The sequence below is a fragment of the Furipterus horrens genome, unplaced genomic scaffold (assembly GCF_987537825.1).
Source record: "Furipterus horrens unplaced genomic scaffold, mFurHor1.1.pri manual_scaffold_22, whole genome shotgun sequence".
NCBI classification, from domain to species: domain Eukaryota; kingdom Metazoa; phylum Chordata; class Mammalia; order Chiroptera; family Furipteridae; genus Furipterus; species Furipterus horrens.
Window position 1 is genome coordinate 584,957 of NW_028327192.1, and position 121,896 is coordinate 706,852.

The 121,896-nt window shown below is 41.4% G+C and overlaps 2 protein-coding genes across 2 annotated transcripts; one reads left to right on the forward strand and one right to left on the reverse strand.

The window, feature by feature from the left end:
• Positions 1 to 44,077: 44,077 nt before the first annotated feature.
• On the reverse strand, positions 44,078 to 86,258 carry LOC149990147 (A-kinase anchor protein 4-like). The gene is made up of 6 exons (XM_090265653.1): positions 86,163 to 86,258; positions 52,166 to 52,261; positions 50,815 to 50,865; positions 50,187 to 50,288; positions 44,868 to 47,003; positions 44,078 to 44,233 (listed from the first exon to the last, which is right to left on the reverse strand). The coding sequence occupies exons 1-6, from the start codon at positions 86,256 to 86,258 to the stop codon at positions 44,078 to 44,080; spliced, it is 2,637 nt and encodes an 878-aa protein (XP_090121779.1).
• A 292-nt stretch (positions 86,259 to 86,550) lies between these two features.
• LOC149990148 (A-kinase anchor protein 4-like) lies at positions 86,551 to 113,244 on the forward strand. Its single transcript, XM_090265654.1, has 6 exons — positions 86,551 to 86,568; positions 105,073 to 105,168; positions 106,463 to 106,513; positions 107,040 to 107,141; positions 110,320 to 112,455; positions 113,089 to 113,244. Exons 1-6 carry the CDS (start codon positions 86,551 to 86,553, stop codon positions 113,242 to 113,244), a joined length of 2,559 nt encoding a protein of 852 aa, XP_090121780.1.
• The last annotated feature ends 8,652 nt before the right edge of the window (positions 113,245 to 121,896 follow it).

Sequence of the window (121,896 nt, forward strand, 5' to 3'; positions counted from 1 at the left end):
GGGGAGCCATCCTTCCATCTCTGCCACACAGTTCCATAGTCACTGTGCCCAAGGCTCCGAAAAGAAAGGCATCACGTAGCACCTGCCCCAAGACCCCAACTGTCTCCTCTGACTGTTCCCTGAACATCAAGGACCCTGCACAGGGTGCCTGGAAGCCAGGCTCTGAAGGTGCGGCAGCACCCTCCAGTGCCCCTAACCCAGAGCTGCGGTGTTCATGCCGTTTGGCATGCAAACCAAGGAAGCGGTGGGCACCAGAGTTTCAGAGAACACGGCAGGAACCTCAACCTTTTGTTGACTCAAAGGCTCTGAACCCCACCACCGCTATGAGGAAGCATGGCGCCAAGGATGTGCCACAACTGATAAGCAAGGCTGTCCCACAGGAGCTGGGCCCCATTGAAAGAGGAATGGTGGTCTGGTTTAAATTTCAAAAACACCCGTTTTGGCCAGCAGTGGTGAAGACTGTCAGCCACCCAGAGAAGACTGCAAGGGTGCTTCTGATTGATGCAAACATGTGCGCAGCATGGAGCGGCATTCGAGTGCCTCTTCGCAGGTTAAAGCATCTGCATTGTAAGGAGAAGGAGAAACTAATGGAGAGAGCCAAGAAAGTGTACGAGCATGGTGTGAACTGGTGCTTCTCCCTGATTTCCCACTACGGAGAACACCTCAGTCACGGGTCTTTTGTGGGTTCTTTCCTGGACTACTATGCCGCCGACATCAGCTACCCAATTAGGAAAGCCATCCAAGAGGCGCATCTTGAGGTTGATTTCCCGAAGGTGAATTACGCCGACCTGGAAGATTCCGAGGAGGAGAGCTCCCCAGGCGGGAAGGGGCCCTGCAAGAAAACGCTCCCTGACCAGATGAGGGCTGCTTGGGACCGAGAAAACCAGAAGCTCGTGGACTTCATCGTGAGGAGAAAGGGAGCCGACTCCCATCTTCTGGACATCCTCAAAGGCAGGAAACATTCCAGGTGGCTGGTGTCATTTATGAAATCAGCCAGATATGTGATCTGCGTTGAGACATACCTGGAGGATGAAGACCAGTTGGATGACGTGGTAGGGCATTTACAAGAGCTCTACAAGCAAATAGACAAGAAGGCGCTGTCTCTGACAAGGGATGACAAAGTAAGTTTTGTTCTGGAAGTCCTTCTGCCAGAAGCCATAATTTGTTCAATTGCTGCCCTTGATGGGCTAGATTACAAGGAGGCAGAAGTAAAGTACCTGCAAGGGCCACCTGTGCATTACCGGGAAAAAGAACTATTTGATAAAAATATCTTAAGGGAAATAAAAAAGAGATCGGCAATCGTGAGCAAGGCGAAATAACTCTCCCCCTGCACCCACACCTTAGCCAAGAGACCTCTCACTCGTAGCATTAGTAAGAAACCCCGACTGCACGAAACGTGTGATCCCTCCATCCTTTACCACACATAAAGACATTCTGGAAATTCGAGAATGTGATAAGTTTGTTTTAGATCTTTCTCTGGCAGTTGTGGGTGGCACGGTCCTCATCATTTTTTGTTCACAAATTAATTTGTTAAAATATCACTGACACCTGTACTTGCCTCTGCTTGCTCAGATGTGTGACTCTCCAGGTCATTTAATAAAGTTGCTTTTGACCGTATATAGTTTGTATTTTCTTATAAGACACACACTCTGTCACTACCTGAAAGAGCCCTGGTAACAGGTACTAAGCAACAATTGCTTTCAAACTCTGAGACGTATTTTACAGAAACGTCACATGAGCTGCTCGTTATTTTCGTGATACATTCATATAAACGATTGAATTCCTTCCCAATATAATTCCTGAGTTTCCCCTGCTATGTGTATTCCTTTGGGGGAAGGGGGCAGGAACATCCCTGAGATGTGAGACCAATGACAGAGATCTTTTTCTATATATTATCACTACCACCAGATGGTTCTTGGAAAGGCAATCTGAAATCCAGACCAAGTGAAGGGATCATCTGCATATAGCCCACCTGTGAGTAAATGAGATCTCAGCATGCAGTAAACACTTGATCAGCCCGTGCTGGTAGAGCTGCTCCTACTGGGCCTCAGGGTTCTCAGCCCTCCTAGGGGGTCTGACGAGTCTTCCAGGGCCAGGACAGTGAAAGACCAGGTCCTCAGCGGGCGCCCCGTGTACATCCTCCAGGGTCTGCTCCACCGTGGGGGCCGCTGGGCGAGTGGGCAGCACCACGTGCTTTTTGGCCTTCGGGCCCGTCATCCCTCACCCCTTCAGTGTCCGGGGCCGGTGGAGGTCCACCTCTGCCTCTGTTTCCCCGCTGAAGTCACCTCACCTCACCTGGGCACGCGCCCAGGGCTGCTGGCACCAGAGGGAAGTCTAGTTTGACTCTTATGAACACATTTCACAACCTGTAGAAACATAGTTTCTTCTATTGGCAAATACACTCGCTTTCAAGAATCACACCTCTAACAAAGACATTTATCAGCAAGGCACTCATTAACAGCTCCAAATCCATTCTACAGCCTCTGCAACAAAAGCCAAAGCAGGCAAACCCAAGACTTGTCTAGCAATCAACGTTTTAGCATTTCAAAATATCTAGATATCCAATAACTTTCACCAAAATTCACTAATTTAGAGAGGAATAGGTGAAGTAAATTAAATCAAGGTGATCAGGTGTGGCTCAGAGTTTTTTTTTTTTCAACACTTTTCATAAGATTTACCTTCCAGAAATTTGCACATTAAGATAGTCCAGATAAGAGTTATTGGACACCAGGCATTTGCATTTCAAAGGCAAACTTTGGTTTTGGAGTTGTGGGCGCGAGGTGAGGGGATGGCATTTATTAGCTTCAGAAGTCTTCTTTAGCTCAGAGATAGTCTCTAAATTTTCTTGTTAACCTTTGAAAAGGTTATCTGTGCTCCTCCTAGAGGCTTTTAATTTCTAAATCAATAAGCTTCTCATTCATTCAGTTTAGTTTTAGAGCCAGTATTTTCTAATTTTGCATGCAAAAAAAAATTAGGCTCCAAAAGAAAACTGTAGTTTGGCCATTTTAAGTTGGTAACACTTCTGGTTAAACCCTCCCCTTTCTTTAATGCACGTACAAGTCAAGGCTTTCTACCAGGAGTATTAATGAGGGCTGGGGGGTGGGAGTTTCTCTGGCTTTGGAGGCACAGTTTACCATGTTAATTTTAGTTTGATTTTGAGATCTGTACAGTCTGTACTTCACATTCACAGAAAGCAATACGAATTGAAAAGCAAAATTAAAAAACCACCCACTCATTTTTTCCCCTCCAGCCCTGCCTTAACCTGGGTTCTGTCAACCTTTAATCTTAGTTCCACTTTGAAGATTTAAAAAGACAACTCAGATAAAGTCAGGGTCTCATACCTTAAAACAGGGAGGTCTGGAATTCCAGTTGAAACTCACCCGAGTTCACCCTTTGGAAAACGAAGAGCCAGTGAGGCACAATGGGCCTCTGCTGATACATAGCATGAGTCTGGGTCTGCAACGTGGTCCGGGGTAAGATTCTTCGGAATCCTGCTGACTCTGTCAAGTTGTTATCGATGTAAGAAACATTTGAAAATACAGAGAATTTTTGGAGAGTTTATTTGAGCCAAATTGATGGCCAGGAAGCAATATCTCAATGGATTCAGAAATGCTCCCACATTTGAATTCACGTGAATCAGAAACCTCTTAGCACTGAAAAGAAAGATATTAAGGTTTCTAAATTTATAACCCTCGGTTTAAGTCTGTTTACTTAACAGATTTATTGTAGTTTATTTGTAAAAACAGAGAACAATGATTGTAGTTTTAATAGTATTATTCTGAAGGTGATATGTAATAATGATAATGAAATGTTTAGGCATATAATGTTGAATGTATGTTAAGTTATTAGCTTTTATTCTCCTCATTATTATTATTATTTTTTTTTTTTTACACCATGAACTTGTAATTTTGAGTCATTTAGTCAGGATTGTGGTTTGGGACGTGATGATATAATAGTTCGTTTCTTCATAAGATTTCTTCCTATGTAACGATTGGACTTATGATAGTGGCCTCCTATGAACCAGCTTTTATCAATATATTGAGTTCACCAATAACAAAGAAAATAAAATAACTCTTAATGTGGGGCTCTTCACTTCACAGTGGTTTATAAAAATGCAAATTAGTAACACTTTCTAATATGATGGACAATTTTGAATTATGAAATGCTCTATTGAATTTATTTATTTTAATACTTAATGTATGAGATAAATTTTGGCTTGTAATCGGTAGTATAACTAGTATATTTCATTGTGGGCTCAGAATGCTTGGTTTAGATTTAAAAGTTGAGCTATGAGCATTGTTTTCTCTACTGAATTACACAAAGTCCTTGCTATATGGAAATGGATATAGTATAAAAAAGGCATGTCTTCTCTTCCATAACAATCATTAGTACAGGGGCAATCGATACTGTAGCCCTATAAATCTAACTGAGCCAGGGGCGATACTAAATATGTGTGATTGATTAGCTAAAAACAATCTTTAAGTAATAGCTCAAGTGATGGTTAAAAGTAGTTATAAATAGGGACTTCTGGCCAAGGTGGAGACCTAGACCAACACGCTGCATCTCCCTCCACCACTAAGAAGGAATACAGCTACCTCAAAACTAAACACAATGAGAAGTTTCAGAAAATCAAGCTGCATAGAAGTCCAACAAAGATATAAAGAAGAAATACTCATCCAGACAGGAGGGGCAGAGCCAGGGTGGAGAGGATGCGGTGTCGTGGCAGCGGCGGCGGCGGCGGTGGTGGCAGCAGCAGGCCAGCAGAAAGCACAGTCACACATTTTTTAAAGTCGGGAGGGGCACCTGGGGAGCGTTCCCAGCACCAGACCAGACCACACAGCTCACAGTCCCAGCACTGGGGAAAATAAAGCCTCACTGCTTCTGACTCTGCAAACCAGTGAGGATTGAGGCAGAGGAAGAAACTGCCAGTGTCTCAGCAGAGTACACTTGTTGAAAGGGTCCCCACAATCCTAGAACGTCCACAGACCCACCTACTCTGGGAACAATGGCCAGGGCAACAGCTAGAGAGGCGCCGGTCCCATACAAAGTGGGAGAAGTGCCTGGAAAAGGGGCGAGTGCTGAGCAAGTGGCATTGTTCCCTCTCAGACCCCTCCCCCACAAACAGCACCACAACGTGGTGAAACGGGTAGCCCTGTACTGACAAATACCTAAGGCTCCGCCCCTTATAACATAACAGCAGTGACAGCACTACCTAAGACACAGAGGCAAACAAACTCAGGAGCCTGCCAAGATGAGGAGACAGAGAAGTATGGCCCAGAAGAGGGAATGGATCAAGGTTCTAGTGGGAGAACTAAGTGACGAGGAGATAGCCAACCTAATGGAATCAGAGTTCAGAACAGTGGTGATAAAGATACTCACTGGTTTGACAGATATACTTAAGTATGGCAAGCAAGTGCAAAAGGGAAGAAGTGAAGGCTATGCTAAATGAAGTGAAGGAAAATCCACACAAAACTAATGGTGAAGGGAAGGAAACCAAAGTTCAAATCAGTGACTTGGAACATAAGGGAAAAACGGTCAACCAGTACAGAATGAGGAAACAATTAAGAAAAAAAAATGAGGAGAGGCTTAGGAACCTCTGGGACAACTTTAAACATGTGAACATCCAGACCGTAGGGGTACTGGAGGGAGAAGAGGAAGAGCAAAAACTTTAAAACTTATGTGAGAAAATAATGAAGGAAAACTCTCCAAATTTGGCAAAGGAAACAGACATACAAGTCCAGGAAGCATACAGAGTCCCAAACAAACTAGTCCCAAAGAGGACCACACTAAGACACATCATAATTTAAATGCCAAAGGTTAAAGATAAAGAGAGAATCTTGAAAGCAGCAAGAGAAAAGCAAAGAGTTTCCTACAAGGGGGTGCCTATAGGACTATAGGCTGATTTCTCAAAAGGAACTTTGCAGGCAAGAAGGGACTGGCAAAAAGTATTCAAGGTGATGAAAAGCAAGGACTTACAACCAAGATTACTCTATCCAGCAAAGCTATCATTTAGAATGAAAGGGCAGATAAAGTGCTTCCCAGACAAGTTAAAACTAAAGGAGCTCATCACCACCATGCTCTTATTATATGAAATATCAAAGGGACTTACTTAAGAAAAGGGTCAAAATTATGAACGTTAAAATGACACAAACTCACAACTGTTAACAGCTGAATCTAAAAAGTAAAAACAAAATCCAACTAAGCAAACCAGAATAGGAACAGAATCAAAGATATGGGGATTATTTGGAGGGTTATTAGCTGGGAGTGGGGAGGGGGATAAATGGGGAAATGGTGGAAGGATTAAGAAGAATACTTGTTTGGTACAAAATAGACAGGGGGAAGTTAAGAACAATATGGAAAAGGGTGAAGACAATGAACTTATATGTATGACACATGGACATGAACTAAGGGGGTGGGATTGCTGGAGGGAAAGGGGTACTGGGCAGAGGGGAGCAAAGGGAAAAAATTGGGACCACTGGAACAACATAATCAATAAAATATACTTAAAAATAATTTTAAAAGAAAAAAAGAGTAGTTATAAATAAATGTTTCGGGACTTCCAGCCAAGATGGAGGTGTAGGTAGACAGACACGCTGCGTCTCCCTCCACAACTGAGAAGCAATACAACTACCTCAAAACTGTAGACAACCAGAAGTTCCAGAAATCCGAGCTGCATGGAAGTCCAACAAACAAAGATATAAAGAAGAAATACTCATTCAGACAGGCAGGAGGGGCAGAGCTGGGGTGGAGAGAATGTGGTGTGTTGGCAGCAGTGACAGCAGCTGTGACTGGCCGACAGAAAGCACAGTCACACATTAAGAAAAAAGTAGGGAGGGACATCTGGGGAACGGTCCGAGCCCCAGACAAGGCTGCACAGCTCACAGTTCTGGTTCCAGGGAAAACAAAGCCTCATTGCTTCTGACTGTGCAAAGCAGTGGGGGGTGGGGTGGCAGAAGAAACTGCTGGTCTCTCAGCAGACTCCATTTCTTTAGAAGGCCTCCATGGTCCTAGAATATCCACAAACCTACCCACTCTGGGAACCACAACCAGAGCAACAGCTAGAAGGGTGCCAGTCCCATACAGGAAGTAGGGCAAGTGCCTGGAAAAGGGGCAAGTGCTGAGCAAGTGGCATTGTTACCACGCAGACACCTCCCCCACGTACACCACAATGCGGTGAAACAAGTCGCCTGTCACTGACAAATACCTAAAGCTCCACTTCTTACAATGTGACAGGTGCAACAGCTCCACCTAAAACACAGAAGCAAACACAGGAAGATGTGAATTGAGAACACAGAGGTATCGCCCAAAAGAGGGAGCAGATCAAGGTTCTAGCGGGAGAACTAAGTGATGAGGAGATCGCCAACCTAACAGACGCAGAGATGAAAACACTGGTGATAAAGGTGCTCACATTGAGCATTGGCCTGCGGACCAAGTGTCGCTGGTTTGATTCCCATTCAGGGCACATGACTAGGTTGCATGCCAGATCCCCAGCTGGGGCTGCGTGAGAGGCAACCGCACATTGATGTTTCTCTCCCTCTCTTTCTCCTTTCCCCTCTCTCTCAAACAGATAAATAAAATAAATAAAGTCACCCTTGTGAAAAATTAATTCATTAATTAATATTATAAAAAATAAATAAAGTTCTAAAAAAGAAAAGGTGCTCACAGACTTGACAAATACGCTTGACTATTGCAAATGCAGAAGGAAAGAAGTGAGGACTAGGCTAAGTGAAATGAATTAAAATATGCATGAAATCAATGGTGAAGGGAAGGAAACCAGGGTTCAAAGCAACAATCTGGAACATAAGGAAGAAATAAATAGTCAACCAGTACAGAATGAAGAAACAATTTTTGAAAATGAGGAGGGGCTTAGGAACCTCTGGGACAACTTCAAACGTGCCAACATCCAAATCATAGGAGGGCCAGCAGCAGAAGAGGAAGAGCAAGAAATTGGAAACTTATGTGAAAAAAAATAATGAAGGAAAACTTTCCTCATTTGGTGAAGGAAATGGACATACAAGTCCAGGAAGCATACAGAGTCCCAAGAAAGCTAGACCCAAAGAGGACCACACCAAGACGCATCATAATTAAAATGTCAAAGGTTAAAGATAAAGAGAGAATCTTAAAAGCAGCAAGAGAAAAGGACATAGTTACCTACAAAGGGGTCCCTATACACTATCAGGTGTTTTCTCCAAAGAAACTTTGTGAGCAATAATGGACTGGCAAGAAGTATCCAAAGTGATGAAAAGCAAGGACCTACAACCAAGATTATCCAGCAAAGCTGTCATTTAGAATGGAAGGGCAGATACAGTACTTTCCAGACAAGGTAAAGCTAAAGGAGTTCATCATCATCAAGCCATTATTATAGTAAATGTTAAAGAGACTTATTTAAGAAAAAGAAGAAGATCAAAACTATGAACATTAAAATGGCAACAAACTCACAACTATCAACAACAGGATCTGAGAAATAAGAACAAAAACAAGCTAAGCAAACAACCAGAATAGGAACATAATCGAAGATATGGGAATCAGTTGGAGGGTTATCAGCTGGGAAGGGGGAGGGGGAGAAATGGGGAAATGGTGCCGGGATTAAGAAGCATAATTGGTTGGTACAAAATAGGCCAGGGGATGTTAAGAGTCGTATAGGAAAGGCAATAGACAAAGAACATACAAGCATGACCCATGGACATGAACTAAGAGCGTTGGGACTGCTGGAGGGAAGGGGGGTACTGGGCAGAGGGGAGCAAAGGGAAAAGAAATGGGGACAACTGTAACAGCCTCATTAACGAGATGTAATTTTTTTTTTTAATTGTGAATCATGATTTTGGTATCATGTTTAAGAAAACTGTTAAACCCAAGTTTTGAAGATTTTATTTTATTCTAAAAGTTATATATTGAGTTAATTTTTGTTTAAAGTATAAGATATTAAGGTCAAGATTCATTAATTTATGTATGGAGTTCCAATTTCTGAACATCATTCGTAGAAATGAGTATCCTTTCTTCATTAAACTACTTTTCCACCTTTGTCAAAAGTTGTTGGCTATACTTGTTTGAGACATATTCTAAACTTTCCACTATGGTTCATTGAGCTAGGTTTTTGTTCCTATGCCAATATACACGATCTTGACAGTGAGTCTCATATCTATAACTATTAACTGTAAGTGTTAATGTAACTATATAATAAGTCCTAAAACCAGGTGGTACAAAAGAAGAGCTGTTGTGCACGGGCTGATCTATAGTGCAAGACTATTTTTAGTGATCCTCTGGTGCCATTGATGCCACCCTTCAGGCGTGTTGGTTTCAGAACTGGTTGATTAAAGCTCTGCTGCAGTCTGAAAGTGGTCATCTGTGTGTTGGGCCTGGAGACTCTTTGGAGCATCTCCAGTGCGGGTCAAACTTAGCTGGCACTTTGGCAGGCTTCGACCACTTTGTACAAGTTAAAAGGTGATCTGTGTTTGCTTGCTACTCGTGTTGGACTTGGAGGTACTTGGAAGAGGCTATACACTAAAAGCTGAGGCCAGCTGCCACTTTCCCTAGTCTTGTGGTTGCTTAGTTCAAGCTGTTAAAGGACAAGACCGGTTGCCACTTATGCCAAGCTTGGGGCCACTTGGTGGGATTCACAATGCAAATCAAGCTTGGTCGCTGCTTGTGCTGGGCTTGAGGTCACTTGGCTGGAGCTACAATGTACATCGAGGCTGACTACTATTTGTGTGGAAGTTTTGTGGAACTTTGCTATTTGTGTGGGGGGTTTGTGGAACTTTGAGAGATTCTTTAGCATGAGTTGAGGGCAGCCACTCTTTGTCTGTGGCTTTTGGACTTCTCAGAGAGTCTGAAATGTGAGCCAAATGCAGCTGCCACTTGTGTGAGGTTTGCCGACCTTCAAGAGAGTCTGAGGCACTAGCTGATGGCAGCCACCAGTTATGCCAAACTTCAGAGCCACTTGGGAGATGCTACAAAGTAATCTTCAGTTGGTTGCCACTTAGGCTAGGTTTGGAAGTTCTTGGGAGAAGCTGCAGCGTGAACCGAGACGGGCTGGCATTTGTGCCAGGCTTGAGAGTCTTCAGTGGACACTACCAGGCGAGAAGACTCCAGCTGCCAGTCGTGATGTGCTCAGATATGCTTGGTTAGAACTATACTCCAGGCCATGACTGGCTGCCTCTTACAACAAGCTGTGAGCTACTTGATGGGATTTACAATACAGGTTAAAACTGGTAGTTGGCTGTTCTGGGCTTTGGGACACTTGGCAGGAGCTAAAATACCTGCAATGGCTACTGCTTGTGTGGCATTTGTGGATCTTTGAGAGACTGTAGCATGAGCCCAGGGTAGCTATCATCTGTGCGAGGTTTGCAAACTTCTGAGAAAGTCTGCAGTGCAAACTGTAGGCAGCCACCACTTGTGTGAGGTTTGTAAATTTGGGAGAAAGTCCGCCTCATGGGCTAGGCAGGTTGCTTGTTTGGAGAAGTTGCCATGAAATGTTTGGCCAGGGGAGCAAGGAGGGTGGTGCAGAATCACAGGGAGTCGCCAGGGCAGGGAGAAGTGTTAACCAGGTTAGTGGAGAGAACACGTTTGGTACCCACCTGTGCAGGGCCAGCTGAGTGGCAAGAGAATTCAACCAAGTAACAATGACACATGCCAGAACTTCCTTCCTCGGAGATTTGCCCCAACCCCTGCCTTTTAAGTCCTCCCCTTGACATTCAATTAAGGTCTACCTCCTATGTTCCTGGCACTTTTTGAGCTGCACTGGAACTTAGAAGGAGTGAGTTTGTGCTTGGATCCTTTAAGAGCAGCATATCTATCTCCCATAGCTTTTGTCTCTCAAATGCAATCTCTGCTGGTTTTCACAGACAGATATTATGAGGATTCCTCTTCATGTCACTGGTTACCTGGACTGGCGAGCTGGGTGTGGGCCTGGGATCCCCCACTTCTCAGTGTGGGTGGGGGATTCACTATTGAGCTTCCTCTCCTGTTTTATAATCACCACCCTGTGGGTGTGGACCTGCAGGGTCCACATATTTGCCTCTACTACCAGTTTCAACATGGCTTCTTCTTAATATTCTTAGTTACAGGAGTTCTGTTCAGCTCCTCTTCAAGTAGCTCTCAATGTCTGTTTTTCCATAATTTAGTTGCAATTTCAATGTGCTTATTGGAAGAGGTGAGCTCATAGTATACCTACTCTGCCGTCTTGTCCAAAATCAGGCTAATTCTTCTTAGTTTGCATGGAATTCTTTTTTCTACTATTTTATTTTTTTACATATCTACATCATTATTTATGAAGTAAATTTCTCATAGAATATAGATGGGATGATTTTGGTTGGTATTAATTTGACAGTCTCTGTTAGATGGGCCATTTATATTAAATACAACTATTTATAACTTAAGATTTAATTATGCCACTTTACTATTACTTTTCTTTTAGTTGGCTCCTTTTTTGTTCTGTTAAATCTCCTCTGCTTACCTGTGTGTTAGTTGAATTTTTAAAATATTTTCGTTTGAGATTGGCTCAAGAGAAATTAGCCATCTGAATACTACACCAAAAATATTCTAGAAATCGAACAGATTTTTAGGGACCTGGAAGACTGTAATAAAAGATCTAATGTTTTTGCACTTGGCTTATTTCTTCAAAGGGAGAGTAATGGAGAGTATCTGGGAAAGCATTCAAAAAATATTTTTTGAAAATTCTCCAAATTTGTTAAAAGACTGAAGTCTACGGACTAAAGAAGTTTAGGGAAATCCAAACAAGATAAACTTAATAAATCTCTGATAAGTTACATCATAGGCAAAATTTTAAAAATTGAGGAGTGATGTCACCAAGATGGCAGAATAGCAGATCACCAGCCCGCATCCCCCAAAGAAACAAATATTTCTCAGCCATCCATAGACCAAAATGACTTTGTGGTAGCTTTAAAATCTATGCAGAAGGTTGTGAAATCCCAGCGGAACCCAAGACTAAGGATGACTGCTTTCTGAAGGGAAAAACACACAGCAATGGTAGGCCGAACCATGGACTCTGCTATGGACAGAAAGAAGTCCTACCCTTCTCTTAACTCAGGTGTAGTTTTTCCCTTATGCGATCCCTTTGCCAACCAGGAGGAGCCATGACCATCTGTACCATCGGTAATAGGCTTGAGAATCGTGGACCCAACTATGTTCATTAAAGCAGTTCATAACTTGAGTGTAATAGCACTCTCTCAGAATCACAAGTCAATACTGTATGCACAGTGGACCACCCAAGAGACCCAGTAGAAATCACAACTATAGGTGTTCCCATAACAGGGATGTAGACCTCAGACAGGGTTGTACATGAAGCAATCCTGTGAACAGGCTTCAGTCCTCTGGGACAGCAATTATGGAGGCAATCACTTCAGTTTTGAGCAAGAGAGGTGTTCGCCAGCTACAATCATTCTGCGCAGACTGGATGATGTTTCAGTTCTTTCAAAGTTACATCAGCATAAGGCTCCCTGGATCTCAAACATCAGGCAACCATAATGGCCCAAGAATATTAATAAAGCTCCTGTAATCAATACTAAAATAAAATGGAGACCCATGAACTGCTTCAATAATAAAACAATACTTATAAAGGAGCTCAGTGAGCAGCAAAAGAACACAGGTAGATAACTAAAACTCAGGAAAACAAGATACACAAAATGAGAAATTTTCAAAAGAAACAGAAAATGTAAGATAGAATCAAAAATAAATCCTGGAGGGGAGCTGAACTAAAAATATACAATAGAGACCCACCTTGAGCATCTGTCTCACCGAGGAGGGGTGTCAATAGAGGGGCCTGAAGCTAGAGCCCCAACTCCCCACCTCACAGCTCATCCCACACCCCTCCACCCTAGGAGTGCAGGACCCTGAGGAGCTTCATGTCCATGAACAAAATTTTAACAGGTTTGCAGGTCGTGCCAGTTTATCTCTTAAAAAAGATGTGGGAGAGACAAGAGAAAGATGGTGGCAGAGTAAATAGCAGTGTGGTCTGCCTGCTCCCATCGCGGAAGGACTTGGAGTATACACATGGAGCAGAGAGTGAGTGAGAGCAGCTTTCAGAGAGGGCGAACAGGGATGGGAGTGTGGGAACAGCGTGGGAGAGGCCAGTAACCATGGCCTGCACTCTGCAAGCAGAGTCACTGGGCTTCGTAGCCCAGCACCTCTGATGTACCAAAAGGGGCAGCTGCTGACCGGCTCATTAGCCGGGAGCTGCTTGGAAACTGCACTACCACCGTAGGCGTCCTGACCAGCGACATCCGGGAATGGAGTCAGCCAGAAGGTTTGGTGAAACAGTCGGAGGCACAGGAACACAGAGGCCAGCCCTGACTGCAAGGAACTGTGTGGATTAAGACTTGGTAGGGACCCCCGGGGCGGGCAGCCCTGCGCCCATGGGCGCATGCGCACAGAGGCTCTGCCAGACACAAATGCAGAACTGAGCTACAGAGAGGGATGCACATGGGGGAAACCTGAGGGACAACCTGGGATTTGGTAGGGACCATGGTCTGGCAGCCCTGTACCCACGAGCATGCACACACAAAGGTTCTGCCAGACAAAAACACAGACAGACCAGTGCTGCACTTTGGAAGCCACACAGAGACTTTTTTGGAAAAGGAGAGGAAAAAAGGCCCAAGACTGGGCAAGGACTATGGGCATGCACACCAGCTTATCGGCAGAGTAGAGTTGCTAAACAAAAATGAAGAGCACTACAGGGTACCACAGAACCAGTGGAGGGGGAGACCCCAACTCAGTGCAGGTCATAGCAGAGAGCTGTGGCAGACTCACGAGCGAGAGAATAGCAGCCCTAGAATTTAGCTATATCTCCTCACAGACAGAGAGCCGGAAAGGAAGATATGAAACCCATGGAACTCTGACCAGGGCCAGATCCAGAAAGAGATGAAAGCAGTAAAAACCAGATATTACTGGGGAAAATTCCACCATGGTATTTTTCGTGAGTTATTGTTTGTCCTCTCAGTTTATGCATTTTAAGTCACTATATCAGTTGTTATATTATAGTTTATTCCAAACATCATATGTTGCTCCCCCCTTGTATTACCCCACCTTAACCTCCGATCTCCTCTTCTTACTTTGGTCTTAAATTCTATCTTCTCTCCTATTTCTCTCATTCTGTAAGCTTAAATATGAAAAAAAAAATTTTCCTCTCTTAGCATGGTTTTCACTCCTCATTCTTAGTATATCATCTCAGATTCACTTCCCTCACCTTTGGGCATCTCTTAAACTTTTCTTTCTTTCTTTTTACCCTCTTAGTCCCATCCCACTTATATCAACCATAGCCCAAAGGTTGTACTGGGGGAAAGCTCTTTCTTTGGTCTGTTTCCTACCTTCTCTCCCTCTTATTCTTATTCTTCTTTATGGTTTTTGTTTGCCTTGTTCATGCTCCCTCTTGCACTAAATATATAACATATAACTTCTGTATAAACGTAATACTATACACTTCCACTCTCTCACTTCATTCTACCCTCTCTGTCCCTTTTTCAACATACAATGTAAATATTACTTACTGTCTCACATTGCCGTGTCCCTACTCACTACTATTATTACTCCTCCACTTTCCCTCTCAAAAGTCATCTTCCTTTCAGTTAGCCAACTCTTATCTGCTTTTCCTTTAGTATAATAGTCTTAATCTCTTTACATCTATGTTAATGCTACCTCATTTGCTGCTGCTACAGTGATTATGGGTGGGGGAATCTTTTGAGGGCATGGGTTTCTTGCCAGGGTTGTTTGTTTGTGTTTTAACATCATCTCCACAAAAGAATTGAACATGTGGTGGGAAGAGTGACTCTCAACTAGTGAGAGGAAAGGTTCCCCAAAAGAGCAATAGAACAACCACAAACACTGAAATACCACCAGACAGCCTAAACACACAGCATAAAGGGAATTCCAAGAGCATCAAGCTCAGGAGATCAAAGAGACTGCAACACTGAATCCCCCAGGTCTCCTATTAACGAAGGTCATACCATGAAGGCAGGAAGTCAAAGCAGACAAATCTAAGAAATAAAAACAAACAAGAAGATGCACCTAAAATGGGGAGACAAAGAAACGAACCCCCAATGGGAACAAATAAAGGAGGAATAGCCAGAAAAAGAGCTAGATGAAACAGAGGCGAGCAAACTATCAGACATGGAATTCAAAAGAATGGTTATAAGGAAGCTCAATAAACTTGACAAACTCAGAGAAAACTACAACGAACTCCAAGGGAATTGCAGAAAAACTCCAGGGAAACTATAAAGAACTCCAGGGAAGCTATAAGGAACTTACTGAGAACTACGCCAGCATTAAAAAGGACATAGAAACTAGTTATAAGAGCCAGGAGGAAATGAAGAATACAAGTTATGAACTGAAGAACACAGTAGAAGGAATCAAAAGCAGGCTAGAGGAAGTAGAGGATTGGATCAGCGAGCTGGAGGACAAGGTAGAAAAAAATTCCCAGACAGTGCAACGGCAACAACAACAACAACAACAACAAAACACTGAAAAAGAATGAAGAAGGTATAAGAGAGCTTCAGGACAACATGAAACATAACACTATCCATATCATAGGGATACCAGAGGGAGAAGAAGGGGAGCAAGGGATAGAAAGCGTGTTTAAAAAGGGAATGACAGAAAACTTCCCTGACTTGAGGAGAGGAAGACATCATGCAAGTCCAAGAAGCACAGATGGTCCGAATGAAGATTAACCCAAAGAGGCTCACGCCAAGACTCATCGTAATTAAAATGGCAACATTCAAAGGCAAAGAGAGAATCCTAAAGGCAGCAAGAGAGAAACAGTCAATAACACACAAAGGAGCTCCAATAAGACTATCAGTGGAATTCTCAACAGAAACACTACAAGCCAGAAAGGGATGGCAAAACATATTTCAAGCAATGAAAAAAAAGGCCTACAACCAAGACTGCTCTACCCAGCGAGGCTCTCAGTCAAGATGGAAGGTCAAATAAGGAGTTTCCCAGGCAAAAGAAAACTAAAAGAATAAACTTCCACCAAACTGGCATTGCAAGAGATGCTAAAGAGACTGCTTTAAGAAGGTGAAGAAAAAGAGAAAGAGAGAAGAAGAAAGGTACAAAGGGGGGGGGAGCACAATGAATAAGTAACTATCTATAATAACCTTAAAAGTAAATAGATTAAATGTTCCAATAAAAAGGCATAGGGTAGCTGAGTGGATAAGAAAACATGACCCACATATATACTGTCTACAAGAGACCCACCTCAGAACAAAAGATCTACACAGACTAAAAATGAAGGGATGGAAAAAAGTATTTCAAGAAAACAGACATAAAAAAAAAGCGGGGATAGCAATACTTATATCAGACAAAATAGATTTCACAACAAAGGCCATAAAGAGAGACAGAGAAGGACATTTCATAATACTTAAAGGAACAACACATCAAGGAGATATAACCCTGCTAAACATATATGCACCAACATAGGACCACCCAAATATATAAAGAAAATCTTGCAAGACTATGAGGAGAGTATCAACAGCAACACAGTCATAGTAGAGAATTTTAACACCTTGTTATCACCAGTGGACAGATCTTCAAGCAAAGAAGCACCAAGGATATTGAGGCATTGAACAACACTCTAGGTCAAATGAACTTAGTTGATATATATAGAGCCTTTCACACCAGAGAAGCAAAATATACATTCTTGTCAAGTGCACATGGAACATTTTCAAAGAGAGACCACATGGTAGGACACAAAACAAGCCTCAACAAATTCAAGAAAATTGAAATTATATCAAGCATCTTCTCAGATCACAATGGCTTAAAATTGGAAATCAACCTCAAGGGAAAAACTCAAAAACACTTAAACACGTGGCGAATGAATAACATGATATTAAGTAATGAATGGGTTAACAATGACATCAAGGAAGAAATCAAGAAGTTTCTGGAAACAAATGATGATGAATACACAACAGCCCCAAACCTATGGGACACAGCAAAATCAGTCCTGAGAGGGAAGTTCATAGCAATACAGGCTTACCGAAAAAGGACAGAGGAATCCCCAATAAAAAATCTAACCCTACACCTACAAGAACTAGAGGAACAACAACAAACAAAGCCCAGAGTGAGAAGAAGGAAGGAAAACATCAAGACCAGAGCAGAATTAAATGACATAAAGACTCAACAAACAATTCAAAACATCAATAAAACCAGGAGCTGGTTCTTTGAAAAGACAAACAAAATTGACAAACCTTTAACCAGGCTCATCAAGAAAAAAAGAGAGAGAACCCAAATGAACAAAATCAAAACTGAAAGAGGAAAAATCACAACTGATACCACAGAAATACAAAAGATTATAAGAAATTACTACAAACAACTATGTGAAAAGAGATAGGAATGATATGAAACCTGGATGAAATGGACAAATGTCCGGAAACATATCATCTTCCAAAACTGAATCAAGAAGAAACAGGAAGCCTAAGTAGACCAATAACCAAGTGTGAAATTGAAGCAGTAATCCAAAAACTCCCGGCACACAAAAGCCTTGGACTGGATGGCTTTACAGGTAAGTTTTACAACACATTCAGGGGAGAACTAACTCCTATCCTTCTCAAACTACTCCCAAAAATCCAAGAAGAGGGAAGACTCCCAAAATCTTTCTATGAAGCCAGTACTACCCCAATTCCAAAACCAGGTCAAGACACAACAAAGGAAGAAAACTACAGGCCAATATCGCTGATGTACATCGATGCTAAAATCCTCAACAAAATATTGACAAACCGGATCCAGCAGCACATTAAAAAGGTCGTCCACCACGAGCAAGTGGGATTCATCCCAGGCATGCAAGGATAGTTTAATATTCACAAATCAATAAACATAATGCACCACATAAACAAAACGAAAGACAAAAAAAAAAAAAAATCACATGATCATATCCATAGATGCTGACAAAGCATTTGATAAAGTAAAACACCCATTTTGATGAAGACACTCAGAAAAATGGGAATTGAGGGAGCATACCTCGACATAAATAAAGGCCGTATACGAGAAACCTGAAGCCAACATCGTATTCAATGGGCAAAAACTGAAACATTCCCCCTAAGATCAGGAACAAGACAAGGATGTCCACTTTCTCCTCTCTTATTCAACATAGTTTTGGAAGTCCAAGTTACAGCAATCAGAGAAGAAAAATAAATAAAAGGCATCCAAACTGGAAAAGAGGAAGTAAAGCTATCATTATTTGCAGATGACATGATAGTGTACATAGAAAGCCTTATAGATTCCACCAAAAAACTACTCTGCCTAATAAGTGAATTTGGCAAAATAGCAGGGTACAAAGTCAATATTCAGAAATCAAAGGCATTTCTGTACACCAACAATAAAATGTTAGAAATAGAAACTAGAAAAAAACCCATTTGCTATAGCAACAAGGAAAATAAAGTACTTAGGAATAAACTTAACCAAGAAGGTAAAAGACCTGTACTCGGGAAACTACAGAACACTGAAGAAAGAAATTAAGGAAGATACTGATAAATGGAAGCATATACCATGTTCACGGATGGGAAGAATCAACATCATTAAAATGTCCATACTACCCAAAGCAATTTATAGATTTAACACAATCCCTATTAAAATATCAACGACATATTTCACACACCTAGAATAACTACTTCTAAAATTTATAGGGAACCAAAAAAGACCACGAATAGTTGCAGCAATCTTGAGGAAGAAGAACACAGTAGGAGGACTCACAATGCCTGATATCAAACTGTACTACAAAGCCACGGTGATCACGACAGTCTGGTACTGGCATAAGAACAGAAATATAAATCAGTGGCACATAGAGAGCCCAGAAATAAACCCACGTCTCTATGGTCAACTAATATTTGACATATGGGGAAGAAACATAAAATGGAGTGAAAAGAGCCTCTCCAACAAATGGTGCTGGGAGAACTGGACAGGGACATACAAAAAAATGAAACTAGACCACCAACTTACACCACACACGAGAATAAACTCAGGATGGATCAAAGACTTAAATGTAAGCCGTGACACCATAAAAGTCCTAGAGGAAAACATAGGCAGGGAAATCTCAGATACTCAATGTAGCAACATTTTCACCAACATATTTCCTAGAGCAAAGAGGAAACAAATGGGAGCACATCAAACTAAAGAGTTTCTGCTCGGCAAAAGAAAACATCAGCAAGATGAAAAGTGAACCAACCATATGGGAAAACATACTTGCCAATGTTACCTCAGACAAGGGTTTGATCTCCAAAATATATAAAGAACTTATAAGGGTTGGTGAAATATGGGGTGGTCTTCGGGCTTCACTTTAAAACTGGATTCTCTTTTCTATCCTAATGGCTTGGACATAAAGCGCCCAGAGGTGTGTGTGTGTAGGGGGGACTAAAATACTCCCCTCAGCCCAAAATTAGTATAGTGGACAAAAGGGCTTCGGACAGGTGTGATGTGTCTTGCACACCCTCTGTGAAAAAAGCCTTTTTCTTTTTCCTAAAGTGGCACATGGAAAAATTGTCTTCGGTAAAGATTTATTTCATTTACTTACAGCACATGGGCATGAGGACTAAGGGAGTAGGAGGTGAGCAGATTGGAAAGGTGCCTGGCAAGCACACAGTAGGTCTGCAATAAATATTAGCCAAGCAGGATTTCTTGGGCTGTATCCTGAGCCCCATTCTCTCTCCTCCCTACACCCTTCCTCTCACTTCTATTCTCTCCCAGAACTTTGACTTCTTCTGTAATGATTCCCAAATGTATTTGCAGCATGGAACTCTTTCCTGAGTTTCACATTCCTGTAGCCATATGTCCCTTGTTAATAATAAATATAAAGTTTATGAATAAACCATGTTGATTGCTAATAAGCCCTCTTCCCTTAGAAGCAGCACTTACAAGAATGTTCTTGACTTTTTATTTGAGCCAGTCCAAGTTTATTTATTTGAACAGTCCACTTCAACACAGGTGTCCAGCTCTAGTTGTAAACTGGGAGAGGAACATGAAAGGTTGGGGAAGGAAATTAACAGTGTGTGTAGGACTGCCTCTGAATTTCTGCTTGTTATCCAAAGCAGGTGTATATTCAAAGATAGCTCTACCCTTCAACCCTTATCACCTTCCTACCACAAAGTCATGAACACTGGGATTGTTGAGAGTGTGGTCAAACATGTGATCTCAAGGACCCTGACAACAGGCTATAAATGCTCCAGAACAGGAGACATATTCTGGTGATAAATAGCTACCTGGCACTTTGTTAAGGCTCCACATGCCTTAACCCACTTAAACATCATTATCAACTCCAAGGTGAGTGCTGACAATAGTCACATTTTCAGGTGGGTTCACGCTGGAATAGTAAAAGTTGCTCAAGATTACACAGCTAGAAAGTAGAGGAACAAGAATATGAACACGTACTGTCATACTCCAGAGCCTCACTCTGTTCATCAAGGTTCCTTAACCCCAGCACGAGTGACATTTGGAGCCAGAAACCTGTGCTGTGGAGGACCTCTTGTACACTGTAGGATGTTTAGCAACACCACTGGCCTCTACCCACTAAATGTCAAAAGCAAACCCCAAGTGGTGACAATCAAAAATGTCTCCAACATTGCCCAATGCCTCCTAGGGAGTAAAATTACCTCCCATTGAGAATCCCTGCTATAGATGGGAGTGGGCTAGTTTAGAGATTAAATAAGTTGCCGATCAATGATAACTAGTAAAGAGTCCAACCTGTATTCAAACCTAGCATGACTTGATGCCATATATTATGGCATATTAATCAATATGGCAGAAAAAACAAGAGCCTCCTCCACCACCACCCCCCAAAAAAAGAAAGAAAGGAGGAATAAAAGAAAATAAATAAGATGATTCTTTTCAAATGATTTGCTTTTGTTTAAAGCAAAAGAAAGAGAACAGAAGTAGTCCCTAAAGACTGTTAAAGAAACAGACTGTCAAAGATTGTTTTAAGAAAAAGAGTCTCTAATGTACTTAAACTTAACTAAGAGTACGCAGGAACATTCTATGAAGCAGTGTTTCCCAGACTCAGCTGTGTATTATAACGTCCCAGGGAGCTTTAAAAATACTGATATGAGTCCCAGCCCCAGGAGATTCTCATTTAATTGGTCTAGGATGTGGCCAGTGTTTAGGGATTTTTAAAGCTCTCCATGTGTTGCCCGCATGAATCCAAAGCTAAGAACCACTGCTATAAACAATTAAACTAACCTTATCAATTATGCATATTAAATTGATTATATTTCTTTAGCTTAATAGAAAACCAAATGGTTACTTAATAAACTGACTATGTACACTATTCTCAACATCCATTGAGCTACTGATCATCAAATTTGTAGACATCCATAGCATTCTATAGCCAGAAGGGAAGTATTCTCTAGTTCCTAACCTTTGGGCCATCTAGCCTCCCATCATTATTTGCAATAGAAAATGAGCAAAAAAACTTGGAAAGGATATTTGTTATTTCATAATTTTTACAACATCGTAAAAACAAATTTTAGTTATTGGATAAAATCTGGTTTAGAATGGTTTTGAGGCTCTAAACATTCTTTTTATTATTCCAATATGTTTGACTGAGTGGTTTTTTCTAAAAGTTAACCTTGTCTCTACTATCATGAATAATCTAGAACTCAGTAGATGCATCAGTTTCTAATATGTGATTTATTCAGATGACAATAGGGCCTTATAGGTTTTCGTTAAGATAGTCTTCAAACTATGGAAATGATAACCATTTTTCTCAATGAGCTTTCTGTCACAAAGACCAGGGAATCTTGTCTAATATGAACATAACCCTGCTGTTCACTCCAAGTATACTTCTTTTCCTTCCCTGGGCAATCTACACCTGCACATAAGCAATAAAACAGTGTGTGCGTTCTGATCATTTCTCCAATACCGATGACCATTTCTAATCACACTGGACAAAAACTTGTCTAGCAATTTGCATTGATTCTTAGAAGACGGTCATTTCTCAAACACGCATCTAAATGTAGGTCATTTCTCACATACTGATCCATGGAATCTGCAAGGTTCTTCAGAATTAAACAAAAGAAACCAAAAATTATGTCCCGTTACAAGTTATCTTTCAATCACTACTCTGAAGATTAAGGGGTGGGTTTGCTTATTCTGTTTTGTGGTTTTTGCCCATTTTGTTGGGGCTTTTTTGGAGTAAGAAGAAGGCTGGGAAGTATAAAAACCTTTCCCCAGCCCTGTAAGTTTATAAATACCTTTCAAGAGTTGGATGGAGCTCAATAAGCTATGGTAGAAATGCTCTTCAAAAGAGTCTATACTTCCGTAATGGCTACCATTACATTGGAGCCTTACTTTAGACACCAGAACTCAAAATAGCACTGACTCTGGGTAACAGCAATATCTGAATTTATCTAACACCTAGATTCCCAAAGAGTTATGTGTAATTTAATTACATTTAATTCTGTTTTACTTATACAAACGGTCCACTATATCCTGCAGTTAACTCTTTCATTTAAAACAGATGAGGGCAGAGAGCACAAATGCTTACTTCTTTTGAGTCTCCATTGCATCTAGTAACCTGGTTTATGTTTAAAATATGCTTTTGTGTTCAAAATACGTGCTATTTCTTGGTTGTCAGAGGTAAATGATTCTTGCATCACAAATGATTATTCTCTAATTTCTGCTTTTCCTTGTTCCATTGCTCCTTCTAAACTAGAGAGAAATTTAGACCAGGATAAAGCCTATGAATGGAAAGGATGAAGTGACAAGGAAAAAGAATGGTGCAGATGTGAGCGTGGGTTTTTTGATGACTGTTGATTACTTGACTCTGGCTTTCAGTTTCCATCGATTGGTTGGGGTCGACTGGATTGACTACCATTATGCTTTGTTTCTGAGAGTGAGCATTTTATTTTCCGTGCAGCAGCATGCCCCTCGTGCATAGGTCATTTCCCTGAGACCTCAAGTATCCAGGAAACAGCCAAGAGCTAGGAAATAAGTCTGAACACTTCTGAGCATCCAAAATAGATATGGCCATTTCCCCACTGTCCAAAACCTTACATAAAGTGGTAAGCCCTTTAGAGCTCCCTGCACGTAATTCTCGTAAACTGAACTGTGTGAGTTTCTAACAAGGCATGTTAGAAGCAGCACATTTGTTAGGAGGTTTGCAAAAATAAGGCTGCCAAAGCCTGAGACACTGGCAACCACGAAATGGCACCTGAGAGACAGCAAGAGAGAAAAAGACCAAACAACAGCAACAAGATAGAAAGCCTGACAAAACAAGAACCAAGGAATCAAAACTCAGATATCTGATCATGCCTTGTAGAGGCAAATAACCCTGTAGTTGGACTGCATGTAAGGGCAACATTGTATTCTAATGGGGAGAGATTGAGTCATGGTGACAAAACTGAGAAAGCCAAGAGTAAGATACACCCAGGAAACTGTTGGAGGGGGCAGAAAAGTATGCAATATGCTTTAGATCTATAGCCAACATCGTTTTGCAGTTGTTTTTGTGTTTAAGTGAGCGAAGATCATGGGGGGAAATGATATCTTAATTCTTAACCAGTTAACAGTTTTTAACAAAAAACCCATTCTTATTTAAATGATTTAAATAAGTCATTTAAATATGCCACATCCTCCGTAACATGCTGGATACATTAGGCATTACTGTATTTCGAGCAAAGCATGAAAATCTCTTTAGAAGTGTCGTGTTCTACGAAGTGTCACCATTACAGCAATGGAAGGAGAGACAGAGAGAGAAAGAGATACAGAGAGACAGAGATTCCAAGTTCTGTCAGGGTTATTACAGTTCCATCTTCCTTGCGTTTCTTTTCCAGCCACATGTGCTTTCCATTTTGACATAGTTACTAACACAATATTTAATTCATTCTGCTTTTATTTTATTTACTATCCACCAGACTTATCTTTCCATGTACCTCCATAATAGTCACAATTTTCGTTTTGATGGCTGCCATGTTCCTAAATTGCTTCCAACTTCACTAATTATCCATAAGAACTAGTGTAATAAATAAACATCTATACATATATAGCTATTATGTGCTTTTGTAGTTCTGAATTACAAATGTACCTAAGGTAGAGTAAGAAACGTACCTGAAGAGTGACCAGCTTTACAAGACTGTGGTAAAAATAAGGTCAAAACACTAATCAAAGCCCTCCTCCTAAGATTAGCAGTAATCTAACCCCTGGAGATCTGTTCTCCCACTGCTCTGCATTGCCCAAGATCCTGGGGATTCATTCAAATTCTTCACTGAGAGAAAACTAGGTACTTACACCATCTGGCGGACACTTCGTGACACTGCTTCAGTTAGTCCTGTACCGTGGCCCCGACGACCCCATGCACCTCATGGGCAACATGCACGGCTCTTATACTGGGAACACTCCTTGTCCACCTGTGAAGGGGGCCCGGTGGGCATTAGCATTCCTCTACTAACAGAAGAACACAGAGAAGCTCTGAGAAGTGGTTCCCTGACCAAGGCGTCACAACCAGTAAGGGACAAAGGCAAATGTTTCATCCCCTAAAACAAACCGTTGTCCATTTCATCACATGATCTCATCATGCCAAGCAAAATCTGAAAATATTGGTGGGGGGGCACTATTCACCTGATTTTTTAACTGTGAGGGACACACTGTACCATATATATAGGTCTGCTTCTGTATCATAACTTTTAAAATATCTTGTGAAAACAGAAAACATACCATATGTGAAATGATGCTCCAAAACACCCTTACACATTATTGGGCTCAAATAATTTTAGTCAGTTGAAATTAACAGTGTTATTCTTTTCCTTTTCATTGAATATATTGGGGTGACACTGGTTAACAAAATTATACAGGTCTCAGGCGCACGGTTCTACAGCACATCATCTGTACACTGTATTGTGTGTTCACCACCCCAAGTCAAGTCTCCTTCCATCACCAGGTACCCTCTTTGCCCTCCTCCACCTCCCTAGACCTTCTCCCCCTTGGAAATCACACTGTTGTTGGTGTCCATGAGGTTTTTTCCTCTCTCCTATTTGCTCAGTCCCTCTACCCAGCCACCCAACCACCCCCAGACAGCTGTCATCCTGCTCTCCATCTATGAGTCTGTCTCTATTTTGCTTGTTAGTTCAGTTTGTTCATTACATTCCACATAAGAGTGAAATCGTATGGTAATACTTAGAGATTAACATAAAAAACAACGTGAAAGAATCGAGTTGGAAATGCAGTCTCCAAACAACACATTATGGAACTTCAGATGTGTAGTTACACTCATTTCCATGTGATGATATGTCACTGCAGCCTATGGCTGTGAGATGAATTCACTTCCTATTTGCTTTTGAAAGTGTTTCTCCAGCAATAACTCTGTATAGCTGTGCCCTCTGCTGGATGGAAATGGGTACCACTTTGTGGAGCTGTGCAGAGATGTGGTGTGTTATAATTCCATCTATTTAGGCAGAAATTTTCATTACTTGAAGTCTGAGTAATATTTCATAAATTAGTTGGCTCCATCCCACGCCATTCCTCACTCATCTTTATAAGTTACCGGTAAAGAATCTCATCTACTGAAGATTCAAAATACTGTTAACGATTAGGTCAGTACTGTTTATCTGCTGATACTGACTTGTTACTTCCAAAAAAAGTACTCATGAATTAATATAATAACATAAATACAGATTAATCTTTTTGGAGTCTCCCGTGGTTCAAGAAAATGCATCATGAAGCCTCTCATTAGAGTATTTAAGTTTGCAAATATCCAAAGAACCACAAGTATCATCCCATTTAATTTCATTGGGCCATTAAGCAAGTGTTCATTCCCAGGTGGTATGCTATGTTTCAAAGACACAGAACCAAATAAGGCATAGCCCCAGTTCTCAGGAGTTTTACCATGGAACAGAAGATGCTGAGAAGGAAATGGACAATTGTGGAGTAACACACGTCATGAACACTGGGCATAGCTCAGATGCCCCTTCATTGAAGGACTTGCTTCAGCCTCAGAAAGCCACCTCACCCAACACCATGCCCCCTTCCCGGGGCTCCTGTCCAGTGACTGCTGCCTATGAGAGAACAAAGGCCCTGACATCTCAGTCTAACTTGGACAACTGAGAAAGGCCATTTTAGCTCCTGAGATGCCTGCGGGTTCCACAGAGGCTGTTGTTAGGCCACATCCAAGTTCAACTCTTCTCTCTAGCCCAGTGCTTCTCAACTGGGGGTGATTTTGCAGCCCCCCTCCCCCAGCCGCATACTTGGCAATGTGGAAACAGTTCTGGTTGTCACAACTTGGGGAAGGAGAGTGGTGTGTGGGTGCTACTGACATCCAGAGGGTAGAGGACAGGGATGCTGCTAAACGTCCACAATTAGCAGCCCCACCGTAAAGCATTACCCATCTAGGTCAATATGCCAGCAGTTGAGAAATCCTGTCTACCCAGTCCTGCTTCTTTCATTTCCCTTTCATAGGTGTTGGCCCCGAGGTCATTCCTTAATAAACATCCTGCACACTAAATTCCGTTGTTGAGTCAGCGTTTGGAGGAACGGTTACAAAAGGATCTATAACAAGAACCCATTTTGGTTTTATATGTGTGTATATAAGCAAGAGAGTGGCATGTATGTGTTGAAATGTATTAGTATAACACAAACCTGGAAGGACATACTCTAAAGATGAAGAGCCGGTATTTTACAGTAATGGGACCGTGTCTTGTTTCCTTTTGTGCTTAAGTGCCTGGTTTCTGAGATTTGTGTATTTCTTCTTGTGATCTGTTCTGTGCAGAGAGCACATGTTACTTTTGCAACTTGGGGAGGGAAAGTGGGGTAATTGCAAAGAAAGAGGGCATGGCCAATAGTATCAAACATTGCAGAGAGGCCAAATAATGCCAGATAATAGCTAGGAAGAAGCCAGCAGAGAGCCTCGGGGAGGTGGCTGTAGAAGGCGAGGGAATCAAAGTAGGTCGTTTTCTACAGCAGTAGGACCACAAAGAGAAGTTGAAGAATAGAAGAGTAAGGTGCAGGAGATGAAAAGTCGACCAAACCGATTGCCAAGATCAGAGCCTGGACGAGATTGATGCAGACGCAAAAGGGGCTGGGGAGAAGACATGTGCTGATGTAAGACAGAGGTGTGTAATTGGGCAAGGTGCGTGTGAGGGCGTGGGTTTGGATGCCAAGAACACAAGAATGGATTGGCCCAGGCAGAAGCCAAGAGCCCTCTTCTTCTAAAACAAGACGCACGGTCATTACGGAGTTCAGATGGCAACACATTTTGAAGTGATAAATTCTGCAACTGGTCATCTTCAATTTTTCAGTAGGAGGTGAGGTCGTCCACTGAAAGAGCGTCTGGGTGGCGGGACAGGAGTTTGCCAGGAAGGTGAAACGGAAGGGAAACGAGCGACCCAAAGCCCTGCCTGAGAGGGCATGCTCCTAGGAAACTTACCTTTCCTTTACCCAGTTTCAAAGTAAAATCTCAGGAGTGTTAGCACTACCGACATCACCGAGGCCAGGGAACGGGCTCCCAACCAGCGCTTCTCTACAACACTCAGGTGGCAGAGGGCTCCCAGAGGGTCCTAAAAGGCCCACCTGGCAGGATCAGCCACACCTGTACATCTCCACGGGGCTTTTGGGCACTCAGTATCACAGTCTGGGATTATTCTGTGCTACTTTCTGCTTTAGGGAACGGTGTCTGAAGATTTCCTTGCCTTGCCGTGGGGTTTCAAGAAGCTGTACAACCTCTCGCCGGGTCTTCTGGCATATCTCAATCTGATCTCCAGCTTCTGGGACTTCTCCAGAGTATAAAAAAGAGGGCATGTCATGCTGCAGCTGGAGCCTCGTTTTCTCCTAGCTCTCCCGGACACACCTGTCCACCCCCAGGACACGCTGATATGAGATCATTGTTAGCATATGGTCTTAATAGAGCGTGGAATTTTTAGGTGCTTTGTTAAAAGAAATGGTTCTCAACTGGGAGTAATTTTGCCTCCATGCCAAGGGGAGATTCGGCCATTTTGCTGAACATCCTACAATGCACAGGGCAGCTTCCACAACGAAGAATGATCTGTCCGCAAATGTCAATAGTGCTGAGGGTGAGAAACCCTGCTTTAAAGAGTTCCTTATCTGCAAGGACCTTTTCTTTTTTAAAATCCTCACTCCAGGATATGTTTTTAGTGATGAGAGAGGGAGACGGAGAAGGAGAGGGAGAGGGAGAGAAGGAGAGAGATTGATTGGTTGCCTCCTGTATGCACCCCGACCAGGAATCAAATCTGCAACCTATTGGTGCAGGGGAGACACTCCATCAACTGGGCCACCCAGCCAGGGCTGCAAGGACCTTTTTAAAGTCTTCCTAAAACCCATATAAGGGTTATTTTTAATTTGAAATTAGTGTCTAAAATAAATCAAAGAAAATGCCAGATGAGAGTGACGAATGGTAGGATTTATAAATGTCCACAAGATGGCACTGAAACACAGACGAAAATTCAATCTTCTCCAGCCTCCATTTCAGAATGCAGTTTCTCACTCACCCTGGTCAGCTTTCTAGGGTAACAAAAGCCCATCCTTTTTCTAAAGGGCTTGTCACTTTTTTGTGCCTAGTGTTCCCTACCACCAGTATTTTCATGCAAGTGAATTAAAATGATTAATGACTAAAACTTAGCCTGGAACATAAAAAGAACAGGGCCACCTACTCGATCAGCTACAGAATTTGCGGGAGAATCTGCTAGCTTCTTGCCTTCTTTTTAGCTTAACATTTAGCTGGACACCTGGCTAGCAGACATTTCCAAGACTCCAGTACCCTTAGGATGGTCAAGTGACAAAGCTCTGGCCACAAGTGGGATTTAAGCAGAAGTGTTGTTGGAGACTTCTGGGTAATACCCTTAAAGAAGTGGTTCTCAACGGGGGGGGGGTGACTTTGCCCCTAGGGGACATTTGGCCATGCCTGGGACATCTTTAATGGTCACAACTGGAGGATGCTAGTAACCTGTAGTGGGTAGAGCCCAGGGATGCTGCTAAATATCCTACAATGCACAGGACAGCCCCCCAAACACAGAATTACCCAGCTTCCAATGTAAATTGTGCCCCGGTGGGAAAATGCTACCTCAGAGGAACAGGGCATGCCACGGCTTCCCATACCTCTCTTCCCACTGGCTGTGACGGTACAGTGGTGCACCATCTTGGTCCATGTGGGCCAAGGCAACAAATCAGGGAGCATGAAGCTACAAGATAGGTGGCATCTGAGTCCCTGAGCCAGTGAATCTACCTTACCACTCTGAACACCTTCCACCCAGAGACAGAATATATACACACACACTCATGGCACTATAGTCCACATACTCGTAGTACTTCAGTAACTGCTCTATCTCAAACATATCTACTCTAGACCTGTCTGTTCTGCCTTACCCAGGAGGCCCTTGGCATTTTCTCCCTCCTACTTACCCCTATTTTTCTCATGGTCCTTCTCCCCTGATGTGGCCTCTTCCCTAAGGCAGATATTTCAACAGCACCCAACTGATTTATCAGCCTCACTCCATACCTGACCTTTCCCAGAAGATACTACACTCCTAACCACTCCCCATACACCCCCACCTCCACCCCCATTCTATCCATAGATATTTCATTTTACCCCACATTCATTTCTTAAACAGAGCAAAACTACTAAAAAATGTCAGTATCATGAAAGAGCAATAAAAAAATCTGGGGAACTGTTCTAGATTGCAGGAGACTAAAAGATGGCAAAACAAAATATATGGATTGTGGATAGGGTAGAAACGAGTGGCAGTAGAGGCCATTATGGGATAGTTAAGGAAAATTGAATATGAATTGCATGTGGAAGAATGTCCTTGTTCCTAGGAGATGCATACTGAAGTATTTAAGATTGAATATCATGGTGTCTGCAACCAACTTCCGAATGGTTCAGCAAAATAAGGATTATTTTATATAATAACTACATATTCATAAGTTTAGTCAGTTGGGTGCTAGATAGATTTTAGATAAAGCAAGATGGCAAAACATTAATAATGGGTAAAACTGGATAAAGGGTCTATGAGTACTCATTGTACTGATTTTCCTTTGGGTTTTATTTTTTCCCAAAATATAAAGGGCTAATAGAACATCACTTGAAGAATGTTTTTCATAATACACGTGCTTCTGCTGTAGTCCAAAACCAAGGAATCAAGACTTTTCCTGGGTGGGACTTGGGAATCTGCATTTTAAAAGTCCTAGCGCCCCAAGTAAGAAACACGCCTGTGAAACTGCATCTCAGACCCGCCTCTGCCTCCTCTGGTCCTGGATTTCCTTCAGAACTTAAACCTTGACACTAGTTATTTTTGACAATGTTGAAAGCAGGTGCAGCTAGGGATTGGGGGTGGTGAGAAGAGCAGTGAACTGAGGATATGTTCGGGAGCACTCCAGTATTTTAAGATGGGCAGACAAGGAGAATTCCATGAGACATCAACAAGGAAGGGCCAGGGAAGTAAGATGGTAGAAATGCCAGGAGTGCACGTATATACTTCAAAAGAGGATAGAGATAGATGACAAGGCATTCTAGGTGCGCCTGCTCTAGAAGTTGCATCAGGATGAGGAAAACTAAGTTGTTACATCAGTTCAGAAATGGGTCATTTGATGCCAGAGTAGATTTTCTTGGCCAGCCCTCTCTTCCTTCCAGTTGCCAGTATGTGCCGTGGGACTGGCTGACAGAGCCACCTGATATCTCAGACGGGAGAAATTTCTTTTCCAAAAAAAGCAAGGTCTCTGGGAGAGAGATGCTATCAAGCCCCAGAGAGAAAGTTTAGCAGTTAAGGGGGGTTTCCTTTGCTTCTTCCTCCTGCTGAATTCTGGGACGGGATTTATAGTTCTTGGGAGGCAGTGTACAAAACCACCTCAGAGTCACAGAAAATACTCCTGTTTGACATTTGAGAGTGAAGCGGTTGGGGATCATGGAGCCTGGAATCTACGGCTCCTAGAATTGGGTGGTAGTGAGAGTGTTAAATACAAGCTGTGAGACTTGACGAAGGGAAGTAAAAACCTACCACTCCTTCACCAATTGACTCCATCACAGCTGGGGTTTTACAGCCCCAGTCATAAGGGGCACCCTTTCTCGCTCTTACTTGCCCCGCTAAGACGTGTGTGGACCCAGGTATGGATAAATCCTCTTCACTTTCAGTGGAGCTCAGTGAGGCATTTTTAAAAATGTAAAATGAAAGAAGGATACAAACAGAAGTTAACAAAGGAAGTAAAGAACAGTTGGTCAGGACAACGGTCCATTTGATCCATTCTTCCCATAGCAGACGGAGCAACTGCTCCAGAACACAAATCTCACCCTGAAAATGCCAGGCTCAGACCTTTTAAGTGGTTTTCCATTGACCTCAGAAAAGAGTCCAAAATTATAAATGACACACAAGGCCTTTCTGATACTAGCTGACGTTTGGCTTTGTCACCCATCAGTTCTCTTCACACACTCTACACTCTAGTTACCACTTTTGTATCTGTATGGCCACTGAAATCAAGCACAGTAGTTAAGAGTACAGACTCCAGAATCAGGCTACCAGGCCTTAATCTCAGACGTGAGCAAGACTCTGATCCTCTCTGCCTTCATTTCTTCAGTGACAAAACGAGGCTACCAACAGAGGTGCTTTAAGGATCAGATAAGAGGCCTGCCACAAAGTCAGCACACAATACATGTTAGCTGTTCCTCAACAAACAATGATTGGCTGACTGCCTGTCACGTCCATTTATCCCATGCTACTTCTCACCTAGAGGAAAGGCAGACATGTAAACAGGACATTATCATACGTTGTGATCAAAGTGAGGATAGAGCTGTGTGAGCCAGAGGGAACAACTCGTGGGTTTCCTCCCTCGCACCCTTCCCTCAGCTACATTCATCAAAGGTGTTACTTCAAATTCAACTTTTAGCCAGGCCCTGAGGCTTGAGAAAAGTAAATAATTTCCAATTTAATGCTGGCATTAGAACTTTAGGCACTGGCATAGTCCTACTGCCTGTTAAAATATCAAAATACTTTCATATTGCTTAGCAAATGCCCTGAGCACCTGAAGTGTTCTGGCTCTCGGGAGCACTGACTGGACACCATCAGCGTCCACCCTCGTTCCCCCTATGGCACATGTGTGGCAGCTTGTCCGACACTGTTCTTTTGCTCTCATACCCCACCCCGATGGTAGCAACTCTAGGCACTGTGAGCAAATGGGAATTACCAGTTTGTTCAAGCCAGCATTCATTTGGATATCACCTTGGCTTGCACTTGGGGATACCGCCTGCTCTATGAGTCCTAGGAGCTGTCTCTGTTTGCTTGTTGAGACGCCTGTTGTCTTAGGATAGCTTTTGGCCTTCTTTTGGGCCATGGCCTATGCCTGCAATACTCTTTGGAAACCTGTGCCTATCCACCAGCCTGGCTTCCTTCTAGCCATCTATCTACCCCACGTGAGAGGTTTCTGTTGCCTCCTAAAGGCACCCAATCCATTCTGTCGGTATTACCAGCTCTACGTACGCTAGGACTTATCATGACATGTGGCATTAGGAACATGTCCTGGTATCTATGAAAGAATACAAAGTGAGAGATTTGGAACCAGAGCTATCTGTCCTTGAATCCCAGCTCTACCATTTCTTAACTCTCTGAACTTGAGCAGGGTATTCAGCTTCTCTGGGCCTCAGTTGCCTCACCTGCAAAATCAGATAATACTAATATGTAGTACTTCATAGGGCTTTGGGGAAAATTAAAAGACATAGTAGTGAAAAGCACTTAGAAGAATGCCTGGTACATAGGAAAAGCTCAGTAAATGTTATTATTGCTATTGTTACTATTCTTATTATTTTATATCGAAGTTTTAATGGGCACATTGAGCATATTTTCAAATAGTTTTACCTTGCTTGCCTTTTCGAGTGGCTCAACACCTCCACAAATGTAGGTACGAAAGACATTGATTAGCATGCCAATTTCCAAGGGGAAGAAACTGATGCTCAGCTATATTAAGGGATTAAGTGACATTAAGTGGCAGTGGTGAATGACACATTTTTGACTCCCTATTTTCTGTCATTTTCCCCACCTGGGAACACTGAAATAGGTGGATCATTATTTATTCAATAAAAATTTATTAAATGGCTACTATGTACCAGATATTGCGCTAAGCACCGAGGATACAGTAGTGAGCAAGACTGACATTCTAGTGGGAATAAACAGTCAATAACCAAACAAATAAGAATATAAATGACATATCAATTGGTATGATGAAAATAAAACAGGGTGATGTTTAAAGAATAACTGTGAGAGTTCGGTGAAGGAAGGAAGGCTTTTCTGAGGAGGAGACTTTCATGACAAGAAGACAAGCTGGAACCCTTTTCTTTTCTTTTCTTTTCCTTTTTTTTTTTTTTTTTTCTGTGTGGTTGCCTCTCACTCGCGCCCGCAACTGGGGACCTGATGTGCAACCTGGTAATGTTCCCTGACTGGGAATCGAACCAGCGACACTTGATTCTCAGGCCGATGCTCAATCCACTGAGCCACAGCAGCCAGGGCTTGGAACCCTTTTCACATTTGATATGTGACTGGGATCTGGGAGGGAAGTTCTCACAGAAAGGAACTTCCTGCTCTGGGCCTCCACAGACAAGTGGAAGAAGCAGGAGGGAGGGCTGCAAGTTAAGGGTGGCTCAGGGCCTAAAGTCAGAATTAGAGACTTTCTGGAGAAGCACAAAAGCAAAGAAACTTGTGAATAGTGCAAGGCATTTTCCTTACAAGTATTTATTAAGTCTATATTTTTCAATTAACTTTACTGAGATATAATTTAGATAGAATAATGTTCAGATAGAATAATGTTTACTAATTTCAAGTGTATAGTTTGCTGAGCCTTGAGAAATGTACACATAAACCTGCACTAACCACCCCCCTCTGTTATTATCAAGGTGCATAGATGACATTTCCATAACCCTAAAACATTCCCTTGTGAATCTTTGCAGTCAATTATTGTGAGGTATTTTGTATAATGTCCCTCGATTTGAGTTTACCGAATCATTTTCATGATTACGCCGGAGTCATGCTTTTTTTTTTTTTTTTTTTTTTTTTTTTTGCAAAACTGCCATAGAGGTAATGTGCCCTTCTCTTGACATCATGTCTGGAGGTAGGTGGTGTCAATGTCTTTACTGGCAATGTTAACCTTGATCACCTAATTAAAATGTGACTGATGGGGTTTATCTATTGTAGTTACTCCTTTTCCCTTTGTAATTAATAAATATTTTGTGGGAGGAGTGATATCCCATAAAGATTTACACTGGCATTGTATGAGACCTATGTGTTGAATTAGAGAATATTGTTTTGTTTTATTTAGTTATAGTAGAAGCATAGTCTGTTTCTGTATTTATCAGCTTTCCTCTATTTTCCTCGTTCATGTTTTATGGCTTTGTTTTTTAATAAACACGGGTTCTGAATGAATAGGAAAACAGTGTGAGAAGAATGGAAAGAAACATAGAGAAGCAAACTTGGATTTGAATACCAACTCTCCCACTTACTGATCACATGACCTTGCAAAAGTCTTTTAAACCTAAGCCTCTAGTTTCTCATCGGTAAAAATGGCTAATAACAAACCACGTCACAAGGTTTTAGGAAGAATTAAAGCACTTAGTAGTGTCTGGCACTCAGTAAGTGCTCTGTAAATGCCATTTCTTGCCTTCCTTAATATGCCAGTGTTTAATATTGTCATTGTCTTTCTCTGACTGGGTGGCTCTAGGATATAGAAACACAATCAATTTTTAGATGTTTTTCATGTTCTGACAGCACAAAGACTTTAGTGCAGGGGTAGTGCTCAACCTTTTACATGTTTCTGAGTCGCTGGGGAGAAAGAATCTGGAACTGTTTTAGTTGATGGCAAATTCTTACACCTCACTAGTATTTTCTATCTTATACTTCTGCAAAGTTCACTTATTACTTCTGGTATTAGGGGACGTGATTTTCATGGATGTACAAATATATATCATTTGCAAAAGTAGCATTTTTATTTGTCTTTTTTCCGTATTAGAACTATTTTAAAGCAGAATTTTGAAAGGTCGATTTTGTGTTGTCCCTGTTTTCAAGCACAATTAATGCAATATGAGCTTTGTTGGGAAGATGTACTCCTATGTTCAGCAAGAGAGGAAACACTACAGACATCCTTCTCCTTCTCCCTGATATTTGTAAGGTTTCAGTGAAACTTTGATTTCTCTGCTTTTTCCTTGCTCCAAGTTTTATTTCCCCTTTCCTAAACTTGTTTGATTTGTTCCCTACGTTCTTTAAGCAGGAGCCAATGCATTGGCTTCTTTTGTACTGATACACGTTTTTAGGACAAGACGTTCTCTAAGTACTGCCTTGGCAATATAATGCCTACCCATTTTTGCTTTTGCCTCAAGTTCCATTATGGTTTGGCATGGCACTGTTACTGTATCTTCTGTATCACAATCAAGGAATTTTTTGCATTAATTTTTTATTGAATTTGTTGGGGTGACATTGGTTAATAAAATTACAATCTATAGGTTTCAGGCGTACAGTTCTATAATAAGCCTTCTGTATATTGTATTGTGTGTTCACCACCCCTAGTCATATCTCCTTCTGTTAGGGATAAAGAAGCAAGCCAGTGACTCTCAAACCAGCAGGAGAAAATTAACAGATGAATCATGGAAAAGGGGCGAGGGAACGACATTCTGCAGCTCCTCACACATATCTCTGGGCTCAAAAGGAGAAAGACTGTTGTCACCAAACACAGAGAAATGGGAAGATGTAGCTAGATAACTTGGCAAGTACAGTAAGTTGGACATAGACCTATAACTAGATTACCCTTAGTTAATCACACCCTGAGTTAAGTAGTTAATCACATTAGAATAGATTGTGAACCCGGATTAACCAGTAGTGGAGAAACCGGGGAGAAGGAGAGGGGAGGAGAGCTCATCGCCTTAGTATAAAACCAGTTTACTTTGTCTACTTTGCGCGCACATGCTCCTGGCTGGTGGTGCGCCCAGCTCCGCAGACTCACGAATAAATGCCTCGCTTTGCTGCTCAAGTCCTGTGTACCAGTGATTTATTGTGAGCGTTTCTCACCCTTCCATCACCATTTTTCTCCCCTTTATCCTCTGCCTCCCCCAATTCCTTTTCCCTTTGGTAATCACCATACTGTTGTCTATGTCTATGAGGTGGGTTTTTTTTTCCTTTTTCTTTTTTGGCTTAATTTCTTCACCTTTTCCACACAGCCTCTCAACCTCCCTCCCTTGTGACAGTTGTCAGTCTGTTCTCTACCTGTTTTGTTTGTTTATTTTGTTCATTAGATTCCACATATGAGTGAAATCATATGGTACTTGTCTTTCTCTGACTGCTATTAATTTTGACTTAAAAAAACATTACACAGTATGGAATTTCCTCAAAAAACTAAAAATGGAACTGCCTTTTTACACATTGATTCCACCGCTGGGATTATACCCTAAGAACCCTGAAACACCAATTCAAAAGAACCTATGTACCTCAATGTTCATAGCAGTGTTATTTACATTAGCTAAGGGCTGGAAACAGCCTAAGTGCCCATCAATAAGTGAGTGGATCAAAAACTGTGATGCATTTACACAGTGCAATACTACACAGCAGAACGAAAGAAGGAACTCTCGCCCTTCACAAGAGCATGAGTGGACCTGGAGAATATTATGCTTAATGAAATCAGCTAGCGGTGAAAGGCAAATACTATACGATCTCACCTAATACAGGAACCTAATGAATAAAACAGACAAATGAGCAAAATAGAGCCAGTGATATATAAACAAAGAGCAGACTGACAGCGACCAAAGGGGAAGGGGAAGGGGAAGGGGAGTAATGGGGGAAAGAAAGGGAAGGGTCGAGTCAAGGAGCAAGTATAAAGGACCCATGGTCATGAGCAAAAGGTAAGAACTGACTATGAATGTGGGAGTGGGGGTGGGCGGGGCAGGGGAGAGCAATGGGAAAAGGATTAGGACAACTGTAGTTGAACAACAATAAAATTAAAAATTAAAAAACTAAAAGCATATTAAAATAAAAATAGTACATTGAAATATTATTTATCTTGATTACTGAGTTTTCTGGTACCCCCTTAAAATGTGACCCTGAAGCAAGTGCTTCTAACACTTCACCTCAACACAGCCCTAGACCTGCAGTAACCTTCTAGATGAGTTATGCTCACAACTTCCTTTTACAATGGATGCCTGATGCTCAGATAGACTAAAACTGTCAGAGATAGCAAACCAATTAATTACACCACCTATCAGGAGATAATCGTGATTTTCCCCTCCTTCTTCTCCTGTCTTCCCTTTTTACACGTTGGGTTCGCGGCTCAGCAGAAATCTTTGCCCATTTCCAACTGTTGGCACTGAGGAAGGCCGCATTGCTAATATGGTGCCGGGGAGCACTTCTCAATTTATAGAGGTGAAAGGCCAGGGTCCCACCCTCCAGGGATAAACCTCAAGACTGCAGAGCTGTTCCAGACACTTGCCAGGGCCCTTTGAGGCCCAAAGCATTCTTTTCTCTCTTGGAGTTTGTCAATTAGTTCTGGCAAAAATCAAGTTTCCTCACCCTGATCTTACCTCATCTACACAGGTTTCCCTGAGAAAATATGGAAAAGAAACTCTTATAATCCTGAAATATCAGAAGTAAAAAAGCCCTCAAGGAGAATCTTACCCCAATGCCTTCCACTTAACAGCACTTATAACTTCCTGTGCTGTATCTCCACAGTCCCAGGAATCCCTAAGGCTGCCTCATAATAAAAATCAGGAGCAAGTCAAGAGCCAAGTTAATCAAGGAAGTAAACTACTATGGGCCCCAGTTATGCTCAGGGAGATCTGAGTCATCAGAAATGCAGCCCTGGCCCTGTAACTTGTTTATTAAGGATTTTCCTAAGGACAGAGACAAGGATCTGTAGTGGCTCAACTCCAAAGCTCTTCATGGGGTGGGATGGGACTGCAAAAGATTTGACTAGCTTTCATTTGAGTTGTGGAGCTTTAAAGGTTCTGCTTTAAAGGGGCCTGCCTTTCCTTCTGACAGGTCCAGGCACTGTGAAGGTAAAGTTTGCCTCCATGCCTCTTATCCCCCACCCCTCACCCCGTAAAGTGTCTCTCTAGGTTACATTGTCAGAGAATTTTGTTTTTATTTTAAAATATATCAAGAACACTTGCAAATGTGTTAGGATGGGCTTTGAGACATACAGCTTCCTTCACATAGCCACATTTATAAGATTCACCTTGTGCAAAGCATCACATCCATTCCTCCAGCTTAAACAGTGAGGGTAATTTCTGGCTACATTTTACACGTGAAGAAACAGGCTTACAGTCTAGGTGACTCTGTAAGGCCACGTAGCTAGTAAGAGGCAAAAGCTTTGACTTTTGAATTCAGAAGGATGCCACATCTTGTGCTTGTTCTACAAAGCCACTCGCACCTCAAAGGTGCTAAGGTATGCCACAGCAAACTAGCTAGTAGAGGACCACAGGGTCGAAACCACTATCTTGATCTCATCTGATCTGCAATGAATTCTAGCATTATAATTGACTTCTGAGAAGCATACAACAAATCTAGGAACTTAGTGCTAGTCTCAATGGAATTCGCATAGCATGGCTATGAGGAATTTACCATTCTGTAGTTTATTCTCAGAAAAATTTCCTTTCAGACTGGTAGAAGACAAGGAAATCTCATCAATTGAAGGAAATGACTTATAAGGAAACTTTATTCACACAGGGGGGAGGATCAGAACACATTGTAGTTCAGTCAGTAAATACTAAATAGCCATGGCTAAATAGTAAGTACTAAATAGCCACATGCAGTTGATATGGAGTGTGTGTGTGTGTGTGTGTGTGTGTGTGTGTGGGCGTGCGCGAGCGCGCGCGTGCATGTGGCAAGTGGTCACAATGTCCTTGAGTAATATACCTATCAATTTTTTTTTTGTCTAAGCTAGCTGTCCTGTCATGATGACTGTAGTCAAGAACCCTGCCTCAACACCCATGTATTTCTCCAGCTTATCCTTACATAAAAGAGTGCCTTAGTATGCAGGTGCCACACTATCTCACAGTTCTTGTTGGCCCTGTGCTACTTCTGTTTAATTTCTTATATATATGAGTCCCTGTTGTCCAGGCAGTATGGATAATTTGTTACTGTCTTGCCTGCCGCCACGAGAATAAAGTTGGTGTGAATTCCTTCTGCAATGCCCCACTGTCATTTTGCAGTCTCACTGAATCCAAAGTTAACCTGCCTGGAGCTGAGCTCCTGCGGCACTTGGTACAGTCAGCAGGACTTGCCACAAACGAAAGCTATGGAGCAGGGGTCAGCCACGGGGCACGGCCACTCAGGGTGGGCTATCGGGTTGGCCTGCATGGATATGTGGTTCATGGTGGTGACCGTGTTGGAGGCTTCGGTGCCCCTACAAGATTGGGAGAGGGTAGAAGTGACTCCTGAGGTGAGAGAAGAGGCTCTGCTGAAGATAGGGGGCTCTCTAGGGAAGAAAAGTGCCTGGGTAGGGGCTGGTGCTGTAGGCTGGCTATTTCTCTGTTCTGCATAAAGCATTCAGGGAGTTGCTTGAATTGGAAGCCCAGGTCCGAGAGTTGAAAGAGGACCTGTCTCAGGAGCAGGAATTGAGGGCTGCCTGGGAGAAAACATGGGAGCTATTAGAGGTGGAAGTGGCCACCCTGAGGGCCTGGATCAGGACTGGTTTTGTGACAGGATCAGAGGTACAGGTCATAGACTCCTCGGAGGATGAGGATGAGGAGGAGGATGTTGGGGAGGGCTAGACCTCACCCATTTCAGCCATGCCTGGGGTGGCGGTGGTGGTAATGCAGAAGATTAAGACTAAGTGTCCTTGAATGACTGAGGGTCAAGCCAGCCCCCTCTGCCAGTCACAGAGCACTCCACAGTGCATCCGTACTTGCAAGCAGAGCTGGTGGATTTGGGGAGCTGCTTCTGGCAAAAGGCGTCAGAATCTTTGGCGGCTTGGTTGCTAAGATTATGGGATGTAGGGGCGGGTGGCATTTTACTTCCTGGCCAGGGAATGGGTAAGCTTGTATCCAACCCCACGCACCCAGTGCTGAGGCAGCAGCTGCAGAATGCACACGAGACTCCAGGCAATCATTCCCTGTTAGATTGGATCAAGGCAGCTGATCGCATTACGTGGCCGAACCCAGGAGATCTTCCATCTACGTCCAGCAGGTGGCAGTTGTATACTGGGTTACAGCAGCTATTAGGAGAACTGGGACTGAAGGATGCTATTTATACTGTAATTTGAAAACTCATGGCCTGGATGAAGAAGTGTTCACAGCGAGAATAAGGGATTTGGTCCTACAAACTGCACTGTAGTAGTTATTCAGACCCAACAGAAACTACCCTGGGGAGGGGAGTAAAGGTGTGGTATACAAAACCAGGGAGGGACCTGATACCTGCTATTGTGTTATCTCAAGATATCTCTTTAGCATGCAGCCTACCGGACGAGCAAGACCTACCCTTGTTAGTACCACTAAAACCTGTTTTTAAAATCACCCTTAGGGTCAGTCTGTAGCAATGTGTACATGGACTGGGCATACACCCTTTGCTGAGGTGGCAAATGCCTTGGCATGCAGTGTCAGCACAGAGACGCCAAGCAGAATTGCCACCGGCTTACCATGGAGAGCGTGGATCCTTTGTTCCTGTCTCACCTGCTGCCACAAGAATAAACTTGGGACTTCTGGCCAAAATGGAGACATAGGTAGACACGCTGCATCTCCTTCCACAACTGAAAAGGAATACAACTACCTCAAAACTGGAGACACCCAGAAGTTCCAGAAAGTCGAGCTGCATGGAAGTTCAACAAACACAGATTTAAAGAAGAAAAACTCATCCAGAGAGGCAGGAGGGATGGAGCCGGGGCAGAGAGGAAGCAGTGAGGTGGCAGTGGCAGCTGTGGCATCGGCAGTGGCAGACCAGTGGAAAACGCAGTCACACCTTTAAAAAAAGTAGGGAGGAACACCTGGGGAGAGCTCTCAGCACCAGACCAGACAGTGCAGCTCACAGTTCCAGCACCAGGGAAAATAAAACCCATTGCTCGTGACTGAAAGCCAGTGGGGGTTGGGGCATGGGTAGAAGCTGCTGGTCTCTCAGCAGAGTTCCTTTGTTTAGAGGCCCTCAGAGTCCTAGAATGCCACAAACCCACCCATTCTGGGAACCACAGCCAGAGAAATAGCTAGAGACAGCCAGTTCCACACAGGAAGTGGGAGAAGTGCCTGGAAAAGGGGCGAGGGTTGAGCAAGCAGCTTTGTTCCCTCTCAGACTCCTCTCCCTCATATGGCACCACAACGTGGCAAAATGGGTCGCCCCATACTAACGAAGACCTAAGGCTCTGCCCCTCACAATGTAGCAGTTGTGACAGCTCTACTAACACAGAGGCAAACACAGAAGCCTCTCAAGTTAATGAGACAGAGAAGTATGGCCCAAAAGAGAGAACGGATCAAGGTTCCAGTGGAAGAACTAAGCGATGAGGAGATAGGCAACCTAACAGACTGAGAGTTCAAACCACTGGTGATAAAGATGCTCACAGATGTGACAGATATGCTGGAGTGTGGCAAATGCAGAAGGGAACAAGTGAAGGCTAAGTTAAGTGAAACCAAGGACAATCCACACAAAACCAATAGTAAAGGGAAGGAAGTCTGGGTTCAAATCAATGACTTGGGACATAAGGAAGAAATAAACAGTCAACCATTGTAGAAGGAGGAAACAAGAATTGAAAAAAAAGAATGAGGACAGGCTTAGGAACCTCTGGGACAACTTGAAACGTGCCGTCATCTGAATCATAGGAGTGCCAGAAAGAGAAGAGGAAGAGCAAGAAATTGAACCTTATGTAAAAATAAATAAATAAATAAATAAATAAATAATGCCAACTTTGGCAAAGGGAAGAGACATACACGTCCAGGAAGCACAGAGTCCCAAACAAACTAGACCCAAAGAGGACCACACCAAGACACATCACGATTAAAATGCCCAAGGTCAAAGATAGAGAATCTTCAAAGCAGCAAGAGAAAAGCAGAGTTACCTACAAAGGGGTGCCTGTAAGACTATCAGCTGATTTCTCAAAAGAAACATTGCAGGCAAGAAGGGACTGGTAAGAAGTATTCAAAGTGATGAAAAACAAGGATTTACAACCAAGATTACTCTATCCAGGAAAGCTATCATTTAGAATGGAAGGGCAGATAAAGTGCTCCCCAGACAATGTGAAGTTAAAGGAGTTCATCATCACCAAGCCCTTATTATATGAAACGTTAAAGGCACTTATTTAAGAGAAAGAGGGTCAAAACTATGAACATTAAAATGACAACAAAGTCACAACTATCAACAACAGAACCTAAAAAATAAAAACAAACCAATAAAAGTAAACAGGCAACCAGAATAGGAACAGAATCATAGGCATAGGGATCATTTGGAGGGTTATCGGCTGGGAAGGGGAAGGAGGAGAAGTAGTGCAGGGATTAAGGAGCATAATTAGTAGGTACAAAATAGGCAAGGAGACATTAAGAATAATATAGGAAAGGGTGAAGCTGAAGAACTGGTATGCACAACCAATGGACATGAACTAAGGGGGGTGGGACTGCTGGAAGAAAGAAGGATACTGGGTGGAGGGGAGCAAAGAGAAAAGAAATTGGGACAACTGTAACAGCATAATCAATAAAATATACTTAATTAAAAAAATCAACTTGGCACCTTCCTCCAAAGAAACCCTTTTGTTCCTCTAATGTGGGACATTGAAAAATTAATACCTGCCTTTTGTCATCTAGTGGTTATGGATTGAATGATGTCTTTTAACCCTGTTGCCAAAACTGTTGTCCCGAGAATACAACAAGGATGCCAGCCCGTTAAACCAAGCACGCCATTGTCCGGGGACAACCAACGGACCTGGAGTCTGCAAGACCCTTCCCCATGTGAAAAGACCACCCTCCCCTCCACACCCCCATTCTTATTAGCGATGTCTGGACCCAAGGGTAGGTAGGCCGACGGCCATGTCCAGAAGCAGCTAGAGGAGCTCCAGACCGTCACCCATTGTCCTTTATAAGATTATAAAGGGTCTTAAGTCTGAGAGGGGGGATTGTTATTTTTTATTGTTAGAATAATTAGTTAATTGATTAATTAATTAATTTTAAAAAAGAACAATATAGGAAAGGATGAAGCCAGAACTTGTATGTACGACCCATTGGTATGGACTGGGTTGGGGGGGTTGCTGGGGGAGGGGTGCTGCTGGGTAGAGGGGAGCAAAGGGGGAAAATTGGAGCTATTGTAACAATATAATTAATAAAATATACTTAAAAATAAATAAATAAACTTGGAATGAATTCCCTCTCAAACACTCCACTGTCACTTTTTGGTCTCACTTAATCCAAAGTTAACCTGCCTGGAGCTGAGCTCCTGCAGCACAGTAGCCCATCTGCAAATTCCTGACAAAGACCGAGAAAACCGTACCCTCGGGATTAGAGGGGAGATTATCAAGTTATATGTGTAATGTGGCAGAAACAGGGGGTCCACAGGTGGCAAACCTCTGGATCATAATGGACAAACCATATTACTTAGAGATTTGGACATGAGTTATATCTTTATGTCTTGGGTGCTCAGAAAATTACCTAAGGTCAGATATAGACCCAAGCCCAACACTGTATCACTAATCCTTGGATTTAGACCCACTCCCCTCTTTTGCCTCAGATATATCTGATTAAGAAACACGACTTTTTTTTTCTAGCCCTGGCTGCTGTGGCTCAGTGGATTGAGCATCGGCCTGCGAGCCAAGTGTCGTTGGTTCAATTCCCAGTCAGGGCACATGCCTGGGTTGCAGGTCAAGGTCCCAGTTGGGGGCTCGTGAGAGGCAACCACACATTGATGTTTCCCTCTCTTTCTCCCTCCGCTCCCCTCACTCTGGAAATAAATAAATAAATAAAATCTAAATAATAATAAAAAAGTTAACAATAGAACGTATATTTTAAAAAAAAGAACACAACGACTTTTTTTTTTAATTTTTTAATTCATGTTGTTGCCTAGCTTATTTAACACCTTGTACTTGCATAGTCCAACTGCTCAGACGTATTGGGAAAGACAGTCGTGTAGTGTGTTGTTCAACTTGCCTAATGAAGGGGCGCCCAGATGGCATGGAATGCTGCTGTGGGGATGGGGTGACTAGCTACAGAGTTGTTGAAGGGACTGTTAGTTTACAACTTAGTGAGCAGCCAGTCCAGCAGTTGTTTTCTAGCCATGTTGTCCATGGCTTCATCCAGTTGTCGTTCCTTGGCAAACCTCATTACTTCTCGAAGGAGATCTCCAATACTGTACCCCTTCTCTGCTGCCTTAGCTGAAACTTCTGGAAGCTGTGGAGGGAGCAGAGATAGCTTGAGTCATGTGATACTTTTGAAGAAAGGTCTCAGGTGGATAAAGTGAACTACCCCCCTCACCCACCTTTCCGCCCATGACTAAGATTAGAGTAAAAGCTTTCGCTGATCCAGGACTGCCTTCCCTCTCCTTTTTCCTTGACCCTCCTCTAATGTCATAGATCAAAATGAAAAACATAACTTCATTTTGAGCATCAAAAAACAAAACCTGGAATCAGTTGTCTTTACTAAATACTTCTCTCCAAGGCCTGGGTCTTTTGGTTAGTCTGTGCTGATTGCTAGGTCAAGGTTAGGGGTGGCCATCTCCCCCACCTTCCTAAAACATATTTTACCAAGTAGTTTGTTTAAAGGGTCACTGAATTTAAAAAAAAAAAAAAAAGCTAATCTTTCTCGCCTCCTCTTGGCTGAAATGTGCAGACCCCGAGGTGCTACAGCCTCAATTAATGGTTCATTGCTTTTGTGTCTTTTTATGAGGATAAAGTAATTCATAAAGCACATAGTAAAGAGCATACTTGAGAAAAATTTGGACTGCTCGTGAGCCCTAAGTACAGTTTTGCCTCCCTTCCCCTGCCCAGTCTAACCATCTTTCTTCTTGTGCTTTGCCATTGCTTACCTTCTCCAGTTGTCCATCATCATCTCTCACGAAACAGAGCACAGGCACCTTAAATTGGGAGGCTGCAATCCACTGCAGGACAGCCTGGAGCTGTTTCTGCAAGCTACTTGTTGAGCACCAATTATTGATGATGACTTCCGGCCCAGAAAACTCTCGATAGTTCTGTGACATTGCACTACTGTGACTGCATCTGGGGCCACCAACTTGGAAACTTGGGTTGTGTACCAAGGCTGCTTGTTCTTCCAATTCGGCCAGGGCTTCCCTGTTGTTGTGATACCTAGCCATGATAAGGCACAGCTTCCTCACAGGTTCTACCAGTTGATTGATGAATTGCCAGTTCATTTGCATCATCCCGCTGGCAAAATCAAGGTCTAAATTCTCCTGGAATTGTTTTTCCCCTCTCTTGGACATTGAAGTTGCTTTGTTTGGCCTGGGCTCAGAAGGCTTGCTCTCCCCTTCAGATTGCTCTTCACTGTTGAAGGAGGTCTCACTGAGCAGTTTCTGAATCAGTGATAGAATGATGTTTGACATATCGGACTTTTGGCACTCCGCCTGTTGTTGAGTCTCCTTTACAGAGGTAGATGGCCCAGGAGCTCCACAAGATTCTAGATGTTTCACTGAAAGTGCCTTGGCACTTTGGTCACTTGCGTTCTTTTCAAATTGGGCACTCTGAGTCCTATGGCCTATGGTGGAACCAGGATAGTCATCTTCAAGTGCATTTTTGGCCTCGGCCTGCTGGGTCAGGTGGTACTGAATCAGCATAGGGGCAGAGACAATCAAGTCCTTCGCCAGTGACTCTGTGGAAGGGCTGATCTTCTCTCTTTTTTCCTCCTTACTCACGCATGCTTTGCCAGCCATCTCGCCTTCGTTTCGTTGTTTTTGGTTCCACATGGACAGGCTCTCCTTGAGGATGTGTTCAGCAACTCTTTCAGCGCTAATCAATGACTTGCACTCCTCTGGTTTTATTTTGCATTTGTCCTTCCCCTTCAATTCAGTTTTCATGGTGGAGAATTCAAGACTTTGGTTTTGACTTTGGTTCTCGTATTTGAGACTGTGGGAGCCGGCCTTCAAGGATGCGTACAACAGAGGCTGTGATTTAGACTCCTTCTCTCCAAGCAGAACAGTAGCCAGGCGCTTCAGCATGGCCTCCATTATATGTGTAGCATTTTGTTTTCCGTGGTTGAACAGACTCTTCTTGACAGCTGAGATAAAGTCGCAGTCAGTCATCAGGGCCGCAGTGATATTATGCAGGTTCTTCAAGCAGGAATCAATCAAATCAGAGACAACTTCCTGGGTGTGTTTTAACAAAACCCTCTTCAGGACCACACAAGCGGGAATTGGCTTCCCAGGAGCATGCACTTTCAAGGTCTTCAAAATGGAGACCATCAGGTCAGATGCCACCTGATTTGCATAAACCGTGAGTCCTTTACTGATAGAGTGTGAAAAATCTTTGCTCTCTTGTTGGCACATCTCTTTGTCTACCCCCTTGTTCTTGTTGGATAATTGACTATACATAAACTTTTTCCTGCCACCTTCCCTGCCCTCTTCTCCAGTGTCCCGCCTTTCCACATAGGATATTTCCTCAGCATCATGGGCCATGTCAGAAACGATCTTGCTCACAGCGCTGCGGGGAGTGTTTTTCCCTTTGTTCCCAGAGGGTGGATAGATTGAATGACGAAAGCATTTGCTTCCATTTTCCAACTTCTTGATTTCATTACAAGGCATCTCCATTACCAGATTAGATAGCCGGATGATGGTGAAGGAAAGGTCATCCATGGGACATTCTCCCTCAGGAGAGATTACTGCCCTGTTAGTGCTAGAAGATTTTGCTGGAGAGGTGGAAGGACTCTGATTTTTGTTGGTATTCTTGGCTGCAGTCATGTCTACATGTGGGCTTTGAGGTCTATTGGCCATGTAATCGATATTCAGTTTATCATCATAGATGCTGTAGCAGTTTGCAGAGGGTAATTTGTGATGTTCATCTTCATCTCCTATTTTATGTTTGCAGCTAGAGGTTGAGGGACTTAGTGCATGTTCGAAACCCAAGGCATACTTCTGGATATCATTTAGAAGCCAATTTACAACAGTTATAGGATCAGAGGGAGCTTGTGTGAAAAGGCATATAGATCCGTCCATCTAAAAAAAAAAAAAAAAAAAACAGAACACCTAAGAGTTTGGGGAGGCTACTTTCCCCCCTTATTTTATTTAGAAGACATATCTTTCTAAACTGCATACATTAGGGGTTTACCCTTTAGGATTTGCATGGAAACATAATACATAATTATATCCCTTTGAGCACAAGTGGTAGCGTGTCAATTTCACATGAGCACGTGTGCTTATCTCAACATGTGTCAAAAATGTATCAATGTGTCTGTCATGTGTGTGTGTGTGTGAATAACAGTATAGCAATTCATAAGTGGGGACATCTCAGTAGATGTGAGAATGTTCAGTCTGTGTTGTTAGCGTGTGTGTCCGTGTGCACATGTCAGTGCACATGTATGCCTGCCTGTGTGTAAGCCTGTGTAACAATGTGTTGACATCAATACCGATTTTATATGTTTCCTGTACGGGCCAACGTGTGCATGATAGCGTGTACATTTTGTACACTGTGTGAATGTAAAAATGAATGTGTATGTCAGTGTGTCTGAATATGTAAATGACAAGTGTCGATTTGAGTGATCTGCATGTTTGTTCATAATACAAATCTAATAGAATGTATCATGGAGCTATACCTATATGTGTATTAATCCTGTCTGCAGCGCGGCCTCCTGAGACTCAACGGTTTGGCTGAACTAAGTGGCTGGGTTGGTGAAGAATGGGGTGGTTTGTGGGCTTCACTTTAAAACTGGTTTCTCTGTTCTATCCTAATGGCTTGGACCGAAAGGGCCCAGAGGTCTAAGAGTGGGGAAAGCTAAACTATTTCCCTCAGCCCAAACTAAGTAGAATGGGCAAAAGGGTTTTGGACAGGTGAGATGCGCCTGGCACACCTTCCTCCAAAGAAGCCCGTTTCTTTTCCCTAATGTGGAACATTGAAAAATTAATCCCTGCCTTTTGTCATCTAGTGGTTATGGATTGAAGATGTCTTTAAACCCTTTTGCCAAATCTGTTGCCCCCAGAATACAACAAGGATGCCAGCCTGTTAAACCAAGCACGCCGTTGTCTGGGGACAGCCAACTGACCTGGAGTCTGCACGATCCTTCCCCATGTGGGAAGGCAACCCTCCCCTCCACACCCCCACTCTTATTAGGGATGTCTGGACCAAGGGTAGGTAGGACGAACGACAACCATGTCCAGCTTGAAGCAGCTAGAGGAGCTTGAGACCTTCGCCCATTGTCCTTTATAAGATTATAAAGGGTCTTAATGTCTGAGAGGGAGGGATTGTTATTTCCTATTGTTAAAATAACTAATTAATCTTTTATTTATTTAAAAAAAAAGAATAAAAAAAGAATAAATTCACATGTTAACATATATAGTAATTAATAGATAATAGATAATACATCAATAAATGTTTATGTTCAATGTGGATCGGTGCTAATATAATGACTGTGTATGTCAATAAATTGGGTATCAGTTTATGTTATATTTATATGCTACGTGAATGATTGAGAATGTGTGTCAGTGTTGCACACACCCTGGGTATTTGAGTACTTGTGTGAATACGTGAGTGGGGATGTCATTGTATTTGTGTCAAGGTATGTATCAGTGCATTCAAATGTTGTTAGTGTCACTTTGCTTAAGTTTGTATGTGTGCGTATCAACATGAGGTATATTTACAGAGTGGGGCGAAAAGTAGGTTTGCAGTTGTATGTATGGAAAATAATAAGTAATAATTCAAGAATAAACCGTTTCACATACTCATAACTGTAAACCTACTTTTGCCCCACCCTGTGTAAGAGTGCATGCCTATCACCTGAACTTGTACAGTCACTGTGTTTTGATCGAGGCTCATGTGTGTATGTTTATGTGTAGTGTGCATGTTTATGCATAGTGTGCATGGATGCATATATAGATGTTGATGTGTCACATGTGGGTATGTCAATGCAGCTGACTCTATACCTTTGTGTAGGTGAGTCATTGTTTATGAATATACACACACATGTGTTGTTTCAATGCTTGTGTGTGTTCACCAGTGTCATATGTAGACACGTAGCCAGGGATGTGTGTGTCACGGCTCGTATAAATTATTTTGTATATATTGCTGTGTGTCAGTGTAAATTATGTGCATATACTCATGTCTAGATATGTGTATATGTATTATACATGTCTTCCACTCCTTGCTAAGTACCATCGTCCTCTTTACCCCTTCCATTGCTTCATCTCCTTACTTTCTACTGAATCCCTAGAAGTTTGAGGTCATGATAAGTTCAACATTTTGAAAATGGGTTTAGGTTACAATCAAGGACACCTGCATTATGTGTAGGAAATATGTGCTGCACTTTTAAGAATAAACATTAGGTATAATTTATCCCTTTCTTAAGACTTCAAAATGGAGTCCTCCTTCCAACTAAACCCAAAACTCTTTGAAGAATATTTTTAAACTTTTTTTCTTCCTTAGGAGCCACTCTCATCACTCCAAATGTGTCTGAGGCCAGAAATGTTGTTCCTGGTTATAAGATAAGCATAGAGATGCAGAACAAAAAAAAAAAAAAATTGACTCCTTTGAGATAAAACCAAATATCCTATTTCAATATCAACTACTCCAGGTTTGTAGGACTGTGAAGGTGACTTGTCATGGGCCAGGAGCCCAACAGATATAATTTAGGTAGTTACAGAAAAACAAAAGGACTTGCATGTGACAGTGGTATCCAAATCGAATTGCTTCTAACTTTACGCTACCTAACAGTCTGTAATCTCTTAGGCAACAGGTTTGGGGAACAAGCCACTACAGTTCTTGGTCATTGTGGATTCTCTCTGTTCCATATATGCTTGTTCTTTTTTTATTTTTATTATTTTTTTTTTTTTTTGGACACTGGGCAATGTGGAGCACACAAGCCCATTAGAAGACAACAGAAAGCACTGAAAAAGATCATGCTTTCATTCCACATCTTTGTTAGGATAATGGTAGCAAGATTCTGTTTGGAGTAGGGACCTGCAATCAGGGAAGGGCATTCTGAACCTCTGTGATTAGTGCCATTGTTAGATACCTGGACATTAAACTTACCTGACTTTGAACTTAGGCCTGTGAACTCTGGAATATCATAGTAGTCAAATGTAGGGGCTTGTTTGGAAATATTTCTCTTACCTTTTGTGAACCAGAGTCTTCGGAGTCAGCACTGGACTCTGGGAATTAGAAAGGGTGGACTCGGAAGCTAAGCATACCTTAGACTGGTTTTGCTTCTCGGTAGCTTTGATTATAATAACTTCTTTCTCTTTCAGATGGTGTTGCGTTAGGTCACCTCCGGAACAGGAACCACCAGCATCCTATGGGATGAAGTGGTGAGATTCTTATGAATAACTGCTTTTTGAGACTTCTCCAAGCTGCCCTCTCCAAAACATGAATGTCATATCTCTTATCTTTTCCTTTCAATGGAGAAGGATAAGTAGGCTTGTGATGCTAGCTAATGTTTGAAGAATGAGATATTGTTCTCCTCACAAATTACTACCCCTCCAGAGGCATTCACAAATCCATAAATCTTAGGAATCATATTTCATGAATCGTCAAACTTTTGGACAGTTTTCTCACTGCTCTGACATGCTACCTTCCATGCTGTAATTCTTTCAGGCCTACCAGCAAATTAAGTTCCTTCTAGAATGAGATTTGGCATCAAGAGTGACAGTATATTCTCAACCGGGGGTTTGGGGTTTTCAAAAATGATGGCTGCCCACCTGAATCTCCTCCATCCTTCCACCCTCTGGCACAGACTTTCCCTTTTATTATGCTGCCACTGATAACTCTTTCAGCAGTTTCTCACTCATTCCAACTCTGGGGGGAGCAGAGAATACTCACCTTGGAACCTTTATCTTCCACTTTCAGGGTGGACACATCGACAAAGCATATCTGCACCAAATTAGGACAGCGTATTGAGGAAAATTCTAGAGAAAAGACTGCGGTTTCTCTTTGAGACGATAAAGCACCTACCGCATAGGGGTTCTTGTGAGGACTGATTGAGAGTGAATACAAAGCTTTCAGCAGAGTACCTGTACATAGTAAGTACTCAATAAATGCTATTAGGCAGAGAGAATCTTATCATTATTGTATTTCCTAGATAAGAATACCTACCTGTCAGAGATGCCCAAATTACAATACCTACATTTACTGAAAAAAGTAAGAAGAAAGGTGCCTTGCCCAACTGACGCAAACTCAAAGCTGAAACTTACATTAGAACTCAATTCAGGAAACTAAAGAGCAACACAAACAAACGAACTAAATAGGCAAAGACTAGAATAGTAGTCAGTAGGGGGGAGGGGGGAGGGGGAGAAGGGGGATAAGTAAGGGAAGGGTCTAGTCGAGGAACGTATATGAATGACTCATGGACATGGACAACAGGGAGGGATATAACTGTGGGAGAAGGGATGAACTGGGAGGGAGGAGCAATGGGGGGAAATGGGACAACTGTAATTGAATAACCAAAAAATAAAATTATAAATAAATAAATAAATAAATAAATAAACATTAAAAAAAAAAAGAAACCAATTCCCTGACTTTCAGTTAGAGCACTTTCAACTACCATAGTGTTCCCCAAAAGTGGTGTTTTTACTACTGATGTTATAGAAAACTTTAAGTGATACATGGATAAACATTTCTGTGTTTAATATATGTACTTTTTTGTTGTTTAGTAGGAAAAATACATACTAAAACATAAAACCTGTGACATTATGTATAATATTGCTTAGGTTGATGGTAATTTTTAAACGTCAGTCAATTAAAAAAGCATTAAATACATAACAGTACAAATGGCATTTGAACGTGATAAAAAATGTGAAGTATTACACATTTTGCCCTCCTGTGGGAGTCCCACTTGAGTGCAACTTACTTGTAGCTAGCTGATATTATTATGATTCCATTAGGCTGCTAAAACTAGGCAACCACCACTCCTCCCTCCCCTGAGGCTCCCCCCACCCCCCTCCCCAGCTACTCTTCATTCTCTCCCTCCCTTCACGTGTCCCTCTGTGATGTATAAGCATACTGCGCCCCGCCCCCACCCCAATCCCCACCCCCCAGCCCACAAACTTTACTGAACTTGATATCTTAGAGAAACGACACTATCACCCTCCATTAGTCTATTCTGGGTTCCAGGATATCTGTATCCATAAAGCAATCCTTTCCACCCCTTAGTGGGAGTAATTTAGTATCTTACCACTTTCCGTTCCTGTTCTTGCTGTCCTTTTGGGCTATGGAGCTTGACCTTGCACACACCCCTGGCGCTGTGTAACCACTCAATATTATCAGGCCTCTGGAAAGACAAAAGAAAAGGAATCCGAAAGGCTTATATATGGTTTTTAGAAACTGGCTCAGTTTGGATAAGAAGGCCCTGGAACTCAGCTATGTAGTTCATATTGGGTTAGGCTAGAAACTGGTGGGGTGAGTAGTGGGAAAGGGATTCTCTGAAATTATCAGGATCATTTTAGCATACTTCGTTGGGAAGCAAATTTAAAAGGAAGTATAGAGAACGTGGAGATTAACTTTAGAGACTTATTTCTACTAAACTCCACTAAATCTCACCTGCCTCTACTTCCTTTGCCATTCTTAAGCACCTTCAAGGAATCAAGCATACCTCATCCCCCTTAATTGAATTTTAGTTAACCCCAGTTCAACCAGAGCCTTTCTCATGATATAAGGAGTGAAATGGGATAAACAGCTGTAACACTTACCACATAGAGCCATTGGAAAAGTCTAAGGCCAACACTAGTAGAGTGAAAAAATAACCTTTTTAATTAAAACAACATATGAGATCCCACAATAGAACAAGATTCTGAACACTGAGAAAACTCGGTCTAATAGCTATAAAAACCAGGCCCCGATCCCATAGAACCATATTTAATTTTATTTTTGAAAGAATAATCATCTCTGCCAACTTCTCTTACCACTCCCCACCACCTCCCACCCCAGCCTGGAATTAAAAGTAAAAAGAAAGTGGAAAAAGCCCTAAATAATGTTTGTTATGTAAGACCTTAGACCCATGTACAGGAAGACACAGTTATGGGTTCAGTAGAATTGTTTTGGTACCTCGTACTTGGATTTGACTTTGTTTTTTAACTAACAAGAGAAACTTTTTGCCAAATGGTAGAGGGCTATTGAATTCCTCTCCTCCAACTTCCTTCAAAATTTAGACCCCTTTAACCTCTAGCTCCCTTCTCCTCTTCCCCTCTTTTTCCCCCTCCCTTCCTCCCTTTACCTTCTTCCATTTTTCTCTCCCTCTCTCCCTCCTATACTCAGCTATCCTTTCACCGGATAGTATTACATGCCTACCCTTTATGACCCCCCCAACCCTCCAAGATCTTTGAGGGTCTCCCAAACATTTAGGAAAAGGCTTCCCATACCCTCAAAAGAGGGGGTTTCTTTTTTCCCAGAACTAGAGATCACTAGCCTAGAAACAAAGAGAGGGAGGCAAAGAGGTCTCTCGTGTCCAGATTCTAAAGAACTGTAAAAAAAACAAAACAAAAAACAACAACAACAAAATATATAAACTCATTACCTTGATAATGAAGTTCTTTTGGCTGAAAATGTGCCACCAAGAAAGGAGATATGTCCCTTTAGATGGATCTGGGCAGTGTCAAGTTCTCGGGTACCCGCAGCTGGCTGCTGCCCTTGTCAGCAGTTGGACAAGACTGAAGGGCCAAAGCCTTTCCTGCTGCTTATGACCCTGGGACATGACACCAGAGTTTGTTGGGTCACAATGCCTGAAACCATAGCAACTGCAGCAAAAGTGTAGCAGGCTGGCAAACTCAACATCTCTTCATATGAAAACCACCTCAAGCTGCCTTCTGTATGACAACCTTCTGTTCTCTCTAGAAGGGTACACATAATCCTTTCATGTTTTGTCCAGTTCACAACACCTTGAAACCTCCTTTCTCTTTCTTCTTCTTGCTGGACTTCCAGAACAATCTAATCATACTCGTTACCAGTAGAGTCTATTTTTCACAGAGCAGTGTTGATTTTCACATCTTAGCTTAATTTTCTTTGGTTTCCCCCCTGAAGGTTCAGAGTTAGAGACAGAGTTAATCAAAGTCCTTTCTGGGTATCCTGAATGAAGGTATGAAAATAGAAAGTTGGAGACTTCCTTAGCAGCTTCTGTGGTTTTATCTCGCCATTAAGACACTTTTAGTCAAAAAGAAGTTCAGAAGACTTGTGCAATATTGGAGTAGGTTATTTCATAAGAACTTGAAATAATTCTTTTCTCGTGCATTTGGATGCTATGATAATCCTTCCAGTCTGACATAAGATGTTCGTTCTTTCCTCAACTCCCCATACTCTCCTAAAGCCTTGACCACCAGCTAGTACTAGGACTTCTACTTCATGACATTGCTGTTTCTTTCTATAGCTGACAATAACAGCACAAAGTTGGGTGTCCTTAGGATCCTGGGTGCCTAACTGGTCCAACAAGCTCTAACCTTCATCATGAAACATTATTAGCCCAGAATAAAAGCCAATAGTCTTGGGACAGGGTCAGCCTTTCAGAGGCTCCTCAAGCCCCTCTTTATTATTCTCCACTATCGCCAGTGCTGGGTTTCTGGCTACGGTATTCTTTAGAAGGTCATCCATTACACTTTGGGGTGCCTTTAGCTTATCCCCAGTGTGGAACCACTAGCCCACCACCAAATGACTTGCAGGGCGCTCAAGTATTATTTTGTTCTCTCCTTTTCTTTTTTTCACATGTCTCCACTTTAACCTCCTACATGAGAAGAACTGCATCTGAATTTTTAAAAGATCGGTTGAGATGACTCTCCTAAACGCTAGGGTTTCATAGTCTTGGTCTGACTTCATTTGTTACTTTCCCTGTTACCTCTAGGATTTCATGTCTTAAACTTGTTGTCCAGTTCTGATCTTTTTAGTTCATGGCATCGAAGAGAAACAGAGCTGGACATCTGTTAAAGGTGGCAAGGTAGATTTTATTCAGGCTACTGCAGTAGAGGAGAGACTTTAGATAACTAGAGCTCAACTCCAGTGCAACAAAAGGCAGGAGCCCTTTAAATGCTGGGGTGTGCTAAAGGAAAAGTATTGAGGGACATTTTGGGGGCCAACGGAGTTTGATCACCATGATCAGGGCCTCTGCGTTTGCTAACTGGCACTTATCAAAGTTGAACTCCTATCCTTCCATAGAGATTGGGAAACAGAGGCTCTGTCTTTCTTGATGATTACATTTCGAAGGGATGGCTCCCAGGTCCTGGAAACAGATATTTCTGGGTTGTAGAAGATATGTCTCAAAGGGACAGAGAAAGGATTTACAATTACAAGTTCTGTAAATGCTCTATGAAAAGGGAGGGGAGGCAGGGGCCCATGGTCAGGTTTTGGCTGAAACAGACAGGGAATTCTTTTGGCAATGTTGAGCTTTCTCAGGCCGGTATATTAAGGAGGCTGGGATCATCATTCTAAGGACATGCCTTGAGCTCATAAAAACCGAAAGTTGGAGTTTTTATAAGCCAAAGGTGAGGCCTAATTGAGAAGAAGGTTCAGATAAGCCTGACTATATCAAACCATTATGTTATATACCTTAAATACACACAGCTTTTATTAAAAATTAATTTTGGTCAAGAAGGGAGCTTTCGTCAATAGCGATGGGCTAAAATCCACAGTATAAAACTTGTTTTTCCTTTACCACCCTTTTGTCACGGGGAACTTCTGATATTTAAGTTGGAGCTCCTGTGTCTGGCTCATGTCTATGGAATAAGAAGCAAAGAAAGGAAATGTTTATTTATTCTCCAAGCACAAGAATGTATATCCCTAAGGTTAAAAAAACAAAACAAACAAACGGACAAACAAACAAACAAAAAACCCTCTGTGTCTCCAAGCCCAGAAGGGAAAATCTGTGATCTGGGCCTGGAAAAATGTCTTATCAAATCCTCCAAACGACAAAGAGAGAACTCTTATTGATGATTAGAGCCCTGTCCCATGGTACCCCAACCTTGTCATCCTGGAGGCTAACAAGAGCAGTTTTTGGATGATAAACCAGTAATGAAAATGCAAGGAGGCTCAGTCATATCGTACTGCCTCTTCTTTCTCTTAAGCTGCGGAGGCTCTCAGAGTGTCCCGTATTGACAGATGGGGAAGAAAGGATGTTCAGTGTCAAAAAAAAGGAACATGCTACATTAGTGTGTGGATATGTGTAAAGTAGTATGCACTTAGGTTATCCTCTAAGAGACAAACATAAATATGTTAAACCCAGAAGCTTTGGTCACCTTTTTTTCCCCCTAAGACCATCATTCATTTTCTAGCCTTGTTTATTCTATCCAAATATCTTCTCCTCCATACAAACTTGTGAATAGCCATACAAATCACACTTTAACTATGCTTTCAGTTTGTATTTGATTTGAAAGAGCTATTAATAAAAATGGAACCTGTGTTTGTAATGTAATTATTATGAATAATGGCAACATGAAGTTGAACTGAACCGAACTATCAGCCTTCATGAAACTGGTCTGCCTCTCAGTGCCACCAAGTATCTTTCAGCCTCAGATTTAGCCTCCCTAATTTAGTTTATGCAATGATACTGTGACCATTAGGTTTAATCAACTTTTCCTATTCTTGGATCACCTACACTGAAACCTTGAAGACAGGTTCTCTCTTTCTCTTCGTATCCGTGGTGATACGGGCTACAGAGTTGGGCTCAAGAAACAAATAACGGTTTTGAAAGTTCAGGCAGGAAACATAATTCAGAAAGCATGGAGTCATGGAATCTGAAATAATAACAAAGATTTTGGTTAGCTATTTGAGTGGGCAGCGTTCTTCATAAAGCAAAAACTCACACTTCAGGCATGCCTCAGAATCACCCGGAGAGCGTACTGAAACAGATAGTTGGGCCCCCTCCCAGCGTTTCTAACTCTGCAGGTCTGAACATTTGCCCGGTGCTGTGTTTTGCATGCATTATCTCATTTATTTCTCACGCAGCTGTATGATATGGGTACTATTTTAATCCAGGTTTTATTAACGGCAAAATGGAGCCCAGAGAGGCCATTTGATTGGTGGTTCAGCCACTTCCGGTATGAGCCACTTCCAGTACGAGCCGCTTCCATTATCTTGGGGACGGGGGTTTACGTGTGTGTGCTCAGAGATTAGCACGCGTTTACTCTCTTCTAGGGTCCGAAGATGCAGAAGAGGAATCCCCATAGCAAAAAAAGCAAGGGTAAAAGGTACCTAGTCTGAATTTTTGGCCCTCTCTGGTGGTTTCAAGCCTGGTTGAAAAGTGTTGATCGGTTATCTCGCCCTGCCGGTGAGCATGCTAGGGTCCGCGCACCACCTGTTGGCCGTTAGTGTGAGGCGGTTGGTCTGAAACCGTCGGTCGTGAGGCCGCTGGTCTGACGTGGTAATTCCGAGGCGGTTAGTCCCTTATCCCTCTGCCCCTCATCTGTTTGTTTTGTTATGTTCTGTTTTGTTTCGTCTTTTTTCCGTTACTGACTGGTGGGGAGCGGCTCTCCCGTGTGTAGCTTTAGCTTTCAATCCATGTATGGCTTGTTAATGGTGCTTTAAAAAAATGTTTATGTCAGAGCTGGAGAAGTGGCTGAGGAAACTAGGCTGTTAGTCGGGATTCTTTTTCGTTTTTTATCAGACCAACAAACTTTTCTGACAGAAAAGTATTTAAATGTAATATTAGTTGCTGACAGTTTTTCTCCTTCCCTCCAGAGAGTGTCTTTATTTGTCAATAAATGTTTCAAACAAAGGCCTCGGAGGAAAGAAAGGGGATCTGGAAGCATAAACCTCTTCAGGTTCCCTCATAGTGCTTATAGGCATCGATCCGCCCACACACCCTTCAGGATCGCCCCTGGTTTTAGGGACATTTAAATAGGATGAAGACTGCCCTAGTCTTCAGCTTTGTCAGGTAGTTGCCCCGCAGGGATGTCAGACTTAACCTTTCTGTGCCTGTTGCTCTCAAAGCTAGATGGTAATGAGTTCGTGTGGCCACTAGGAGTTCGCAGCTGCTTGGGAAACGTGTTTCCACACGGTACAAGATCACTCCATACAAAAACCCATTTTGCCAAGGCATTCCTCAAATTAAAAGGGAACTCGGCGAATCCCCCCTCTAGAATAACTTGCATCCGAAAACCTGCCGTTTTATGTATGTTACATTTATAACCTAATATTTCATAATTATTTATAATAGAGATGACACACTTATAACATTAATGTACTATTTCCTTAGTAGTCCCATCAAAAAGATGTGTTAGGTTCAAGGAAGAACTTCGCCTAACTCTCTGTATAGACTCTTAAGAGTTGCTCATGTACTTAGACACTCAGTAATCATTCTTGGTGATGTTGGGCTGAATATGACAACAGTGACTGTACTGGCAATAATGGTGTGCCGAACAACATGTCCTCTGAAATCCTTAGCAGTTGTATTTTAGCCTTGCTTTGGCACGTATCATGTTCTTTCGTGTGTTGGTAGTTATTTCATTATGAGCGTTACCTTTCCAAATACAGAATGAGTGTGTTTTACTCATTGTCATTTCTCCTGCCAGGGGTACTATTAGGTTCATATATATTAGTAAGTGCTTAAGGCTATTTATATAATTCAAAATCAGTGTGTGCATCGAAAACTGATATGTTTGTTATATGTCTGTTATATCGCAATTTTTTTTTTAAAAGAAAGAAAATTACTGATAACGGTTGTTCAAGAATTGCTGTGCCCAGAACCATATAGAACTGCTTGGCCGTGACCAAGAACATTGGACTATTTTGGTACAAATTGCCTGGCTTATTGAACCAACTTCCTCACTGGTTCCATGGAGTCTTTCCTGTCACTCTTCAACAGACTTTTTAAAGAACCAATATATTTTATTACCCACTGTAATTGTATAACAGCTTCATTGACACCTAATTCAAATACCATCCATATAAAGTGTACAATTCAGTGACTTTCAGTGTACTCACAGAGTTGTGCAGTCATCACCAAAATAGATTCTAGAACATCTTCATCACCAAAAAAAGAGACCTCATGCCCTTTAGCTATCGTAACTCCCCCAACTCTATACCTCTCCAGCTGTTGGCGGCCAGTAATCTGCTTTGTGGATGTATAGATTGACTTATTCTGGACATTTAATATAAATGGAACCATATAATAGGTAGTCTGTTGTGACTGCTTTCACTTAGTATAGCTTTTTGCAATGAAGAGTTGTGACAACTTGTGTGGAAATGCTGTTTATGAGGACAGTTCATTAGAGACAGTGCCAAGGGCTTTCATTAGGGGCTGGTCCTCCAGGCACCCTCTGCCTAGCACATACCAAAATCCCAGAGTCCCAGGGGGAAAGCTGTTGTTCACCATAAATCATATTGTTTGCACAAACAGTTAAGGTACAATAAGCTACTCTCATCAGTTGGGATAGTGGGAGCCCTTCCCTCCGACCAAATCCAAGTTCCTAGATCCCAGCCAAGGGCCAACCTTGCAAGCAGGATTTTCAAAAACGATAGCATTGTCAGGCCCACTATGTTAACTCTTCTCTGCACAGATTTTGATACAGATTGTATTGATTCTGTAGATCAATTTGAGGGCTGCCATCTTAACAATATTAAGTATCCTACTTGATGAACATGGGATGTCTTTACATTTGTTTAGGTCTTTAATTTCTCTCGATATTTTGTGGGTCTCGGTGTACAAGTCTTGTAGTTCTTTGATTACATTTATTTTCTAAGTCTTTTATTATTTTTGATGTCATCGTAAGTAGAATTGTCTTAATTTTATTTTCACATTGTTTCTTGCAAATGAATACAATTGAAATAGAAATACAATTCAATAGAAATACAACTGAGTTTTGTATGATCTTATGTCCTGTACCCTTGAGCTGGTTTATTAGCTCTCATAGCTTTCTTTTTGTGCTCATGGATTCCTTGGCCTATTAACGTGGATTGATTTTTTTGAACCAGCCTCGCATCCCTAGAATAAACCTCACTAGGTCATGGCATATAATATACTTCTTATATTTGGCTACGTTCTGTTTGCAACAGCTTGCTAAAGATTTTGAGTCTATTTTCATGAGGGATATCGGTCTGTAGTTTTCTTTTCTCATACTGTCTTTGTATGGTTTGGTATCATGGTAAAAGTGTTCTCATATAAGTAGTTGTAAGGTATTTCCTCCTCTTCTGTGTCTTAGAGAGATGGTATAGAATTGATGTTAGTTATTCTTTAAACATTTAGTTTCATTCTCCAGTGAAATATTTTGGGCCAAAAGACTTTTTTTTATTACAAATGTAATCCCTTTAAAACAATGGAACTATTCACATTATGTATTAAATACTGAGTATATCCTGGTCGTTTGTGATTTCCAAGGGATTTTTCCATTTCAATTAAGTTGTCAAGTTTATATCTATCATAGGGTCTGTAATGATATCCTTTGTTTCATTTCTGCTATTGCTAATTTGTATTTAATTGTCAGTCTTGCTAGAGGTTTGTCAATTTTATTGATCTTTGCAAAGAACCAGCGTTCTGTTTTATTAATTTTCTCTATTGATTTTTCTATTTTCTATTTCATCAATTTTTGCTTTTATCTTGAATATTCCCTACTTTATCTTTGCTTTGGATTTATTTTGCTCTTCTTTTTCTAGTCTTGATTTGGAGCTTAGATTGACTTTTAGACGTTTCCTCTTTTCTAATATAGACAGTGGGCTATAAATTTCTCTTGCAGCAGTGCTCTGTGTCCTACAAACTTTGATGTATTGTATTTTCATACTCATTCAGTTCAATGCGTTTTTATTTGCCTTAATATTTCCCCTTTGATCAATGTGGTGCATTGTTTAGTTTCAAAGTATTTGGGGATATTCCTGTTACTTTTGTTATCGATTCCTTTGTGGTCAGAGGTAACACTCAATGATAATTTCGCTTGTTTTATGTTTGCTGGTTTGTTTTATTTATTTATTTTTCCTTTTATTTATTTATTTTTTGGTTTTTCAATTACAGTTGTCCCATTTTCCCCCATTGCTCCCCCCACCCAGCCCATCCCTTCTCCCACAATCATATCCCTCCCCATTGTCCATGTCCATGAGTCGTTTATACACATTCCTTGACTAGTCCCTTCCCATACTTATCCCCCTTCTCTCCCTCCCCCCTCCCCACTACTGACTGCTATTCTAGTCTTTGTCCTATTCAGTTCGTTTGTGTTGCTCTTTAGTTTCCTGTATTAGGTGATATCATACGGTATTTTGCTATCTTTGCCTGGCTTATTTCACTAAGCATAATTCTCTCTAGTTCCATCCATGTTGTCGCAAATGGCAGGCGTTCCTTCTTTCTTTCTGCTACATAGTATTCCATTGTGTAAATGTACCACAGTGTTTTGATCCACTCATCTACAGATGGGCACTTAGGCTGTTTCCAGCACTTAGCTATTGTAAACAGGGCTGCTATGAACATAGGGGTGCATAGGTTTTTTTGAATTAGGGTTTTAGGATTTTTCGGGTATAATCCTAGCAGTGGAATCGCTGTTTCAAAAGGCAGTCCCATTTTTAGTTTTCTGAGGTAATTCCATACTGTTTTGCATAGTGGCTGCACCAGTCTGCATTCCCGCCAACAGTGCAGTAGGTTTCCGTTTCTCCACATCCTGGCCAGTATTTGTTGTTTGTTGATTTGTTGATGATGACCATTCTGACAGGTGTAAAGTGGTGTCTCATTGTGGTTTTTATTTGCATCTCCCTGATGGCCAATGATGTTGAGCATTTTTTCATGTGCCTATGGACCTTCTGTATGTCCTCTTCGGAGAAGTGTTTGTTCAGGTCCTTCGCCCGTTATTTAATTGGGTTGTTTATTTTCTTGATGTTGAGTCATATAAGCTCCTTATATATTTTGGAGATCAGTCCCCTGTCTGCGATATCATTGGCAGATATGTTTTTCCCATATGGTTGGTTTCCTTTTCATCGTGCTGATGTTTTCTTTTGCTGAGCAGAAACTCTTTAGTTTGATGTAGTCGCATTTGTTTATTTTTTCCTTTATTTCTCTTGCCTTAGGAGATGTATCCGTGAAGATATTGTTACGTGGGATATCTGAAATTTTCCTGCCTACGTTTTCCTCTAGGACTTTTGTGGTGTCACGTCTTACATTTAAGTCTTTAATCCATCTTGAGTTTATTCTCGTGTGTGGTGTAAGTTGGTGGTCTAGTTTCATTTTTTTGCACGTCCCTGTCCAGTTTTCCCAGCACCATTAGTTAGAGAGGCTCTTCTCACTCCATTTTATGTCCCTTCCTCCTTTATCAAAGATTAGTTGACCATAGAGGCCTGGGTTGTTTTCTGGACTCTCTATTGTGTTCCACTGATCTATGTGTCTGTTCTTATGCCAGTACCAGACTGTTTTGATCACAGTGGCTTTGTAGTATTGTTTGATGTCTGGTATCGTGATTCCTCCTGCTGTGTTCTTCTGTCTCAAGATTGCTGTTGGTATTCGGGGTCTTTTTGGTTCCATATGAATTTTTGGAGTATTTGTTCTAGGTCAGTGAAATATGTCAATGGCATTTTAATAGGGATTGCATTGAATCTGTAAATTGCTTTGGGTAGTAGGGCCATTTTGATGATGTTGATTCTTCCCATCCAAGAAGATGGTATTTGCTTCTATTTTTTTTGTATCTTCCTTCAATGTGGCGTGATTTTCAGTGTACGGGTCTTTTTATCTCTTTGGTTAAGTTTATTCCTAGGTATTTTGTTTTTCTTGCTGCTATAGTAAATGGTATTTTCTCTTTTGCCTCTGTCTCCGATAGTTTATTGTTGGTGTACAGAAATGCCTTAGATTTCTGTATACTTATTTTGTACCCTGCTATTTTGCCAAATTCACTTATTATATCGAGTAGTCTTTTAGTGGAGTTTATAGGGTTTTCTAGGTATGCTATCATGTCATCTGCAAATAGTGATAGTTTTACGTCTTCTTTCCCAATTTGGATGCCTTCTATTTCTTTGTCTTGTCTGATTGCTGTGGCTAGGACTTCCAACACTATGTTGAATAGGAGTGGAGAGAGTGGACAGCCTTGTCGAGTTCCTGATTTCAGGGGGAACGCTTTCAGTTTTTGTCCATTGAGTATGATGTTGGCTTCGGGCTACTCCTATATAGCCTTAATTATGTTAACGTATGCTCCCTCTATTCCCATTTTGCTGAGTGTTTTCATCATCAATGGGTGTTGTACTTTATCAAATGCTTTCTCTGCATCTATAGATAGGATCATGTGATTTTTGTCTTTCATTTTGTTTAGGTGATGTGTTATATTTATTGCTTTGAGAATATTAAACCATCCTTGCATCCCCGGGATGAATCCCACTTGATCATGGTGTATGATCTTTTTGATGTATTGCTGGATCCTGTTTGCCAAAATCGTATTGAGGATTTTAGCATCTATGTTCATCAGTGATATTGGCCTGTAGTTCTTTTTCTTCGTTGTGTCTTGACCTGGTTTAGAATTAGGGTAGAAAGAGTTTGGGATTTTTTCCCTCTTCTTGGATTTTTTGGAATAGTTTGGTTAGGGTAGGAGTTAGTTCTTCCCTCAATGTTTTGTAAAATTTGCCTGTGAAGCCATCCGGCCAGGGCTTTTGTGTGCAGGGAGCTTTTGGATCACTGTTTCAATTTCCTCCTTTGTTATTGGTCTGTCGAGACTTTCTACTTCTTCTTGGTTCAGTTTTGGAAGGTTATACGTTTCTAGAAATTTGTTCATTTCTTCTAGGTTGTCGAATTTCTTGCCATACAGTTGTCTGTAGTAATTTCTTACAATTGTTTGTATTTCTGAGGTATCAGTCGTGATTTCTCCTCTTTCCTTTCTGATTTTGTTTATTTGTGTCTTCTCTCTTTTTTTCTTGATGAACCTGGCTAGAGGCTTGTCGATTTTGTTTATTTTTTCAAAGAACCAGCTCTTGGTTTTGTTGATTTTTTGGAGTGTTTGTTTAGTCTCTATGTCACTTAATTCTGCTCTGATCTTGAGGATTTCCTTTCTTCTTCTTGCCCTAGGCTTTGTTTGTTGCTGTTGTTCTAGTTCTTGTAGCTTTAGGATTAGTTTTTTATTTTTATTTTTATTTGAGCTTCTTCTGTTCTTTTCAGATATGCCTGTATTGCTATGAACTTCCCTCTTAGGACTGCTTTTGCCGTGTCCCATAGGTTTTGGGCTGTTGTGTGTTCATTGTCATTAGTTTCTAGAAATTTCTTGATTTCCTCTTTGATGTCATTGTTAACCCATTCGTTATTTAATAGCGTGTTACTCATTCTCCATGAGTTTGGGTGTCTTTGAATCTTTTCTCTGAGGTTGATGTTTCGTTTCAAGGCATTGTGGTCTGAAATGATGCTTGATATCATTTCAATTTTCTTGAATTTGTTGAGGCTTGTTTTGTGTCCTATCATATGGTCTATCTTTGAAAACGTCCCATGTGCCTTTGAAAAGAATGTACATTTTGCTTCTTTGGGGTGAAAAGTTCTGTATATATATATATATCAGTTAATTCCGTGTGGTTTAGTGTGTTGTTCAATGCCTGTATATCCTTGGTGTTTCTTTGCTTGGATGATCTGTCTGTTGTTGATAATGGAGTGTTGAAGTCCCCTACTATGAGTGTGTTGTTGTTAATATCCTTCTTGTGGTCTTCTAGTATTTGTTTTATGTATTCGGGTGCTCCTATGTTGGGTGCATATATGTTTATCAGTGTTATATCTTCTTGATGGACTGTTTTTTTAAGTATTATGAAATGTCCTTCTTTGTCTCTTTGTATTGCCCTTGCTTTGAAATCCGTTTTGTCTGATATGAGTACTGCTACCCCAGCTCTTTTTTCAGGTCTGTTTGCTTGGAATACTTTTTTATATCCCTTTACTTTCAGTCTATGTAAATCTTTTGTTTTGAGGTGTGTTTCTTGTAGAAAGCAAATATGTGGGTCCTGTTTTCTTATCCATTCTGTTACCCTATGTCTTTTAATTGGAGCATTTAATCCATTTACATTTAAGGTTATTCTCAACATGTATTTATTCATTTCCCTTTGTACCTCTGTTCCTCTACTCTTTATGTATATATATATATATAATTTTTTTTTCTCTTTCTTTTTCTTAGACTATTCCCTTTAGCAACTCTTGCAATGCTGGTTTGGTGGAGATGTATTCTTTTAGTCTTCCTTTGTCTGAGAAACTCCTTATTTCCCCTTCTATTTTGAGTGAGAGCCTTGCCGGGTCGAATATTCTTGGTTGTAGGCCTTTGTTTTTCATTGCTTGAAATATTTTTGACCATTCCCTTGTGGCTTGTAGTGTTTCTGTTGAGAAATCGGTCGACAGCCTTATTGGAGCTCCCTTGTAAGTTATTTGCTGTTTTTCTCTTGCTGATTTTAGGATTCTCTGTCTTGGAATGTTGCCATTTTAACTATGATGTGCCTTGGAGTGGGTTTTGGGGGGTTCCTCTTTATTGGAACTCTCTGTGCTTTCTGGACTTGCATAACTCTTTCTCTCATGAGGTTGGGAAATTTTTCTGTCACTATTTTTCCTATCAGTTTATCTATTCCTTGTTCTTCTGATTCCTCTTTGATTCCGATTACTCTTATATTGCTCCTCCTTATGCTATCCTGCAACTCCCTTATCTCTTCTTCATACTTTTTAAATCTTTTTTCATTTTGCTGTATCGTCTGAGAATTTTTTCCTACATTGTCCTCTTACTCACTAATACGATCCTCTGCCTCGTTTAGTCTGCTTTTGACTGATTCTACTGTGTTGTTCAGTTCAGAGATTGCATTCTTCATTTCTTCCTGGTTCTTGTTGATAGTTTCTATGTCTTTCTTTATGCTGGTGTAGTTCTCTGCAAGTTCCCTGTAATTTTCTTGCAGCTGTTGGTAACTTCCTTGGAGGTTGTCGTAGTTGTTTTTGAGGTTGTCGAGTATATTTAACTTCTTCACCATCATTGTTTTGAATTCCATGTCTGACATTTGGGCTATGTCTATTCCACCTGCCTTTCTTTCTGGGGATTCCTCTTTCCTTTTTACATTGCGAGGTTGTTTCTGCGTCTTACCATGTTGGATTCTTCTGGGTTTTTTTTTATTTTTTGGGTGATGGTCTGCTTTGACTTCCCTCCTTTGTGGTGTGAGATTCTTTATTGGAGATCTGTGGGTTTCAGTGGTTCAGTCTCTTTGATCTCCTGAGCCTGATGTTCTTGTGGTACCCTTTATGTCATTTGTTTATGCTCTCTGGTTATATTTCAGATGGTTTTTGTTAGGATCTTCCTTCTGGCTAGTTGATTGAGAGTCACTCTAGCCACTTTATCTTGAATCCTTTTGTGGAGGTGTCAGTTCAGCCTTTGTGTGTTGTCTTGTTTTTCTGTATCCACAGCTGGTCTACTGAGATGGGTCAGAGGTTCCTGTTCCTTGCAGCAGAGGGCCCCCGCATGGCGCGTTCCTTAAGGGCCTGTTGGAGCTAGCCAAGGTGTCCTTCCCGGCATGCCTGTGAGCTGGTAAGGCAGCCCGAGAGCTTGCCTCAGGCCTACGGCACTGTGCTCCGGGAGTTGGTCTCTTGCCTGCCAGTGCTGGGCCCCAGACACTCGTGCACAGTGGAAGTGAGCGATTGGTCCTCATTGATGTCAGCGGGATGTTTTTGCGCATGCACGTCCGTGCTAGCCCAAGGCGACCCGGGAGCTAGCCTCAGGTCTGCTGTGCAGTACTCAGAGAGTTGGTCTCTTGCCTCTTAGGGTGGGGCTCAGAACACTTGTGCTCAGTAGAAGTGAGTGTCTGTGAGTTCCTGCTGCCTGCTGTTGTGGCGCTGCAGCCGCCCACTGTTCCCGCACCCACCTGGACGGGCACGAGCAGAGCCTGAGCAAATGCTTTGCGCTCCTGCCTGGCACTTGGGCCTGGCGCCCACTGGAGCTGGCCAGGCGCGACTGCACACAGTCTTCTGCGTATCCAGTGGGCCCTCTCTGCGCCCGTTGGGGCACTGATCTTATATCTGTTGGGGTGTGTCCGAGGGGCACCTGGGCTCGCGGCCCTGCACACCTGGGCCAGTGAATGAGGACACTTCCCTATGCGCGCCCGCGACCCAAGGGGAGGGTGGGGAGTGAGCCAGTGCACTTCTCCACCTGCGCTCCTCAAGAATGTCCTATCACCCCCAAACTTCCCCCCACTCTCCACAGTTCACAAGAGAAAAATATCAAGGAAAAATGACGATTTCACTTGCTCAGCAGCACTGTCTCCCGTCTTCCAGCGCCAATGCCGCCTGGTCGATTCCCGACTCTGCCAGCAGGCAGAGATCCGCTTTCCTCCTGACTCCTCTCTGGGTAAGCCTGTGGTCGCCAAAAAGCCTTTGTGTCCTTTCAGCCGCAGCTCAGGCAGCCACCCCAATCAGGAATCCCGTTTTGTCCCTTTTTCTTCCACTATCCTCACGCAACAGGTTGTTCCCAGATGGCTTTTCTCTAATCCAGCAGTGCCAAGGCTCGACTCCTGCCAGTGTCCAGCTGCTCACCAAGATGTTCTGTCTGCAATTAGTCCAAACTACAGACGGGTCTCGGGAGCCTGAGGGCGCAGCCTCCCCTCACTTCTCCGCCATCTTCCCTCTCTTCCTTATTAATTTCTTGTATTGTTTCTATACACTCTCTTTTCAAATCTTTTTCTAGCCTTTGGCCTTTAAGTCTTTCTGCTTACTTTGGATTCAGTTTGCTGTTTTTAGTTTCTTAATGTAGAAGGTAGAGTTAACTACTTAAGGTTTTTCTTCTCTTTTATTCTAGGTGTTTACAGTGTAATTTCCCTTGTGCTGCTTTAGCAGCATCCATAAGTTTTGGCATGTTGTGTTCTCATTTTCCTTCTCCTTAAAGTATTTTTTTTAATTTTTCCTTGTGATTTCTTTGCAATAGTGAGTTGTTTAGTGTTGTTTAATTTCCAAATATCTGTGAACATCTCACATTCTCTTCTCTTATTGACTTCTAACAATTCCATTATGGCTGAGAATGTATTTTTTATGATTTAATTTTCTCTAACTTGAAGTTTGTCTTATGGCCTAACATATGGTTTATCCTGGGCAATGTTCCATGTGCACTTGAGAAGAATATATACTCTGCTATTGTTGGGTCATGTGTACCGGTTTTTCTTGAGTCTAGTTAGTTTATAGTGTATTTTGAGTCATATATATATATATATATATATATATATATATATATATATATATAAATTTGTTGATAATCTTGATCTTGAAGATGGTGTAGTTTAAGGGGTTTTTTTGTTTGTTTGTTTGTTTTTTCAGTCAGTCTAGCTGGTGTAAACATTGTTCTGGCCCTGTATGTGGATTGGGTACTACTTCCTCCAATCTTTTCAAGTGTTTTCCCCATCTCTGGTTTTGGGTAGTGTCTTCACATGAATATAGTGGTCAGTACTTTGCTGACTGCTCAAGGGGGTTCTTCTGCGGGTCTTCAGGGTTTTCTCTTTTTGCAGTTCTCTCCTTGCCAGTTCTTGGTCTTATGAATTCTAGCTGCCTTGTACCCTTCAACTCAAGGGGCCCTCTGGTTCCCACCTGGGTTTCCTCTCCCTGTATTACAACCTTAAAAATCTCGACAGTAAGGTGGCTCACCTGTTTTCTGTCTTTCTTTGTTTTCTTTAGCTTTTTGAAATCGTTGTTCTATTACAGTTGTCCCATTTCCCCCCATCGCACTCCCCTGTCCTTCCCACGCCCCTACAGTCATTCCCTGCCCTGCTGTTCATGTCCATGGGTCATTTATACTAGTTCCTTGACTAGCTGCTTCTAATTGTTGTTTTCTATTTCTCAAGGATCATTGTCCTTCATTTTCTGTCTAGAATCTGTGTGTTTTGTTACTTCAGGCTAGAAGATAAATTCTGATGTATTTTTTGTATCCTCACCTGAAGATATTTTTTTCATTGCTTTTAGAGAGAGAGGAAGTGAGAGAGAGAAACGTCCACGAGAGAGAAGCATCTACTTGTTACCTCCTGCACATGTGCCCCTACCAGGGATCACATGTGCCTGATGGGGCTGGATCAACAGGTATGTAACTGCAACCCAGGAGCATGCCCTGACTGGAAATCAAACTCGCAACCTTTTGGTTAAGGGAGGACACTCTAACCAATGGAACCACACTGGCCAGGGCTCAGGTCTTTTTATGCATAAAAAATATTAAGTTTAAAAATCACTAGGAGCTTCTAGGTTAGTGGTTTCCAACCTTTCCATTAGCTGATTCTCATCTTATTTCATTCATGTTTTACCCAAGGAAACCATTTTTGATATATGTTGTACTCTAAGCAAAGTACAATAATTAAATCATAGTTAAGGTTTGCCTTGCTTATTTCCATTAAATGCATAATACATAATAAGGTATATAACTCCTAATGGGAAGGTGGTAATAGTTATTATTGTTTACCCCTTTTTTTTCTTGTTAAATACTTAATAACGTATATGACTCCCCATGGGAAGGTGGTGAGTACACAGAAGGTAGACCACACAGAAGATAAACGACGTTTCAGTGAATCTGGGCTGCTTTGTCACGGTTGATGGAGGATTGGCTACCTAGGTAGGGTTTGAGAATAGAGTGGGGGCACTAATGAGATGCACGTGTCCTCACTTAACTTGTCAATGTGTTTTGTGACTTTAAGTGAAATGACATGTAATGAAAGCGATTTTACCCCAAGATAATTGATATAAATAAGAGTGACTTTCTGCAGCATCTCATCAACATTATAATGAAACGCTGTTGAACAAAATAGCATTGAAGGACCTGCTGTATATTTCTTTAGGCTGTGGGAACAAGAAAATAAAGTTGACCAATAATAATCCGTGAATAGAGAGAAAGGAAGAGCTTCAAGATCACAGAATATAGAGAAGATTGTGGTCCCCTTTACAGTCTCTGGGGCCCTGCTTGTTCCTCTTTTGATGTTTCTGTTCCCCTCGGTGATTTCATGTACGCTCTTTCCATGTTTCCATGAATGCCTGGGAGCTCTTACTTCACCTTTGGGTGGTCTCCTAGGTTTTCTACCTCGCCTCTCCTTCTCCGCAAACTAGAATGGATCTGCTCTCTCGTCCATTTTAGCAAGATAACACTTCCTGCTTTCCTATGACTTACATAGGAATGCATTTAGAAGTCTTATTCATAATAGAATATGAAAGCCTTAATCTGCCTTGGGGGTTATGCCCTTCTCAGTGTAGCAGACACCTGTGTAGAGAAAATTGTTCAATTTCTGGCACTTTGATGACAAAAGATCATACAAGGAGTTAGCATAGAAAGGGAATATTTAGAACAGAACACTTTCCCAACTCCTTAAACCACAGCACACAGGATGCTGCTTTTGTTACCTACAGACAGGTAACCTCAGTCACTGCTGCCCTGTCTCCTGAAGTCCCTACTTAGTAGTAAAGTACTGAGGGCTCCGTGTAGGAAATAAAACTTTTTATGTTTCAGAGAATGAGGGGTTTATATATTTCTCCAACCATGCCCCTTAAGATTAAAGTGTTTTGCAATCATATATGGCTCTAGTGGTCTGGCCACCAATGCCCAGAGAGAAAGGAGAAACCGCACAGGTTTTGAGAAACAAAAACCTCCTCTTGTCTCCTAGTAATTCCCAAAAGCCAGATGTGCTGCCATGATGTCACATTGAATGCTAATGCAGAAGCCAGAGAATCTCATGGAGGAATGAGCTGCTTCTATCTAAAAATGCACTGTATATAAGTATGCTGTGCTTCTGTTTAACAATCACTTCCTTCCCCCACTAGCTGATCTTCTTTCCTGCTAATGTTCTGTGCTTCCTCAGATATAACCAAGTTGGCTACATCTGCTCTTCAGAAGTTTGTGGCTGAGCAATGCATTGACATTAAATATCTGAGGATGTCTTCCTCAAATAGCAAGATCTCTCTGCCCTCCTGACCTTTTTCTATTTTGCTAAACAAACAACAAAAAAGTGAGTTTTGATCATTGCTGAGATTGACTTTTTAATATGTTAAAACCTAGGTTAAGAACTTGATGATGAAATGAATGTACTAGTCTCCCTTTTCTGTTTATTGTAGTGTGAAGTTATTTTCTAAGAAGTGGTCAGTTTTCTCTGAGGTAAGCTTTGCTTTTTTTGGGTAATTGGCCACCTTTGAGAAAAGGATAACATGCAGGCATGTTATCAGAGGTGTCACTCCATTTTGTCTGACATAAGCTCCTCTATTATTTTCTGTCTAATTTCATTTTCCATGAATTGTTTTCCTGCATGGATGAACAATGATTCTAACAGCCTCTCTGAGATTAAATGTGTGGCTTTAAAGGTATGGAGCACAGAGAGAGTGTAAGGTCATAGATCCAATGTAACCAAGTTCAGGTTAGCACCTCTGTCCACAGGCAACCTCTTCTTCTCAACCCCTCACTAAAGAAAAGGGCAGACTGTCTTAGAAGTCAGAGCAGGGCTAGGGCACATCAGGGCAGCTGAGGTCATGTGTACACAGATGGAAATGCCAAGACTCTGTTTAACACTAAGTAAGGAAGGTGCTCTGGTTCCTCCTTTGTTGAGTCTCGTCTCAGGATTCCTCAGTACCGGTCACTGAGTAGGGGACCTGGTAAAATATTGTACTTATGCGCTCCCACCCAGGTGGGACTGAAACTAACAGAATCCACTCATCTGTCAGTGTGGGTACATAACTCCATCTGGCTCGCCACGAAGGATGTTTACATGTATATGGCAGTGTTGGGCCAGGTGGGGATTCAAGGAAGGTGGGCCCAAGGCCTAGTAGCAACAAGTGCTCTAACACAGAGAGAGGTTTAGATTTAGAATCCCATGCAGTTGTCATCACGAGGCCCTGTGGAGTAAAGCCCCAGCCATCAGTCTGGAATTCAGAGCCCTTCTGCTTAGAAGAGGGCTGGGGAGAACAAGGCAGGGTTTGTAGTACTGGGCAGTGGGGGATGGGGCTTGGGAGCAAAATGAGAGCCACCTTCTCAGATTCTAGGTTCTGGTTTACTTTTGAAGCAAAAGCAAAATGCCCTTATTCCCAAGCCCCTGGGTGAAGAACTGGTAAAAATACTCTTTATTCTGCTTCCAGCCATGACTAGTTTGGGAGACTGAGAAAGAGCTTAATCCTCCTACTGGTGGAAATGTAATGGCCCCACTTTGGACACAGAAGGCTGAGAACTTGACTATGCCTGGTAGGTTGGAACATCATTCATCACCAGGGTGATTAGTTTTGGTCCAAGTGGGACACATATCTAGGGTTATGGCTAGGAGAGACCCTTGGAGACACTAACCGCGAAATTTCAATCAAGACAATATGGAACTTTGAACTTGCAATGCCCTGTCACAGGAAGTACCTCATATGCTTTCATAAGAACCCCAATATTTAGGCATTATTCTCCCCATTTCACAGCTCAGACAATTGAGGCTTAGAGATACTGACTAAATGCTGAAGGCCATGCCGTTGGTGGACACATGGGGCCATGCAGTCCAGTTGGAGAGGTCACGATGGGGAAAGCTCCATAACGCAGGGCATGGAGCATGGTTTGGCAGAAACAAGCTGGCAGCGAGGTGGGACCCAGAGTGCTGACTTCAGCGACTGCAGAGACAAAGCTGGTGAGCTCTGATGTCAGGGAAGAATTTGTTTGTCTCCTGCTCAGTGTGAACAAGTCTGGGTCCTTTGGTATCAAGGGGAGAGAGTCGCAAGCACTGCCCTGTAGACAGGAAGAGGAATGACAGAACTCTTTCACATCACATTTAGCCGAAGAGAAAGCATTAGGCCAAGCCCTCGTTGACTATACGTAGGCTTAGAAATCTTCCACCAAAACCTTATAAAGTGAAAGGGGGCTCTACTAATAATTTCCCTAAGACAATGGCACAAATTGGGACCTATTGCAGACACATCAGAATGAATAATTACTTAAGCTATGAGCACAATGGATCCACAGCAAGCTGGGTATACCCTCAGATATTCCAGGATGCTGCAGTCTCAGACAGGCCAACTCCCTCCCTCTCCTCCAGGGGAAGACAAAGTCCAGTTCCACTGTGGACCCATGGATGATGTCAGACCCTTGTTGCAAAAACCATACCCACCGCTTCTGCAAGTTCAGAAAACCTGGGAAATATCCCAGACGTTTTGGAGTTTCCAACAGTGTGTGTGGGTGAAAGATCGGGGATTTGTAAAAGAATTACACGATTAGGAAGCCAAAAGACCTGGGTTCTATAGATTTGCTGTCTTTTTTCTTTGGGGGAAGCTAATGTTGGTAAAGTGTAATCCCGTGCTCTTGTCTTCACTTCTTTTTTATCTGTAAAATAAAAATATTAACCTTTGTTTTCTTAAAATCAAAAGGAGCAATAATAAAATAAAAATATTGCTCCCATAGAAGAGCAGAGTGTTGAAGTATTGCTAATTTGTAGGGCCAGAGTCATATGACAGCAGTGGGAATGATTTTTCTTTTCTTCTGTGGGACTGGGAGCTCAGGGCTAGTAGCAGGAAAGAACCTGCTCTGTAAGGTTGAGCGCTTTGGTGAGTAAGAGGGGAAGCAGAGCCCTGATGCAGGTGTCCTCACTGTGACAGTGTCTCCTGAAGAGAGGATAAGGAAGAGGGATACTGCAGGAGCCACATTTGGGTATGTGGATGGTTTTAGAATTTTATATCCTGATCTAAGAGATACAATCTGAGCTTCTCCTCACCAATGGATGGGAATGCTCTTCAGTTCTTTTTAAAGCCTTGCCTAGATAGGTTTCAAGTTTCTTTTCAGGCACTCCCCAAAGAGCTCTGCTATGTGCCTGCATCAGTTGATGTGAGCTCATGGTGGGAATCTGGAACGCAAAGACACCTTCTCTGCACCTACCTATGTGAAGAACCCAGCCCTACATAAGCCAGGCCCTGGCAGCAGTTTGAGAGCCACAGTCGACATTACTGTGTGCTCCCTTGATGAACAAAGCTCCCTCCCTAGCTCCTCTCCCTCTTCTTTGAATCTGTTTTGCTTCCTCTCTTGATTTCTACCTTGAGGGGGTGGGGCAAGAAGCCCTTCGCCAGTGACACAGGCAGCCAATAAACACATATTCCAGAAACACCCTGTCTTAATCTGTGCAGTCTTCTGTAACAAAATACCACAGAACTGGTGGCATGTAAACAACAGAAATTAAATTCTCACAGTGTTCTGGAGGCTAGAAGTCCAAGACCAGGGAGCCAGCATGGTTAGCTGAGGGTCATCTTCCTGGTTTCTAGCCTTCTCTCTGTGTCCTCACATGGTGCAAGAGCTAGGGAGCTTGCTGGGGTCCCTTTTATAAGAGCATTAATCCTATTTGTGAGGGCACCATTCTCATGACCTAACTGTCTCTCTAAAGCCCACCTTCTAATGCTGTAACACTGGGCGTTAGGATTTCAACATATGTAACTTAGGAACACACAAACATTCGGGTCATAGTACTCAGGCTCCTTGCATTGCAGGTGGAACTCTCTCCCTATTCCAAGTTTTATAGCAATACTTCAGAGATCATGATGGGAAACTCTCTTGTCTACGGCAGAACCAGGGAACTTCACAGGTGGGCAATACATGAGAAAGTCAGACTGCTTTGAAGGCCCAGAAGACAAAGGGCCAGCTATGACACATAAATGGAAGGCAGTCGAGGAAATAAATAGTTTCTGCATGCGCTTTGGTTCTAAAAATAAAATAATTCAAGTTTCTAGTAATACATATTGAAACCAATTTAAATCTATGCTAGGAAAAATCATGTTAGGGTTTGTTGAAGAGAAGGTTGTACCTCGGAATAATCTCAGATATATCACAGGAATTATTTTGGCTGAGACAATTGGTATAAGTTGTGGCCATAGCTAGGTGCATTGTACTTATACACCTTGAAGGAGCATTTCACGGACATCACTTTTCTTATTATCTGAGTGTGAATTGAACAGTTAATTTCTTGGATAAGAAGCAGATCGACTCAGAGTTTTGTTTCTTTGCATTGTCTCTTAGGTATGTGGATGGTTTTAGGGTTTTATATCCTGATCTAAGAGACACAGACTGAGCTTCTCTCCTTCTCTTTCTATTCGTGGGACTTAGAGAAACTGGCTAAGAAGTGGACCTCATAGTAGACATTAGGCTTAAGAGAAAGCAGTCAAAGTGGAGGATTTCCTATAAAACCTGAGAAATAAATTGGAGTCATTTTTGCTTCATTAGTCAAGGATGAGGTGATTCCCCAAGGAGAAGTCTTATTTCTATGTCATTTCCTTCACAAACCCTCCATTGAAGCTGAGATGATAGAAGATATTGACATTTCTACCACTAAGGCACCGCCGAGTTCCACATGGTCTTAGCTACATCATCTCAACTACCTGAGAATGTGGGTGGCTGTAACACCCTCCTCGGTGAAATGGGCCATCAACGTGCTTCTGAGGGTCTACGTACAATTAGGCAGTAATACCGTCTCTTTGGTGAGTGTAAAGTTGGGGTTTTTGAACCCAAATGCACATTCTTCTCTGGAAAAATAAGAAGGAAATGCTGTCCCTTTGAATCTTGGCACCATGTTCCCCCTACCTACCGCTAGGGTTATCTTCTTCAGGGAATCAGAGCAGTAGTACTATCAGCTCCTTCTGCGTTCCTGGGTGAATATGAAGACAAGACAATCAAAGGAGCTAACAAGAATTGTTATCACAAGGAATCTTTGACTTGTATCTTCACTACTTCTTGCTGCTTTAGTTCTTGTCTTTCCACTACCTCAAGCATCACCTGCTGATGAAGATAATGCCAAAGCCACCGGCAGAAGGGCAAGAAGCCTGGGGCTTCATTCAAGGTCCCTTTGATGTCTCTTACAATGAACATGCTCTGGTCTGAACCTCTAGTCAATGTCTTCAATGGCTCTTCTACCACATAGATCGTTTCAGTTTTAACTGTACCTCTAAGAGCCAAGTTAGGAGTGGATTCTTTGCTGCTCTCTGAAAATCAAGTATTCAAGAGAAAGAAATTGTACTTATTTTCCCTGACCAGAATTTCCATAAATACGTTGTGACCCACGCTATAGTTGTTCTCCTTTCCACTTCACAGTAAAAATCATATCCTGACTTCTGCCTCTTAGAGGACGAACCAAGCATACTTTTCCATATTCTTTCTGCTAACTATAACTAAAAACTCTGGAAATAATATATATTTATCAAACAACAGAAGATTCTGAAATGTGGAGAGAAGGCAGACTACCGAAAGGCCTCAGAATGCAAAAATAAATGACAAAATGATGAATTTCCTCGTCTTTCTTTTTGCTTCACATATCACAAACTTAGCTGAAGAGGCCAGCAAACTGAAAACACCAACAGATATGAACAACAGTCACAAAAGCCCCAAGAGAGGTGTGGACAGAAAACTAGCCTGGCAGGACAGAAACTTTTATACAATAACCACTTTACCACAGCCAACCACCACAGGGAAAATCTATGGCCTCATCCCCACCCATGCAAGAAAAGGCTGAGTGAGAGAAGACTAGGTTTCCACCTACACAAATATTTAATAGGGGTTCCACACCCAACCTCCCAAAACTGGAGTGGTGTCAGAGAAAGCTGAGTAGAATCAGAGCTTGATCTCTGTTAGCTGATAATGAGGCCTCCCTTAAACACACGTGTGAGTGGAGACCACGTGAAGAGCCACGAGTTCAAGGCCCATCTGGCAGTAACAAGATGGCTTTTTCCTTCTCTTCTGTGGTAGTCAAAGGAGGCCTGATGGAGAGTCAGTGGCTTTCATCAGCACCCAGTGCTAACAAAGCCAACCATTTATCTGTGTTGTCAGTAACGTCATTAAAACGATCTGACAAAGGCTTGAAAGAAGACATCACAAAAATACGCCAATAAGCAATTGTTGTACATGAAACCAATAGAAACTCTCAGCAAAGAAATAAAAGTTTTAAGCAAAGAAGCATAAGATATGAAATACAAACAAAAGGATAATTTAGAACTGAAAAGTACAATGCTGAAACTTTAAAAAGCACAATGGATAGTGTCCACAGCAGCAAAAAAGAGTGATAGAGGAAATAATCGGTGACCTTGAAAATAAAGCAATAGAAATTTCCTCATCTGAAAAACAGAGAGAAAATAGACTTAAAGAAAATTAAGAGAGCCTTGGGGATTTGGAGGAATATAACTCACGGTCAAACATTGATATCATTGGAATCCCAGAAAGGAGAGGAGAAAGAGGACATGCTGGAAAAGTAGCCATACAATGAAAGCCTCCAAAGTGCCGTAAAATGTATAAACCTATAGATTTCAGAAGCTGAGTTGAATTCTAAAAGGGATAAATCCAAAGAAATCAATACCAAGATACAACATACGCAGACCTCTGAACACTAAAGACAAAAATAAAAATAAAAAAGGAAATCTTGAAAACCATCAGAAGTCATGGAGGCCAGAAAGAAGTGGCATAACGTTATTCAAGAGTTGGGAAAAAACTGTAAACCAGATTTGTATATGCAGTAAAATATCCTTCAAGAGTGAATTGGACATCAATACATTTTGAAATAAAGGAAAAGAAAGAAAAATTGTTGTCAGTAGACTCATCCTGCAAGAATGGCGAAAGAAAATTCTGAAGAAAGAGAGAAATATTGACAAAGGGAACCTTGGGTCACAACGGAAAAAAATGCAACAGACCAAAATATAGAGGTAAACACAATAGGCTTTCCTTTTCCTCTTGAGTTTTATAAATTATGTTTGATGGTATACCACAATTTTATCATTGTCTGAAGAGGTCCTAAATGTAAGTATAAAAGATACTTCAGATAATTATGTTATAAATGGGTAAAAGTAAAGGATTACAAGTAGAAATAAGGTCTCTAAGCTTTACTTGAACAGGTGAAGTGATGCCGTCAGTATACTGCCAAATATATAAATGTATTTGGTACTTATAGTATCTACAACTACCAGAGATGTCTCAGAAACTATCACAATAGTAAGCTCCAGGAGTCAGTCACTCCACTGAAACAACCATTAAGCTGGCAAAAGCAATCAGAGTTAACTATTTCAGAACTCTGGAACCCGATCAGACCCAATAACTAGGGAGTGCTTGATGAAGGGCAGCTGAACTAACTTTGGTAATAGCGCTGTGAGTGTGAACCAGCTACCATTCTCTACCTCAACCCTGCTGCTTTCTACCTTCCTAGAACAGTTGGCTGGTGCCAGGGAAATGGTGAGGCCTTAGAAAATGTTAGGGCTATGTATTTTGGCTGGTCTGGTGGTTCCCTGAGTGACCAGTGAAGACTGTTCCCTTTGTTCCACCCCCCTCTGGCTTCAGCGGCTTCCATGGCAACATCTATCAGATGATATAAAAATAAATACATCTCACACACATTTTAAAAAAAAATCCATTCGTGTCAGGACATCTCTGTCAGCTCACAAGCTGATGACAGAGATAATAGAACAGAAACGTTAGTAACCACAGACAACAAGGAATACAGATTTTGCAAAATTAATTTGGAAAAGTCACTTCAAACAATGGATGACTACAACTCCCAAAATACAAAAAAAAAAAAAAAAAAAAAAAAAAAAAAAAAGCTACCTCTAAGGAGGGCAAGAATCTGACTTTCAGAGTTAGCTCATTATAATACTCAAAATGTCCAGTTATCAACAAAAAAGTATAAAGCATACAAAGAGGCAGGAAGATATGGCTTTTAACAGAGGTAAAAATGTTAGAACATATTTCTGAAAAAGTCTGAATATTGGAATTATTAAAAATGATAGATCAACCACAATGAAATATCACTTCACACCTATCAGAATGGCTATCATTTGAGAAAGGGGGACTCATTTGCACTGTTAGTGGGAATGCAGATTGGCACAGCCACTGTGGAATACAGTATGGAGATACCTCAAAATATTAAAAATAGATCTGCCTTTGTAATCCCACTCCTGGGAACATATCCAAAGGGACTCAAAGCACTAATTCGAAAGGACATAAGCACCCCTACATTTATTGCAGCATTATTTACAATCACCAAGATGCGGAAGCAGCCCAGGTGCCCATCAGTAGATGAGTAGATAAAAGAACTATGGGACATTTACACAATGGAATACGGTTAAGCCGTAAAAAAGGAAGAGAAAGCAAGTTTTATCCTTTGTGACAGTATAGATAGACCTGGAGAACATTATGCTAAGTGAAAGAAGCCAGTCAGAGAAAGATGAATACCATATGATTTCACTCATACATGGAATCTAATGAAGAAACGGAACTAACAAGCAAAATAGAGACAGACTCATAGATAGAGAGCAGGATGACAGCTAAGTGGTGAGGAGAGGGTAGTGGGGAGGAATTGAACAAAGAGGGAAAGGGACTCATGGACATGGACAACAGTGTGGTGATTACGGAGGAGGGGGCTACAAGGGGACTCAATGGTAATGGAAAGAAATACAATAAGAATAAATTAATTAATTTTTAAAAACGGCCAGACTTTTCCGAGGTGGTTTTATCATTATATTTCCACCAGCAATAATCCAGTTTCTCGGGGTTCGTGTTGTCACAGTGTTTTAGTTTGGCCATTCTGATAGGATATAGTGATAGCACATTGTGGTTTTACTTTACATTTTCTTAACGGCTAATAATGCCAAACATCTTTTGATGTGCTTTTTTGCCATCTTATTTGGGGAAATATCTCTTCATGCCTTTTGGCCATGCTCCAGTTGGATTGTTTGCCTTTTTACTGTTGAATTTTCAGAGTACTTTGTGTACTCTAGCTCCTAGTCATTTCTCAGATACGGAGTTCGAAAATATTTTTTCTACGGTGAAACTTTTCTTTTCATCTGCTTAGCAGTCTTTCACAGAGCAAAATGTTTTCAGTTTGCTAAGTTCCAGATTATTGATTTTCTCTTTAATGAATTGTGTTTTAGGTGTGAAACCAAGAACGTTTTGCCTAGCCTCAGTTCCTAAACATGTTCCACTGTGCTATTTTTTTCTGAAACGTTTACAGTTTTATATTTTACATCGAAGTCCATGATCCATTTTGAGTTAGTTTTTGAATAAAGTGTTAGACTTAGGTTGAAGTTTATTTTTTTTCCCATGGCTGTGCGATAGCTGTAGCATCATTTGTTGAAAGACTATTTTACTGAATTCCTTTTTCTCCCTTGTCCAAACCAGTTCAGAGGAGTTATATGGGTCAGTTTTTGCATTTTCTGTCTGGTCCCTTAATCCATGTCTCTGCCCGTCTTCCATCATAACCTTCTTCGATTAGATAGATCTTGATTCCTCCCACTTTTTCCATTTTTTTCCCCTCCCAACATTGGCTTAGGTATTACAATTCCTTTTTTTTTTTTTTTTTTTTTTTTTTTTTAATGTGAAGAGATTTTTTGAGATGCAGGGGAGGTTTGCTGGCTTATTTATTTATTTATTTATTTAGCTTTTATTTTTTTATCCCTCTAAAGTTTTTTGTTTGTTTGTTTATGTGTTATAGCTGTCCCACTTAATTCACAATTGCTTCCCCCCACCCTGCCCACCCCTTTTACCATAGTCAATCCCCACCCCATTATCCATGTCAATGGTCATTTATACATGCTCTTTGACTAGACCATTCCCCTTCTTACCCCACTTCTCTCCCTCCCTGCTCCCCTCTTGTCACTGTGAACCTGCTCCTTGCTTACATGCCTCCGGTTCAGGTGCTCGTTTGTTTGTGTTGTTCATTAGTTTCCTGTATTAGGTGATAGCATATAATATATATAGTATTTGCTATCATCCATTAAATCATCCTTGCAGCCCTGGAAGGAATCCCACTTGATCGTGGTGTATGATCCTTCTAATGTGTTGCTGCATCCAGTTTGCCAATATTTTGTTGAGGATTTTAGGATCTCTGTTCATCAACGATATTGACCTGTAGTTTTCTTTCTTTGTGGTGTCTTGACCTGGTTTTGGAATTAGGGAAATACTGGCCTCATAGAAAGAGTTTGGAAGTCTCCCCTCTTCTTGAATTTTTTGGAGTAGTTTGAGAAGGATAGGCTATAGTTCTTCCCTAAATGTTTTATAAAATTCGCCTGTGAAGCCATCCGGTCCACGGCTCTTGAGTGCTGGGAGTTTTCTGATTACTGTTTCTATTTTCAATACTTGTTATCGGTCCATTCAGGCTTTCTGCTTCTTCTTGATTCAGTTTTGGAAGGTTATATGTTTCCAGAAATCTGTCCATTTCATCTAGGTTGCCAAATTTCTTGTGATACAGTTGTTCGTAGTAATTTCTTACAATCCTTTGTATTTCTGTGGTATCGGTTGTGATTTCTCCTCTTTCACTTTTGATTTTATTTATTTGGGTCCTCTCTCCTTTTTTCTTGATGATCCTGGTTAAAGGCTTGTCGGTGTTCTTTATCTTTTCAAAGAACCAGCTGCAGCTCCTACTCTTGTTGCTCTTTTGAATTGTTTGGTTAGTCTCTATGTCATTTAATTCTGCTCTCATCTTGATGATTTCCTTCCTTCTACTCGCTCTGGGCTTTGTTTGTTGTTGTTCCTCTAGTTCTTGTAGCTGTAGGGTTAGATGTTTTATTTGAGATTCTTCTATCCTTTTTAGGTAGGCCTGTGTTGCTAAGAACTTTCCTCTCAGGCCTGCTTTCGCTGTATCCCATAGGTTTTTGGTTGTTGTGTGTTCCTTTCCATTTTTTTCCAGAAACTTCTCGATTTATTCTTTGATGTCATTGTTAACTCATTCATTATTTAATAGCATATTATCCATTCTCCATGAGTTTGAAAGGTCTTTGCGTTTTTTCCTTAAGTCCTTTTTATTCGTCTTTCTCTGACTGGCTTATTTCACTTAGCATAATGTTCTCCAGGTCTGTCTATACTGTTACAAAGGGTAAAAACCTGCTTGCTCTTCTTTTTTACGACTTAGCAGCATTTAAAACGAAATGCCCCATACTTCTTTTATCTACTCATCTACTGATGGACACTTGGGATGCTTCCGTATCTTGGTGATTGTACATAATGCTGCAATGAACACAGGGGTGCTTATGTCCGTTCAAATTAGTGTTTTGTGTCCCTTCGGATATATCCCCAGAAGTGGGAACATTGGGTCAAAAGGCAGACCTATTTTTAATTTTTTTGAGGTATCTCCATACTGCATCCCAATCAGCATTCCTACCAACAGTACAGGAGGGTTCCCTTTTCTCCACATCCTCACCAGCACTTATTGCTTTTTGACTTATCGATGATAACCCCTCTGACAGGTGTGAGGTTATATCGTATTGTGGTCCTCATTTGCATTTCTCTGATGATCAGTGACATTGAGCACCTTTTCATATGTCTATTGGCTATCTGTATGCCCTCTTTGGAGAACTGTCTATTCAGCTCCTTTGCCCACTTTTTAAGTGGGTTACTTGGGTTTTTGGTGTTGAGTTTTGTAAATTCTTAATGAATTTTGGATATTAACCTCTTATCAGATGTATTGGTGGGTACGTTCTTCCATTCTGTGGGTTGTCTTTTTATTTTGTGGATGTTTTCCTTTGCTGTGCAATAGCTTTTTTAGTTTGATGTAGTCCCATTTGTTTATGTTTTCTTTTGTTTCCCTGGCCTGGGGAGATATATCCAATAAAATATTGCTACAAGCCATGCCTGATATTTTATTGCCTAGGTTTTCTTCTATGACTTTTATGGTTTTAGGTCTAATATTTAAATCTTTAATCCATTTTGAATTTATTTTTGTGTGTGGTGTAAGAATGTGGCCTAGTTTCATTTTGCTGCATGTATCTGTCCAACTTTCCCAAGACCATTTGGTGAGTAAGCATTCTTTAGTCCATTGTGTGTGTGCTTGCTTCCTCTGTCACATATTAATTGAGTGTAAAGGTGTGGATTTATTTCTGGGCTCTCTGTTCTGTTGCACTGATACAGGCATGTGCTTTTTTTATGCCAGAGCCATGCTGTTTTGAATACTATGGCTTAATTGTATAGTTTCACATTAAGTAGCGTGATTTCGCCAACTTTCTTCTTTTCTCTCAGGATCCCTGTTGCCTTTTGCGGTTTCATCTCAACTTTTAAATATTTGTTCTAGCTCTGTGAAATATGCCATGGGTTCTTGATGGAACTTGTGTTGAATCTACAGATTTCTGGGTGGCTTGGACATTTTAATGATGCTAATTCTTCTTATGCTTGAACACAGTATGTGTTTCCACTTGTATCTTCTTCAATGTCTGGTAATTTCCTGAGAAGAGGTCTTTTACATCCTTGGTCAGGTTTATTGCTAGGGATTTTATATTTTTTGAAGCAATTGTGAATGGACTTGTTTTCTCAGTTTCCCTATCCGTTAGTTCGTTATTGGCTTGTAAAATGCAACTGATTTCTGGATATCAATTTTGTACCGCGCTACTTTGTGAAATTCATTTATCCATTCTAGTAACTTCTTGTGGAATCTTTGGGAGTCTCTATGTACAAAAACATTTCATCTGCAAAGAAAGACAGTTTTACTTCTTTCTTTCCAATTTGGATGGGTTTTATTTTTCTTCTTGTCTGATTGCTATGGCTAGGATTTCCAGTACTACGTTGAATAAGAGAGGTGAAAGTGGACATCCCTGCCTTGTTCCTCATCTTGAGGGGAACATTGTAGTTTTTGCCCATTGAGTATGGTGCTGGCAGTTGGTATGTCATATATGGCCTTTATTATGTTTAGGTATGTTTCCTCTATTCCCATTTTGCTGAGAGTTTGTATCAAAAATGGGTGCTGGATTGTATCAAAAGCTTTTTTTGCATCTATTGATATGATCATGTGGTTTTATCCTTCATTTTTTAAATAGGTGAATCACATTTTTTGATTTGTGAATGTTGTGCCAACCTTGCATTTCTGGAGTGAATCCCACTTGATAAAGATCTGTGACCTTTTGGATGCATCGCCATATTTGGTTTGCTAATATTTTGTTGAGGATTTTAGCATCAGTGTTCATCAGGGACTTTGGGCTATATTTTTCTTCCTTTGTAGAATCTTTTACGAGGTTTTGGAATTAGAATAATGCTGGTCTCATAATATGAGTCCGGGAGTCTTCCCTCCCCTTCAATTTTATTTTAAAATGTTTGAGGAGAGGTGTTAGTTCTTCTCAGAATGTTTGGTGAAATTCACCTGTGAAGCCATCTGGTCCAGGGCATTTGTTTGTTGGGAGGTTTTTAAAGATTATTATTACTGCTTCAATTTCACCAGGTGTAATATGTCTACTAAGATTTTCTGATTCATCTTGATTTGTTTTTGAAAGAGTGTGTGTTTCTAGGCATTACTCCATTTCGTTCAGGTTGTCCAGTTTGTTGGCATATTTTATTGTTGTTCGCAATATCTTTTTTATAAGTCTTTGTATTTCTTTGGCGTCAGTTGTTATTTTTCCGCTTACATTTCTGATTTTATTCATTTGCATCCTTTTATTTTCTTGATGAGTCTGGTGAAAGGCCTGCCAATCCTTCTTATCTTTTCAGAGAACCAATTCTTAGATATATTAATCTTTTGTATCTTTTTTAGATTCTATTTTATTTATTCCAGCTGTGATATTTATTATTTCCTTCCTTCTGCTCACTTTGGGTTTTGTTCGTTATTCTTTTTCAAGTTCCTTTCAGTGTAAAGTGAAATCGTTCATTTGAGCTTTTTCTTGTTTTTTTTGAGATAGGCCTGCAATGATATGAATTTATTTCTCAGGATTGCTTGCTTTCCCAGTGTTTTCACAGAGTGTGAATTGTTGTGTCCTTATTTTCATTTGTTTCAAGGTATCTTTTGATTTCTCCCTTGATGTCATTGTTGACCCATTCATTGTTTAATAACATACTTATGTCTTAATATGTGGTCTATCCTAGAAAATGTTCCATGTGCACTTAAAAAGTACATATAGTCTGCTGCTTTGGGATGAAATGCTCTGAAGATATCAATTAAATACATTTGGTCTAATGTGTCATTTAAGGCCGCTCTCTCCTTGTTGGTTTTCTGTATAGAAGATCTATCCATTGAAGTCAAAGGGGCGTGAACATTTCTGACTCTGTCTGTATTCCTGTAGGGTAGTTTGTTTTTAAAAATCAACACATAAAGTTATCATACAACACATAAAGTTATCATACAACCCAGTTATTGCACTCCTCACATTCATCCCTGAGAAATAAAGACTTGTATTCCTACACAACTGTAATAGCATAAACAATAAAACTTTCTAAAAAAATAACTCTGTAATGGTCTCTATCGTGTATTTACATGTAAGTTAGCACATCGTGAATCAGTAAGGTGACAATCAGCAGGCCATTGCAAGGTTAGAGAAATAGACCAAATCTCTCTGCCAAACATAGATCACAACTTGAAGTGAACTTTGTAGTTTTCTACAACAAATACTCTAATACCATTTTCTATGATAAACATCCATGGTCTCAAGGTGGAACAATTAACAACAACAACAACAAAACCAAACATTTCAATGTCCTCTAAATGTTTTTGTTTTAGCTAAGGAGACTGATCAGCACATCTTTAAAAAACAAAAAAGAAAACAAAACAAGTAAGTATAGATTCAACTTAAAATTTACTTTAAAGGTTATGTAAATATTAGTTGACCTTCTCTTGTCTTTCTAAGCAAAAGTTAATGGTTAGTTTATCACATAACAAACTCAAAAGCAGCTGCTTCCACTACAGTCCCTGCTATTGAATTTTAAGGCATCAAGTCTTGACATAATTTGCATCAAGCCTGGATTAAAGATGTCTAAAACGTATCATTTTCTTAGCCCACTTTATGACCTAGAAAAGCTTATTTGGACACAAACGTTCTGTGAGACAGCCTTTTCATTATTCAGGTAAATATCAGGTAACATTTTCTAATAATAATAATAATGAGGGTGAGATGAAACTTGGAAGTGATGGATGCATTATGACAGATTGTAATAATGGTCACGGATGTGTGCTTACGCTGAAACTCATCAAGTTGTATACGTTAATATGTACAGCTTTCTATATGTCAAGCATATAAAATGATTTTTAAAAAGAGCTGTTCAAAAGGGAGTAGGTTGCTTGGAAAGTAACAAGTTTTTTTGCTTCAGCGAAAGTATTAAATAACCTTCCTAGAAGTTTGAGGAGAGCATATCTAATATCTAATTCAATTAGAAGATTCAGAACGGGCCAGCCCAAGGGTACCATCGACACCGAGTGACACTGTCCTTACTTTCAAATGCTGGTGCCTCATGAGTCCTTCCACTGTTTCTCCTCACCCTGGAATTGGGGACCATTGAAACTGTATTCAGAGAAAATTATAAATGTATATCTTTTAGGCACAGAACTCATAGAAATGTGCATAAGCCAAACTGTAATGTTGATCAAGACTCTAACCTGAGGCTTTTATTTCTTGTCTCTCGTTCCAGTTCAGACGTTACCTGCTCCTTCCGGTGTCCACACTCCTGCCTCTGAATTCCTGTGTGGTACAGGCATAAAACTGGAGAACCTGTCAGTGCAGGAGGAAATTCCTCCATTCATCAGGCAGCAGGTTTCCTTCAAAAACTTTCTTCTTCCAGGAGAGGCTGCATGAAGTCCATCGCCTCTTCACTTTAGTCTGAAGAATCAATTAAAGAGGATCAGGAAGCTGGGGGACCGTCACTCCGAGGCCCGGGAGGGAGAAAAATGCTCTTTGTTTTGCCTTTGTTTCCCTCCAGCTGGAGGGCGGCCTGGATAAACAGCTGCTGGGAAACTCACTGGGTGGCTTGAGCCTCTTTATTTGTTAATTGCAAAGCAGTGGAGACAAAATTGCGTCCAAGAACTGCAGCTATGAGGAACAAGTCAAAGGTAAGGAAGAGAGATTAAGCAGAGTAAGCTACCTCATATACCCTCTGCTGCCTTTTCCTCCAAATGTGGTTCTCCAGAGGCAGCAGCTGTTAACATTGAATTTACTTCATCAAGCAAGGTGAATTAGGGAGAGCCCCATTTAGGGAAAGTACCTGCAAATCACCCACACACCTGCTGCCACCTATTCATCAATGTAAACCTGTTCTAGTTTTTTTTTTTTTTTTTTTTTAAGGCTGGTCTTCCTGGAGTGACACTGGCCTCATTTCAGCCAACTATTATTATCCCCATTTACAGATGAGAAACATTGCTATGTTCTTGTCTAATACCGGAAAGCTAGGGATTTAGAACATGGTCGGTACCCTTTGAGAAGCTTAATGCTTCCTTAAAAACTTTGTGCCAGATTTCTCCCTCTTGCTTTTCCTGAGTTGCTTTTTACACTGCCTGGTGTCTTGGGAGGCTGGCTAGTGAACTATATGAGGCCTTGCCCTCCAGATTCCAGGTGGCATCAGCCAGGAGGATCCCTGAGGAGATCAGAAAGGGGAGGAGAGCAGGTTCCCTTCAGACCCATGTGGAGCGGTGCTGGGTGGACCCCACCATCAGTATCTCTCCCTCTAGGCGCCCCTTTCTCCTCACTTCCCCTTCCAGGTGCTGGGAGCTCAGTATACCTGGGTGTGGTGAGGGCTTACCTGTCACAAAGGCAGGAGTAAACTTCCCTTTTCGTTGTGATCTTCCTGTCTTCTGCCTACACTTCTTTGAACAGACCACTTTATTAAGCACTGCTTAAATATCCTAACTTTGAACTATCCTAACCGTCTGTTTCCCGGAACCCTGAAACAAGTGCCAATCTTACATAAAGCAGACAACTGTTTGAGAGAATATAACATACTAACTTGTTGTTAAGAACTGTAGCTTTCGAAGATGGAGGAATTGTGAAGAATCGATATGCAAGATCTCTATCAAGCCCAAGGGCCACTATGGCATGGACGTGCCATTTATGATCCAGGAGAAGCTTCTGTGTCCCTCAAGCCTACTACATAGGACTCAGAGCACAATATTAAAGAGGCTTTCTTTTGTCTTTGTTACAGCTTCCCCTTGACACGTGATTTTGAAAGAAACCATCCTATATAGGTGAAGAATGGCTGTCAAAGTTACTGCTGTAGTGGAAGGCAGTGAACCCTATATTTTCTTTTCTGGAAAGAAGGTACCTGAAAGTTACAGGGGTTTTCAACTACCTGTGATGAGGATGCCCAATGTGATGGCAGAGTGGGAGGCAGGGAAAGGTCAAGTGCAGACCTAGGAAGTAAAGATGGTATATGGAGTCTGCTCCGCCTACCCCCAATGCATTCTTCCAATGTTTAGAACTCGACCTTCATCTTTCACAAGAACAGCTCAAGAAACAAAATGGAGGCAACCTGTGTTCCCAATCCTTATGGTTCAGCAGCATAATGAAGTGTGCAGGATTGTAGTGAAAACTGTGCAGAAACATGGGAACGGTGTACGATATAAAATTGAATAAAGTAGAACATGAAGCAGTGCATATGCCATGGTTACATCTGAAAAGATATACATGTACACAGATTCTGGAAGGACACAACAGCAACAAAAATCTAGTGTGTTGGAGTGATAAAGCTCTAGGTTTCCTTTCTCTGATTTTTGGTCTTTTGTGTCTTTGTTGGAAGAGATAGAGGGCCTCTCTTTTGAGATTTTTTATTTATTTATTCTTAGAGAAGGGAAGGGAGGGAGAAAGAAGAGAGAAACATTGGCGTGAGAGAGAAACATCGATCGGTTGCCTCTCTTACAGGTGCCCCAATGGGGACCTGGCCTGCAATCCAGGCATGTGCCCTGAGCAGGAATTGAACCAGTGACTTCTCACTTTAATGGATGATGCCCAACCAGTTGAGCCACACTGGTTAGGGCACTACTTGGCCTCTTGACCTCTTGTATATCTTACTCTGAATGCCAGGACTAAAACATTTTTATTTTAATCAGAGTTTCCCTCAACTCCAAAATTATTATGTATATGTTTTCAGGGATTCCTTGAATCTCCATGTTTATTCCCAAGTAACTTATTGAACTCCCTTACTTGCTATTAAGTTGAAACCTGAGCCTGCCAGTAGTACCTGCATGTGGGTATCCCTTCCAGATTTTTCATGAAATTTACCCTGAGGGCCCTCATGGGTGGGCTCCCTTCCTCTTTTGAATGCTGATTCTTACATTGGTTTGGCCATATCTCTGCAGGGCTTTTCTTAAGGGACAAAGGAAGCGTTTAAGGCCTGTCTCTGAAGTATTGTTATTTCCAAACACAATTCTTTTATTTTTTACTCTTTTCAAAGCAGCAGAAATGCATACGTTTTTGCAAAGAGATGAGAGGTTGTTTAGCTATTGAACTATACTTTGGCTATTACAATAACTAATGATTAGACGAGGGGATTACCCTGGAAAGGGCTACCATTTGAAAACTTCGTCTTTTTCATAAAGTAATTAAAAATGATTGCAGACAAGTTTCCTCTTCTTCTCTTCCCCCAGCTCCCTACTATTCTTTTTGCTCACTCCTCTCTCCCTCCCTAACCTGAACTTGATTGACTAATTCATGAGGTATCTTGACCCCCTTCTTCCTTGCTGCCTCTTACCAAAGGATATGGGAAGCCAGAGTTTCTGGTGGCCAGGGCTGGCCACGTGACCCAATTATGGCCAAGGAAACATAAATGGAAATGTGTTAGGGGGCTTCCGGGACAGACCTGGCTTCTCCATGAAAAGGACAGAGAAGGGAGATCATCGGTAGAGCCTATTTCCCCATCTTCCTGTCTTGAAGGCAGACAGAATCTCTGGGTTTGCAACAGCAATCTTGTCCCCGCGACACAACCAGCATTCAGATGAAAAACGCAAAGATGGCAGAGTAGAAATAGTGCAAGAGCCTGGTCTTTGATGACCTTTTTTCCCAGCTGAGCCAGTGATGGCACACCACCCCCATCGAACTTAATGTCAGTGATAAAAGCAAAGCCCTGGTTCAATACTCTGTGAATTACTATGACCTGCAGAGGAAGCCATTCAAAACTGATACATACCCTTCACCCTTTTTTCCTTCTTTTCATCTGCCTCCCCTTTTGTGTTTTCTTCTTTCCCTGTATGGGCTGAATGCTCCCTCCATTCATATGTTGAAGTTCTAACCTCTAGTACCTCAGAATGTGACTGTATTTGGAGATACTTAAAGAGGTAATCAAATTAAAATAAAATCAAAGTGGGCGTGGATTTAAAAAGAGGAAATTTAGACACAGAGATGGACAGAGAACAGACATGTACAGACACAGGGAGATGGTCATCTATACGCTTAAGAAAGACACCTCTGAAGAAATCAACCGTGATGATACTTTTATCTTAAGCAAGCCTCCAGAAATGTGAGAAACTAAATTTCTTTTGTTTAAAAAAGTAATAAGTAAAAAGCAGCTGAAATTCATTCTTTCATAGTTATAGAGGCCAGAGAAGTCTAAGATCAACGTGTTGGCAGGTTGGTTTCTTGTGAGAGCGTCCTGTTTTGCTGGAAATCTGTGGTACACCTGACCCCCAACTTTGTCTTTGCATGGTTTCTCCCTGTGTCCAGGGCAGCAATCATAATGAATCGAGGCCACCCTAATAACGTCATTTTAACTTGATCACTTCTGTAGAGACCCTGTCTCCAAATTAAGGTCATGTTCTGAAGTTCTGCACATTAGGACTTAGGCATGTGAATTTGAAAGGGACACAATTCAACCTACAACACTACCCAAGCTAGAAACCCTAGAGTGAGCTTTGAGTGTTCCCTCTCTCTGCTCCCTGACTCCAATCTTGAACCAAGCTCTGTTGCTTCTCTTCTTGTCTGCTCCCAAGTCTGCACTTTCATCTTCAGGTGACCTCTGTCCCCAACACATCTTCTCCAGTAAGCTTTTCCTGAAAACTGCTATAGTCCTAAGGTCGCACAGTACTAGGTTTGTTACATTGCTCTAGCTGTTCGAGGACACACAGTCACTCTCTAGCACTTCTGAAATCAAATTGGAAAGCCCCTTCCTTGTTCCAGAGCTCTCCATACCTCCCTCATAAATCACCACTCCCTGGGGAGGCTGCCTCGTCCTCAGGAGACACCACGTCCTATATGTTTCTTCTTCCAAGCCTTTATGCAATTTCCATTGCTTAGAATATGCTTCTCTGACTGTTCTAAACTTATAAAGACCAGCCTAAGTCATACTTATTAGTGGCAACCTTTCCCGATGGTTCCCTTCTTAGAATCTTACTAGGTTGTACTATACTCAATATTTACCACTCTGTTCTTCCTTCCTTTCTTCCTTTCTTCCTTCCTTCTTTCCTTCTTTTCTTTCTTTCTTTCTTTCTTTCTTTCTTTCTTTCTTTCTTTCTTTCTTTCTTTCTTCCTCTCTCTCTCTCTCTCTCTCTCTCTCTCTCTCTCTCTCTCTCTCTCTCTCTCTCTCTCTCTCTTTTACCATTTTAATATGTGAGTCTGTTCAAGCAAGCTGGGTTATCAAACTAAAGAGGTTCGCCACTTGAGGTGCTCTAATCAAGAAGGAGGCATGGTAGTTTTATTTTGAGGTAGATGGAATTGACATAGTCCAAATGTCAGACATGGAATTCAAAACAATGATGGTGAAGAAGCTCAATATACTCGACAACCTCAAAAACAACTACGACAACCTCCAAGGAAGTTACCAACAGCTGCAAGAAAATTACAGGGAACTTGCAGAGAACTACACCAGCATAAAAAAGACATAGAAACTATCAACAAGAACCAGGAAGAAATGAAGAATGCAATCTCTGAACCGAATAACACAGTAGAAGCAGTCAAAAGCAGAGTAAACGAGGCAGAGGATTGTATTAGTGAGTTAGAGGACAATGTAGGAAAAAATTCTCAGACGATACAGCAAAATGAAAAAAGATTTAAAAAGTATGAAGAAGAGATAAGGGAGTTGCAGGATAGCATAAGGAAGAGCAATATAAGAGTAATCAGAATCAAAGAGGAATCAGAAGAACAAGGAATAGATAAACTGATAGGAAAAATAGTGACAGAAAAATTTCCCAACCTGATGAGAGAAAGAGTTATGCAAGTCCAGAAAGCACAGAGAGTTCCAATAAAGAGGAACCCCCCAAAACCCACTCCAAGGCACATCATAGTTAAAATGGCAACATTCCAAGACAGAGAATCCTAAAATCAGCAAGAGAAAAACAGCAAATAACTTACAAGGGAGCTCCAATAAGGCTGTCAACCGATTTCTCAACAGAAACACTACAAGCCACAAGGGAATGGTCAAAAATATTTCAAGCAATGAAAAACAAAGGCCTACAACCAAGAATATTCGACCCGGCAAGGCTCTCACTCAAAATAGAAGGGGAAATAAGGAGTTTCTCAGACAAAGGAAGACTAAAAGAATACATCTCCACCAAACCAGCATTGCAAGAGATGCTAAAGGGAATAGTCTAAGAAAAAGAAAGAGAAAAAAAAATTTATATATATATATATACATAAAGAGTAGAGGAACAGAGGTTCAAAGGGAAATGAATAAATACATGTTGAGAATAACCTTAAATGTAAAAGGATTAAATGCCCCAATTAAAAGACATAGGGTAACAGAATGGATAAGAAAACAGAACCCACATATTTGCTTTCTACAAGAAACACACCTCAAAACAAAAGATTTACATAGACTGAAAGTAAAGGGATATAAAAAAGTATTCCAAGCAAACAGACCTGAAAAAAAAGCTGGCGTAGCAGTACTCATATCAGACAAAACGGATTTCAAAGCAAGGGCAATACAAAGAGACAAAGAAGGACATTTCATAATACTTAAAGGAACAGTCCATCAAGAAGATATACCTGGCTGCTGTGGCTCAGTGGATTGAGCGTCAGCCTGCGAGCCAAGTGTCGGTGGTTCGATTCCCAGTCAGGGCACATGACTCGGTTGCACATCAGGTCCCCAGTTGGGGGCGCGAGTGAGAGGCAACCACACAGTGATGTTTCTCTCCCTCTCTTTCTCCTTTCCCTCTCTCTAAAAATAAATAAATAAATAAACAAACTAACAAATAAATTATTAAAAAAAAAAAAAGAAGATATAACACTGATAAACATATATGCACCCGACATAGGAGCACCCAAATACATAAAGCAAATAGTAGAAGACCACAAGAAGGATATTAACAACGACACACTCATAGTAGGGGACTTCAACACTCCATTATCAACAACAGACAGATCATCCAAGCAAAGAAACACCAAGGATATACAGGCATTGAACAACACACTAAACCACACGGAATTAACTGATATATATATATATATATATATATATATATATATATATATATATATATATATATATATATAGAACTTTTCACCCCAAAGAAGCAAAATGTACATTCTTTTCAAAGGCACATGGGACGTTTTCAAAGATAGACCATATGATAGGACACAAAACAAGCCTCAACAAATTCAAGAAAATTGAAATGATATCAAGCATCATTTCAGACCACAATGCCTTGAAACGAAACATCAACCTCAGAGAAAAGAATCAAAGACACCCAAACTCATGGAGAATGAATAACACGCTATTAAATAACGAATGGGTTAACAATGACATCAAAGAGGAAATCAAGAAATTTCTAGAAACTAATGACAATGAACACACAACAGCCCAAAACCTATGGGACACGGCAAAAGCAGTCCTAAGAGGGAAGTTCATAGCAATACAGGCATATCTGAAAAGAACAGAAGAAGCTCAAGTAAAAAAAAAAAAACAAACAAAAAATAAAACTAATCCTAAAGCTACAAGAACTAGAACAACAGCAACAAACAAAGCCTAGGGCAAGAAGAAGAAAGGAAATCCTCAAGATCAGAGCAGAATTAAGTGACATAGACACTAAATAAACACTCCAAAAAATCAACAAAACCAAGAGCTGGTTCTTTGAAAAAATAAACAAAATCGATAAGCCTCTAGCCAGGTTCATCAAGAAGAAAAGAGAGAAGACACAAATAAACAAAATCAGAAAGGAAAGAGGAGAAATCACGACTGATACCTCAGAAATACAAACAATTGTAAGAAATTACTACAGACAACTGTATGGCAAGAAATTCGACAACCTAGAAGAAATGAACAAATTTCTAGAAACGTATAACCTTCCAAAACTGAACCAAGAAGAAGTAGAAAGTCTCGACAGACCAATAACAAAGGAGGAAATCGAAACAGCGATCCAAAAGCTCCCTGCACACAAAAGCCCTGGACCGGATGGCTTCACAGGCAAATTTTACAAAACATTGAGGGAAGAACTAACTCCTACCCTAACCAAACTATTCCAAAAAATCCAAGAAGAGGGAAAAAATCCCAAACTCTTTCTACCCTAATTCTAAACCAGGTCAAGACACAACGAAGAAAAAGAACTACAGGCCAATATCACTGATGAACATAGATGCTAAAATCCTCAATACGATTTTGGCAAACAGGATCCAGCAATACATCAAAAAGATCATACACCATGATCAAGTGGGATTCATCCCGGGGATGCAAGGATGGTTTAATATTCTCAAAGCAATAAATATAACACATCACCTAAACAAAATGAAAGACAAAAATCACATGATCCTATCTATAGATGCAGAGAAAGCATTTGATAAAGTACAACACCCATTGATGATGAAAACACTCAGCAAAATGGGAATAGAGGGAGCATACGTTAACATAATTAAGGCTATATAGGAGAAGCCCGAAGCCAACATCATACTCAATGGACAAAAACTGAAAGCGTTCCCCTGAAATCAGGAACTCGACAAGGCTGTCCACTCTCTCCACTCCTATTCAACATAGTGTTGGAAGTCCTAGCCACAGCAATCAGACAAGACAAAGAAATAGAAGGCATCCAAATTGGGAAAGAAGACGTAAAACTATCACTATTTGCAGACGACATGATAGCATACCTAGAAAACCCTATAAACTCCACTAAAAGACTACTCGATATAATAAGTGAATTTGGCAAAATAGCAGTGTACAAAATAAGTATACAGAAATCTAAGGCATTTCTGTACACCAACAATAAACTATCGGAGACAGAGGCAAAAGAGAAAATACCATTTACTATAGCAGCAAGAAAAACAAAATACCTAGGAATAAACTTAACCAAAGAGATAAAAAGACCCGTACACTGAAAATCACGCCACATTGAAGGAAGATACAAAAAAAATAGAAGCAAATACCATCTTCTTGGATGGGAAGAATCAACATCATCAAAATGGCCCTACTACCCAAAGCAATTTACAGATTCAATGCAATCCCTATTAAAATGCCATTGACATATTTCACTGACCTAGAACAAATACTCCAAAAATTCATATGGAACCAAAAAGACCCCGAATAGCAAAAGCAATCTTGAGACAGAAGAACACAGCAGGAGGAATCACGATACCAGACATCAAACAATACTACAAAGCCACTGTGATCAAAACAGTCTGGTACTGGCATAAGAACAGACACATAGATCAGTGGAACACAATAGAGAGTCCAGAAAACAACCCAGGCCTCTATGGTCAACTAATCTTTGATAAAGGAGGAAGGGACATAAAATGGAGTGAGAAGAGCCTCTCTAACTAATGGTGCTGGGAAAACTGGACAGGGACGTGCAAAAAAATGAAACTAGACCACCAACTTACACCACACACGAGAATAAACTCAAGATGGATTAAAGACTTAAATGTAAGACGTGACACCACAAAAGTCCTAGAGGAAAACGTAGGCAGGAAAATTTCAGATATCCCACGTAACAATATCTTCACGGATACATCTCCTAAGGCAAGAGAAATAAAGGAAAAAATAAACAAATGCGACTACATCAAACTAAAGAGTTTCTGCTCAGCAAAAGAAAACATCAGCACGATGAAAAGGAAACCAACCATATGGGAAAACATATCTGCCAATGATATCGCAGACAGGGGACTGATCTCCAAAATATATAAGGAGCTTATATGACTCAACATCAAGAAAATAAACAACCCAATTAAATAACGGGCGAAGGACCTGAACAAACACTTCTCCGAAGAGGACATACAGAAGGTCCATAGGCACATGAAAAAATGCTCAACATCATTGGCCATCAGGGAGATGCAAATAAAAACCACAATGAGACACCACTTTACACCTGTCAGAATGGTCATCATCAACAAATCAACAAACAACAAATACTGGCCAGGATGTGGAGAAACGGAAACCTACTGCACTGTTGGCGGGAATGCAGACTGGTGCAGCCACTATGCAAAACAGTATGGAATTACCTCAGAAAACTAAAAATGGAACTGCCTTTTGAAACAGCGATTCCACTGCTAGGATTATACCCGAAAAATCCTAAAACCCTAATTCAAAAAAACCTATGCACCCCTATGTTCATAGCAGCCCTGTTTATAATAGCTAAGTGCTGGAAACAGCCTAAGTGCCCATCTGTAGATGAGTGGATCAAAACACTGTGGTACATTTACACAATGGAATACTATGTAGCAGAAAGAAAGAAGGAACGCCTGCCATTTGCGACAACATGGATGGAACTAGAGAGAATTATGCTTAGTGAAATAAGCCAGGCAAAGATAGCAAAATACCGTATGATATCACCTAATACAGGAAACTAAAGAGCAACACAAACAAACGAACTGAATAGGACAAAGACTAGAATAGCAGTCAGTAGTGGGGAGGGGGGAGGGAGAGAAGGGGGATAAGTATGGGAAGGGACTAGTCAAGGAATGTGTATAAACGACTCATGGACATGGACAATGGGGAGGGATATGATTGTGGGAGAAGGGATGGGCTGGGTGGGGGGAGCAATGGGGGAAAATGGGACAACTGTAATTGAAAAACCAAAAAATAAATAAATAAAAGGAAAAATAAATAAATAAAACAAACCAGCAAACATAAAACAAGCGAAATTATCATTGAGTGTTACCTCTGACCACAAAGGAATCAATAACAAAAGTAACAGGAATATCCCCAAATACTTTGAAACTAAACAATGCACCACATTGATCAAAGGGCAAATATTAAGGCAAATAAAAACGCATTGAACTGAATGAGTATGAAAATACAATACATCAAAGTTTGTAGGACACAGAGCACTGCTGCAAGAGAAATTTATAGCCCACTGTCTATATTAGAAAAGAGGAAACGTCTAAAAGTCAATCTAAGCTCCAAATCAAGACTAGAAAAAGAAGAGCAAAATAAATCCAAAGCAAAGATAAAGTAGGGAATATTCAAGATAAAAGCAAAAATTGATGAAATAGAAAATAGAAAAATCAATAGAGAAAATTAATAAAACAGAACGCTGGTTCTTTGCAAAGATCAATAAAATTGACAAACCTCTAGCAAGACTGACAATTAAATACAAATTAGCAATAGCAGAAATGAAACAAAGGATATCATTACAGACCCTATGATAGATATAAACTTGACAACTTAATTGAAATGGAAAAATCCCTTGGAAATCAGAAACGACCAGGATATACTCAGTATTTAATACATAATTTGAATAGTTCCATTGTTTTAAAGGGATTACATTTGTAATTAAAAAAAGTCTTTTGGCCCAAAATATTTCACTGGAGAATTAAACTAAATGTTTAAAGAATAACTAACATCAATTCTATACCATCTCTCTAAGACACAGAAGAGGAGGAAATACCTTACAACTACTTATATGAGAACACTTTTACCATGATACCAAACCATACAAAGACAGTATGAGAAAAGAAAACTACAGACCGATATCCCTCATGAAAATAGACTCAAAATCTTTAGCAAGCTGTTGCAAACAGAACGTAGCCAAATATAAGAAGTATGTTATATGCCATGACCTAGTGAGGTTTATTCTAGGGATGCGAGGCTGGTTCAAAAAAATCAATCCACGTTAATAGGCCAAGGAATCCATGAGCACAAAAAGAAAGCTATGAGAGCTAATAAACCAGCTCAAGGGTACAGGACATAAGATCATACAAAACTCAGTTGTATTTCTATTGAATTGTATTTCTATTTCAATTGTATTCATTTGCAAGAAACAATGTGAAAATAAAATTAAGACAATTCTACTTACGATGACATCAAAAATAATAAAAGATTTAGAAAATAAATGTAATCAAAGAACTACAAGACTTGTACACCGAGACCCACAAAATATCGAGAGAAATTAAAGACCTAAACAAATGTAAAGACATCCCATGTTCATCAAGTAGGATACTTAATATTGTTAAGATGGCAGCCCTCAAATTGATCTACAGAATCAATACAATCTGTATCAAAATCTGTGCAGAGAAGAGTTAACATAGTGGGCCTGACAATGCTATCGTTTTTGAAAATCCTGCTTGCAAGGTTGGCCCTTGGCTGGGATCTAGGAACTTGGATTTGGTCGGAGGGAAGGGCTCCCACTATCCCAACTGATGAGAGTAGCTTATTGTACCTTAACTGTTTGTGCAAACAATATGATTTATGGTGAACAACAGCTTTCCCCCTGGGACTCTGGGATTTTGGTATGTGCTAGGCAGAGGGTGCCTGGAGGACCAGCCCCTAATGAAAGCCCTTGGCACTGTCTCTAATGAACTGTCCTCATAAACAGCATTTCCACACAAGTTGTCACAACTCTTCATTGCAAAAAGCTATACTAAGTGAAAGCAGTCACAACAGACTACCTATTATATGGTTCCATTTATATTAAATGTCCAGAATAAGTCAATCTATACATCCACAAAGCAGATTACTGGCCGCCAACAGCTGGAGAGGTATAGAGTTGGGGGAGTTACGATAGCTAAAGGGCATGAGGTCTCTTTTTTTGGTGATGAAGATGTTCTAGAATCTATTTTGGTGATGACTGCACAACTCTGTGAGTACACTGAAAGTCACTGAATTGTACACTTTATATGGATGGTATTTGAATTAGGTGTCAATGAAGCTGTTATACAATTACAGTGGGTAATAAAATATATTGGTTCTTTAAAAAGTCTGTTGAAGAGTGACAGGAAAGACTCCATGGAACCAGTGAGGAAGTTGGTTCAATAAGCCAGGCAATTTGTACCAAAATAGTCCAATGTTCTTGGTCACGGCCAAGCAGTTCTATATGGTTCTGGGCACAGCAATTCTTGAACAACCGTTATCAGTAATTTTCTTTCTTTAAAACAAAAATTGCGATATAACAGACATATAACAAACATATCAGTTTTCAATGCACACACTGATTTTGAATTATATAAATAGCCTTAAGCACTTACTAATATATATGAACCTAATAGTACCCCTGGCAGGAGAAATGACAATGAGTAAAACACACTCATTCTGTATTTGGAAAGGTAACGCTCATAATGAAATAACTACCAACACACGAAAGAACATGATACGTGCCAAAGCAAGGCTAAAATACAACTGCTAAGGATTTCAGAGGACATGTTGTTCGGCACACCATTATTGCCAGTACAGTCACTGTTGTCATATTCAGCCCAACATCACCAAGAATGATTACTGAGTGTCTAAGTACATGAGCAACTCTTAAGAGTCTATACAGAGAGTTAGGCGAAGTTCTTCCTTGAACCTAACACATCTTTTTGATGGGACTACTAAGGAAATAGTACATTAATGTTATAAGTGTGTCATCTCTATTATAAATAATTATGAAATATTAGGTTATAAATGTAACATACATAAAACGGCAGGTTTTCGGATGCAAGTTATTCTAGAGGGGGGATTCGCCGAGTTCCCTTTTAATTTGAGGAATGCCTTGGCAAAATGGGTTTTTGTATGGAGTGATCTTGTACCGTGTGGAAACACGTTTCCCAAGCAGCTGCGAACTCCTAGTGGCCACACGAACTCATTACCATCTAGCTTTGAGAGCAACAGGCACAGAAAGGTTAAGTCTGACATCCCTGCGGGGCAACTACCTGACAAAGCTGAAGACTAGGGCAGTCTTCATCCTATTTAAATGTCCCTAAAACCAGGGGCGATCCTGAAGGGTGTGTGGGCGGATCGATGCCTATAAGCACTATGAGGGAACCTGAAGAGGTTTATGCTTCCAGATCCCCTTTCTTTCCTCCGAGGCCTTTGTTTGAAACATTTATTGACAAATAAAGACACTCTCTGGAGGGAAGGAGAAAAACTGTCAGCAACTAATATTACATTTAAATACTTTTCTGTCAGAAAAGTTTGTTGGTCTGATAAAAAACGAAAAAGAATCCCGACTAACAGCCTAGTTTCCTCAGCCACTTCTCCAGCTCTGACATAAACATTTTTTTAAAGCACCATTAACAAGCCATACATGGATTGAAAGCTAAAGCTACACACGGGAGAGCCGCTCCCCACCAGTCAGTAACGGAAAAAAGACGAAACAAAACAGAACATAACAAAACAAACAGATGAGGGGCAGAGGGATAAGGGACTAACCGCCTCGGAATTACCACGTCAGACCAGCGGCCTCACGACCGACGGTTTCAGACCAACCGCCTCACACTAACGGCCAACAGGTGGTGCGCGGACCCTAGCATGCTCACCGGCAGGGCGAGATAACCGATCAACACTTTTCAACCAGGCTTGAAACCACCAGAGAGGGCCAAAAATTCAGACTAGGTACCTTTTACCCTTGCTTTTTTTGCTATGGGGATTCCTCTTCTGCATCTTCGGACCCTAGAAGAGAGTAAACGCGTGCTAATCTCTGAGCACACACACGTAAACCCCCGTCCCCAAGATAATGGAAGCGGCTCGTACTGGAAGTGGCTCATACCGGAAGTGGCTGAACCACCAATCAAATGGCCTCTCTGGGCTCCATTTTGCCGTTAATAAAACCTGGATTAAAATAGTACCCATATCATACAGCTGCGTGAGGAATAAATGAGATAATGCATGCAAAACACAGCACCGGGCAAATGTTCAGACCTGCAGAGTTAGAAACGCTGGGAGGGGGCCCAACTATCTGTTTCAATACGCTCTCCGGGTGATTCTGAGGCATGCCTGAAGTGTGAGTTTTTGCTTTATGAAGAACGCTGCCCACTCAAATAGCTAACCAAAATCTTTGTTATTATTTCAGATTCCATGACTCCATGCTTTCTGAATTATGTTTCCTGCCTGAACTTTCAAAACCGTTATTTGTTTCTTGAGCCCAACTCTGTAGCCCGTATCACCACGGATACGAAGAGAAAGAGAGAACCTGTCTTCAAGGTTTCAGTGTAGGTGATCCAAGAATAGGAAAAGTTGATTAAACCTAATGGTCACAGTATCATTGCATAAACTAAATTAGGGAGGCTAAATCTGAGGCTGAAAGATACTTGGTGGCACTGAGAGGCAGACCAGTTTCATGAAGGCTGATAGTTCGGTTCAGTTCAACTTCATGTTGCCATTATTCATAATAATTACATTACAAACACAGGTTCCATTTTTATTAATAGCTCTTTCAAATCAAATACAAACTGAAAGCATAGTTAAAGTGTGATTTGTATGGCTATTCACAAGTTTGTATGGAGGAGAAGATATTTGGATAGAATAAACAAGGCTAGAAAATGAATGATGGTCTTAGGGGGAAAAAAAGGTGACCAAAGCTTCTGGGTTTAACATATTTATGTTTGTCTCTTAGAGGATAACCTAAGTGCATACTACTTTACACATATCCACACACTAATGTAGCATGTTCCTTTTTTTTTTTTTTTTTGACTCTGAACATCCTTTCTTCCCCATCTGTCAGTACGGGACACTCTGAGAGCCTCAGCAGCTTAAGAGAAAGAAGAGGCAGTACCATATGACTGAGCCTCCTTGCATTTTCATTACTGGTTTATCATCCAAAAACTGCTCTTGTTAGCCTCCAGGATGACAAGGTTGGGGTACCATGGGACAGGGCTCTAATCATCAATAAGAGTTCTCTCTTTGTCGTTTGGAGGATTTGATAAGACATTTTTCCAGGCCCAGATCACAGATTTTCCCTTCTGGGCTTGGAGACACAGAGGGTTTTTTGTTTGTTTGTTTGTCCGTTTGTTTGTTTGTTTTGTTTTTTTAACCTTAGGGATATACATTCTTGTGCTTGGAGAATAAATAAACATTTCCTTTCTTTGCTTCTTATTCCATAGACATGAGCCAGACACAGGAGCTCCAACTTAAATATCAGAAGTTCCCCGTGACAAAAGATTGGTAAAGGAAAAACAAGTTCTATACTGTGGATTTTAGCCCATCGCTATTGACGAAAGCTCCCTTCTTGACCAAAATTAAATTTTAATAAAAGCTGTGTGTATTTAAGGTATATAACATAATGGTTTGATATAGTCAGGCTTATCTGAACCTTCTTCTCAATTAGGCCTCACCTTTGGCTTATAAAAACTCCAACTTTCAGTTTTTATGAGCTCAAGGCATGTCCTTAGAATGATGATCCCTGCCTCCTTAATATACCGGCCTGAGAAAGCTCAACATTGCCAAAAGAATTCCCTGTCTGTTTCAGCCAAAACCTGACCATGGGCCCCTGCCTCCCCTCCCTTTTCATAGAGCATTTACAGAACTTGTAATTGTAAATCCTTTCTCTGTCCCTCTGAGACATATCTTCTACAACCCAGAAATATCTGTTTCCAGGACCTGGGAGCCATCCCTTCGAAATGTAATCATCAAGAAAGACAGAGCCTCTGTTTCCCAATCTCTATGGAAGGATAGGAGTTCAACTTTGATAAGTGCCAGTTAGCAAACGCAGAGGCCCTGATCATGGTGATCAAACTCCGTTGGCCCCCAAAATGTCCCTCAATACTTTTCCTTTAGCACACCCCAGCATTTAAAGGGCTCCTGCCTTTTGTTGCACTGGAGTTGAGCTCTAGTTATCTAAAGTCTCTCCTCTACTGCAGTAGCCTGAATAAAATCTACCTTGCCACCTTTAACAGATGTCCAGCTCTGTTTCTCTTCGATGCCATGAACTAAAAAGATCAGAACTGGACAACAAGTTTAAGACATGAAATCCTAGAGGTAACAGGGAAAGTAACAAATGAAGTCAGACCAAGACTATGAAACCCTAGCGTTTAGGAGAGTCATCTCAACCGATCTTTTAAAACTTCAGATGCAGTTCTTCTCATGTAGGAGGTTAAAGTGGAGACATGTGGAAAAAATAAAAGGAGAGAACAAAATAATACTTGAGCGCCCTGCAAGTCATTTGGTTGTGGGCGAGTGGTTCCACACTGGGGATAAGCTAAAGGCACCCCAAAGTGTAATAGATGACCTTCTAAAGAATACCGTACCAAGAAACCCAGCACTGGCGATAGTGGAGAATAATAAAGAGGGGCTTGAGGAGCCTCTGAAAGGCTGACCCTGTCCCAAGACTATTGGCTTTTATTCTGGGCTAATAATGTTTCATGATGAAGGTTAGAGCTTGTTGGACCAGTTAGGCACCCAGGATCCTAAGGACACCCAACTTTGTGCTGTTATTGTCAGCTATAGAAAGAAACAGCAATGTCATGAAGTAGAAGTCCTAGTGCTAGCTGGTGGTCAAGGCTTTAGGAGAGTATGGGGAGTTGAGGAAAGAACGAACATCTTATGTCAGACTGGAAGGATTATCATAGCATCCAAATGCACGAGAAAAGAATTATTTCAAGTTCTTATGAAATAACCTACTCCAATATTGCACAAGTCTTCTGAACTTCTTTTTGACTAAAAGTGTCTTAATGGCGAGATAAAACCACAGAAGCTGCTAAGGAAGTCTCCAACTTTCTATTTTCATACCTTCATTCAGGATACCCAGAAAGGACTTTGATTAACTCTGTCTCTAACTCTGAACCTTCAGGGGGGAAACCAAAGAAAATTAAGCTAAGATGTGAAAATCAACACTGCTCTGTGAAAAATAGACTCTACTGGTAACGAGTATGATTAGATTGTTCTGGAAGTCCAGCAAGAAGAAGAAAGAGAAAGGAGGTTTCAAGGTGTGAACTGGACAAAACATGAAAGGATTATGTGTACCCTTCTAGAGAGAACAGAAGGTTGTCATACAGAAGGCAGTTTGAGGTGGTTTTCATATGAAGAGATGTTGAGTTTGCCAGCCTGCTACACTTTTGCTGCAGTTGCTATGGTTTCAGGCATTGTGACCCAACAAACTCTGGTGTCATGTCCCAGGGTCATAAGCAGCAGGAAAGGCTTTGGCCCTTCAGTCTTGTCCAACTGCTGACAAGGGCAGCAGCCAGCTGCGGGTACCCGAGAACTTGACACTGCCCAGATCCATCTAAAGGGACACATCTCCTTTCTTGGTGGCACATTTTCAGCCAAAAGAACTTCATTATCAAGGTAATGAGTTTATATATTTTGTTGTTGTTGTTGTTGTTGTTTTTTACAGTTCTTTAGAATCTGGACACGAGAGACCTCTTTGCCTCCCTCTCTTTGTTTCTAGGCTAGTGATCTCTAGTTCTGGGAAAAAAGAAACCCCCTCTTTTGAGGGTATGGGAAGCCTTTTCCTAAATGTTTGGGAGACCCTCAAAGATCTTGGAGGGTTGGGGGGGTCATAAAGGGTAGGCATGTAATACTATCCGGTGAAAGGATAGCTGAGTATAGGAGGGAGAGAGGGAGAGAAAAATGGAAGAAGGTAAAGGGAGGAAGGGAGGGGGAAAAAGAGGGGAAGAGGAGAAGGGAGCTAGAGGTTAAAGGGGTCTAAATTTTGAAGGAAGTTGGAGGAGAGGAATTCAATAGCCCTCTACCATTTGGCAAAAAGTTTCTCTTGTTAGTTAAAAAACAAAGTCAAATCCAAGTACGAGGTACCAAAACAATTCTACTGAACCCATAACTGTGTCTTCCTGTACATGGGTCTAAGGTCTTACATAACAAACATTATTTAGGGCTTTTTCCACTTTCTTTTTACTTTTAATTCCAGGCTGGGGTGGGAGGTGGTGGGGAGTGGTAAGAGAAGTTGGCAGAGATGATTATTCTTTCAAAAATAAAATTAAATATGGTTCTATGGGATCGGGGCCTGGTTTTTATAGCTATTAGACCGAGTTTTCTCAGTGTTCAGAATCTTGTTCTATTGTGGGATCTCATATGTTGTTTTAATTAAAAAGGTTATTTTTTCACTCTACTAGTGTTGGCCTTAGTCTTCTCCAATGGCTCTATGTGGTAAGTGTTACAGCTGTTTATCCCATTTCACTCCTTATATCATGAGAAAGGCTCTGGTTGAACTGGGGTTAACTAAAATTCAATTAAGGGGGATGAGGTATGCTTGATTCCTTGAAGGTGCTTAAGAATGGCAAAGGAAGTAGAGGCAGGTGAGATTTAGTGGAGTTTAGTAGAAATAAGTCTCTAAAGTTAATCTCCACGTTCTCTAAACTTCCTTTTAAATTTGCTTCCCAACGAAGTATGCTAAAATGATCCTGATAATTTCAGAGAATCCCTTTCCCACTACTCACCCCACCAGTTTCTAGCCTAACCCAATATGAACTACATAGCTGAGTTCCAGGGCCTTCTTATCCAAACTGAGCCAGTTTCTAAAAACTATATATAAGCCTTTCAGATTCCTTTTCTTTTGTCTTTCCAGAGGCCTGATAATATTGAGTGGTTACACAGCGCCAGGGGTGTGTGCAAGGTCAAGCTCCATAGCCCAAAAGGACAGCAAGAACAGGAACGGAAAGTGGTAAGATACTAAATTACTCCTACTAAGGGGTGGAAAGGATTGCTTTATGGATACAGATATCCTGGAACCCAGAATAGACTAATGGAGGGTGATAGTGTCGTTTCTCTAAGATATCAAGTTCAGTAAAGTTTGTGGGCTGGGGGGTGGGGGTGGGGGCGGGGGCGGGGCGCAGTATGCTTATACATCACAGAGGGACACGTGAAGGGAGGGGGAGAATGAAGAGTAGCTGGGGAGGGGGGTGGGGGGAGCCTCAGGGGAGGGAGGAGTGGTGGTTGCCTAGTTTTACCAGCCTAATGGAATCATAATAATATCAGCTAGCTACAAGTAAGTTGCACTCAAGTGGGACTCCCACAGGAGGGCAAAATGTGTAATACTTCACATTTTTTATCACGTTCAAATGCCATTCGTACTGTTATGTATTTAATGCTTTTTTAATTGACTGACATTTAAAAATTACCATCAACCTAAGCAATATTATCCATAATGTCACAGGTTTTATGTTTTAGTATGTATTTTTCCTACTAAACAACAAAAAAGTACATATATTAAACACAGAAATGTTTATCCATGTATCACTTAAAGTTTTCTATAACATCAGTAGCAAAAACACCACTTTTGGGGAACGCTACGGTAGTTGAAAGTGCTCTAACTGAAAGCCAGGGAATTGGTTTCTTTTTTTTTTTTTAATGTTTATTTATTTATTTATTTATAATTTTATTTTTTGGTTATTCAATTACAGTTGTCCCATTTCCCCCCATTGCTCCTCCCTCCCAGCCCATCCCTTCTCCCACAGTTATATCCCTCCTCGTTGTCAATGTCCATGAGTCATTCATATACATTCCTTGACTAGACCCTTCCCTTACTTATCCCCCTTCTCCCGCTCCCCCCTCCCCCCTACTGACTACTATTCTAGTCTTTGCCTATTTAGTTCGTTTGTTTGTGTTGCTCTTTAGTTTCCTGAATTGAGTTCTAATGTAAGTTTCAGCTTTGAGTTTGCGTCAGTTGGGCAAGGCACCTTTCTTCTTACTTTTTTCAGTAAATGTAGGTATTGTAATTTGGGCATCTCTGACAGGTAGGTATTCTTATCTAGGAAATACAATAATGATAAGATTCTCTCTGCCTAATAGCATTTATTGAGTACTTACTATGTACAGGTACTCTGCTAAAAGCTTTGTATTCACTCTCAATCAATCCTCACAAGAACCCCTATGCGGTAGGTGCTTTATCGTCTCAAAGAGAAACCGCAGTCTTTTCTCTAGAATTTTCCTCAATACGCTGTCCTACTTTGGTGCAGATATGCTTTGTCGATGTGTCCACCATGAAAGTGGAAGATAAAGGTTCCAAGGTGAGTATTCTCTGCTCCCCTCAGAGTTGGAATGAGTGAGAAACTGCTGAAAGAGTTATCAGTGGCAGCATAATAAAAGGGAAAGTCTGTGCCAGAGGGTGGAAGGATGGAGGAGATTCAGGTGGGCAGCCATCATTTTTGAAAACCCCAAACCCCCGGTTGAGAATATACTGTCACTCTTGATGCCAAATCTCATTCTAGAAGGAACTTAATTTGCTGGTAGGCCTGAAAGAATTACAGCATGGAAGGTAGCATGTCAGAGCAGTGAGAAAACTGTCCAAAAGTTTGACGATTCATGAAATATGATTCCTAAGATTTATGGATTTGTGAATGCCTCTGGAGGGGTAGTAATTTGTGAGGAGAACAATATCTCATTCTTCAAACATTAGCTAGCATCACAAGCCTACTTATCCTTCTCCATTGAAAGGAAAAGATAAGAGATATGACATTCATGTTTTGGAGAGGGCAGCTTGGAGAAGTCTCAAAAAGCAGTTATTCATAAGAATCTCACCACTTCATCCCATAGGATGCTGGTGGTTCCTGTTCCGGAGGTGACCTAACGCAACACCATCTGAAAGAGAAAGAAATTATTATAATCAAGGCTACTGAGAGGCAAAACCAGTCTAAGGTATGCTTAGCTTCCGAGTCCACCCTTTCTAATTCCCAGAGTCCAGTGCTGACACCGAAGACTCTGGTTCACAAAAGGTAAGAGAAATATTTCCAAACAAGGCCCTACATTTGGCTACTATGATATTCCAGAGTTCACAGGCCTAAGTTCAAAGTCAGGTAAGTTTAATGTCCAGGTATCTAACAATGGCACTAATCACAGAGGTTCAGAATGCCCTTCCCTGATTGCAGGTCCCTACTCCAAACAGAATCTTGCTACCCTTATCCTAACAAAGATGTGGAATGAAAGCATGATCTTTTTCAGTGCTTTCTGTTGTCTTCTAATGGGCTTGTGTGCTCCACATTGCCCAGTGTCCAAAAAAAAAATAAATAAAAAAAATAAAAAAAGAACAAACATATATGGAACAGAGAGAATCCACAATGACCAAGAACTGTAGTGGCTTGTTCCCCAAACCTGTTGCCTAAGAGATTACAGACTGTTAGGTAGCGTAAAGTTAGAAGCAATTCGATTTGGATACCACTGTCACATGCAAGTCCTTTTGTTTTTCTGTAACTACCTAAATTATATCTGTTGGGCTCCTGGCCCATGACAAGTCACCTTCACAGTCCTACAAACCTGGATTAGTTGATATTGAAATAGGATATTTGGTTTTATCTCAAAGGAGTCAATTTTTTTTTTTTGTTCTGCATCTCTATGCTTATCTTATAACCAGGAACAACATTTCTGGCCTCAGACACATTTGGAGTGATGAGAGTGGCTCCTAAGGAAGAAAAAAAGTTTAAAAATATTCTTCAAAGAGTTTTGGGTTTAGTTGGAAGGAGGACTCCATTTTGAAGTCTTAAGAAAGGGATAAATTATACCTAATGTTTATTCTTAAAAGTGCAGCACATATTTCCTACACATAATGCAGGTGTCCTTGATTGTAACCTAAACCCATTTTCAAAATGTTGAACTTATCATGACCTCAAACTTCTAGGGATTCAGTAGAAAGTAAGGAGATGAAGCAATGGAAGGGGTAAAGAGGACGATGGTACTTAGCAAGGAGTGGAAGACATGTATAATACATATACACATATCTAGACATGAGCATATGCACATAATTTACACTGACACACAGCAATATATACAAAATAATTTATACGAGCAGTGACACACACATCCCTGGCTACGTGTCTACATATGACACTGATGAACACACACAAGCATTGAAACAACACATGTGTGTGTATATTCATAAACAATGACTCACCTACACAAAGGTATAGAGTCAGCTGCATTGACATACCCACATGTGACACATCAACATCTATATATGCATCCATGCACACTATGCATAAACATGCACACTACACATAAACATACACACATGAGCCTCGATCAAAACACAGTGACTGTACAAGTTCAGGTGATAGGCATGCACTCTTACACAGGGTGGGGCAAAAGTAGGTTTACAGTTATGAGTATGTGAAACGGTTTATTCTTGAATTATTACTTATTATTTTCCATACATACAACTGCAAACCTACTTTTCGCCCCACTCTGTAAATATACCTCATGTTGATACGCACACATACAAACTTAAGCAAAGTGACACTAACAACATTTGAATGCACTGATACATACCTTGACACAAATACAATGACATCCCCACTCACGTATTCACACAAGTACTCAAATACCCAGGGTGTGTGCAACACTGACACACATTCTCAATCATTCACGTAGCATATAAATATAACATAAACTGATACCCAATTTATTGACGTACACAGTCATTATATTAGCACCGATCCACATTGAACATAAACATTTATTGATGTATTATCTATTATCTATTAATTACTATATATGTTAACATGTGAATTTATTCTTTTTTTATTCTTTTTTTTTAAATAAATAAAAGATTAATTAGTTATTTTAACAATAGGAAATAACAATCCCTCCCTCTCAGACATTAAGACCCTTTATAATCTTATAAAGGACAATGGGCGAAGGTCTCAAGCTCCTCTAGCTGCTTCAAGCTGGACATGGTTGTCGTTCGTCCTACCTACCCTTGGTCCAGACATCCCTAATAAGAGTGGGGGTGTGGAGGGGAGGGTTGCCTTCCCACATGGGGAAGGATCGTGCAGACTCCAGGTCAGTTGGCTGTCCCCAGACAACGGCGTGCTTGGTTTAACAGGCTGGCATCCTTGTTGTATTCTGGGGGCAACAGATTTGGCAAAAGGGTTTAAAGACATCTTCAATCCATAACCACTAGATGACAAAAGGCAGGGATTAATTTTTCAATGTTCCACATTAGGGAAAAGAAACGGGCTTCTTTGGAGGAAGGTGTGCCAGGCGCATCTCACCTGTCCAAAACCCTTTTGCCCATTCTACTTAGTTTGGGCTGAGGGAAATAGTTTAGCTTTCCCCATTCTTAGACCTCTGGGCCCTTTCGGTCCAAGCCATTAGGATAGAACAGAGAAACCAGTTTTAAAGTGAAGCCCACAAACCACCCCATTCTTCACCAACCCAGCCACTTAGTTCAGCCAAACCGTTGAGTCTCAGGAGGCCGCGCTGCAGACAGGATTAATACACATATAGGTATAGCTCCATGATACATTCTATTAGATTTGTATTATGAACAAACATGCAGATCACTCAAATCGACACTTGTCATTTACATATTCAGACACACTGACATACACATTCATTTTTACATTCACACAGTGTACAAAATGTACACGCTATCATGCACACGTTGGCCCGTACAGGAAACATATAAAATCGGTATTGATGTCAACACATTGTTACACAGGCTTACACACAGGCAGGCATACATGTGCACTGACATGTGCACACGGACACACACGCTAACAACACAGACTGAACATTCTCACATCTACTGAGATGTCCCCACTTATGAATTGCTATACTGTTATTCACACACACACACACATGACAGACACATTGATACATTTTTGACACATGTTGAGATAAGCACACGTGCTCATGTGAAATTGACACGCTACCACTTGTGCTCAAAGGGATATAATTATGTATTATGTTTCCATGCAAATCCTAAAGGGTAAACCCCTAATGTATGCAGTTTAGAAAGATATGTCTTCTAAATAAAATAAGGGGGAAAGTAGCCTCCCCAAACTCTTAGGTGTTCTTTTTTTTTTTTTTTTTTTTTTAGATGGACGGATCTATATGCCTTTTCACACAAGCTCCCTCTGATCCTATAACTGTTGTAAATTGGCTTCTAAATGATATCCAGAAGTATGCCTTGGGTTTCGAACATGCACTAAGTCCCTCAGCCTCTAGCTGCAAACATAAAATAGGAGATGAAAATGAACATCACAAATTACCCTCTGCAAACTGCTACAGCATCTATGATGATAAACTGAATATCGATTACATGGCCAATAGACCTCAAAGCCCACATGTAGACATGACTGCAGCCAAGAATACCAACAAAAATCAGAGTCCTTCCACCTCTCCAGCAAAATCTTCTAGCACTAACAGGGCAGTAATCTCTCCTGAGGGAGAATGTCCCATGGATGACCTTTCCTTCACCATCATCCGGCTATCTAATCTGGTAATGGAGATGCCTTGTAATGAAATCAAGAAGTTGGAAAATGGAAGCAAATGCTTTCGTCATTCAATCTATCCACCCTCTGGGAACAAAGGGAAAAACACTCCCCGCAGCGCTGTGAGCAAGATCGTTTCTGACATGGCCCATGATGCTGAGGAAATATCCTATGTGGAAAGGCGGGACACTGGAGAAGAGGGCAGGGAAGGTGGCAGGAAAAAGTTTATGTATAGTGAATTATCCAACAAGAACAAGGGGGTAGACAAAGAGATGTGCCAACAAGAGAGCAAAGATTTTTCACACTCTATCAGTAAAGGACTCACGGTTTATGCAAATCAGGTGGCATCTGACCTGATGGTCTCCATTTTGAAGACCTTGAAAGTGCATGCTCCTGGGAAGCCAATTCCCGCTTGTGTGGTCCTGAAGAGGGTTTTGTTAAAACACACCCAGGAAGTTGTCTCTGATTTGATTGATTCCTGCTTGAAGAACCTGCATAATATCACTGCGGCCCTGATGACTGACTGCGACTTTATCTCAGCTGTCAAGAAGAGTCTGTTCAACCACGGAAAACAAAATGCTACACATATAATGGAGGCCATGCTGAAGCGCCTGGCTACTGTTCTGCTTGGAGAGAAGGAGTCTAAATCACAGCCTCTGTTGTACGCATCCTTGAAGGCCGGCTCCCACAGTCTCAAATACGAGAACCAAAGTCAAAACCAAAGTCTTGAATTCTCCACCATGAAAACTGAATTGAAGGGGAAGGACAAATGCAAAATAAAACCAGAGGAGTGCAAGTCATTGATTAGCGCTGAAAGAGTTGCTGAACACATCCTCAAGGAGAGCCTGTCCATGTGGAACCAAAAACAACGAAACCAAGGCGAGATGGCTGGCAAAGCATGCGTGAGTAAGGAGGAAAAAAGAGAGAAGATCAGCCCTTCCACAGAGTCACTGGCGAAGGACTTGATTGTCTCTGCCCCTATGCTGATTCAGTACCACCTGACCCAGCAGGCCGAGGCCAAAAATGCACTTGAAGATGACTATCCTGGTTCCACCATAGGCCATAGGACTCAGAGTGCCCAATTTGAAAAGAACGCAAGTGACCAAAGTGCCAAGGCACTTTCAGTGAAACATCTAGAATCTTGTGGAGCTCCTGGGCCATCTACCTCTGTAAAGGAGACTCAACAACAGGCGGAGTGCCAAAAGTCCGATATGTCAAACATCATTCTATCACTGATTCAGAAACTGCTCAGTGAGACCTCCTTCAACAGTGAAGAGCAATCTGAAGGGGAGAGCAAGCCTTCTGAGCCCAGGCCAAACAAAGCAACTTCAATGTCCAAGAGAGGGGAAAAACAATTCCAGGAGAATTTAGACCTTGATTTTGCCAGCGGGATGATGCAAATGAACTGGCAATTCATCAATCAACTGGTAGAACCTGTGAGGAAGCTGTGCCTTATCATGGCTAGGTATCACAACAACAGGGAAGCCCTGGCCGAATTGGAAGAACAAGCAGCCTTGGTACACAACCCAAGTTTCCAAGTTGGTGGCCCCAGATGCAGTCACAGTAGTGCAATGTCACAGAACTATCGAGAGTTTTCTGGGCCGGAAGTCATCATCAATAATTGGTGCTCAACAAGTAGCTTGCAGAAACAGCTCCAGGCTGTCCTGCAGTGGATTGCAGCCTCCCAATTTAAGGTGCCTGTGCTCTGTTTCGTGAGAGATGATGATGGACAACTGGAGAAGGTAAGCAATGGCAAAGCACAAGAAGAAAGATGGTTAGACTGGGCAGGGGAAGGGAGGCAAAACTGTACTTAGGGCTCACGAGCAGTCCAAATTTTTCTCAAGTATGCTCTTTACTATGTGCTTTATGAATTACTTTATCCTCATAAAAAGACACAAAAGCAATGAACCATTAATTGAGGCTGTAGCACCTCGGGGTCTGCACATTTCAGCCAAGAGGAGGCGAGAAAGATTAGCTTTTTTTTTTTTTTTAAATTCAGTGACCCTTTAAACAAACTACTTGGTAAAATATGTTTTAGGAAGGTGGGGGAGATGGCCACCCCTAACCTTGACCTAGCAATCAGCACAGACTAACCAAAAGACCCAGGCCTTGGAGAGAAGTATTTAGTAAAGACAACTGATTCCAGGTTTTGTTTTTTGATGCTCAAAATGAAGTTATGTTTTTCATTTTGATCTATGACATTAGAGGAGGGTCAAGGAAAAAGGAGAGGGAAGGCAGTCCTGGATCAGCGAAAGCTTTTACTCTAATCTTAGTCATGGGCGGAAAGGTGGGTGAGGGGGGTAGTTCACTTTATCCACCTGAGACCTTTCTTCAAAAGTATCACATGACTCAAGCTATCTCTGTTCCCTCCACAGCTTCCAGAAGTTTCAGCTAAGGCAGCAGAGAAGGGGTACAGTATTGGAGATCTCCTTCGAGAAGTAATGAGGTTTGCCAAGGAACGACAACTGGATGAAGCCATGGACAACATGGCTAGAAAACAACTGCTGGACTGGCTGCTCACTAAGTTGTAAACTAACAGTCCCTTCAACAACTCTGTAGCTAGTCACCCCATCCCCACAGCAGCATTCCATGCCATCTGGGCGCCCCTTCATTAGGCAAGTTGAACAACACACTACACGACTGTCTTTCCCAATACGTCTGAGCAGTTGGACTATGCAAGTACAAGGTGTTAAATAAGCTAGGCAACAACATGAATTAAAAAATTAAAAAAAAAAGTCGTTGTGTTCTTTTTTTTAAAATATACGTTCTATTGTTAACTTTTTTATTATTATTTAGATTTTATTTATTTATTTATTTCCAGAGTGAGGGGAGCGGAGGGAGAAAGAGAGGGAAACATCAATGTGTGGTTGCCTCTCACGAGCCCCCAACTGGGACCTTGACCTGCAACCCAGGCATGTGCCCTGACTGGGAATTGAACCAACGACACTTGGCTCGCAGGCCGATGCTCAATCCACTGAGCCACAGCAGCCAGGGCTAGAAAAAAAAAGTCGTGTTTCTTAATCAGATATATCTGAGGCAAAAGAGGGGAGTGGGTCTAAATCCAAGGATTAGTGATACAGTGTTGGGCTTGGGTCTATATCTGACCTTAGGTAATTTTCTGAGCACCCAAGACATAAAGATATAACTCATGTCCAAATCTCTAAGTAATATGGTTTGTCCATTATGATCCAGAGGTTTGCCACCTGTGGACCCCCTGTTTCTGCCACATTACACATATAACTTGATAATCTCCCCTCTAATCCCGAGGGTACGGTTTTCTCGGTCTTTGTCAGGAATTTGCAGATGGGCTACTGTGCTGCAGGAGCTCAGCTCCAGGCAGGTTAACTTTGGATTAAGTGAGACCAAAAAATGACAGTGGAGTGTTTGAGAGGGAATTCATTCCAAGTTTATTTATTTATTTTTAAGTATATTTTATTAATTATATTGTTACAATAGCTCCAATTTTCCCCCTTTGCTCCCCTCTACCCAGCAGCACCCCTCCCCCAGCAACCCCCCCAACCCAGTCCATACCAATGGGTCGTACATACAAGTTCTGGCTTCATCCTTTCCTATATTGTTCTTTTTTAAAATTAATTAATTAATCAATTAACTAATTATTCTAACAATAAAAAATAACAATCCCCCCTCTCAGACTTAAGACCCTTTATAATCTTATAAAGGACAATGGGTGACGGTCTGGAGCTCCTCTAGCTGCTTCTGGACATGGCCGTCGGCCTACCTACCCTTGGGTCCAGACATCGCTAATAAGAATGGGGGTGTGGAGGGGAGGGTGGTCTTTTCACATGGGGAAGGGTCTTGCAGACTCCAGGTCCGTTGGTTGTCCCCGGACAATGGCGTGCTTGGTTTAACGGGCTGGCATCCTTGTTGTATTCTCGGGACAACAGTTTTGGCAACAGGGTTAAAAGACATCATTCAATCCATAACCACTAGATGACAAAAGGCAGGTATTAATTTTTCAATGTCCCACATTAGAGGAACAAAAGGGTTTCTTTGGAGGAAGGTGCCAAGTTGATTTTTTTAATTAAGTATATTTTATTGATTATGCTGTTACAGTTGTCCCAATTTCTTTTCTCTTTGCTCCCCTCCACCCAGTATCCTTCTTCCTTCCAGCAGTCCCACCCCCCTTAGTTCATGTCCATTGGTTGTGCATACCAGTTCTTCAGCTTCACCCTTTCCTATATTATTCTTAATGTCTCCTTGCCTATTTTGTACCTACTAATTATGCTCCTTAATCCCTGCACTACTTCTCCTCCTTCCCCTTCCCAGCCGATAACCCTCCAAATGATCCCTATGCCTATGATTCTGTTCCTATTCTGGTTGCCTGTTTACTTTTATTGGTTTGTTTTTATTTTTTAGGTTCTGTTGTTGATAGTTGTGACTTTGTTGTCATTTTAATGTTCATAGTTTTGACCCTCTTTCTCTTAAATAAGTGCCTTTAACGTTTCATATAATAAGGGCTTGGTGATGATGAACTCCTTTAACTTCACATTGTCTGGGGAGCACTTTATCTGCCCTTCCATTCTAAATGATAGCTTTCCTGGATAGAGTAATCTTGGTTGTAAATCCTTGTTTTTCATCACTTTGAATACTTCTTACCAGTCCCTTCTTGCCTGCAATGTTTCTTTTGAGAAATCAGCTGATAGTCTTACAGGCACCCCTTTGTAGGTAACTCTGCTTTTCTCTTGCTGCTTTGAAGATTCTCTATCTTTGACCTTGGGCATTTTAATCGTGATGTGTCTTGGTGTGGTCCTCTTTGGGTCTAGTTTGTTTGGGACTCTGTGCTTCCTGGACGTGTATGTCTCTTCCCTTTGCCAAAGTTGGCATTATTTATTTATTTATTTATTTATTTATTTTTACATAATGTTCAATTTCTTGCTCTTCCTCTTCTCTTTCTGGCACTCCTATGATTCAGATGACGGCACGTTTCAAGTTGTCCCAGAGGTTCCTAAGCCTGTCCTCATTCTTTTTTTTCAATTCTTGTTTCCTCCTTCTACAATGGTTGACTGTTTATTTCTTCCTTATGTCCCAAGTCATTGATTTGAACCCAGACTTCCTTCCCTTTACTATTGGTTTTGTGTGGATTGTCCTTGGTTTCACTTAACTTAGCCTTCACTTGTTCCCTTCTGCATTTGCCACACTCCAGCATATCTGTCACATCTGTGAGCATCTTTATCACCAGTGGTTTGAACTCTCAGTCTGTTAGGTTGCCTATCTCCTCATCGCTTAGTTCTTCCACTGGAACCTTGATCCGTTCTCTCTTTTGGGCCATACTTCTCTGTCTCATTAACTTGAGAGGCTTCTGTGTTTGCCTCTGTGTTAGTAGAGCTGTCACAACTGCTACATTGTGAGGGGCAGAGCCTTAGGTCTTCGTTAGTATGGGGCGACCCATTTGGCCACGTTGTGGTGCCATATGAGGGAGAGGAGTCTGAGAGGGAACAAAGCTGCTTGCTCAACCCTCGCCCCTTTTCCAGGCACTTCTCCCACTTCCTGTGTGGAACTGGCTGTCTCTAGCTATTTCTCTGGCTGTGGTTCCCAGAATGGGTGGGTTTGTGGCATTCTAGGACTCTGAGGGCCTCTAAACAAAGGAACTCTGCTGAGAGACCAGCAGCTTCTACCCATGCCCCAACCCCCACTGGCTTTCAGTCACGAGCAATGGGTTTTATTTTCCCTGGTGCTGGAACTGTGAGCTGCACTGTCTGGTCTGGTGCTGAGAGCTCTCCCCAGGTGTTCCTCCCTACTTTTTTTAAAGGTGTGACTGCGTTTTCCACTGGTCTGCCACTGCCGATGCCACAGCTGCCACTGCCACCTCACTGCTTCCTCTCTGCCCCGGCTCCATCCCTCCTGCCTCTCTGGATGAGTTTTTCTTCTTTAAATCTGTGTTTGTTGAACTTCCATGCAGCTCGACTTTCTGGAACTTCTGGGTGTCTCCAGTTTTGAGGTAGTTGTATTCCTTTTCAGTTGTGGAAGGAGATGCAGCGTGTCTACCTATGTCTCCATTTTGGCCAGAAGTCCCAAGTTTATTCTTGTGGCAGCAGGTGAGACAGGAACAAAGGATCCACGCTCTCCATGGTAAGCCGGTGGCAATTCTGCTTGGCGTCTCTGTGCTGACACTGCATGCCAAGGCATTTGCCACCTCAGCAAAGGGTGTATGCCCAGTCCATGTACACATTGCTACAGACTGACCCTAAGGGTGATTTTAAAAACAGGTTTTAGTGGTACTAACAAGGGTAGGTCTTGCTCGTCCGGTAGGCTGCATGCTAAAGAGATATCTTGAGATAACACAATAGCAGGTATCAGGTCCCTCCCTGGTTTTGTATACCACACCTTTACTCCCCTCCCCAGGGTAGTTTCTGTTGGGTCTGAATAACTACTACAGTGCAGTTTGTAGGACCAAATCCCTTATTCTCGCTGTGAACACTTCTTCATCCAGGCCATGAGTTTTCAAATTACAGTATAAATAGCATCCTTCAGTCCCAGTTCTCCTAATAGCTGCTGTAACCCAGTATACAACTGCCACCTGCTGGACGTAGATGGAAGATCTCCTGGGTTCGGCCACGTAATGCGATCAGCTGCCTTGATCCAATCTAACAGGGAATGATTGCCTGGAGTCTCGTGTGCATTCTGCAGCTGCTGCCTCAGCACTGGGTGCGTGGGGTTGGATACAAGCTTACCCATTCCCTGGCCAGGAAGTAAAATGCCACCCGCCCCTACATCCCATAATCTTAGCAACCAAGCCGCCAAAGATTCTGACGCCTTTTGCCAGAAGCAGCTCCCCAAATCCACCAGCTCTGCTTGCAAGTACGGATGCACTGTGGAGTGCTCTGTGACTGGCAGAGGGGGCTGGCTTGACCCTCAGTCATTCAAGGACACTTAGTCTTAATCTTCTGCATTACCACCACCGCCACCCCAGGCATGGCTGAAATGGGTGAGGTCTAGCCCTCCCCAACATCCTCCTCCTCATCCTCATCCTCCGAGGAGTCTATGACCTGTACCTCTGATCCTGTCACAAAACCAGTCCTGATCCAGGCCCTCAGGGTGGCCACTTCCACCTCTAATAGCTCCCATGTTTTCTCCCAGGCAGCCCTCAATTCCTGCTCCTGAGACAGGTCCTCTTTCAACTCTCGGACCTGGGCTTCCAATTCAAGCAACTCCCTGAATGCTTTATGCAGAACAGAGAAATAGCCAGCCTACAGCACCAGCCCCTACCCAGGCACTTTTCTTCCCTAGAGAGCCCCCTATCTTCAGCAGAGCCTCTTCTCTCACCTCAGGAGTCACTTCTACCCTCTCCCAATCTTGTAGGGGCACCGAAGCCTCCAACACGGTCACCACCATGAACCACATATCCATGCAGGCCAACCCGATAGCCCACCCTGAGTGGCCGTGCCCCGTGGCTGACCCCTGCTCCATAGCTTTCGTTTGTGGCAAGTCCTGCTGACTGTACCAAGTGCCGCAGGAGCTCAGCTCCAGGCAGGTTAACTTTGGATTCAGTGAGACTGCAAAATGACAGTGGGGCATTGCAGAAGGAATTCACACCAACTTTATTCTCGTGGCGGCAGGCAAGACAGTAACAAATTATCCATACTGCCTGGACAACAGGGACTCATATATTTAAGAAATTAAACAGAAGTAGCACAGGGACTTCTACCAACAAGAACTGTGAGATAGTGTGGCACCTGCATACTAAGGCACTCTTTTATGTAAGGATAAGCTGGAGAAATACATGGATGTTGAGGCAGGGTTCTTGACTACAGTCATCATGACAGGACAGCTAGCTTAGACAAAAAAAAAATTGATAGGTATATTACTCAAGGACATTGTGACCACTTGCCACATGCACGCGCGCGCTCGCGCACGCCCACACACACACACACACACACACACACACACTCCATATCAACTGCATGTGGCTATTTAGTACTTACTATTTAGCCATGGCTATTTAGTATTTACTGACTGAACTACAATGTGTTCTGATCCTCCCCCCTGTGTGAATAAAGTTTCCTTATAAGTCATTTCCTTCAATTGATGAGATTTCCTTGTCTTCTACCAGTCTGAAAGGAAATTTTTCTGAGAATAAACTACAGAATGGTAAATTCCTCATAGCCATGCCATGCGAATTCCATTGAGACTAGCACTAAGTTCCTAGATTTGTTGTATGCTTCTCAGAAGTCAATTATAATGCTAGAATTCATTGCAGATCAGATGAGATCAAGATAGTGGTTTCGACCCTGTGGTCCTCTACTAGCTAGTTTGCTGTGGCATACCTTAGCACCTTTAGGGGCGAGTGGCTTTGTAGAACAAGCACAAGATGTGGCATCCTTCTGAATTCAAAAGTCAAAGCTTTTGCCTCTTACTAGCTACGTGGCCTTACAGAGTCACCTAGACTGTAAGCCTGTTTCTTCACGTGTAAAATGTAGCCAGAAATTACCCTCACTGTTTAAGCTGGAGGAATGGATGTGATGCTTTGCACAAGGTGAATCTTATAAATGTGGCTATGTGAAGGAAGCTGTATGTCTCAAAGCCCATCCTAACACATTTGCAAGTGTTCTTGATATATTTTAAAATAAAAACAAAATTCTCTGACAATGTAACCTAGAGAGACACTTTACGGGGTGAGGGGTGGGGGATAAGAGGCATGGAGGCAAACTTTACCTTCACAGTGCCTGGACCTGTCAGAAGGAAAGGCAGGCCCCTTTAAAGCAGAACCTTTAAAGCTCCGCAACTCAAATGAAAGCTAGTCAAATCTTTTGCAGTCCCATCCCACCCCATGAAGAGCTTTGGAGTTGAGCCACTACAGATCCTTGTCTCTGTCCTTAGGAAAATCCTTAATAAACAAGTTACAGGGCCAGGGCTGCATTTCTGATGACTCAGATCTCCCTGAGCATAACTGGGGCCCATAGTAGTTTACTTCCTTGATTAACTTGGCTCTTGACTTGCTCCTGATTTTTATTATGAGGCAGCCTTAGGGATTCCTGGGACTGTGGAGATACAGCACAGGAAGTTATATGTGCTTTTAAGTGGAAGGCATTGGGGTAAGATTCTCCTTGAGGGCTTTTTTACTTCTGATATTTCAGGATTATAAGAGTTTCTTTTCCATATTTTCTCAGGGAAACCTGTGTAGATGAGGTAAGATCAGGGTGAGGAAACTTGATTTTTGCCAGAACTAATTGACAAACTCCAAGAGAGAAAAGAATGCTTTGGGCCTCAAAGGGCCCTGGCAAGTGTCTGGAACAGCTCTGCAGTCTTGAGGTTTATCCCTGGAGGGTGGGACACTGGCCTTTCACCTCTATAAATTGAGAAGTGCTCCCCGGCACCATATTAGCAATGCGGCCTTCCTCAGTGCCAACAGTTGGAAATGGGCAAAGATTTCTGCTGAGCCGCGAACCCAACGTGTAAAAAGGGAAGACAGGAGAAGAAGGAGGGGAAAATCACAATTATCTCCTGATAGGTGGTGTAATTAATTGGTTTGCTATCTCTGACAGTTTTAGTCTATCTGAGCATCAGGCATCCATTGTAAAAGGAAGTTGTGAGCATAACTCATCTAGAAGGTTACTGCAGGTCTAGGGCTGTGTTGAGGTGAAGTGTTAGAAGCACTTGCTTCAGGGTCACATTTTAAGGGGGTACCAGAAAACTCAGTAATCAAGATAAATAATATTTCAATGTACTATTTTTATTTTAATATGCTTTTAGTTTTTTAATTTTTAATTTTATTGTTGTTCAACTACAGTTGTCCTAATCCTTTTCCCATTGCTCTCCCCTGCCCCGCCCACCCCCACTCCCACATTCATAGTCAGTTCTTACCTTTTGCTCATGACCATGGGTCCTTTATACTTGTTCCTTGACTCGACCCTTCCCTTTCTTTCCCCCATTACTCCCCTTCCCCTTCCCCTTCCCCTTTGGTCGCTGTCAGTCTGCTCTTTGTTTATATATCACTGGCTCTATTTTGCTCATTTGTCTGTTTGCTTTGTTCATTAGCTTCCTGTATTAGGTGAGATCGTATAGTATTTGCCTTTCACCGCTAGCTGATTTCATTAAGCATAATATTCTCCAGGTCCACTCATGCTCTTGTGAAGGGCGAGAGTTCCTTCTTTCGTTCTGCTGTGTAGTATTGCACTGTGTAAATGCATCACAGTTTTTGATCCACTCACTTATTGATGGGCACTTAGGCTGTTTCCAGCCCTTAGCTAATGTAAATAACACTGCTATGAACATTGAGGTACATAGGTTCTTTTGAATTGGTGTTTCAGGGTTCTTAGGGTATAATCCCAGCGGTGGAATCAATGTGTAAAAAGGCAGTTCCATTTTTAGTTTTTTGAGGAAATTCCATACTGTGTAATGTTTTTTTAAGTCAAAATTAATAGCAGTCAGAGAAAGACAAGTACCATATGATTTCACTCATATGTGGAATCTAATGAACAAAATAAACAAACAAAACAGGTAGAGAACAGACTGACAACTGTCACAAGGGAGGGAGGTTGAGAGGCTGTGTGGAAAAGGTGAAGAAATTAAGCCAAAAAAGAAAAAGGAAAAAAAAACCCACCTCATAGACATAGACAACAGTATGGTGATTACCAAAGGGAAAAGGAATTGGGGGAGGCAGAGGATAAAGGGGAGAAAAATGGTGATGGAAGGGTGAGAAACGCTCACAATAAATCACTGGTACACAGGACTTGAGCAGCAAAGCGAGGCATTTATTCGTGAGTCTGCGGAGCTGGGCGCACCACCAGCCAGGAGCATGTGCGCGCAAAGTAGACAAAGTAAACTGGTTTTATACTAAGGCGATGAGCTCTCCTCCCCTCTCCTTCTCCCCGGTTTCTCCACTACTGGTTAATCCGGGTTCACAATCTATTCTAATGTGATTAACTACTTAACTCAGGGTGTGATTAACTAAGGGTAATCTAGTTATAGGTCTATGTCCAACTTACTGTACTTGCCAAGTTATCTAGCTACATCTTCCCATTTCTCTGTGTTTGGTGACAACAGTCTTTCTCCTTTTGAGCCCAGAGATATGTGTGAGGAGCTGCAGAATGTCGTTCCCTCGCCCCTTTTCCATGATTCATCTGTTAATTTTCTCCTGCTGGTTTGAGAGTCACTGGCTTGCTTCTTTATCCCTAACAGAAGGAGATATGACTAGGGGTGGTGAACACACAATACAATATACA

Excerpts from the sequence above, each read along its gene's own strand:
- LOC149990147 (XM_090265653.1), bottom strand. The coding sequence starts at position 86,258 with ATGGAGGAATTTCCTCCTGCACTGACAGGTTCTCCAGTTTTATGCCTG. Across the intron at positions 47,004-50,186 it reads AGAAGCAAAACCAGTCTAAG|ATGGACGGATCTATATGCCT; the intron begins GTATGCTTAGCT and ends TTTTTTTTTTAG. Across the intron at positions 44,234-44,867 it reads ATGATGGACAACTGGAGAAG|CTTCCAGAAGTTTCAGCTAA; the intron begins GTAAGCAATGGC and ends CTCCCTCCACAG.
- LOC149990148 (XM_090265654.1), top strand. Across the intron at positions 105,169-106,462 it reads AAGAACAGGAACGGAAAGTG|ATATGCTTTGTCGATGTGTC; the intron begins GTAAGATACTAA and ends ACTTTGGTGCAG. Across the intron at positions 106,514-107,039 it reads TGGAAGATAAAGGTTCCAAG|GATGCTGGTGGTTCCTGTTC; the intron begins GTGAGTATTCTC and ends TTCATCCCATAG.